The 144,179-nt window shown below is 39.5% G+C and overlaps 3 protein-coding genes and 2 pseudogenes across 6 annotated transcripts; 2 read left to right on the top strand and 3 right to left on the bottom strand.

Annotated features, from left to right (window-relative positions):
- The first annotated feature begins 43,278 nt into the window (after window positions 1–43,278).
- On the top strand, window positions 43,279–43,408 carry LOC148362204 (U2 spliceosomal RNA; annotated as a pseudogene).
- A 29,759-nt stretch (window positions 43,409–73,167) lies between these two features.
- Window positions 73,168–110,495, bottom strand: banp (BTG3 associated nuclear protein). The gene is made up of 13 exons (XM_088339178.1): window positions 110,350–110,495; window positions 108,036–108,114; window positions 107,835–107,947; window positions 107,518–107,717; window positions 107,315–107,395; window positions 106,091–106,263; window positions 104,491–104,730; window positions 102,510–102,662; window positions 101,473–101,594; window positions 96,512–96,583; window positions 94,630–94,674; window positions 79,696–79,836; window positions 73,168–73,732 (listed from the first exon to the last, which is right to left on the bottom strand). The coding sequence occupies exons 1-13, from the start codon at window positions 110,437–110,439 to the stop codon at window positions 73,625–73,627; spliced, it is 1,617 nt and encodes a 538-aa protein (XP_088195304.1). The 5' UTR covers window positions 110,440–110,495; the 3' UTR covers window positions 73,168–73,624.
- A 3,103-nt stretch (window positions 110,496–113,598) lies between these two features.
- Window positions 113,599–124,411, bottom strand: LOC148362202 (cilia- and flagella-associated protein 20-like). 4 transcript variants are annotated; one of them, XM_088339177.1, is made up of 7 exons: window positions 124,275–124,411; window positions 124,064–124,175; window positions 121,378–121,457; window positions 117,465–117,576; window positions 117,195–117,383; window positions 115,029–115,141; window positions 113,599–113,848 (listed from the first exon to the last, which is right to left on the bottom strand). In XM_088339177.1, exons 2-7 carry the CDS (start codon window positions 124,145–124,147, stop codon window positions 113,809–113,811), a joined length of 618 nt encoding a protein of 205 aa, XP_088195303.1. In that variant the 5' UTR covers window positions 124,148–124,175; window positions 124,275–124,411; the 3' UTR covers window positions 113,599–113,808. The 4 variants fall into 4 exon arrangements, with proteins under 4 accessions (XP_088195303.1, XP_088195300.1, XP_088195302.1 ...); XM_088339174.1 differs by having other exon boundaries at window positions 124,268–124,388; XM_088339176.1 differs by lacking the exon at window positions 124,275–124,411 and having other exon boundaries at window positions 124,064–124,242.
- Window positions 124,412–128,064: 3,653 nt separating this feature from the next.
- Window positions 128,065–143,946, bottom strand: kxd1 (KxDL motif containing 1). The gene is made up of 5 exons (XM_088339618.1): window positions 138,346–143,946; window positions 137,936–138,075; window positions 134,856–135,008; window positions 133,615–133,661; window positions 128,065–130,014 (listed from the first exon to the last, which is right to left on the bottom strand). The coding sequence occupies exons 2-5, from the start codon at window positions 138,031–138,033 to the stop codon at window positions 129,755–129,757; spliced, it is 558 nt and encodes a 185-aa protein (XP_088195744.1). The 5' UTR covers window positions 138,034–138,075; window positions 138,346–143,946; the 3' UTR covers window positions 128,065–129,754.
- On the top strand, window positions 130,306–130,431 carry LOC148362201 (U2 spliceosomal RNA; annotated as a pseudogene).
- Window positions 143,947–144,179: the final 233 nt, after the last annotated feature.

Below are 144,179 nucleotides of genomic sequence, written 5' to 3'. Positions count from 1 at the left end.
TGGCTTGCAGCTTTCTCAGAACGACATTCTACTCTCCTAGAACAGGTTTGACTGGGATCACAATCTTTTACAAGCAATGAAGTCAGTCATTTTAGAGGTGAATGACCCTCCCAAAAGGGGAAATGCCACCCAAAAATGGTTCGGCGTGGTTAACGGCGCAAAGCATTTGAGTTATTATTTATAATAAATTACCAGGGTTGGGTAGGGTTACTTTAACTGGATAACTTTCAATTACTTTTGGATTACTCCAATACCAAATATGCTAATAAAAGACAAAAGAAACTAAATATGAATACAATTACTAAATTTTGTGCAGGCTTAGGGAGTATCGGAATTCATGGAACGGCAAAAATGATGTTGGCAAGCTGTTCTGATTTATTTTCATTTTGTTTCTGTCGCATTTTATGTTCGTTTTGCCGGAGATCAAAGAGATCAAAGCCAGGAGAGAAAGCTTACCACGTGTTGTGAGTCATCATTTTATTCATATTTAGTTTCTTTTGTCTTTTATTAGCATATTTGGTATTGGAGTCATCCAAAAGTAATTGAAAGTAATCCAGTTAAAGTAACCCTACCCAACCCTGTAAATTACACATTGGAATAATTCTCTACATAAACAAGGGTACAGGGGCATAATGTCCCCCAGACACCCCCCAAATATTCTCTAGCATTCAGCTTTCCAAAAATTCAATATTTTCAAGAAGATGCATGCTGGAGCTCGGACAGCAACCCGAAAAAATAGCCTGAAATCTGTATAACGGCACACCGCTAAAACACCGGCCATTTTTTCTTATTAGCCACCATGTTAATCAACATTTCACACAGAATGAAGACGCTTATTTGATGGACAGAACCCTCTGATTACTCACAGCTGCTATTCCTATGTCTATGGTTTTCAGTAAAAATGTAGGAACTTCTCAAATATTGCTGACATTTTGACGTGTCAAACTCATGGCCCGTGGACCAAATGTGGCCCTCCACATCGTTTTATGCTAAGAGAAGTTCAAAAGAAAAACGAGTGTGAAATATTGACTTGCCGTTTTAAATGCATCCACTAGATAGACACTTCCTACTTCATTTGCCGACTACAGTGGAACCTCGGTTCTCGACCATAATCCGTTCCAGAACCCTGCTCGAAAACCGATTTGTTCGATCAACGAAATCATTTTTCCCATTAAAAATAATGTAAATCGTTTTAATCCGTTCCAACACCCTGAATGTTTACCCTGAATGTTTACCGTAAACATCAAGCTAACCCAGGCTAATCGTACGTTCGCGTTATCGTAATCTTCCGTACGAAAGATTACGTTAACTTGAACGTGTAAAAATTAAAAAAAATTAGGTCGTTTACAAGTCATTTAGCACCCGGGTTTCCACAACAGGTTGTGAGCGGTTCATTGGAAAGGGGGCTCCGTTCCAACACCCTCAATGTTGGGCTCCGTTCCAACACCCTGAATGTTTACCTTGAATGTTTAACGTAAACTTAAAGCTAACCCAGGCTAATCGTACGTTTGCGTTATCGTAATCTTCCGTACGAAACGTTACGCTAACATGAACGTGTAAAAATTAAAAAAAGGATAAAGAAAATAATTATTAATAGGATTTCTTACCTTTGTGGTGGTCAGCAGAAGGCGCAGGCAAGATCAGACACTCGCACACCTCCTTCATATTTGGCTATTATTTCTTTCTTAAATGCAATAGTTGTGCGCACTACTTTTCTTTTTTCACCTGTAGCAACTTTGCTGCCTGCACTGACTTTCTTCTGAGGCATAATTAGGGGCTAAAACACTTCGTACACCTATATTGAAAGCGAAAGCATAACGAAGCACGTCCGCACGCGATAACAGTTGGTCACGAGAAGAGCGATCTACACCCGTACGCCGCTCAGCATCGCATTTACGCATTACCGGCGTTCGAACTCCGATTTTTTGACCGAACAGCGAAGCAAGAATTTCTCTAAATTTTTGGTCGGACTCCGATTTGTGCGAACTGAGAGGCATTCGAAAACCGAGGTTCCACTGTATTGACTTGCCGTTTTAAATGCATCCACTAGATGGCACCAAAGACACTTCCTACTTTATTTGCCGACTCCTATTAATCAACCAGAGGCCATTAAGGACACTCACCCTTTTCTTTTTTTACTAAAACTAAAAAAGTCACAAACACACCGTCACTTCTCATCAGGCAGGCTACAAACCGATATCCATTATCATATCGGCATCCAAAATGACTCTTACGGAATCGGCTTTAGCGAAGTGAAGCAGGAGGGATCAGCGAGTTCGAGCTCAAATCAAGACGGATAACGCAGACTTTTCAAAGCAAACATTACAAGCCCTTAAAAACAAACATTACAAGCAGGTCGTCACTCTGAAAACGCAAACAGTTCGCAACCACGTATATTTTGACACCTACTAAATATAACATACAAAGGAAAGGATTATTTACTCATTGAAACATTTGGAATTGAATCCCTTTTAATCGTGATTCGTCAACGGAGAATTCCGAGCCTCGTTCGTGTTCTTACGACACATCATTTATCTCGACTGCCTGAATTTAATCCCTGTCTGTCATCCTCTTTCGACAATTATTTGGAAGATCCATAAACAGGCTACCTTAACACATTGAGAGGCACGTCCCTAATTTGAACTCGTGGTCCACTCTCCAGCCAAACATTCCTGCTAATACAAACTTTATTCCTGCCAATACAAGCCCAAAAATCCCCTTGAGGCCACAACTTAGAATGCTGGAACGTGTGACAATGGACTAAAAGTGGGACAGTTGGACGAGCCATGGTGCCAAAAATAACAGCAAAGTTATATTTATGGGCCGAAGGCAGGGTTGGGTAGGGTTACTTGAACTTGATTACTTTCAATGACTTTTGGATTACTCCAATACCAAATATGCTAATAAAAGACAAAAGAAACTATCTATCTATCTATCTACCTTGGTCATATCCCTCAAGAGGGGTAACCGACAGCAAGACAAACACATACAATAACAAAGAAAATAAAAGGGGAAAAAAAAGCAAAAGACACACACAAAAATTTTGGGACCATGGCCAACCCAATTGCCCAATCCCGCAAACAAGTTAGGCACCTCGGCACCTAAGTTGGTCATGCTTGAGTCCCTCCAGATGAAACGGGACACCAGAAAGCAGCCATGTCACAGGTCAGGGTGACACAACACACTATTTTGTTCAACAGCAGGGTCCGACAGCTTTCACTGGTTTACCCCTGCCGCGTCATACGGGTGCCCAGCCCATCCGTAATAACGCGTCCACAATCCCACTATCCTTTCACAACACCTCTCCACTCCTTCCTATCTCCAACAAGAGCTCTAGCTTCCATTATTATTATTACAGCAAGGCAAAAGAAACTAAATATGGATAAAATGATGACTCACAACACGCGGTAAGCTTTCTCTCCTGGCTTTGATCCCTTTGATCTTTGGCAAAAATAACATAAAATGCGACAGAAAGAAAATGAAAATAAATCCAAACAGCTTGCCAACATCATTTTTCCCGTTCCATGTATTCCGTTACTCCCCAAGCCTGCACAAAATTTAGTCATTGTATTCATATGTTTTGTCTTTTATTAGCATATTTGGTATTGGAGTAATCCAAAAGTAAATTAAAGTAATCAAGATAAAGTAACCCTACCCAACCCTGGCCGAAGGCAACGCATCACTAAAATTGGAACGTGTGCTGGAATATTGTTACCACGGCAGGAGATCCCAGGTGTCTTCCCTTTGCACAGGGCACCGTCAAACTTCATTTGAGTAGATGCTTAGATGAAGAGCTAAGGCAATAGATTATTTAAATGAGTTTTTCTTGACTTATGGGTAGGGACCCAACAGTGGGTGGCGGACCCATTTCCAATGGGTCGCAAGCAATGTTCCCTCTAACCTGCGCACGTGCGCAATTGCGCACTGCTCGCACATTCTCAGCGCACAAGAAAATCTAGCCAGCGCACAAAAATGAGGGCTCAAAATTACTAATTAAGAAGCGACTTAAGTCAAAGTTACAGTGAATGAAGGTAAAAATACACAGGTTCCCCTGACGTTGTGTCCTAAATGCGGTATTTTGAAGTCGAGTCGAAGTAGAACGAAGTTGAAAAGTAAAGTCAGTAGAGTTTTTCGAGAACCGGCTTCTTCGGCTCGGCTCACTAGAAGGGTCCTAAACTGCTCTTCGGGTTGATTTTGCTTCTTTCATCCCTATATGACCAAATATTATGTAAAATTATGCACAAAATGACTTAAAGGAAGTAGGAATAGAACAAAAGGAAAAAAATACCAAAATGAAAAAGTAGTGAAAAGGTGAGAAAAAAGAAAATAAAGGAAGAGAAAAAAGAAGGAACATTTTGGAAAAAAGCCAGGAAAAAGAAAAGAAAGAAACAAAGAAAAAAAGTAAATAGAGAACAAAAAGAAAAAACAGCTAGGAAAAATAAACACAATGGGATTTTTTTAAAGTAATTAAAAAAAAAAAAAACAGGGAAAAAGAAGAAAAGGTTTGTGTTGCATTAAAATAATTTCCAATTATACCAAGTGAATCTTGTTGCTAACATTGTACTTCCACTAAAAAACATGATTAAATACAGTTGTGTTTCGTGCAACCGACTAAATAAGCCCCCAAAAATGTTGATATTATGTGACAAAAGATACCAGGAAAAAAAAGAAATGCAAATCTTGTGAAAGAATTGTTGTAAAAACAAATGACATCTGTAGGCCGTACAACCTTTGCAATCATACATTAGTCAATTCATTCAAAAGTGAAAACATTTTTTGCATTGCCGGAAACTCAGCAAAATGTAACGTGATGTCAAGTTTTGGACATGTTTGATAATGACTTAGTTGCCACACTTGGGATTGCCGTTGCTCGCTGTTGTTTCAAGCGTTGCTCACCGACTTTGTGTGAACGCTCGGACCCGTGGAAAATTACAGGGAACATTGGTTGAGTGGCAAAGCCGAAGAAGACACGGAAAACTTCAACGCTGCCAAACCAAAGCCCTGCAGGCATTAAGGAAAACAACACGCCTTTGGCCTTTTCTAGATAAAACAAACCTTAACATTCCTGGTATCATCTGGGTGTGGAGGGAGCAAAATCTACCATATTGCTTGCAGTCTTCATTTTGAAATATTGTTTAAGGAGTTCTTAAGATAATGGAGGCCGACTCCTGTATGTCAGACTTTGACATGATGTGAGGGATGAAAATGATTAAGAGTCCAAGCAGCAATACATAGAGTCATACCTAAGACTTATAACATTGGTAAAATGGCGGCGCCCTCTGTTGGCTGCGGCTGCATCGGCTCGCTACAACGGGTCAGGTGTATCGACATTTCGTTCTGTGTACATTGTTACAAAGAATGACAATACAAAGGAAATTATTATTATTATTATTATAAAAAAGGTGTTGAAGGTCAAGTCAATTCAAGTCATTTTTATTTGTATAGCCCTTAATCACAAATAGTCTCACAGGGCTGCACAGACCTTAGATTATTGAAAACCACAGACTATTATGACACCACCCCCTGATCTAAAACCTACATGAGGGCAAGGAAAAACTCAAAAACCTCAACGTGAGGAAAGTGAAGTAACCTTGAGAAGGGACTTGTCAGGTTTTCAATGTAAATCTCTTGAATTTCTGTCTCAAGGTAATTAGCTTGTGTTTATATTACTAAATATAAAAATGATGTTTCTCATACACACACACACACACACACACATAAAGTAACGTTTCAACAATGAGTGTAATTATATCTCTTGTACGTTTATCAATCTTGTATTCTTTTATTTTGAAGTCGTGTTCTTATCTGTACTGATTTCTCTGACGAAAAATAAACCACTCCCTCTCTCGGTTTGGAATCCATCCAGAACCGACGTAAGTTCTTGTCTGCCATAATCATGTAGGATTAAACTATATACATGTATTTTATCTGTGCAAATATAGCCACTAAATAGTCTTAATAATGTCAATCCTTGACAGACTGCACATGAGGTAATCCTCTCTCTAAAGCGGCGCTGCCACGAGCGGCTGCCTTTTCCAGCAGCTGCCCTATTGTTGTCTGCTCGTATCTTCAGTGTTTTTTCTTCCCGTTTTGACAACTACACTATGGATTACTTCTATCCTATGGACATGGGTTTTAATGCACAAGAAATGCGTGTATTCAAGGAATTTCAATTCCTTGCCTGTTCTCGTGCCGGCGTGACGAAGGGGCCTATCGTGGAGGAAAAGCCGGAGCTAGCGAAGCGGCTAGCGGCGTTATAAGTCTTCGGTACCATCCGTAATCATGGTAAATGCGAACTCACGACCAAATAAGATCATCGAGTGCTGGTGGAAAACATCGAAGCGCACAGGGAGCGCAGTTGCTGTGTTTTGCGGAAACGTGGCTCACGTTTAGCATTCCGGACGCTAACGTGTAGCCACCCGGAGCTACCCGGAGCAATCCGGCTTCAACGCCGCTAAACAGAGACACGAAAGCCGGGGGGAATCGGAGAGGAGGCGGACTTGCTAACACGAGGTGGTGTATCCCTGGATTTTCACAAAGAAAAGTTTTCCATCTGCCGCAGGGATGTCGAATTTTTGGACTGGCGTGACGTCATCCACTTCGCTACAAGCACCCCTAGGGCATCATGTTTATCTGTTAATAAACAACAGGGTAGACTGCTGGAAGTGTGAATTTCCCTACGGGGATGAATAAAGTATCTATCTATCTATCTATCTATCTATCTATCTATCTTCCAGGATGACCAGGCTGCAATGGATGTTGAAATAACAAATAATACACATATATTGTCAACATAAAATATAGGTTATTCATATGCTATGGAATAGAAGTGTGTTTGAAGCTTAGATTTAAACATTTCCACTGAAGTTGCAGATCGAATCTCAGGGGGAAGAGCTTTCCACAGCACCGGGGCCCAAATGGAGAATGCTCTCGAACCTGCGGATTTCTTCTTGACTCTTGGGCTCACTAGTAAACCAGCATTTTCAGAGCGAAGGCTCCGGACCGAAACATAGGGGGAAAATAAATCTGAAAGATATGAGGGAGCAAGTCCATGCATGATTTTGTATACTACCAACAGAACCTTAAAATCACATCTTAAGCTAACAGGGAGCCAATGCAGGTTAGCTAAAACCGGGGTAATGCTGAAAACTGTCAGGATAGATATAAACGAATTAGGGTCAAGAGGTGACCAATCCAGTACAAGGGTTTTATTCCGATGCAAATTCATCAAAAAACAATGAGTTCTTTAAAGTGATTTGGGATCTGGTAACAGTCTCTTCACACGCGGCTAAAAGGCTGCAGGGGCAAACTGTGCGAGGGGCTGCAGCAGACTAGAGGCCGTTGGAGAAGCAAATCATCCTCCCTCTCATATAACATCATACTCTCACACATGCACAACTATACTCTTATACAGACACTGTCCTACCCATGCAGAACGCTACTATACTCTCTCACACAAATTAATAAGTATTGGGGTTGATTTATGGAAGTTTGCTATTCTCCGATTTTCATCGTGCATTGTGTCCTGCATTGTGATTGACTAAACAGAGGACGATGCTTTCTATCGCTAACAAACATGGACTACACCATCCGCTAAACCAGCTCTGGGGCCACGTACAGGTATTTTGGTGCTCCCTGGTGGGTTCCTGGCAATTTTTCCAAAAATGTTTGAAATGGAAAAATATATGGCTTCTGTGAGACAGAACAGGAAAGTAAATGCAGTTTTCCATAACGGCTACAAGATGGCTGCCAAGGTTCCCTCTAATTTTCCCCGGGTCTGAGCGTTCACACAAAGTCGGTGAGCAACGCTTGAAACTACAGTGAGCAACGGCAATCCCAAGTGTGGCAACTAAATCATTATCAAACATGTCCAATACTTGACATCATGTTACATTTTGCTGAGTTTCCGGTAATGCAAAAAAAATGTCACTTTTGAATCAATTGATTAATGTACTATTGCAAAGGTTGTACGGCTTACAAAGGTCATTTGTTTTTACAATTCTTTCACAAGATTTCCATTTCTTTTTTTTTCCTGGTATCTTTTGTCACATAATACTAACATTTTTGGGGGCTTATTTAGTCGGTTGCACGATACACAACTGTATTTAATCACATTTTTTAGTGGAAGTATAATGTTGGCAACAAGATTGACTTGGTATTATTGGAAATTATTTGAATGTAACACAAACTTTTTCTTCTTTTTCCCTGTTTTTTAAATTCCTTTAAAAAAATCTCATTGTGTTTATTTTTTCCTAGCTGTTACTTTTTCTTTTTGTTCTCTATTTACTTTTTTCCTTTGTTTCTTTCTTTTCTTTTTTCATGGCTTTTTTTCTGAATTTTTCCTTCTTTTTTCTCTTCCTTTTGTTTTTGTTTTCTTAGCTTTTCACTACTTTTTCATTTCAGTATTTTTTTCATTTTTGTTCTATTCCACCTTTCTTTAAGTCATTTTCTCCATAATTTTACATAATATTTGGTCAAATAGGGACGAAAGAAGCAAAAACAACCTGAAGAGCCGTTTAGGACCCGAAAGAGCCGGTTCTTTTTAGCGGGCCGAGCCGAAGAAGCCGGTTCTTGAAAAACTCTACTGACTTTACTCAACTTCGTTCTACTTCGACCTTGACTTCAAAATACCGGATTCTAGAACACAACGTCAGGGGAACCCGTGTATTTTTACCTTCATGCACTGTAACTTTGACTTAATTCGCTTCTTAATTAGCAATTTAGATCCCTGATTTTTGTGAGCTGGCTAGATTTTCATGTGCGCGGAAAAGCTCTGGGTAGTGCGCAATTGCGCACACACCCAGCTTAGAGGGAACATTACGCTGGATAGATTCTCTTGTTCGCTGAGAATGTGCGGGCAGTGCGCACGTGCGCAGTTCAGAGCGAACATTGATGCATAGTTTCATGTAAAGTCAAGCGGATATGGTCCTTAATCCAAACAGGTTAATAAACAAGATTATTTTTTGAATTTTTAATTTGACAGCACAGACGGTATTTGTTTTAAAAAAGTACAAATACTAAGTTGAACAAATACTCGAGCCGGTAAATTGTGTTTGTTCTTGATTGTGATGTCCTGCACGGTTGTCATGGCGCCCAGATGGCCCCGCCCCTTGACACCGGCTGAGACGCATTGGACTGATTGCTTTTGAAGTACTTACCTGTACATATCTGTTTGATCTGAGTAATGCCTAGTTTGTAATTTTGATTGCCTTTGAACCTGTTTTGTTTTTGGTCCGTTTGTGTGTTGGACAACTTTTCTTTCCTAATTAAAGTGACAGATCGTCTACGCATATGAGTTCCGACTTCCTGCTTCCCGGTCCGTTTCCTGACATTGATAATGATGAAATAAATATGTAAAGGTTTCTACTTCACAGGTTTCGACTATTGCGTGACGATTTTGGAATACAACCCCTGCAAAAAAGAAGGGATTACTGTAATCGTAATTGTAATGTAGTATCAAAAGTTCATAGCAGGAAAATATGTCATCCAAGTAAACCAAGGTCAAATTTAAGAACATTTGAGTGCGCAGTTCCCACAAATATTTAATGGTCATTTCCAGTTTTGGATTGCCGACAGACTCTAATCATTGGCAATTAATATGATGACTGTCGGGCCAGATATGAATGTCATTCATCACAATGAGTGGCCAATTCATGCAGAGCGGAGCTGTTTCATGACTGACGTCAATGAACTATTCCTCATTTTAATCGATGGCAGTCGTCTGTATGCATATGAGCAGAATAATTTGAAAAAAATGGGAATGTCTTATCAAATTGAAACCAAAAAGGAAATAAGCTTACTGGAAATATAATGATCAGTTATAACCAATGTTCCCTGTAATTTTCCACGGGTCTGAGCGTTCACACAAAGTCGGTGAGCAACGCTTGAAACTACAGTGAGCAACCATAATCCCAAGTGTGGCAAGATAATTAATTATCAAACATGTCCAAAACTTGACATCAAGTTACGTTTTGCTGAGTTTCCGGCAATGCAAAATTATTTTTCTCTTTTGAATGAATTGACTCGTGTACTATTGCAAAGGTTGTACGGCCGACAAACGTCGTTTGTTCTTACAATTCTTTCACAAGATATCCATTTCTTTTTATTTCCTGATATATTTTGTCGCATAATATTAACATTTTGGGGGGCTTATTAAGTCGGTTGCATGATACACAACTGTATTTAATCACATTTTTAGTGGAAGTAGGATGTTGGCAACAAGATTCACTTGATATAATTGGAAATTTTTGAATGCAACTTTTTCCCGTGTTTTTTTTTTCTACTTTTTTTTTAATTCCTTTAATAAAATCTCATTGTGTTTATTTTTTTCCGTGCTGTTACTTTTTTCTTTTTGTTCTCTATTTACTTTTTTCCTACATTTCTTTCTTTTCTTTTTTTCTGGCTTTTTTCTAAATGTTTCCTTCCTTTTTTTTCTTCCTTTTGTTTCTTTTTTTCTCAGCTTTTCACTCCTTTTTCATTTTGGTATTTTTTTCATTTTTGTTCTATTCCCCTCTTCCTTTAAGTCATTTTGTGCATAATTTTACATACGATTTGGTGATGACGGGATTAAAGAAGCAAAAACAACCTGAAGAGCCGTTTAGGACCCGAAAGAGCCGGTTCCTTTTAGTGAGCCGAGCCAAAGAAGCCGGTTCTTGACAAACTCTACTAACTTTACTCAACTTCGTTCTACTTCGACTCGACTTCAAAATACCGCATTTAGGACACAACGTCAGGGAAACCCGTGTATTTTTACCTTCATGCACTGTAACTTTGACTTAAGTCGCTTCTCAATTAGTAATTTTCAGCCCTCATTTTTGTGCGCTGGATAGATTTTCTTGTGCACTGAGAATATTAGCTTAGAGGGAACACTGGTTATAACTAAAGACCATCTACCTATAAACAACTAGCATCTTGTACGAAATACAAAGTCCTATGCGAATTACAGCTGGCCGAACGGAAATAATAAAGTACTCGTGTCCTAATATTATTTTCTCTTTTTAAATTAAATGATCTTTATTGTCATTGATATCAAAGTTGCATGCAAACATATTTGGCATGGTACTCCAGGATGAACATATATTTATTTTTTTTTGGTTTTAACAATTTTATTGACACTTTTAACAGCAATTAAACACATTCACAATTTAATTATATCATAAGACTTCAAAGAAAAAAGAGGCAAAAGACTGTCAGGAGCGGTAATATAATTACAATGCAGTGCTTGGAGACAGCTCTAAGTCATAATAATGGTGCAATGAAAAATAGTATTGCATTGTAACAAGAATGCAATGAAAAGAAGGGCAATAACATTGAGCAGCAACAAAAGGACCAAAATAAGTCGCAAAGTGTTTGTTTTTAGTTTTGTGCGCTTGTTTAGGAAGTTGATGGCCCTCGGGAAGAGGCTTTTGCTGTTATGCTAACATTTTGCTGATAAATGACCAGGCTTAGGGAGTAAAGGAATACATGTAATGGCGTAATCAGGATACAGAATAAAAAGTATTTAAATTATGTTAGTTACAAAAAAAAAAGAGTACGTAATCAAGTTACAGGTATATTTTGCGGAAATACGGGTTACAATCCGGGATTACAAATTCATTTAAAAGTACTTTTGTGTTGCACACTACAGGCGACAAAATTGAAATCCGGTGTGCGTTAGTTTTATCTCTGTCATAGTTTGCCCATTGCCCTCACCTGTGCCCGCTCGTTTGGCTCAAGCTGCTGCTCGTTTCCCGATTGGTTCCCCTCCTATTTAAACTCAGTTCTCTCATTGACTCCTTGTCAGTCCATCAGCAAACCTCTGCACTTGCAAGGCAAGCATTTTTTGACTCTGGCTCCCGTTTGATTCCCGACCTTTCCTGTATCATGTAACCTGATTCTGTTTCCTGTACTGATTCCTGATCCAAGCTCTGTTGTCCTATCCCGGCTACCGTAACCTGATTCTGTTTCCTGTACCGATCCCCGATCCAAGCTCCGTTCTCCTGTCCCAGCTACCCGTAACCTGATTCTGTTTCCTGTACCGATCCCCAATCCAAGCTCAGTTCTCCTGTCCCGGCTACCCGTAACCTGATTCTGTTTCCTGCATCGATCCCCGATCCAAGCTCCGTTCTCCTGTCCCGGCCACCCGTAACTTGATTCTGTTTCCGGTACCGATCCCCGATCCAAGCTCTGTTTTCCTATCCCGGCTACCTGTAACCTGATTCTGTTTCCTGCATCGATCGCCGATTCAAGCTCCGTTCTCATGTCCCGGCTACCCGTATCCTGATTCTGTTTCCTGTACCGATCCCCGATCCAAACTCTGTTCTCCTATCCCGCCTACCCGTAACCTGATTCTGTTTCCTGCATCGATCGCCGATCCAAGCTCCGTTCTCCTGTCCCAGCTTCCCATATCCTGATTCTGTTTCCTGTACCGATCCCCGATCCAAGCTCAGTTCTCCTGTCCCGGCTACCCGTAACCTGATTCTGTTTCCTGCATAGATCGCCGATCCAAGCTCCGTTCTCCTGTCCCAGCTTCCCATATCCTGATTCTGTTTCCTGTACCGATCCCCGATCCAAGCTCTGTTCTCCTATCCCGCCTACCCGTAACCTGATTCAAACATACTTGTATAAACCTTAAACGTACATTCCATACAAAATATAGCACTAAAGGAACTTATGAACAATTTAACTTACGAACGATCGTTCGGAACTCGTCGGAAGCAGGGTGGCGTCTGTATATAAGTTTTGCACGTCTTTAAACACAAATATATGTTTTATTCTTTCTTACAAAACAGCTTAAGGTACAAAGTGTGCCCATCCCTGATTGAGATTGTATATTCTAATAACATCCAGTGTTCTGGTTTGCCCGCGTCCCTGCGTCCTAGACGCATCATTTTTGCAGGGGACGCACCGTCTCAAATCAACGTGCGTCCCCGGGACGCAACTTTTTTGACACCAAATTGTCATTATTACCTGATTACATTTTTTTTAAACAAAGATTTACCGCACTCCAAACTTTTCGTCAGGCAGATCCGGCAGATGTTGTTTTGGTCTCGCGGTTCGAGTTTTCGTCTGCACGCCGATCTCGAGTTGTGTAGTGAAAAGTCCGTCTCTTTTTAGAGAACCGGCTTTTTCGGCTCAACTCGTTCAAGAGAGCCGGCTCTCAAACGGCTCACTTGCTTTGATGCATTATATTACGAATGATGATGTTGTATAAAGAAGTTAAGAAAAAAGGAAGTATAAAAGGAGAAAATAATAAAAAGACAGGTTTGTCTTTTAATCGGTATATTACCAATAATAATTTAATGCAGAAAATGAATTCATAATTTGATGATTAAAACTGAATGAATATATCGATTTTTATTATATATTTGTCACCGATTTACAATTTCAACCTCGATAACACTAAATTTTGGGGACCCATAGATCTCTGTTGGGACCCATGGATTTTTGAGCATGTGAGTCCCCGGGACCCATCACTTTTCACACGTAAAATGAACACTAAACATCTGAAGTTGAAAACTGTTCTTGCGAAAAGAAAAGCATTCGAGGAGCTTAAATCAATCTCAAAGTGACTTGCAATACAAACCATCTGGAATCCTCACTCGGAATTCCTGCAGTTTTGCTATTGTTTCTCCTACGCAAAGTTATCAGCTGTGTCGTGGACATTATTGTTGGCTTGAGTAAGAAGATTCCCTTGTCCCAAAAGTGGGCGGCATTAAAACTTTCAGGACAGTTTTATGACATTGTCCCTATCCACCTCAAGGTCACGGGCAGAAAGACATACCTGCCAAAAAGTCTGGATAGAAAAAGGTCGAATAAGTCAAATGCTCATCTATTCAAGTAGTATTTGCTTGTTCCACTCGATCGTTTTACTCCTTTGAAATAGTATTTATCAAAAGCTGCAACTTGATTAAGAATTATTTTCAGGAGTAAAATTATATATTATCTACCATAACAATAATAATCTTACTGGGTAGCCTAATTTTATGGCCAAATTCAATCAACTTTTAAAGACATTCAAAGCCAATTTTACCAACTAAATATGAATAAAATGATGACTCACAACACATGGTAAGCTTTCTCTCCTGGCTTTGATCTCTTTGATCTCCGGCAAAACTTACATAAAATGAAAATAAATCCAAACAGCTTGCCAACATCATTTTTGCCGTTCCATGTATTCCGTTACTCCCCAAGCCTGCACAAAATTTAGTCATTTTATTCATATTTAGTTTCTTTTGTCTTTTATCAGCATGTTTGATATTGGAGTAATCCAAAAGTAATTGTAAGTAATCAAGTTAAAGTAACCCTACCCAACCCTGTATATAACATATCAATTTATAAGAAAAATAACTCTTAGCTGTATGACAATTGAAGCAAGCATATTTTTATTCTTAGCTCTTACTTGAGTTTCTTTGTTTGTAATGTTTGTAGAGTTGGTTCAGACTTAATTACCTACTGACTAAATTGTTAATAAACAAATTGTTAACACATTCAATACCAAACATTAAATATAAATGTGTTGTGCTTAGAAAAGATCTCTTATCATCTGTGATTAGAATGTGTGGAGTACAGTGTTCTCGTTTGCCCGCGTCCCTGCGTCCTAGACGCATTATTTTTGCTGGGGACGCATAGTCTCAAATCAACGTGCATCCCCGGGACGCAAGTTTTTTGACACGAAATTGTCATTATCATTTTTTAACAAAGATTTACCGCACTCCAAACTTTTCGTGAGGCAGATCCGCCATTGTTGTTTTGGTCTCGCGGTTCGAGTTTTCGTCTGCACGCCGATCTCCAGTTTGAGTTGTGTAGTGAGAGTCCGTTTCTTTTTAGAGAACCGGCTTTTTCGGCTCAACTCATTAAAGAGAGTCGGCTCTCAAACGGCTCACTTGCTGTGATGCATTATATTACGAATTATGATGTTGTATAAAGAAGTTAAGAAAAAAAGGAAGTATAAAAGGAGAAAATGAAAAAAGACAGGTTTGTGGTGATCCCTATTAATCAGTATATTATCAACAATAATTTAATGCAGAAAATGAATTAATATTTTGAATAAGAAAATGTATTATTCTACTTAATCATATTTGCATGTTTTTTTTCCTTCTACAGTGAACGTCCAAGAAACTTCATTTTTGATTTTTTTTTTTATAATAAACCTCATTCATGTCGAGCAACTCAGTGTCTCACAAAAAAATGTTCATTAACAATATATATGATATAAGGAAACACATGTACAATATAACATGTTAAACTCCATAAATAAACATGTTTGAAAAAAAATATTTTTTGGTATTTTGTAAGGGAAAATATGACATTTTGTAAGCGAATGGAGCCCTGGAGGTTGACTGGTATGGCATACAGTTGTATTAGTTCGTATTTGAATGTGTCCCCCCTAAATATCTTATCTCATCAGCTACACCGCTTATCCTCAGTAGGGTCGCGGGGGTGCTGGTGCCCATCCCAGCAATCATCGGGCAGTGGGAAGGGGACACCCTGAACTGGTTGCCAGCCAATCGCAGGGCACACGGGGACAGACAACTCACTCGCTCATTCACACCTAGGGACAATTTTGACCGGCCAATTCACCTGAAATGCATGTTTTTGGAATGTGGGAGGAAACCGGAGTGCCCGGAGGAAACCAACGCAAGCACGGGGAGAACATACAAACTCCGCACAGGAAGTCTGGAGCTGGATTTGAACCCACGCAGGAGGTTCCCAAGACATGAACTGTGCCGCACATGCGCTAACCACTGCGTCGCTGTGCTGCCCCCCCTAAATATGTGAGTTCATAACCTATCGACTCGTCAGGACAAGATCCTCTCATTTTCATCGGTGTGTCCTGCAAGCATGACTCGGCTCTTAAAGTCTTGAGCCAAACTTTAGCACAATTTGAGATGCTAGGCCAAAATCGGGAGACATCCGCAGTGGACGTTGGTATTTTGTCAGGGAAAATAAGACAGTTTGTAAGGGCATGGAGCACACAAAATTTTGGGGACCCATTGATCTCTGTTGGGACCCATAGATTTTTGAGCATGCGAGTCCCCGGGACCCATCACTTTTCACAGGTCAAATGAACACTGAGAGTAGGCAACAAAGGTAGGTCGAATGATAAAGCATAGGCCTAAAATCAAAGCTAAATATTTGGCGTTGACTTTTTTTTCATGATTCCGGCACACCTGAGAATTTAGAGTCAGGTTCCGGCCCCCAAGCCAAACGCAGTTTGACATGCCTGCCTTACAGACACTTGACACTATCTTACCGCATGGATGTGTTTTGCTGGAATTGAATAACAAAGGAAGATTCTTTTCATATACGCACTTGGGTTAAGGTGTTGAAAAGTGTATTTGTAGAAAAGGAGAACTATGCAGGGTGTTGTATTTAACCACGAATTAACTGTATTGGTTCGGTTGAGTCAAACGACGCCGCTCAAATAAATCATCTCGCTGGTCTGTGGTTGAGATCACTTGCGCTCTTCCACAAAGCAAAGATCACTCAGTTATCTGGAAAAGCTGAAATTCGGCTTCGTGCAAAAACAAATGGTGTTTTTGCTCCGTGAGCCCAGAAAAGACAGGGAGACATACTGTACTCGGCTTCTCCTCGCCTTTTCCAGCAGAAAACCTCATGATTCAACATGGCCCACAATCATGTCTGGAAAAGAAATTATGCCAAAATACATATTATCATATTAATTACCGGCTACACCGTGGATTTATGCACGCAAGAAGGAATAACAGATCACAAATTGAATGGTCATATTAATGAGACTCGTGCAGGGGGAAACTAAGGCCGGTGGGCAACATACTGGTACTCTTTATCCGGAGCGTAGAACGAAATGTTGTTGCTTTATATATACTCACATAAGCCGTATTGAGAACAACAGAACACAATACTGACGTCAAGGAGTAGGCTTTTATACACATAAACAGGGTTGGGTAGGGTTACTTTAACTTGATTACTTTCAATGACTTTTGGATTACTCCAATACCAAATATGCTAATAAAAGACAAAAGAAACTAAATATGAATAAAATGACTAAATTTTGTGCAGGCTTGGGGAGTAACGGAATACATGGAACGGCAAAAATGATGTTGGCAAGCTGTTTGGATTTATTTTCATTTTGTTTCTGTCGCGTTTTATGTTAGTTTTGCCGGAGATCAAAGAGATCAAAGCCAGGAGAGAAAGCTTACCACGTGTTGTGAGTCATCATTTTATTCATATTTAGTATCTTTTGTATTTTATTAGCATAGCATAGTAATCAAGTTAAAGTAACCCTACCCAACCCTGCACATAAACCCAAATGAACAAGGGGCTCTGTCCTCATGCTCCCCCTTACCCAAAATCTGTTCTTCCTTTTTTAGTCAATCTCAGTCCTCCTGATTGTTTAAGAGCCACCACATCTCATTTTATTGTGATTTGGCGTGTTTAATTGCTTATTTTGCCCATAATCATAAGTCCCATGAAGAAGACATGAGGCAACTTAAAAGTGAAAAACAGTAAACATTAACAAATCGAGAAGAAGGAAATGATTCAGATATAGGAAAACTGCACGAGTGCCATTGAATCATTAAAACGCTGCTTAAAAGGTACAGGAAATGCTTTACTGTATTATTTTTAATAACCAGTATATCAATTTTTATTATCTACACATTTAAATCATTATTGTTATTTAGGTACACATTTTTCGGCTATTTCTTTAAGAATGTGGATATTTTAGGTCTGTTTTTGTAATTCGGCCTATGTGCAATGTGAATATTAAAAAATGTTGTTTTGGTTCCTCAATGGACCCCTTTTCCTTAAACATATTTACATTAGTACTGATTTTTTTCATTCAAATAATGTAGATGTTATCTAAAAATGTTTTTATTAGCGTTTTTTCTTTTATTTGTATTTTTTCCGTCATGTAATTTCCGTCAAGTACGTACAGGGTTGGGTAGGGTTACTTTAACTTGATTACTTTCAATTACTTTTGGATTACCAAATATGCTAATAAAAGACAAAATAAACTAAATATGGATAAAATGGGCAGCACGGCGGCGCAGTGGTTAGCGCTTGTGCGGCACAGTTCATGTCATGGGAACCTGTCGTGGGTTCAAATCCAGCTCCAGACTTCCTGTGCGGAGTTTGTATGTTCTCCCCGTGCTTGCGTGGGTTTCCTCCGGGCACTCCGGTTTCCTCCCACGTTCCAAAAACATGCATTTCAGGTGAATTGGCCGGTCCAAAATTGTCCCTAGGTGTGAATGAGCGAATGAGTTGTCTGTCCCTGTGTGCCCTGCGATTGGCTGGCAACCAGTTCAGGGTGTCCCCTGCCCACTGCCCGGAGATGGCTGGGATGGGCTCCAGCCCCCCCGCGACCCTAATGAGGATAAGCGGTACGGCTAATGAGATGAGATGAGATGAATAAAATGATGACTCACAACACGTGGTAAGCTTTCTCTCCTGGCTTTGATCTCTTTGATCTCCGGCAAAAGTAACATAAAATGCGACAGAAACAAAATGAAAATAAATCCAAACAGCTTACCAACATCATTTTCGCCGTTCCATGTATTCCGTTACTCCCCAAGCCTGCACAAAATTTAGTAATTCTTTTCATATTTAATTTATTTTGTCTTTTATTAGGGAATTAGTTCACATGTTTGTTTGTTTTTACAAATGGTAATCGAGAACTCCATTTTGCAACAGCGTAAAGAAGGGGAAAATATACATTTCCCTTAAAAATCTTTTAGTTTACGATGACTTGTGCAAACCTCGAAAGGAGAAACGAGCCATGTTGAGAAGATGAAATGTTTAGCAGGCTTGTCACACTTCCCATTTCAAACAACGTGGTTGCTGTTCCTGAGATATAGAAGCGTGGCGTCCATCCTGGCCAAAAAGCATATCGCTTGAAGGAAGTGGACTTGTTATTGTTAAGCCCTGAAAAGCTTTGGGTGGTCCGATTGCAGATGTAAACGCATTTATGACCTGTGGCAGAGAAATGAAATGAAAAGGGCATGTGCAAATCCAACACTGATATGGTTTGATATGTGCATGCCTGCAACCCTCTACTTTGTTTGTTACGGTATGAAAAGAACTATTAACTCATCTAAATACATTTTCAGGAATATATTAAATATTTACAAAATGCACATTAATCGATATTGCTGTTTTTATTATTTTTTGTACCACTAGGAGGTGCTGGATAAAAAAATGTCCCATGAAAAGACGTCAAGTGAAGTCAAGTCGTTTTTATTTGTATAGCCCTTAATCACAAAGAGTCTCAAAGGGCTGCACAGACCACATATTATTGCAAACCACAGACTCTTATGACACCATCCCCTGATCTAAAACCTACATGAGGGCAAGGAAAAGCTCAAAAACCTCAACATGAGGCAAATGAAGAAACCTTGAGAAGGGACTGCACATGTGGTAGATTTTGTTAAATTCGAGGGGTTAACTTTTATCTGCAATAAGGGAGAGATAAGCCTTAAAACAGGACCACTTGCCAGTCATTGCAATTTAAAATATTTATTCTCATTAAAATGATTATTTTCAAAATATTTTTAGTGAAATTCCATAAATTCCGGACTATAGAGCGCACCTGATTGTAAATTCCGGACTATAGAGCGCACCTGATAATAAGCCGTTTTCATCGAAAATGCTTTTTTTTAATTTGCTATAGTTTGGCATAGTAAACTACATACGATTTGTAGTATTTTAAAGCACTGCAAATTCCGTAAAAATATCTGATAAAATCAATAAATGATACAAAAATGGCCAATACGGAAATGTTTTTTTGAAAAATCTTGTTCTATGGGTAGGGGGGCTTACATGAATGAATGAATGAAAACTTTATTCAAACATCAAAACAAAAACAATAATTTAACAACAAAATAACGTTACATAATATGTTCGAAAAGGGGTAGTAGTAAGAAGCAAAATGCTTATATTACCTACCCCTTCATCTTCCCCACCAAATATACCAATGATATCACAACAAATGTAATGATATTAATACTAGCAGTTTTGATATAAGAATAGCAACAATAACACAAAGTTAACTAGACGCACTATTCCCAATCTCTCGCACCACTCATACCCCACCCTCCTCATCTTTGTATTCCGCCAGGAATGTCCCTTTGTATCTAAACCTGAAATAGTGAATAGTGGGACATTGTTTGATCTTGTCTCGCAATCCGTTCCAAAGCTTGACTCCACACACAGACATACACATACTTTTCCTGGTGGTTCTCACCTTTGGGATTATGAATTCACTACAGCCCCTTAATTTATCATTTCCCTCTTTCCGAATGAATAATTTACAGATGTTTTCTCTCTCTTGATGTTTTTGTTAACCTTAAACAGCAGTTGAGCAGTGAAAAAATTTACTAAATCGTCTAATTTGAATAATTTTGACTGCAGGAATAAAATATTAGAATGATCTCGATATCCTACCCAGTGTATAGTTCTCAATGCACGTTTTTGAGGGATAAAAAGGGGCTGTCGTGAACTTTTGTAATTATTGCCCCAGACCTCTGCACAATATGTTAAGTATGGCAAAATAAGAGAACAATATAATAAATACAATGCATTATAATTTAAAAGAAACTTGGCTTTATTAATTCTTGAAATGCTTTTAGATACCTTAGTTTGTATGTGTCTGATGTGTGTTTTCCAGCTTAATTTATTGTCTATTATGACCCCTAAAAACTGAATTTCTGATACAGCATCTTTTGCAGCACCCTCCATTTTTACTTCTAAATCTTGACTTTCCTTGCAATGACCAAAGAATAGTACTTTGGTTTTATTTAAATTTAAAGATAATTTATTTACATCCATCCTACCGTTTAGGTTAATTAGATTAATACAGGTTACCAAATCAATATGGTTGTCATTTGAATAGAAAATGTTAGTGTCGTCTGCAAATATTGCAATTTTCAATAGTTTTGAAACATTAAAAATATCGTTGATATACAAATTAAATAACTCTGGACCCAGGATAGAACCCTGTGGTACTCCACAACAGATGTTCAAGTATTCAGATGACAACTCTCCCATTTTTACATATTGCTTGGTTTTATTTAAATTTAAAAATAATTTATGTATATCCATCCATACATGAAGAGACCCTGGGGACAAAAGTAGCACCAAACCATTGTTGTTTAGTTGGTCGGATTAAAAAGACGGCACATGGGCTGTAGCTTGCTCTACCCTGTGCTAAAATCAAATTAGCTTGATGCAAGGTATGAATTAGATCTGTGCTAAACACATTCTCTCCCCCGAAAAAAAAAACCTACTGGCATGACTTGGAAGCAAAACAAAGGAAGCAAAGAACCGAATATCCTAAGATAAAAGCAAACTCAACTTTATTCTCGCCAACATTTCCAGAGCCAATTCCTCTCGAGCCCCACAAAAATATACAGTCTGCTCCACGCATGACAGCATACCAATCATATCATATCCAGAAAAAAAATATCAACACATGAAACCTGCCGGCGTGTTTTGAAAAGTGGGAGGAAACCCGAGTACCTGAAGAAAAGCCAGGCAAGGAAGCTGAGATTTGAAGAGCTTGGAGCTGTGAGGAAAGCTGTCTGAGCCTGAAAGCCAGTTATCTCCAGTGTTAGGAGGAACGCTTCCTGGAACGCCATTACAAAAATAAATATCAAATTAAAACAGGGACCTGATCATATTATTTTGCTGCAATTGTGAGTGTTCCAGAACCAATTTGATGAAACTATTATGGAATGTCACGGTTGCCATGGCGCCCAAATGGCCCCGCCCAGCTGCGGATCATTGACAGATTGGCTTTCCGTCTTTTTAAGCTCAGTGCTCTCATTTCTCCTTTGTCAGTCCGTCAACGAACCTCTGCCCCGCAAGACGTGGGTTCTGACTCGTTCCTGTTTTCCTGTTGGTATTTCCTGTCCGGTATTGTTCCCGTTTATTTTGTCCTGTTAAATATCGGTTTCCTGTTTTGACCTGTTTATTTTTCTCTCCAGTTTTCAATCCCGTTTAGTTTATCCTGTTTATTCAATATCCTGTTTCATTATCGATCCTGTCTTTCCCGTCCTGTCCGGTATCTACCCCATCGGTCGGATATCCCCTCAGGCAATTAGAATCAATCTCATCGGTCTCTGGCTTCCTGATCTGGTTCCGGTTCATGACATGGAAGGGGAATTACCTCATGTGCAGTCCCTTCTCAAGGTTTCTTCATTTACCTCATGTTGTGGTGTTTTAGATTTTCCTTGCCCTCATGTAGGTTTTAGATCAGGGAATGGAGTAAACAGTCTAGTTTTCAATAATCAGTGGTCTGTTCCAGCCCTTTGAGACTCCTTGTGATTAAGGGCTATACAATTAAAAAATACTTTACTTAAGCGAATATAAAACAACTTATTAAATGAAAGAACATTCGACAGGTCTCCAGGATCGGCCCCTTGGTCACATATTTCAAGCGAATAAGGCCCCTGACCCCAAATAGTTACTCACCCCTGAACTACATAATTACTTTCAGAGTAACTTCTTTTGGGTGTCCGTAATGTTGGGGGTAAAACAATTACTTTAAACGAAGTAACTGGCAACTGTAACTGATTACTTTTGTATTTTTTTCAGTAACGCAACCAACACTAGTCATCGCTCACGATTAGCGAGAAGAACTAGAAATATATGAGTGGAAAAGGACGAGTCAACGCATACCTGTCAAGCTGTACGTTTTTGCCGTACAAAGTAGGTTTATTATGCATTTTAAGACGTGTACGACGTACAAGAAAATCGCAAATTTGTCAATTATGGGTATACACCAACTATCACCAAACGTCAAATCAATCAAGTCAAACGAGTTCGCCGCGGTAGCCTCTATCTCGGTATTTTTTTCGTTGCAAACGAAGCGAGCGGTTTAATGCAACTGTGCGCATGCGTCTGCCGCCTGGGGATTTCCCATCATGCATCATTCCGTGGTAGTAGTGTAGTGAAAGGAAGTCCGTCTCTTTTTAGAGAACCGGCTTTTTCGGCTCAACTCATTAAAGGGAGCCGGCTCTCAAACAGCTCACTTGCTTTGATGCATTATATTACGAATCAAAATTGTTGCGGCAGCACGGCGGCGCAGTGGTTAGCGTGTGTGCGGCACAGTTCTAAGGTCTTGGGAACCTTCTGTGTGGGTTCAAATCCAGCTACCGGACTTCCTGTGCGGAGTTTGTATGTTCTCCCCATGCTTGCGTGGGTTTCCTCCAGGCACTCCGGTTTCCTCCCACATCTATCCCTGTGTGCCCTGCGATTGGCTGGCAACCAGTTCAGGATGTCCCCTGCCCACTGCCCGATGATTGCTGGGATGGGCTCCAGCACCCCCGGAACCCTACTGAGGATAAGCGGTGCAGCTAATGAGATGAGATGAGATTATTGTTGTATAAAGAAGTTAAGAAAAATAGGAAGTATAAAAGGAAAAAAGGAAAAAAGACAGGTTTGTGATTATCCCTTTAATGAGTATATTTCCAACAATAATATAGTGCAGAAAATGAATTCAGAATTTTCACAAGAAAATGTATTATTCAACTTAATTCTATTTGCATGTATTTTTTCCTTATACAGTGAACGTCCAAGCTAATCATTTTTGAACTTTTTTTATAATAAACTTCATCCATGTCGAGCAACTCAGTATCTCACAACAAAATGTTAATTAACAATATATATGATGTTAGGAAACACATGTACAATATAACATGTTAAACTACATAAATAAACATGTTTAAAAAAATATGGTGTAAGATTATTTTGTATTTTGTAAGGGAAAATACGACATTTTGTAAGGGCATGGAGCCCTGGAGGTTGACAGGTATGTCAACGGCATCAAGTCACAACCGGGCAGAAGAAATAACAGCCTAGCAAATCAATTTGATGAGCGAATGGATGTCAATTTGTGACAGGAGCCGCTTCCAGCATTTGTAATGCGGTCATAAATCACAGCGCCCGATCCCCAAGTGACTTTCACTCAACGCTCCGAAAAACAAAGATGAACTCGAGATCCGTGCTTCAAAATAAAATGCTATCGTAAACTTTAGTTTAATTTAACCGTGAGTGCATGTCGAATGAGCACCGGGTAGCAGCAAAGTTTGCTGTTTAAATATTAAAGGGACAGAGTGTAATATTTGACCACTGGATGTCACTGTATTGTGTAGTACACGCCAAAACAAGTAAGCCGATTACAAATGATGGAAACTCGAACCGACCCAACCGCATTTTTTTAGCTTAGTCTTTTGCAGAGAAAAAACAAAAGATACACGGGAGAACAAAGAAAAAAATGATTAAAAAACAAAATAAGGAAAAAGAAATAAAAAATAGAAATAAGAGCGAAAAAGGCTAAGAAAAAAAAGAAAAGGAGCGAGCAAGAGAAATAAAAGAAAGGAAGGAAAGACAAAGAGCAAGAGAGCGGAGCAAGAGATAAAGATAGAAAGAAAAAGCAGGAGATAGCGAAAAGGAGGGGAAAGATTAAGAGAGCAAAAGAGAGAGAAAATAGAAAAAAAGAAAGCAAGCGTGAGAAAAGAAAGAAAAGAAAAAAGCGACAGAGAGCAGAGAGAGAAAAGAAAAAAAAGAAAGAAGAGAAAGAAATCTACCGAGACAGAAAAGAAAAAAATGAGAAAAAGAGTAAGAACGGGAGAGAGAGAGAGGAAAACCAGATGAAAACCCTCGGTGAGCCTGATCTGGCCTGCGGGCCTCATGTTCAACACACCTGCACTAAATAATACACACTGTGCCTTTAACACCAACGTAATTTAAATTCATAGTCTCACTTTGCCTTATGCCCTGCGATTGGCTGGCAACCAGTTCAGGGTGTCCCCTGCCCACTGCCCGATGATTGCTGGGATGGGCTCCAGCACCCCCGCGGCCCTACTGAGGATAAGCGGTGAAGCTAATGAGATGAGATGAGACTTTGCCTTACATGTTTTGAGGGGTATCCTTCCCCAAATGGGTCAATGGTATGGTTTCCTTTTCATTTAACTTTATTCTGACAATTCAATCTCATGTCAATAAACAGGTTCTTTTTATGAAGGTACAAAATAAATAACATTTTCAAACACTAAATAAAAAGGGAACAAAAAGCTGTCATATAATACATAACATGTGTCCAAAGAGAGTAGGATAAAGTTGATGCTGTAATATCTAACATTACGAAATATATCGGTTGAAAAACAAAAAAAGACTACTTTCAAATCGAAACTTAAACAATTCATCATCTCAAGCTGTTATTGATGCCATACTAGCGCCCTCTTGAGGTAAAACATCGCACAACGCCAGGTTAACGCTTCTAAATATGCTCCAAACTCGGAATTCACATTAAATGCGAAATATCCAAAATACTCTGAAGTATATTGAAATAATTCCTGTTGAAACCTTACTAGTATTTTAACCAATTATTAGTCTTGTTTTGCTAATTTATTTTACTTGCACTTAAAGGAGAAGCCCTATAATAGTTATATTTGTATACAGGGTTGGGTAGGGTTACTTTAACTCGATTACTTTCAATGACTTTTGGATTACTCCAATACCAAATATGCTAATAAAAGACAAAAGAAGCTAAATATGAACAAAATTACTAAATTTTGTGCAGGCTTGGGGAGTAACGGAATACATAGAACGGCAAAAATGATGTTGGCAAGCTGTTTGGATTTATTTTCATTTTGTTTCCGTCGCATTTTTTGTTCGTTTTGCCGGAGATCAAAGAGATCAAAGCCAGGAGAGAAAGCTTACCACGTGTTGTGAGTCATCATTTTATTCCTATTTAGTTTCCTTTGTCTTTTATTAGCATATTTGGTATTGGAGTCATCCAAAAGTAATTGAAAGTGATCCAGTTAAAGTAACCCTACCCAACCCTGTTTGTATAACGACAATAAATAAATAAATGAGTGCATGTATGCAATATTTTATTCTGTCCAGTTTTTAAAATGGAAATATTTAAAAATACTACACTTACCTTTTGTTTGTATCAATGGCGGCTCAGTGATATCAAATTCCTAGCAGCAAAAAACGTCAGCTAAAAGTAAAAAAATAATAATAATCATGAAAAACCTTAAAAATATGTGTACAACATGAGTTTTTGAGTACTCTCTGCTTAATATGTGGTTGTCTTAAACAGCCAAATTGCGTTGAATCTAATAGTCTAAATTGCTGTATTACTAGATTATTTTTTGATAAGATAAGAAAATACTACTTTGTTCATAATTAGATCATAATTTTAAATGAGTGAGGATTCAAAAAAGTATAAATATGTTTAAAAACCTGTATCAGTAACTTAAAGTATATACAAGTCCATGTCAGAACCAGAACAGGAGGAGGACCCATAAACGCCAGTGATTCGGCGATTGCTGGGCGGAAGAAGTAAGACAGAAGTCCGGCGTGGAACAACAGGAAGCCAGAGGCCGACGAGATCGATAAAAGATACACGAGCAGATACCGGACAGACGGTGTCGATACCGGACAGGATGGGACAGACAGGAACGATACCAGATACACAAGCGAATACCGGACCGACAGGGTCGATACCGGACAGGACGGGAAAGACAGGCTGGATACCAGATACACGAGCAGATACTGGACAGACGGGATAGATACCGGACAGGATGGGACAGACAAGATCGATACCAGATGCTGGAGTCAGATATCAGACAGGACGAGACAGACGGGATCGATACCAGACACCGGAGACTGGAGTCCGAATTCAAACAGGACAAGATAGACGGGATCGATACCCGATACTAGAGACTGGAGTCAGATATCAGACAGGACGAGATAGACGGGATCAATACCAGATACTGTAGACTGGAGTCACATATCAGACAGGACGAGACAGACGGGATCGATACCGGATACTGGAGAATGGTGCAAGATATCAGACAGGATGAGACAGGCGGGATTGATCCCGGATAACTGAGATTGTAGCAAGATATCCGACAGGACGAGACAGACGGGATCGATACCAGACACCGGAGACTGGAGTCCGAATTCAAACAGGACAAGATAGAGGGGATCGATACCCGATACTGGAGACTGGAGTCAGATATCAGACAGGACGAGACAGACAGGATCGATACCAGATACTGTAGACTGGAGTCAGATATAAGACAGGACGAGACAGACGGGATCGATACCGGATACTGGAGAATGGTGCAAGATATCAGACAGGATGAGACAGGCGGGATTGATACCGGATAACCGAGATTGTAGCAAGATATCCGACAGGACGAGACAGACGGGATCGATACCAGACACCGGAGACTGGAGTCCGAATTCAAACAGGACAAGATAGACGGGATCAATACCCGATACTGGAGACTGGAGTCAGATATCAGACAGGACGAGACAGACGGGATCAATACCAGATACTGTAGACTGGAGTCAGATATCAGACAGGACGAGACAGACGGGATCGATACCGGGTACTGGAGAATGGTGCAAGATATCAGAAAGGATGAGACAGGCGGGATTGATACCGGATAACTGAGATTGTAGCAAGATATCCGACTGGACGAGACAGACGGGATCGATACCAGACACCGGAGACTGGAGTTTGAATTCAAACAGGACAAGATAGACGGGATCGATACCCGATACTGGAGACTGGAGTCAGATATCAGACAGGACGAGACAGACAGGATCGATACCAGACACTGGAGTCAGAAATCAAATAGTACGAGATAGACGGGATCGATACCGGACAGGATGCACAAGCAGGATACCGGACAGAGTCAAAACACACGTCTTGCGGGTGCAGAGGTTCGTTGACGGACTGACAAGAGGTAGGTGAGAGCACTGAGCTTAAATAGGAGGGGAGCCAATCGGCACCAAATGGGCAGGGCCAAGTGAGGGCAATGGGCAACCGTGACAGTCCAAAGTAATTCATTGTAAATGCAAAACATTGTATCTGTATTTATACTATCATTAATAATGTTATTACTTGTATTATTATAATCATCATTGGACATTGCAAAGAAATTTAATGTTTAAATTACTAAATTCTATTTATTCTTGTGGTTGTACGGAACAAAATCAATTACATCCAGATACTTCTGTTTAAATACTGCACTCAGTACATTTCATCCATTATGGCAAAGTATTTTCCAACGCACTTTCCTTTTACAGCGATAAGTGTGATAATCTTTGAGGTTTAGCATATCTGACTTTCAACTAAATTATTAGTCAATGAACTATCGACATGGTTCGTTTAGGCACTTTTCAATCCTTGAAAACACAACATTAAAATGGATGCATTTTCAAGGATTTCAAGCACCCGTACGAACCATGTATTTAATGCAAGTGCCAGAATTAAGACAAGGTGGAGTGTGTGTATTTTGGCATTGTCTTTGTCTTGGAGCAAGATGAGAAACATTTCATTTGCAAGAGTCAACTGCTTTACCTCATTTTCCAACTTAGTCGGACAGCTAACTTAATAAATGAGCGTGAAGAATCATGTGTTTTTAGTCATGGCAGCTGACAAGTTTTCTTTAAGAACATTCATCAACCGCTTTCACTTTTGTGGAATGTCGGACCAATTCTCAATTTACAAATATATTTTTCCCCTTTGCTTGAAGTTGACATTTCCCTATGTCATATTAATTCTAAAACCATATACCATGTTTATTTTCGATAAGCATGCTCAAGAAAATGAATTTATCAAATATTTATTTAAGTATATAGGAGAAGAACCCAGATACGTAACATTTTTCACACAAGCTTTATTTTACGGGAATGGGGCAGTCATGCACATTTTCATTTTCTTCTTTTATACTTTTTTTTCTTAACTTCTTCATACAACATAATAATTCGTAATACAATACAATTAATAATACAATAATAATAATAATACAATTCAATAATGCAAATTCAATTCGTAATACAATTCATCATCATCATGGCGGCGCCCCTGTTCGGCTGCGGCTGCATCGGCTCGCAACATTTTTTTACACGTCGGCCATAAGACCCAGTCGTCGACTCAGTTTTGACAGCGCACAAAGTCGGCTCGAACTGCAGATTAAGATACGATCGCAGTTTTTTTTGCTGGATATGCGATCATCCAGACATCAAGCGCTCGGTGCTACGACCACTCGGGAGTGTTTATTAGCCACGGACTGCTATGTCAACAAGACCAAGCGGCCTACAAAGCAGCGAAGCAGAGTGGCAGGACAGCGGCGTGACAGCCGGACGAGGAAGCGAGGTTGTCGGGCCGGGCTAACAGCTAGGCTAAAGGCTAAACGCCTCTCCCATCCATTCTCCAACTGGACCATTTAACAACTGGAAGTGGCATCGAACCGCGAGATGACGAACTGCTGCGCTAAAATTCTGACGAAGACATGGTTAATCTTATCTATCTCGGCTGACGTTCAAAGTAACTGTGCGGGTCAGACGTATCGACATTTCGTTCTGTATACACGTGTATACGAATGACAATAAAGTAAATCTGAATCTGAATCAAAGCAAGTGAGCCGTTTGAGAGCCGGCTCTCTTTAATGAGTTGAACCGAAAATGCCGGTTCTCTAAAAAGAGACGGACTTCCTTTCACTACATCAAACTGCTCGCTTCGTTTGCAACGGAAAAAAACGATACCGAGATAGTGGCTACCGCGGCAAACTCGTTTGACTTGATTGATTTGCCGTTTCGTGATAGTCGGTGTACACCGGATGGTACCCATCATTGACAAATTAGCATTTTTCCGTGCATATTTTCTTGTACGTCGTACACGTCTTAAAATGCATAACAAACGTACTTTGTACGGCAAAAACGTACAGCTTGACAGGTATGTAATCCAATCTTGACAAACACTAAAAACATCAATTGTATTACACTCCTTACAAAAATGATTCCAGTGGCTCCATTTCAAAAAGTCCATCAAGTACAGACAAAATTATAGCCCATTACAGCAGCATCAAATGTAATTCTCATGGATGAATAACATAGATTAAAAAAAAAGCTCTGCTTAAGTGGCCCATCACAGAGTGTTTTCAGTCCAAGGGTGACAATTGCCAGAGCCTGCCCGAAGCCCTCAAGTTGGAGACGGGCTTGTTTTCCTTGCCCACAAATGTTTTAAAAAACGAAACGACCGACATTGTTGTACCTGCAATGCTATATACACTCTTTCGTTTACATTTTTAGGAACAATGTTTTCAACAATTGAAGGTTTTTTTTTTCCAAACAATTCCTGAAAAGGTTTTTTTCTGAAGGTATGCAGTGTTCTGGTTTGCCCGCGTCCCTGCGTCCTAGATGATAGTGTCAAATCAACGTGCGTCCCCGGGACGCAACGTTTTTGACACCAAATTGTCATTATTAGCCGATTACTTTTTTTTTTAACAAAGATTTACCGAACTCCAAACTTTTCGTCAGGCAGATCCGCCATTGTTGTTTTGGTCTCGCGCCGATCTCGGCAAACGAGATTTCATTGCTTGGAGATGACGTCATTGTTTTGGTGGTTGTCGAGTGAAAGCGAAGTATGCCTCCGTAAAAACAGTTGGTATTAGGTGCAAATCAACAAAAAATTGGTCATTTCTTTAGTGTCGGTAATAAGTCGAAACACAATACAGAAAGTGGTAACAACGGCAATAATTCCGGCACGAAAAAACGGCGGAGAAATTCTTCAGACGACTGCGAAGGCAAGGAAAACACGTGTTTTGAAGCGAACGATTCAACGAAAGATAAACAAAAGAATACTCCTAGCAAGAAAAGGACTTTTCTGCCAAAATGGACTCAATTATATTCCTGGTTACGCTATGAGGAGGATGATAATGGAGGCTACATGTTCTGTGATGCGTGCACCCAGCGTGACAAAAAAACTGGATTGCATAAATCATTTCGCAATACTAACTTCAAAAAAGCACATTGGATCGGCACAACGACAATGAAAACCATAAATTAGCAATGGAAATTCCGTTGCTGCAATTGGACCTTGAGAAGACATTACAACTATGGCGGGACAGCAAAACACGAAGAATATATGAACTGAAAAATCTGAAGTGATTAAAACTGCATGAATATATAGACTATTATTTCAGCAATATTATTTTGCATAATGTACAATATTTTTGTGAACTGAAAAATCTGAAGTGATAACTGCTTTGTATTACCAATTAAGTGTGATGATTAAAACTGAATGAATATATAGATTTGTATATTTATTTACATATTTGTCGCCGATTTACAATGTCAACCTCGATAACACAAAATTTTGGGGACCCATAGATCTCTGTTGGGCCCCAAAGATTTTTGAGCATGCGAGTCCCCGGGACCCATCACTTTTTACAGGTAAAATGAACACTGGGTATGTCATACTTTCAAATAATGTAATGGTTGGAGTTAGCAGTAATTTGTCAACAGTGTTGAGACTAATAAGTTACAAAGGAACCCGTTTACTTTTCTCGGAACAAGTCCTGTAATGTGTTACGAGTAAAATAGCAACACACTCGCATATATTCCACCGGTCTAAATCTTACCTTTTGTACTCGAGCGCCGCTGGCGGCTGTTAGATAAAAATACATAAATTGGCCGCATCACTGGATAAGCCGCAGGGTTGAACATTTGGGAAAAAAGTAACGGCTTATAGTCCAGAATTTACGGTAATTTCTCTTATTAATGCAGTTTTCCATATAAAAAATGTCGGAGCAGAGGTTCGCAACGATCTGACGGCTTCCTCTTGGACGCCGGGGGTTTAAAAAGAGTGTCTGCACCAATCAGCACTCAGGTGCCCTGAAATAGTAATCATGACACTTCGTGCAGCTTCATCCTATTTGGCCTTTTCCTGTTTTTTTCTCAATATGTGGAAGAGAATGTTTGAAAAAAAAAAGGGATGGGTTGAACAATTTTGTGATTCTTTTCATATTGCCTGCTGAAATTGCTTAAGTGTACTTGTCGAGAAGTGAAAACGACTGCTTATTGCTAGACATCTGTGAAGCTTTTGAACATGTAAAAAGGATTCAAACTTTCTCAATAAAGTGCCGGAAGAACTGCAAAACAGATGAGAGAGTCTAAGTGCGAGACGCGTAGATCAAGTTTCAGTGTCTTAACATTTTTTGAAAATAAATGTAGACAAAGATTCAAATATAAAACCAGGCTTAGTGAAATGTAGTTAAAATCAGGGTTGGGTAGGGTTACTTTAACTGGATTACTTTCAATGACTTTTGGATGACTCCAATAGCAAATATGCTAATAAAAGACAAAAGAAACTAAATATGAATCAAATGATGACTCACAACACGTGGTAAGCTTTCTCTCCTGGCTTTGATCTCTTTGATCTCCGGCAAAACTAACATAAAATGCGACAGAAACAAAATGAAAATCAATCCCAACAGCTTGCCAACATCATTTTTCCCGTTCCATGTATTCTGTTACTCCCCAAGCCTGCACAAAATTTGGTCATACAGTTATGCTAATAGATACCGGACAGACGGTGTCGATACCGGACAGGATGGGACAGACAGGATCGATACCCGATACACAAGCAAATACCGGACCGACAGGGTCGATACCGGACAGGAGGGGAAAGACAGGATCGATACCAGATACACGAGCAGATACTGGACAGACCGGATAGACAAGATCGATACCAGATAGATAATTTACTTTAACTTGATTACTTTCAATGACTTTTGGATTACTCCAATACCAAATATGCTAATAAAAGACAAAAGAAACTAAATATGAATAAAATGACTAAATTTTGTGCAGGCTTGGGGAGTAACGGAATACATGGAACGGCAAAAATGATGTTGGCAAGCTGTTTGGATTTTGCCGGAGATCAAAGAGATCAAAGCCAGGAGAGAAAGCTTACCACGTGTTGTGAGTCATCATTTTATTCATATTTAGTTTCTTTTGTCTTTTATTAGCATATTTGCTATTGGAGTAATCCAGAAGTAATTGAAAGTAATCCAGTTAAAGTAACCCTGCCCAACCCTGGTTAAAATTGACATTGATTTTGGATGTGTGGAGTTTGTTATCCGTTCTTGAAAGAGTTGTGATAAAAAAAGAAGGTTTTAGCATAAAGATAAATCAGAAATTCAATCCAATGGTCATCTACCTGATCAACTGAAGACAATTGTCTTCTGTAAATTGAGAGACTTCTTTTTCAGTATTTGCAGTCACAACTTTATAGTCGAAAGTTTAACTGTTCTGCATTGCCATGGTGCTCTGCACCTTTTTGTCACTTCAAGTGACTGGGTAGAAATTACTGACCTTTATAAAAGGGAAATTAAAAAGTGATTTAATTCTCCAAGGGAAATTGGATTTTGGAAATAACTCTCCCATATCCAAAAGAAGGATGTCACAAATCAAAGCCTGCTGCCTTTCGGTGATCTCCTTTGCAGCCTCCTGTTGTAAATTTAGGACTTTGCTTGTTTGCTGTCATTCCTGGCTTCCCAACACAATCAGGGCAGCTTGCCAGAAAGATGAAACCAATAAATTGGCAAAAACCTTTCGTTGAAATGGTGGCAGTGTTATTGTTTTTGTGTCCATTAGAGATCACAGCTGTTTTCTCATTTACTGCCGTTTCACAACCACAGGGCGCACCGTGTGAAAGGGAGCAGTCTCTGTAGTTGGTTCTGTTTCTGTATTTAATTCATTACATACCGTAAATTCCGGACTATAAGCCGCTACTTTTTTCCCAAACGTTCAACCCTGCTGCTTATTCAGTGATGCGGCCAATTTATGTAATTCTTCTAACAGCCGCCAGCGGCGCTCGAGTACAAAAGGTAAGATTTAGACATGGAATATATGCGCCGAGGAAGCCTTCAACTTCTTAGCTTGTGCACAAATTAAATTAGCTCAGACATATCCTCACCATGTAAATTGCAATAAGAAAGGCACATCACGCAGCTTTTATGCTAAATGCAATCGAGCAGTCCGATAAAGAAGGAAACAGAGTTACTGCACGTAGACCTTGCTTTGCGAGTGTGTTGCTGGCGTGTTATTGAATAAGGGAGAGTGGGACGACGTCTATATGGCATAGTCTCTTACCCAAACTGGGGAAGACGGGGAAGATGAGGACGTTTTACCTTGATTTCTACAAGTACCGCATAATTTATTTAACAGACCCGTTTACTGTGTTGCAAGCGTGTTGCTAGTAGCGTTTTGTTACCCTTCACAGGCACGGTTTGGGATGAAAGTTATAATATTATTATTAAAGCTTTGAAAACTCTCTCGGTGTACCATCTTTTCTTTGGTGGTGGTGCTATTATTTCTTTCTTAAATGCAATAGTTGTACGCACTACTTTTCTTTTTTCACCTGTAGCAACTTTGCTGCTTGCACTGACTTTCTTCGGAGGCATAATTAGGGGCTAAAACACTTGGTACACCTATATTAAAAGCGAAAGCAAAACGAAGCACGTCCGCACGCGATAACAGTCGGTCACGAAAAGAGCGATCTACACCCGTACGTCGCTCAGCATGGCACCCTAGCGTACGCACTCACGCATTACCGGCTTTCGAACTCCGATTTTTTGACCGAACAGCGAAGCCAGAATTCCTGGAAATTTTTGGGTCGGACTCCGATTTGTTCGAACTGAGAGGCGTTCGAAAACCCAGGTTCCACTGTACTTCGGAGCAACTGCACCATTCATCCCAGAAAAACCAATTCCCGTTGCATCTTCAGAAAACCAAGCCTTGGGAGGTGTCACCACACAAACCCATTAAATAGCCATCATTCTCCCCCACACACACCCTTGTATTCAGGCTTTCTGAATGTCAAAAGCTATTAGAGGTTCCCCGCCTTACCATTACAGGAAAAAAAACCACGACGGACTTCCGTGAAAGGTTGAAGTCTGACATATGGAAACAATCATCTCACCCGAAAAGTTGAATGGTCGGTACAACAATCCAAAACATAGATAAACAAAGACTAAGCTGTGGTATCCCATTTAAATAAATCCAGCAAACACAACGCGAGGAGTCAAAAGCCACACTGTAAATCTCAGAGCCCTTTTCAAATAATGACCCCAATTACTTACAGTTTACCGTATTTCGATTGTATTACTTCCTTTACAAATACACACCACGTTTTCTAATTGAGAGGAATGTCAATGCTGCTCTCGTGCCATTGCAAAATTCAAAGAACTAGCCTGTCTATCACTTTGAGTGAGAGACCTCCAGTTAAGGTTGAAAAAGGACCTGAAACTCAAATCCTGACATGAATTGCTCTTTAAACGGGTGACATTTTGGATAGCCAGTGGAAATTGTGACATGTTAATTGCAATGTTCCCTGTAATTTTCCACGGGTCTGAGCGTTCGCACAAAGTCGGTGAGCAACGCTTGAAACAACAGTGAGCAACAGCGATCCCAAGTGTGGCAACTCAGTCATTATCAAATATGTCTAAAACTTGACATTTTGCTGAGTTTTCGACAATGCAAAATTATTTTTCACTTTTGAATGAATTGACTCATGTACGATTGCAAATGTTGCAGGGCCTACAAACGTCATTTGTTTTTACAATTCTTTCACAAGATTTCCTTTTTTTTTGCTGGTATCTTTTGTCGCATAATACTAACATTTTTGGGGGCTTATTTAGTCGGTTGCACGATACACAACTGTATTTAATTACATTTTTTAGGGGAAGTACAATGTTGGCAACAAGATTGACTTGATATACTTGGAAATTATTTAAATGCAACACAAACTTTTTCTTCTTTTTACCTGTTTTTTTCTACTTTTTTTTTAATTCCTTTAAAAAAAATCTCATGAAATGTGAAATGAAATGATCTGCATTTATATAGCGCTTTACAATGTGCTCCATATAATCCCAATAGCGGCCTTGTATTGCAGCCATGTAAGACACTAACCTGCTTAATGGGGGTATTAGGGGTTCAGTGTCTTACCCAAGGACACTTCGACATGTAACACGGACGAGCCGGGATTCGAACTGGGATCCCTTGATCCCAAGACGAGCGCTCTACCTCCTGAGCTACTGCCCCCCATTATATCTATTTTTTCCCAGCTGTTACTTTTTCCTTTGTTTCCTTCTTTTCTTTTTTTCAGTTTTTTTCTGAATTTTTCCTTCCTTTTTTCTCTTCTTTTTTGTTTCTTTTTTTCTCAGCGTTTCACTACTTTTTCATTTTGGTATTTTTTTTCTTTTTGTTCTATTCCCCGTTTCCTTTAAGTCACTTGTCATGTCCTGCACGGTTGTCATGGCGCCCAGCTGGCCCGGCCCCTTGACACCGGCTGAGAGGCATTGGACTGATTGCTCTTGGAGTACTCAAGCGCGCTCCTTTGTACTGTGCGTTGCTGGAACGTTTGTTAAACCTGGTTAAACTCCGTGAGACTTCCGTTAAAACCTGTTAAATGCCTAGTTCGGTGAATTTGCCCGGATTTGATCCTGTTTTGTTTTTGGTCTGATCCGTTTGTTTGTTTTTGACAACTTGTCTTTTGTTTGGATTTCTAATCCACTCCGCGACCATCGATCCCCGGATCGAGTGTGCGCACCCTCCTTATCCTTCCCCCAATAAATTGTGAGTACGTTAATGCAAATGGGTCCTTTTTTCCTGTTTCCCTCTCCGTTTCGTGACACATTTTGTGCATAATTTTACATGATATTTGGTCAGGTTGGGATTAAAGAAGCAAAAAAAACCTGATGAGCCGTTTAGGACCCGAAAGAACTGGTTCCTTTTAGTGAGCGGAGCCGAAGAAGCCGGTTCTCGCAAAACCCTACTAACTTTACTCAACTTTGTTCTACTTCGACATTAACTTCAAAATACCGCATTTAGAACACAGCGTCAGGGGAACTCATGTATTTTTACCTTCATGCACTGTAACTTTGACTTAATTCGCTTTTTAATTAGCAATTTCGAGCCCTGATTTTTGTGAGCTGGCTAGATTTTCTTGTGCGCGGAAAAGCTCCGGGCAGTGCGCAATTGCGCACACACGCAGCTTAGAGGGAACATTACTGGGCAGTATGCGTTTGGCTGGGTTTGTCAATTGCCACCTTGAATTGCAATAAGAGAATTGCTGATGGATTGTTAAGGAAGTCATTGATCAATGCCGAGTGTGATATAGACTAGAGAACAGTTATACTTATCCACCAGTTGTAAAATGAAGTCGTTAAGTAACATTTTTTGACCAATTATGTGAAAATATTGAAAAAAAGAATACATGAATACCGTAAATTCCAGACTATAAGCCGCTACTTTTTTCCCAAACTTTCAACCCTGCGGCTTATTCAGTGATGCGGCCACTTTATGTAATCTTTCTATAGGCCGCCAGCGGCGCCCAAGTACAAAAGGTGAGATTTAGACGAGTGGAATATATGCGCCGAGGAAGACTGCAACTTCTTAGCTTGTGCACAATTTAAATTAGCGTAGACATGTCCTCACCATGTAAATTGCAATAAGTAAAGCACATGACGCAGCATTCAAACTAAAAGCATTTGAGCAGTCCGATAAAGAAGGAAACAAAGCTACTGCACGTAAGCTTTGCGAGTGTGTTGCTAGCGTGTTTTAGAAGAAGGGAGCGTGGGACGACGTGACAAGGTCGTCTTCCCCATACTAGGGAAAACGACTTTGATGATGTCAGCCATAAGGAGGAAGATGAGGACGGTTTACCATGCTTTCCTCAAGTACCGTATATTTTTTTAACAGATCTGTTTACTGTGTTGCAAGCGTGTTCCTATTAGCGTTTTGCTACCCTTCACAGGCACGGTTTGGGATGAAAGTTATAATATTATCATTAAAGCTTTGAAAACTCTCTCGGTGTACCGTCTTTCTTTGTAAATATGTGTAACCATGTATAATATGTGTTTGCAACTGTATATTTTTGTGATGTATTTATCCCCGTGCTTGCCTGGGTTTCCTCCCGGCACTCCGGTTTCCTCCCACATTCCAAAGACATGCATTCCAGGTGGATTGGCCGGTCCAAATTGTCCCTAGGTGTGAATGAGCGAGCGAGTTGTCTGCCCCTGTGTGGCCCTGCGATTGGCCGGCAACCAGTTCAGGGTGTCCCCTGCCCACTGCCCGATGATTGCTGGGATGGGCTCCAGCACCCCCGTGACCCTACTGAGGATAAGCGGTGCAGCTAATGAGATGAGATGAGTTTCTTTTGTCTTTTATTAGCATATTCGGTATTGGAGTAAAAGTAATTGAAAGTAATCAAGTTAAAGTAACCCTACCCAACCCTGCTTATATAGACAGCAAAACAATTCTTACATTTCACCCACAGGTTTAGTGCTGATTTACAAGGCCCCGTGGAGGAAACTTCAGCTCTTTGTTCTACTCGAGTATTATAAAACGTGCCACAAATACGACTGAAAAGCTACCCACAAGATGTTGGCTTTTGTACGTGTTTTCGTGTTTAGTGAGATCCGAGACTTTGACTCTGGGCATTCTAGCCAGTCATCAGCATGACTAATAAGAGCTTAACCAGATGGTGATGAATGACTTCGCAGATAGCACTTTCTCGAACGTTTCATCATAAATCACACCTCTAACAAACAACTCAAACGAGGTACATTCACAAGAATAAACAACTTGGCCAAAACTAACCCATATAAAGCATCTGGCAGATTTCACACCGGCCTTGCAACAAACTGACTCACTGCAAGTTCACTCAGTGCAAACTTGGGAGTTTTGTTGTAATCCTGCTCGTTTACGGCTGATTTCTCCCAGGGCCTTTTCAGAACTCTTGCCAGACATGCTTACTTCATCTAAGACTTTAGCAGTGACAACGTCCGCCGCGGATGTCTCCCGATTTTGGCCTAGCATCTCAAATTGTGCTAAAGTTTGGCTAAAGTCTTTGAGAGCCGAGTCATGCTTGCAGGACGCACTGATGAAAATGAGAGGATCTTGTCCTGACGAGTCATACTTTTTTTTTCAAACGTGTTTATTTATGTAGTTTAACATTTTATATTGTACATGGGTTTTGTTATATCATATACCGTATTTTCCGCACTATAAGGCGCAGCTAAAAGTCTTAATTTTTTTCAAAAGCTGACCATGGGGCGGCAGTAGCTCAGGAGGTAGAGCGCTCGTCTTGGGATCAAGGGATCCCAGTTCAAATCCCGGCTCGCCCGTGTTACATGTTGAAGTGTCCTTGGGTAAGACACTGAACCCCTAATACCCCCAATAAGCAGGTTAGCGCCTTAGATGGCTGCAAGGCCGCTATTGGGAAATGTGGAGCACATTGTAAAGCGCTTTGGGAAGTCATTGACTTGAAAAGCGCTATATAAATGCAGATCATTTCATTTCATTTCATTTCACCATGCGCCTTATAATACAGTGCGCCTTATATATGGCTCAATATTAAGTCGCAAGGTCTCGCAACTTACGCAAAAGCCGCCGACTCGATTTTCCCCCGAACGTGGAGTAGTCCGCGGTGTATCCTGGGATTTATATACCGGCGTTTCATTGGCTAACCAATGTGTCAATCATCATTTGAAACGATCGCTATTGGCTGAAGTTATTCGGAGCCTCGGATAGGCTAGAGGGCCAAAACAAACCCTGCAATTGGCCGAAAAAGATGACTGTGATTAGCAAGCTTGCTAAAGTACGCCATAAAGAATACATTATATAAATATTTTACTCTCCTGGATTAACTTCACTCACGGTTGTAAGAAGACCATGGTTGCGTATCATTATTGAACGTGAGAACTTAGGTGAGTTATGCGGCTTCATATTTTCCCGGTATCTTGTTTTAGAACGATCTTGATGTTGCTGTGATGAGTTGAGTGAATTAAACTCAATTCCAAGTGTTTATTGTCATATGCACAGTAAAGTTACGAGCGAAAAAGAAAATAGAAACGAAGGAATGGTTGGCATTTCTTGAATCCAAAGACTTTAACCTTCCGAATGATATTTGAAACAATGCATTTGAGTGACATCGTACGGACACCGCATCCGCACGTGTCTACGACACGTATTTGCTTCTTTGCAAGCTTTGGGAATGTTAAGGGGGTAATAAGTTTGACTGAACTATCTCACTGTTTTGTCGACGTTCCCATTGTAGCGCCTTATAATCCGGTGCGCCTTATGTATGGAAGGTATAGGACAAAAAATATTTTTTGGGGGTGCGTCCTATAACCCGGTGCGCCCTATAGTGCGGAAAATACGGTATATTGTTAATTAACATTTTGTTGTGAGATACTAAGATGCTCGACATGACCGAGGTTTATTATAAAAAAGTTCAAAATTGAAGTAGCTTGGACGTTCACGTTCACTGTAGAAGGCAAAAATACATGCAAATAGAATTAAGTAGAATAATACATTTTCTTATTCTTATCTCATCAGCCGTACCGCTTATCCTTATTAGGGTTGCGGGGGGGCTGGAGCCCATCCCAACCATCTCCGGGCAGTGGGCAGGGGACACCCTGAACTGGTTGCCGGCCAATCGCAGGGCACACGGGGACAGACAACTCATTCGCTCAATCACACCTAGGGACAATTTGGACCGGCCAATTCACCTGAAATGCATGTCTTTGGAATGTGGGAGGAAACCAGAGTGCCCGGAGGAAACCCACGCAAGCACGGGGAGAACATACAAACACTGCACAGGAAGTCTGGAGCTGGATTTGAACCCACGCAGGAGGTTCCCATGACATGAACTGTGCCGCACAAGCCCTAACCACTGCGTCGCCGTGCTGCCTACATTTTCTTATTCAAATTATTAATTTATTTTCTGCATTAAATTATTGTTGGTATTAAACTGATTAAAGGGATTTTTTCTTAACTTCAAGAGAGCTGGCTCTCAAACGGCTCCCTTGCTTTGATGCATTACGAATCATTATTGTTAAGAATGATTCGTAATATAATGCATCAAAGCAAGTGAGCCGTTTGAGAGCCGGCTCTCTTTAATGAGATGAGCCGAAAATGTCACGAAATAGACCGGGAAGCAGGAAATCGGAACTCATATGCGTAGACAATCTGTCACTTTAATTATGAAAGAAAAGTTGTCCAACACACAAACGGACCAAAAACAAACAAAACAGGTTCAAAGGCAAAAATTCAAACTAGGCATTACTCAGATCAAACGGGCATGAACAGGGTTTCAACAAGGGTTAAACAATTATCTAGCAGCGGGCAGTTCCAAAAGGAGCGCTTAAGTACTCCAAGAGCAATCAGTCCAATGCGTCTCAGCCGGTGTCAAGGGGCGGGGCCAGCTGGGCGCCATGACAACTGTGCAGGACATGACATAAAAAGCCGGTTCTCTAAAAAGAAACGGACTTCATTTCACTACACAACTACCACATGAAATCCGAGGCGGCAGACGCATGCGCACAGTAGCATCAAACCGCTCGCTTTGTTTGCAACGAAAAAAACGATACAGAGATAGAGGCTACCGCGGCGAACTCGTTTGACTTGATTGATTTGCCAATTCGTGATAGTCGGTGTATACCGGATGGTACTCATAATTGACAAATTTGCGTTTTTCCGTACAGATTTTCTCGTACGTCGTACACGTCTTAAAATGCATAATAAACGTACTTTGTACGGCAAAAACGTACAGGTTGACAGGTATGTTGACGGCTATAGATGTCGATGAGTTAGAGAAATTAAAGATTTCATACTCAGGAGCTCCTTGAGGACATGAAAAGTATTGCTGGCTGTCGATGCAAGGTTATGGTGTGTATAAGTCTCCATTTTGGTGGGGGGGAATCATTTTAAAAGCATGTTGCTGACTTAACTACTGTTAACAAAGTTCCAGGAGGTATTGCATGAAAGTGGAATAAAAGAAATTACAAGTACCGTATTTTCCGCACTATAAGGCGCACCGGGTTATAGGGCGCACCCCGAAAAAATAGTTTTTGGTCCTATATTTGACATACATAAGGCGCACCGGATTATAAGGCGCTACAATGGGAACGTCGACAAAACAGTCAGATAGTTCAGTCCAACTTATTACCCCCTTAACATTCCCAAAGCTTGCAAAGACGCAAATACGTGTCGAGAACACGTGCGGATGCGGTGTCCGTACGATGTCACTCAAATGCATCGTTCCATCATTCGGAAGGTTAAAGTCTTGGGATTCAAGAAATGCCAACCATTCCTTAATTTCTATTTTCGCTCGCAACTTTACTGTGCATATGACAATAAACACTTGGAATTGAGTTTAATTTAAAAATAGACACTCCATTCCATCCATTATCTGCACCGCTTATCACAGAAACATCGAGTTCATTCTGAAACATGATACAGGGAAAATATATAGACGAAGTAGCTCACCGAAGTCAATAATAATGACATAAGACGCACCGGATTATAAGGCGCTACAATGGGAACGTCGACAAAACAGTCAGATAATTCAGTCAAACTTATTACCCCCTTAACATTCCCAAAGCTTGCAAAGAAGCAAATACGTGTCTCAGACATGTACGGAAACAATGTCTGTACGATGTCACCAATCACTCAAATGCATCGTTCCAAATATCATTCGGAAGGTTAAAGTCTTGGGATTCAAGAAATGCCAAACATTTCTTGGTTTCCATTTTATTTTTTGCTGGCAACTGTGTGGACAGCAAAGTAAGAATTTCATTGTGCAGGGAAACATGGTTCTTTACTGTGCATATGACAATAAACACTTTGAACTGAATTTAGTTTAAAAATAGACTCACCATAGAAACATCAAGATCGTTCTAAAACAAGATACCGGGAAAATATAAAGCCGCGTAGCTCACCTAAGTTCTCTTGCAGCCATCACGTTCAATAGTGATACGTAACCATGGTCCTCTTTTATCCGTGAGTTTAGTAAATCCAGGAGAATAAAATATTTACAAATACAGAATAGTGAAAAAATGCTTTCTGTATGCCGTCAACCATGTGCTATACACATTCATCTTTTTCGGCCAATTGCAGGCTTTGTTTTGCCGCTTCAGCCAATGGCAGCCTGTAAATGATAAAAAGGATCCGCCCCTTGACCTCTGAATAACTTTAGCCAATAGTGATTGATTTCACTGATGATTGACACATCTTTTTCGGCCAATTGCAGGCTTTGTTTTACAGCCTAAGCCTATGCCAGCCTGTAAATGATAAAAAGGATCCGCCCCTTGACCTCCGAATAACTTTAGCCAATAGTGATCGATTCAAATGATGATTGACACATTGGTTAGCCAATGAAACGCCGGTAAATAAATCCCAGCATACACCGCGGACTACTTGGCGTTCGGGGGAAAATCTAGTCGGTGGCTGCAAGTTAGTTGCAAGACTGCAAATTAATATTGATCCATAAATAAGGCGCACTGTATTATAAGGCGCATGGTCAGCTTTTGAAAAAAATTAAGACTTTTAGGTGCGCCTTATAGTGCGGATAATACGGTAACTGAATAAGCACAGCTTGATCTAGTCTGGCTGCCACATGCTTTTAACCAGTTGTAAGTTTGCCGAGCCATCCTTATCTTTACCGTTGCCTTGTGATGTCACAAAGCTATGATCTTTGATTTTTGCAACTCGGAGATGGCATAGGAGCTTGCTCTGTCCACTCCATGCATTGGCCCGGTATTGCAGTACCTCCGGGAACGGTGCATTCGCAATGATCGCAGCAAGGCTATAGGGCTAGGACCTTAGCTTGGCCTTTTGGCTGAGAGTAAATGTCCTGGCTCCTGGGCTTTGTAGCGTATTATGAACTGAACGATAACGGATAATGGATAATGATTTATGAACAAGCTAAATAACCTTTAAAACCCCTTAAACCCCCCCCCTGGTAAAAATGTGCAGCTCTGTCAATCTAGCTATGGAAAGTTGAGATCAATGCGCGTTCCTCAAAAAGACCCTGGGGATTGATCTCAGGATTACCGATCCAAAAGTGGAAAAGTATCACGTATTGTTTTTTACAGCTGGTGGACAATCTCAATGGAGTTTTATTATAATGTGAAAGAAATTAGAAAAAAAAGGTGACAGGAGCAATATTAATGAAAAAGGGACAAAGATTGGCAGACATTGCTGTCAGGCAGAAGGAAGACTGAGATCACTTGCTCTCGTTTCTTGGTTTTTATTGGTCGGGGCTGAAGGAGAAGGGCGTCGTCGTGTTGGGGAGAGTGATCAGGAGTCAGACGGGCAGGGCATGTCGTAGGCAAATTCGGAAACGGGTCGGCAACGGAGATCAAGTAGAAGAAAACAGGAGGCAGGCAAAGAGTCGGAGGTACGGGCTTTCTGAGCAGATGGCAACAGGTAGCATAGTACAATCAGACAGCTTGTTCCCGGAAGCTGAGGATTTAAATGGACAGGGTGCGCCAATCATCTGTCCTGGCTGTTGGCGCCAAATACTGAGCACAGGTGTTCCCGATCCGGTTGATTGTGACAATTACGGATTAGCTTGATGCAAGAGTAGCGAAAATGTTTGAAATTCATACAGTAGAACTACCATAATAATTGTCAAAGGGCCTGAATGTTACTCCTCAATCAAAATTTGGACGTGTTAGTTTAAATGTGAAGCACAGTCGCTGAGTGGTTAGCACGTCCGTGGAACAGTTCTGAGGTCATGGGTTGAATTCAGCTACCAGCCTTCCTGTGTGGAGTTTGAATGTTCTCCCCTTGCTTGCGTGGGCTTCCTCCGGGCACTTCGGTTTCCTCCCACATTCCAAAAACATGGATTTTTGGTTAACTGTCTGGTTGAAATTGTCCCTAGGTGGGAGTGAGCAAGTGAGTCTGTCTCGGTGTCCCCCTGCCCACTGCCTGAAGATACCTGGGATGGCCCCCATTACCCCCGTGACCCAACTGAAAAAAAGCGGTGCAGATAATGGATGATGGATAGATTATTTAAATGTCGCAAGTGGAAGTGCATGATACTCAGGAAATATTTTATCGTGCAAAGTGCAACCAACCATCCAGTGTATCAGGGTTATCCATTTAATCATTTTTTTGGAGGCTTCATTTAATTGATCCCTCATAATGAATAATATTGTCTATCCAAAAGAGGACCCAGCAGTAAGTCAAAACTAGATATTAGAACACTCGGCAAACCGGTGATAACCTTTGGATAATCTTATTCTGGTTGTTAATCTGGTCTGGAGCAGGCCAGCCAAAGAAAATCAACTACAGTGGAACCTCGGTTTTCGAACGCCTCTCAGTTCGATCAAATCGGAGTCCGACCAAAAATTTCGAGAAATTCTTGCTTCGCTGTTCGGTCAGAAAATCGAAAATTGAGTTCGAACGCCGGTAATGCGTGAGTGCGTACGCTAGGGTGCGATGCTGAGCGGCTTACGGGTGTAGATCGTGTAGATCACCCCCACACCTCGTGACTAACTGTTATCGCGTGCGGACGTGCTTCGTTTTGCTTTCGCTTTTAATATAGGTGTACGAAGTGTTTTAGCCCCTAATGATGCCTCCGAAAAAGTCAGTGCAGGCAACAAAGTTGCTCCAGGTGAAAAAAGAAAAGTAGTGCGTGCAACTATTGCATTTAAGAAAGAAATAATAGCCAAATATGAAGGAGGTGTGCGAGTGTCTGATCTTGCCTGCGCCTTCTGCTGACCACCACAAAGGTAAGAAATCCTATTCATAATATTTTCTTAATCATTTTTTTTTATTTTTACACGTTCATGTTAGCGTAATCTTTCGTACGGAAGATTACGATAACGCGAACGTACGATTAGCCTGGGTTAGCTTTAAGTTTACGTTTAAACATTCAAGATAAACATTCAGGGTGTTGGAACGGATTAAAACGATTTACATTATTTTTAATGGGAAAAACGATTTCGGTGATCGAACAAATCGGTTTTCGAACAGGGTTCTGGAACGGATTATGGTCGAGAACCGAGGTTCCACTGTACTAAAGTCACTGAGCTAAGCTAAATTTAACCTATTTTCAGGCAACCAACTTGAGGCTAAACAACAAAAACATGTCAGTTTAATCCCTCGTCTTGGTTTTGTGCAATACCTTAGTTGTAGCTAATCCTTTGTTTCATCATGGCTGAATACATATTCTCATCTTTCCTCAATTCAAATTATTTTTCTCTATTAACCATTTGTGTCGATGTTTGTTTGAAAAGTTCTTCTAATAAACAAAGTACCGTATTTTCCGCAATATAAGGAACACCGGGTTAAAGGGCGCACCCCCAAAAAATTGTTTTTGGTCCTATATTTTCCATACATAAGGCGCACCGGATTATAAGGCGCTACAATGGGAACGTCGACAAAACAGTCAGATAATACAGTCAAACTTATTACTCCCTTAACATTCCGAAAGCTTGCCAAGAAGCAAATACGTGTCTCAGATATGTACGGAAACAGTGTCTGTACGATGTCACCAATCACTCAAATGCATCGTTCCAAATATCATTCGGAAGGTTAAAGTCTTGGGATTCAAGAAATGCCAAACATTTCTTAGTTTCCATTTTATTTTTTGCTGGCAACTGTGTGGACAGCAAAGTAAGAATTTTAGGCTTTTAGGTGCGCCTTATAGTGCGGAAAATACGGTAATAAGTACAGTAAAGTAGTGGAATTCAGATGAAGTTTTAATGTTATTTCAAAACTTGTAATCAATTCAGGCTGTTGATGACCGAATCAAAACGATAACAAAAGAAGACTGAATATGTATTACAATGTCAAGACGAGCATATTTCTTTCATTGGGTCAGTGAGGGGAGTAGCCATCTGTTTTGTAATCAGCAGCCCTCAATAAATTACATTTGATAATTTGTAGTCAAGGAGTAAAAGGAAATTAGGTTGACATTAAACTGTCTTCCTCTGTGTATAATAAATTTCCCCATGCAAAGACTGACTTCAATACAAGCAGAGTTGGGTCGGGTTACTTTAACTGGATTACTTTCAATTACTTTTGGATTACTCCAATACCAAATATGCTAATTAAAGACAAAAGAAACTAAATAGGGGCGGCAGTAGCTCAGGAGGTAGAGCGCTCGTCTTGGAATCAAGGGATCCCAGTTCGAATCCCGGTTTGTCGGTGTTACATGTTGAAGTGTCCTTTGGTAAGACACTGAACCCCTAATACCCCCAATAAGCAGGTTAGCGTCTTACATGGCTGCAATAAAAGGCTGCTATTGGGAAATGTGAAGCACACTGTAAAGCGCTTTGGGAAGTCATTGACATGCAGATCATTTCATTTCAGATCATTTCATATGAATAAAATGATGACTCACAACACGTGGTAAGCTTTCTCTCCTGGCTTTGATCTCTTTGATCTCCGGGCAAAACTAACATAAAATGCGACAGAAACAAAATGAAAACAAATCCAAACAGCTTGCCAACATCATTTTTGCCGTTCCATGTATTCCGTTACTCCCCAAGCCTGCACAAAATGTAGTCATTTGTATCCATATTTAGTTTCTTTTGTCTTTTATTAGCATATTTGTTATTGGAGTAATCCAAAAGTAATTGAAAGTAATCCAGTAAAAGTAACCCTACCCAACCCTGAATACAAGAATGGGTTTTAGAGCCTCGTTGTTATACAGAATAGACTAGAATAGAATAGAATAGATTGGCTGGCAACCAGTTCAGGGTGTCCCCTGCCCACTGCCCGATGATTGCTGGGATGGGCTCCAGCACCCCCCTCGACCCTACTGAGGATAAGCGGTGTAGCGAATGAGATGAGATGAGAATAGAATAGAATATACCTTTATTGTCAATGTTAGAAAATGGGTTAACATATTCTCATCTCATCTCATTCGCTGCACCGCTTATCCTCAGTAGGGTCGCGGTGGTGCTGGAGCCCATCCCAGCAATCATCGGGCAGTGGGCAGGGGACACCCTGAACTGGTTGCCAGCCAATCGCAGGGCACACAGGGACAGACAATTCACTCGCTCAGTCACACCTAGGGACAATTTGGACCAGCCAATTCACCTGAAATGCATGTTTTTGGAATGTGGGAGGAAACCGGAGTGCCCGGAGGAAACCCACGCAAGCACGGGGAGAACATACAAACTCCGCACAGTAAGGCCGGGAGCTGGATTTGAACCCGCGCAGGAGGTTCCCACGACCGCACACGCGCTAACCACTGCGCTGTCGTGCTGCCCGGCTAACATATTGTGACAACGAAATTGGGCATAACACTCCAGTTTCACATTCACAGTGAGGTAAAGAAACCAAGAAGATAAAGGAACAGAGAAGATAAGGTTATAAAACAAGAATAAAATTATAGTATACAGTAGAATGCAAATGAAAATAAGCTCCATCTCTCAAACAAATAGAAATAAATATAAAGGACTCTCCTCCACCCTGAATGTAGAAAACCCTTTCAACTAATCATCGCTGCAGCTGAAATACAGCCCTTCTTTCTTCTCAGGCCAGAGACGGAACAAGACTTTTCTTTTGGGTTTCGTGCTCTCCGGTGACTCTGGCTGCAGAATGTTTTGTACGGACTCCGGCTTGGCCTCCGACGCAGCCCTCGTAATACGAGGACACAACCCCGCGAAGCAGACGAGCAGGCTCGGCGGATCGTTTCATGGGAGAAGACCCACAAACGGTCGAAGGCACCATAAATCTCGCATGCAACTCCGCTCATGGACACTCACAACAAAATAAATCAACGCAAAGTAGTCTTCTTAACACTAGCGCACGGTGACATTGGTAAACCCCGACTGGTTGACGCATAAACCAAAGTGCTGGGATGGAATGTCAGACCGTGGTGATTAACAACCCGAGAAGCCGCCGGAGTCTCGGTTATTCAAAGTTTGGTGTAATCGGACCGGAGGAAAATACATTTTCGGATCAGCCATTTATAACTCCCGACAAACACTTAAACAGCACGCCACATCTGGCTTGGTTATATTCAGGGTTGGGTAGGGTTACTTTAATTGGATTACTTTCAATGACTTTTGGATTACTCCAATACCAAATATGCTAATAAAAGACAAAAGAAACTAAATATGAATGGTATTACTAAATTTTGTGCGGGCTTGGAATACATGGAACGGCAAAAATGATGTTGGCAAGCTGTTTGGATTTATTTTCATTTTTTCTCTGTCGCATTTTCTGTTAGTTTTGCCGGAGATCAAAGAGATCAAAGCCAGGAGAGAAAGCTTACCACGTGTTGTGAGTCATCATTTTATTCATCTTTAGTTTCATTCGTCTTTTATTTGCATATTTGGTATTGGAGTCATCCAAAAGTAATTGAAAGTAATCCAGTTAAAGTAACCCTACCCAACCCTGAATAAAATGATGACTCACAACACGTTGTAAGTTTTCTCTCCTGGCTTTGATCTCTTTGATCTCCGGCAAAACTAACATAAAATGCGACAGAAACAAAATGAAAATCAATCCAAACAGCTTGCCAACATCATTTTTGCCGTTCCATGTATTCTGTTACTCCCCAAGCCTGCACAAAATTTAGTAAGAAGAAGGATGCCTCTTGTCTCAATAAACTGGCAAAGAAAGCGACCTCTGTTGTGGGCACGGAGCTGGACAGCCTGACAACAGTAGCTGAGAGACGGGCACTGAAAAAGCTGCGGTCAATCATGAACAATTCATCACATCCACTACACAGCATTATATCCAGACAGAAGAGCAGCTTCAGCGACAGACTGCTGTCACTGTCTTGTACCACGGACAGACTGAAGAGATCTTTTCTTCCTCATGCCATGAGGCTCTTTAACGCCACCCGGCGAAGTAAAGGCCCACATTAAAACACACCCTCTACATTGCATATTACCGTATTTTTATTGCAGTGTGTATTTTATGTAGCACTATTTAAATACTCTATACAACACGCTACAGTGGGTATTAGCACGTCACATTGGGTATTTGTATATTGTATTCCCTTTTGCTTTATTATTGTACTGTTCTCAGCAAGGGATGCTGCTGGAAATGTGAATTTCCCTGCGGGGATGAATAAAGTATCTATCTATCTATCTATCTATCTATCTATCTATCTGTATTCATATTTCGTTTCTTTTGTCTTTTATTAGCATATTTGGTATTGGAGTAATCCAAAAGTCATTGAAAGTAATCCAGTTAAAGTAACCCTACCCAACCCTTGTTATATTTATAGTGGCTACACAAATAAGACCATTTAAATGAAGCACAGTCTTTTCTGCTAAGATTACTTTCATCACATGAAAGCTTCTTGGCGTTAACCAACAAGCGTTCCATATCCTTTGGAATCAGAAATGGATGCCGTCCAAACGTCTTCACTCCCTAATGTCCCTGAAAACAAAGGAGCTATTCTGGCTTCGTTAAACTCAAAAGTGAGAACAATATTTCTTTGTGGGACACGTGTCTCGGATGGGAAGTCCTGTATCGGCTGCAGCAGGGAGCGGGTGAGGCTAAGCCTTGGTCGGACACATATTTACTCTGACGTTAAGGATCTGGATTCTTCTGTGAAACGCAACCTGAGATTTGCCAAGCAACATTCCTCGATAAGGAGGTCGTAATTACTGAAGAAAGTACCAGGTACCGTGTTTCAAGTGTTTACAGACAGGCAATGTTCCCTCTAAGCAATTGCGCACTACCCTGAGCTCTTCCATGACAAGAAAATCTTGCCATCTCACAAAAATCAGGGCTCAAAATTGCTAATTCAAAGGCGAATTAAGTCAAAGTTACAGAGCATGAAGGTAAAAATACACGGGTTCCCCTGACGCTGTGTTCTAAATGAGGTATTTTAAAGTCAACGTCGAAGTAGAACGAAGTTGATTAGAGTTTTTCAAGAACCGGCTTTTTCGGCTCGGCTCACTAAAAAGAACCGGCTCTTCCGCGTCCCAAACGGCTCTTCAGGTTGTTTTTGCTTCTTTGATCCCTACATGACGAAATATTATGTAAAATTGTGCACGAAATGACTTAAAGGAAAGGGGAGAATAGAACAAAAAAGAAAAAAATACCAAAATGAAAAGGTAGTGAAAAGCTGAGAAAAAAACGAAACAAAAGGAGAGAAAAAGAGAAAAAAAGAGCAGGAAAAATTCTGAAAAAAAGCCAGAAGAAAAGAAAGGAGCAAATAAAGGGAAAAAAAGGTCATAGAGGAAAAAAAAGCAAGAAAAAAGTAACAGCTAGGAGAAATAAACACAATGAGAAATTTTTAAAAAGGAATTTTAAGAAAAAGGAGAAAAAACTGGGAATAAGAGGAAAAAGTTTGTGCTGCATTCAAATAATATCCAATTATATCAAGTGAATCTTGTTGCCAACATTGCACTTCTACTAAAAAATGCGATTAAGTACAGTTCTGTATCTTACAACCGACTAAATAAGCCCCCAAAAATGTTAAGATTATGCGACAAAAGATACCTGGAATAAAAGAAATGGAAATCTTGTGAAAGAATTGTAAAAACAAATGACGTTTGTAGGCCCTGCAAAATTTCCAATCGTACATGAGTCAATTAATTCAAAATGAAAAAATAATTTTGCATTGCCGGAAACTCAGCAAAATGTAACTTGATGTCAAGTTTTGGACATTTTGCATAATGACTTAGTTGCCACACTTGGGATTGCCGTTGCCCACTGTTGTTTCAACGTTGCTCACCGACTTGGTGTGAACGCTCAGACCCGTGGAAAATTACAGGGAACATTGCAGACAGGTTAGTACAAACCAAAAAAAAAGAGCTGTTTTTCGCAATTATTCAACAAATGCATGAAATCTCCACAGAAAATCAAGTTAGTATGCAGTTCCACTTGCCAAAATTGATGATATCAACTTTCTTGCAGCTTCTATTCAACTGACACCACCGACTTTTCTCACTCTATCTCAGTGATTCCCAGTGCAATCCACTAAGTCCGGGGGGGGGCATTAAACAATAAAGCGCAAAACACTCCCTTTCCTAACATATTACCTAGCTATTGGACAAATCCATCTGGTGAAGACCTTTTATGAGGACAAGATGTTGTGTTTATGGCCTCCCTAGTAACAGTTAAATTTGCTCCCATTTGGTGCAACACCATCTGACCAAAACAGCCTTGCTTTACCAAAGAATTATACACAGGGTTGGGTAGGGTTACTTTAACTGGATTACTTTCAATGACTTTTGGATGACTCCAATACCAAATATGCTAATAAAAGACAAAAGAAACTGAATATGAATAAAATGATGACTCACAACACGTGGTAAGCTTTCTCTCCTGGCTTTGATCTCTTGGATCTCCGGCAAAACTAACATAAAATGCGACAGAAACAAAATGAAAATAAATCCAAACAGCTTGCCAACGTCATTTTTGCCATTCCATGAATTCCGTTACTCCCCAAGCCTGCACAAAATTTAGTCATTTGATTCATTTTTAGTTTCTTTTGTCTTTTATTAGTGTATATGTGTAACCGCGGTGTACCTGTCCCACCAAAGATCCACATTCACGCTGGACTGGATGATGAGGTTTTTATTACAGTTACTGCAAATGAATGAGTCACAACATTAGCTTTTCTGCTGGCTTTGATCTCTTTGATCTCAGTTGCAGCTCTCTCTGGAAACTGCACAACAAAGCATATCAAAGAGCTTTCTTTTCAATTTACATAAAATAGATTTTAGAATATCACAATACATTTTTACATCCATTTTAACAAGATACTTTTAACAAGGGATCGTATAGTGGATTTTTTACGTTTACAATGAATTCAACATATTTTTCTTTAATCTGAATTTCAACCAACATCATCCTTTTTAATGTATATGAGAAAATAGAAATAAAACAATAATGAGTATAAAAACGGGTACAATTTACTGGCAAATGAATGAGTCACAACATTAGCTTTTCTGCTGGCTTTGATCTCTTTGATCTCTACAAGGGGAATTACATTTTAGTAAAACAGAAACAAAACGAAAGTAAATCCAAACAGCTTTACAATATCAATCACATTACTGTGCATGTTGAGAGATTTGTCAGCTGTGTTTATAATGTTTAAAATTAACTTCTTTTGTGGAGCACCAAAAAATGTGTCTTACCAGTAGCAGCTCTCTCTGGAAACTGCCAAAAAACCCCGCCTCCCGGTCACATGTCAGAAGCCAAAACCAAACCCCATACCAGCAGGTGGCACTGTTGGACTCATCATTCCAGGACTCTTACAAAAAACTATACACATATTTCAGCAGGAATTTCAATAAAACAAAAGTTATTATTCCACCCGTTACATATGGTATAGGGGTAATCCAAAAGTAATTGAAAGTAATCAAGTCAAAGTAACCCTACCCAACCCTGGCAGCGACATAACCAAAAAGTGATATTTTGGCAGGTATCGTATTCCGTTACAAATCCGATGGTAAAAAAAAACCTGAATTACTGTCACACTACCACACTAAAAGAGCGGGAATAATTTGAATTTGAACATAGTCGCGTTTTCTATCCCACGCTGTATGCAACCCGGAAACCGAAATAAATGAGGAGCATAGTAAACCAAGGTCTGTCTGTAATACAACTGTTTGGCTTGCTGCCCCATTTTCAAGCATTTTCAAGCACTTCACACAAATTTCAAACACATCCCGACAACGTTAAAATTCTAGCATTTTCAGAGATGTCAAACTCCTACACAGACACTGTAAAATAGACAAAGGTTACTAATCATTTTGGTTTGTAGACCGGGGATCCCTAACCTTTAATCACCTGGATCGGGAACACCTGGACAGCTGATTGGTGCACCCTGTACATTTAAATCCCCAGCTTCCAGTAACACTTTGTCTGATTGTACTCACGCTACCTGTTGCCTTCAGCTCAGTAAGCCCGTACCTCTGACTCTTTGCCTGCTTCCTGTTTTCTTCCGATTGATCTCCGTTGCCGACCCGTTTCTGTAATCTGCCCTGCCCGTCTGACTCCTGAACTCTTTTCCGAATACTACGACGCCCTTCTTCTCCAGCCCCACCCATTAACACTACGATTACGCCTGTCCGCGACCCTTCCCGCCAAGCCTTCACCCGCCTGTCAAGTTCCGTCAATCCGCCAACCAACGGATCGTAGAATCCCACCTTGTCATTTCCTTCCTTTCAATAAAACCAAGAAACGAGCGCAAGTGATCTCAGTCTTCCTTTCGTCCTGTCTGACATTTCAATATTAAACCTCGTTTAATATTTGACAATATTTTGTTAACCTAGCTCAAGTTCAGCATTAAGCATGCTTTTTGAATTTTATATATTACAGATGTTCATAAAACTTCAAGCTTTGGTTATCACTGGTTCACAGTTTTGCAGATTGTTAGCATGCATTGTGTTGTTGTCATGAAACGGAACGGGAGGCAGGAAGTAGGAACTCATTTGCGTAGACGTCCTCACACTTTAATTGAGAAAAAAAGGTTGTCCAAAACACAAACGCACCAGACCAAAATACAAAACGGGTCAAACACAGGCAAAACTACAAACTAGGAATTTCCAGAATCAAACAGAATCTCTCAGAATGTTACACCAAAGTGCAACAAAGTCCAACGAGCACAACAAGAACAAACAGGTATCAAACAGGCATGAACAGGTTTTCAACAAGGGTAGACAACGATCTGGCAAAGGGCAGTTCCAAAAGTACCCATAGGAGTAATCAGGAAATGCAGGTCGGCCGGTGTCAAGGGGCGGTGCCAGCTGGGCGCCATGGCAACCGTCCAGAACCTGACAAGCACAACAAGTATAACCAAGCATAAACAAGTTTTCAACAAGCGCAGTTTAAAAGGACACGTTTAAGTACCCATAGGAGTAATCAGAAAATGCAAGTCAGCCGGTGTCAAGGGGCGGTGCCAGCTGGGCGCCATGGCAACCGCCCAGAATCTGACAGTTGTGCATTCTGATTGGTTAAACAGAGTAAAATGCTTCCTATCCACAAAAAACTTGAACCTCTCCACCCGATAAACCTGGTCAGGAGCCACATGCAAGTCCATGGCAAACCCTAGTGCCTCCTTAGCGCTTTTTCAAAAATGTCTGATTTCTGCAGGACAGAACATTGTTCTGCGCTGAAAATAACCATTTTAAGTTTTGGCCAAAAAACAATAACAAAAAAGATGCGGAATAAATGTTTTGACGACTTCACTTAAAAAAATGAGGTTACCCCTGTTAGGCTCATTTCAACCCAAGGGGAGTTTGTGCGCAACGTGGCTGTTTATTGTTCATTTTGCACACAAGAATAAAGGAGATGGACAACGTTGTCAAAACAGTATTTCCACAAAATTTCATGTTCTTTGGCGTTCCAAAAATCTTCTTTTATAACTCAAAATACATGGAAGTAGCCTTTTTTTTTGCATGGTTCCAGAGAGCAAATCATTACAATGAAAATAATATTTTTAACATATTTATAGTATGACAGCCCATCTTACAAGTGAATGGTCATATTACATACCATATATATTTTTGTATGACACACACCCCTAATTTTTAATTAAAAGTCATTATAAGATTCTGTTTCACTTTTTCTCATCTCAAACTAAGCATTGTAAGTGACAAAAGTTGAATACGTGTGGCTATGATTAAAATCACTTATTGACAATGTCAACTATAAATATAATACCAACATAAAATGTACAATGTACAGTATTTATTTCATCCCTTCAAAGTTTGATTCATCATAAGATACACCAAAGAGTTGTTTACCTCGTCCTGCCTTTTTGCGTTTAATTGTATTTTTTTTGGATAACTTTCTGTTTTTTCCATTCTCTTACATTAATCTCTGGTATTGTGAAAAAAAATACTGTAATGATAGGACAAAATCTAATGCTGTTCTCTTATCTATAACACTGGTGGTCAAGCCGCTGCGACCTGGGTTCGACTCCCGATGCATTATGTTCAGCGATATTTTTTGACTAATTATTGACTGCACAAATACAGCAACATAAAAACCTCGCGTATAATGCGCAAACAAATTTTGAGTTATTATGCCCACATTCCAAAGACATGCATTTCAGGTGGATTGGCCGGTCCAAATTGTCCCTAGGTGTGAATGAGCGAGCGAGTTGTCTGTCCCTGTGTGCCCTGCGATTGGCTGGCAACCAGTTCAGGGTGTCCCCTGCCCACTGCCCGATGATTGCTGGGATGGGCTCCAGCACCCCCGCGACCCTACTGAGGATAAGCGGTGCACCTAATGAGATGAGATGAGATGAGAACCAAAAGGTGAATGTAGTTTTCCATGATGGCCACATGACGGCAAAATAATGGATCGGTTCCTTAATTCATAAAGTTGTGCAATCAAACACTTAAGTTACTTTTAAAATCATGGTTTGACTGTGAAGAAGTGATTTGCAAAAAAATAAAATAAAAATAAAGTTTATCATGTGCAGTACTTTTATTGAATCTGTAAATTGGTTTGTTCTTGAGTAATAAATTAATTATGTATTTAACCCGTATTGGTGTCACGAAGCGGGTCGGGGCTGTCTTGAAACGGGTCGGGAAGCAGGAAGTTGGAACTCATTTGCGTAGACGATCCGTCACTTTAATTGAGAAAGAAAAGTTGTCCAACACACAAACGGACCAAAAACAAACCAAAGCAGGCTCAAATGCAGGCAAAACTACAGACTAGGCATTTAACGGGATTAAACAGAACTTGCAGGAATCTCTCAGAATGTTACACCGAAGTGCTACAAAGTCCGACAAGAACAACAAGAATAAACAGGTATCAAACAGGCATGAACAGGTTTTCAACAAGGGTAAACAACGATCTGGCAAAGGGCATTTCCAAAAGGCTCCTTTAAGTACCCATAGGAGTAATCAGGAAATGCAGGTCAGCCGGTGACAAGGGGCAGGGCCAGATGGGCGCCATGACAACCGTGCAAGACATGACGATTGGCACCACTAATAGTTGAAAGCAGGGCAATTTTGACCCGGGGTCTAACTCAACCAGGACCAGGAAAAAGAAAGAAGTATCACACAATCAGGGTTGGGTAGGGTTACTTAACTGGATTACTTTCAATTACTTTTGGATTACTCCAATACCATATATGCTAATAAAAAACTAAATATGAATAAAATGACAAAATTTTGTGCAGGCTTGGGGAGTAACGGAATACACGGAACGGCAAAAATGATGTTGGCAAGCTGTTTGGATTTATTTTCATTTTGTTTCTGTGGCATTTTATGTTAGTTTTTCCGGAGATCAAAGAGATCAAAGCCAGGAGAGAAAGCTTACCATGTGTTGTGAGTCATCATTTTATTCATATTTAGTTTATTTTGTCTTTTATTAGCATATTTGGTATTGGAGTCATCCAAAAGTAATTAAAAGTAATCCAGTTAAAGTAACCCTACCCAACCCTGTTGATATGGCACAAAGACTCTGACATCAAATTTCACACAGTAAAATAAAACGCACTGGAAAAATTAGCTTGAATTTTGGCTTAAAATATATATGGCTCGCTTTAAAAAAAATATAAATACTATGCTTCCATGGCTCTTTGGGTCAAAAAGGTTCCCAACCCCTGCAGTGCACTGTAAAACCCAACAAAATATTGCAACATTTATTATCTTGCCTGAATTTAGCCTTAAGTTGCTTGCACAAAGCAGGTTAAATTTAGCTTGGCTAAGTTACTGCAGTGATTTATTTTCTACAGCGAGCTTGCTACTCAAAGGGCTAACGACTAGGCTAAGCTTATCCCCAGAGATACATCTGGCACTACTATTGTCTATCGCACATGCGTTAAACAGGCGGCCCGTGGGCCGGATCAGGCCCGCTATGGGATTGAATCCGGCCCGCGAGACAACACTCAGAGAAGCGCAAGAGAAAAACAAGCTGCAGGTTGAAATATGTCAACTAGATGTCGCCAAAGCAAGGTGCCTCTCACAAAGACACTGTACTTGTATTTATTTCTCTCTCTCTCTCCCACCACTTTTCTCCCACTCTCTGTCTCCCTCTCTTTTCACTCCCTGTGTCTCTCTTTTTCTCATCCATTCTTTGTCTCTTTCTCTCTCTGTGTCTTTTTAACTTCATTTGCTCTAACTTCTTTTTTTCCTTTTCTCTCTTTTCTCTTTCTCTCTTCCTACCCTTTGCGCTTTCTTTTCTCTTTTCTCTCCTTCTGTCTTTCTATTTCTCTTTGGATTTCTTTCTTCCTCTCCCTTCCTTTTCCCCCCTCTTTCACGACTTTTTATCTTGTGTTTCTCACGCTCTCTCCCTCTCTCTTTTCTTTCTTTGTCCCGCCCTCTCTCCTTTTCCCTCCCTCTTTCTCTTATGTCTTTATCTCTCTTTTTCTTTCTCTTTAATCTACTAGTCCGGCCCCCGACAGAATGCTTGTTCTATCGTGTGGCCCCCGAGTTCAAATGAGTTTGACACCCCTGGTCTATCGTGTGAAAAATGTGAGGGTTTTATCGAGCCCCCTACCACAGTCAAAACTCTTTCTCCTTGGATGGACACAATTCACATAGGTGATCAGTGGCTCAGGAGGTAGCGCGCTCGTCTTGGGATCAAGAGATCGCAGTTCGAATCCCAGCTCCTCTGTGTTACATGTTGAAGTGTCTTTGGGTAAGACACTGAACCCCTATACCCCCAAAAAGCAGGTTAGCGCCTTACATGGCTGCAAGGCGGCTATTGGGAAATGTGAAGCACACTGTAAAGCGCTTTGGGGAGTCTTGACTTGAAAAGCATATATAAATGCAGATCATTTCGTTTCATTTTGACTTCAAAACGGTGAGAAATTTTCATGCCTGAATTCTACCGATGACCATTCTCAAAGTCGATTGGCTGATGCTAATGCCAGTGCAGAAAAATACTTTGGTCCATTCCTCGCTACGTCTTCCAGGGGCTGGAAACAACCTTGGCAGTTGCACCGCCTGACAGACAAATACACCCGCCCGTGGGAACTACAATGACTTTAATTCAAACGCACCGCTTTAAACGCCTGGTTCATGTTCAGTGTGTCAATAAAACAACAATTTATGGACTTCTTTTGGAATTTTCTTGCTATTAAGTATTATTGCCCCATTGTTCTGATGCACTTATAAAAGTTAAGCTAGTCTCCAAGCACTACCCTGTAAATATTTTAGCCTATTTATCTTAATTCCTCTTTTATTCTGTATTGTCCTGTCTTTTTCCGACCGCCTGCCAGGTGGTGATACGAAGGAGAAGGACGATTTGGAGATGAGTCTGCGGACCAGTGTTTGACCTGAAGCATGTGAACGCCTGCCTGGACCAGCTGGCAGAGATGGGAAGCTGCGTCGTGGCCGTTATAGACTTTCTGGACTAGTTTACAGGCTGGGGGCGTCGCTGCTCTCATGCACTTTCCGGACAAATTTTCAACATGTTACCTGGTGTTTAATATGCTTAATGCTAATGCTAATTGTGATTCACCCTGGTCATCCTGGAAGGGGGATTACCACTTGTGAGGTCCTTTTCTCTGCCGTGGCGACCGGCTGGCCCCGCTCCCTGGGCACCAGCTGAAGCAGATCGCCTAATTTGCGCGTTTGCTTCTTAAGGGTGGGTTGTGGGTATTGCGGGTGCTGGTTCATTACATTTTCTGTTCTGTTTTGCTCTGTCCTGTTTTGTTTGAGTCGGAGGAAACCTATGTTTGCACGTTTTGAGTAAAAGCTTGTTTTGTTAGTATTCCTAGTGTAAGTCCCTGTTTGCCTGTAAGCCTGTTTTTGTTTTGTTTTGTCCTTGAGAGTTGGACGACTTTTATTTTGCTAAATAAAAGTTCTGATCGTCAACGCAAATGAGTTCTTCCTTCCTGCCTCCTGCCTCCGTTCTGGTCCGGTCTCCTGACATTCTCAAGGTTTCTCTTTTTACTCACGCTGAGGTTTTGAGTTGTTCCTTGCCCGCATGTTGGTTTAAGATCAGGTCATTGTGTCATTGTAATCCTGTGCAGTCCTTTGAGACATTTTTGTGATTAATGGCTAAATAAATAAATGTGACTTGACTTGTTATTTTAAAATCAAACAAATAATATTCCCCTCATAACACTTTATTTTGAAAATCGTTCTCACCCCACCTTCTACAATACGTAATGATCTGAATACCCATTAAGAGATAATTTTTCAGCCAAGTACCCATATATAGGCCTGTTGTCTCACCCCATTCTGTCCGGAGGGCGATGACCTATCACCCCTCCTATTCTTCAAAGGAGTATTGGAAAATCTGCATCAGCAACAGCGTGGACCAATCGGCAGCAGCTTGGTCATTGGGCGTGAACATTTCATCGCCATGTGTTATAACATGGGAAAACCCTGGAGCCCCCGGGTCTTCTCCACATGATTGTAATTTGGCACGGCAGAAAGACCCGATCTGTTCAACTCTTTGATTCGGCTAAATAAATTATTTGGTGGACTGCTTGGTTAAAATTGACCCAAGTATTGGGTTGGTCCCGATTGAATGAATACATGTTTTCACAACAAGGAGGCAATTAATAATATACACTGTCCCTTTAAACTCTGGTAGTAATGCGGGGGCCTCATACTATCATCCTGTGGGCCATGAGTTTGACACTGTTTCATATTATGTCATTTGCTGTCAATTTTAGTTTCTAGACATTTGGTGCTCTCTTTTGCCTGGCAGGCAGGACGCAGTAGCAGGCCGGGTAGGTATGCCTGTCACACACTCAGAAATTAACCCAGAGTGTCTCGAGCTGACGAAAAGCGCTGCTTTGAAAGAAGTGGAGTTGTCAAGTATCGATCCCAGGACAATACTATCGACCTAATCCAAACACTTGCTAAGTATCGTGTATCGATTTTTTAATCGATCTTACTCTCGTCAGGCAACTCAATAACTCAGAGGGGGAAGAAACAGAGCATCTGTGCGCCTACATCACCACGAGTCAAGTTCATCCAGGTCCCTACAGCAGCGTTTACACACACTCAGAGATATGCAGACGCACTTTTGTCAGGAAAACAAACTCTCTTCTCATTTACTCACTTTGTTGTCTCAAATTAAAGACGTCCACTCGAAGGTCTGCTCCGCCAGCTCGCGCAATATGTTTCCGCTTGTGTTTGGAGCCCTCCTCTCACACACATCTGGTGGCTAAACAACGAGTGGACCTCCCTCCTCTCTTCCTTCTCCGTTCCTCTCCAAGAAAAGTCCCTTCTGATGGAATCATCAGTCACCTTTCCTAAAGTTGCGCATAAACACGAGCAAGGCGTCAAAGCCGTAGTTGACGGGTCCCACAGACTTAGTTAGATGTCATGGGTTTTGTTAGGGGAAAAAACTAAATTACAAATGTAGCGTTTACTAAATTGTTCGGATTAGTTATCTGACTCCATTAACCAAACACAAACTTTATTCTCCTAACAATGCATGCTCTTTTCTTGATTTTAGGAAAACATATTGACAAGAGACAGGCTTTTCCACACGGGGGCAGATTTATTTTCTTAAAGTATTTATTAAGTGAATTCTCTCTCTTCCATCTTCCGGCTTTTTGACACGTCTGGGCATCGGCCCCTCCCCCATGGGCGGGCCAGGAACTCCCCTCGTGGCTGACTCCTCACGTTGTCATAACTGCCCTATTTGGAACACCTGTGGCAGCTTGATTGGCGCCAAGAGCCTGGACAAGCTGATTGGTGGCCACACCCTTCTTAAGCCCCGACTTCAGTTCAAACTTTGTCAGATCGTTGCGAGCTGTTGTGTTTCACTCAGTGAGCGTTCCCGTCCGACTTCTTCCCTATTGATGATCTGATGATCTGCATTTATATAGCGCTTTTCAAGTCAATGACTTCCCAAAGCGCTTTACATTGTGCTTCACATTTCCCAATAGCGGCCATGATCTGTGCAGCCATGTAAGGCGCTAACCTGCTTATTGGGGGTTCAGTGTCTTACCCAAGGACACTTCGGCATGTAACACGGACAAGCCGGGATTCAAACTGGGATCCCTTAATCCCAAAACGATCGCTCTACCTCCTAACCTACTGCCGCCCTATTAAAACCTGTTTCCTGCCTGATTCCCGTTTTTCGACCCGTTTCCGAACCTGACTACGCCTGTTTTGCCTGCCGCCTGCCTGCAACTACTATTACGAACTTGACATCGCCTCTGATCTCCAGCCCTGGTCAAACGACATGCCATTTCCGCCTGCCTTCTTCCGACACAGAAGTGTCACCCCCGCCTTGCTCGATCCCGCTCTCCGCCAGTCTTCGGATCGAGCAATCAAGCAAGACTTACGCTCACTCTCTTTCAATAAAATCTGAGAAACGCATGCAATTGAGTCCTGTGTCCGTTGTGGTCTGTGACACACGTGGCCTACACCTAGTCGCCACCAGGACTCCGTTCTCCAAACATTGCCTACAACCTGCGTCAAAAACTCTGTTATCAACAGAACTAAACAAAACATTCGCATTCAGAACGGCGCGACCCAACCTTAAGCCTCTGTGAAAAATCTTCGTTGCATTCAATAACTGTAATTTGTCTCATCTCATCTCATCAGCTGCACCGCTTATCCTCAGTAGGGTCGCGGGCGTGCTGGAGCCCATCTCAGCAATCATCGGGCAGGGGACACCCTGAACTGGTTGCCAGCCAATCGCAGTGCACACGGGGACAGACAACTCACTCGCTCAGTCACACCTAGGGACAATTTGGACCGGCCAATTCACCTGAAATGCATGTTAAATCCCTTATAGTCAAATAAATAAAATAAAAAAATCCTTCAGTTTACAGCGCAAACCCATTTAGATCCGGAGCCATACATTCTCACAGGGGCCGGACAGGAAGGAAGGAAGGAAGGAAGGAAGGAAGGAAGGAAGGAAGGAAGGAAGGAAGGAAGGAAGGAAGGAAGGAAGGAAGGAAGGAAGGAAGGAAGGAAGGAAGGAAGGAAGGAAGGAAGGAAGATTGTTAAATGGATACATTGAGTGAAGAGGAGTCTGGTGACTTCATTTTCGAACCGGACGGCGCATCACCAATGTTCCCTCTAAGCTGCGTGTGTGCGCGATTGCGCACTACCCAGAGCTTTTCCACGCACAAGAAAATCTAGCCAGCTCACAAAAATCAGGGTTCAAAATTGCTAATTAAGAAGCAAATTAAGTCAAAAGTACAGTGCATGAAGGTAAAAAATACACGGGTTCCCCTGACGCTGCGTTCTAAATGCGGTATTTTGAAGTCAAGGTCAAAGTAGAAGGTGAGTAAAGTCAGTAGAGTTTTTCGAGAACCGGCTTCTTCGGCTCGGCTCACTAAATGGAACCGACTCTTTCGGGTCCCAAACGGCTCTTCAGGTTGTTTTTGCTTTAATCCCAACATGACCAAATATTATGTAAAATTATGCACAAAATGACTTAAAGGAAGGGGGAATAGAACAAAAAAGAAAAAAAATACCAAAATGAAAAAGTAGTAGTAGTAGTGAAAAAAAAGAAACAAAAAGAAGAGAAAAAAGAGGGAAAAATTCAGAAAAATGCCAGAAAAAACAAAATAAAGAAACAAAGGAAAAATAGGAACTAGAGAACAAAAAGAAAAAGTAACAGCTAGGAAAAAATAAACACAATGAGATTTTTTTAAAGGAATTTTAAATAAAATAGAAAAAAAAACGGAAAAAGAAGAAAAAGTTTGTGTTGCATTCAAATCGTTTCCAAAAACAAATGACGTTTGTAGGCCGTACAACCTCTGCAATAATACATGAGTCAATTCATTCAAAAGTGAAAAATAATTTTGCATTGCCGGAAACTCAGCAAAATGTCACGTGATGTCAAGTTTTGGACATGTTTGATAATGACTTAGTTGCCACACTTGGGATTGCTGTTGCTCACTGTTGTTTCAAGCGTCGCTGCTCACCGACTTTACAGGGAACATTGGTTGAGACCTTCTACTGAGATGAACTGTTGTTTATTAAATAAACAGTCACACAAACACAAATCTTGATTATCTGGAACTACAGGGCAAGAGAGAGCAAACCGAGTTGTCTCCGAAAGCAACATTTGCACATCTTGAAACATAAATTTGCATGGCGTTGTCCAACCTAAACACCGACGTACCGGTTTAAGATCGATGTCCTCGTAAATCAATTCTGGCTGTGTCAGCAGAGACTGATAGTTGTGTGTGAATCCCAAGATAATGCTCTCAAATCAGAAGGTCTGATGGCAGGTGAGCAAATACTGCATAGTGCTGATGATGCAGATACTAAATCAAACCCGGGCTATGAAGAAAAATAAATGGAAACAGAGCTTTTACGAGCAGCCGAGAAACTGGAAGCTTGTAAATATGGGAGGCGGTTTCTCTTTTGCAGTTGGAGAGACGTTTGTGAAATTTTGTAGTGAACATGGGGCAAATACTGTACGTCTCTCAAGCCCTTTCACTATGGGCGGGCCATGAAGTCAAGTCATGTCATTTTTATTTGCATAGCCCTTAATCACAAAGAGTCTCAAAGGGCTGCACAGGTTTTTGCACAGATTATTATTTCAGACTATTATTACACCATCCCCTGATCTGGAACCAACATGATGGCAAGGAAAAACTCAAAAACCTCAACGTGAGGAAAATGAAGAAACCCTGAGAAGGGACCGCACATGTGGCATCCCCCTTTCAGGATGACCAGGCTGCAATGGATGTGGCAATTACAAATAATACAGAGATATTGTCCACGAAAAGTATAGGTTATTCATATGCTATGGAATAGAAGTGTGTTTTAAGCTTAGATTTAAACATTTCCGCTGAGGTTGCAGAATGGATCTCAGGAGGAAGAGCATTCCACAGCACGCAGAACGCTCTCGAACCAGCAAATCTCTTCTTGGCTCTTGGGATCACTAGTGGATCTATCCTATAGACATGGGTTTTCGCGCACAAAAATGCGTTTATTCAAGGAACCAACTCCTTGCGTGGAAGAAGGCCCCTTCATCACCCCGCTAAGCGGCTAGCGGCGTTATAAGTCTTCGGTACCATCCGTAATCATGGTAAATGTGAACTCACTACCAAATAAGACCAACGAGGGCTGGTGGAAAACATCGAAGCGCACAGGGAGCGCAGTTGCTGTGTTTTGCGGAAACGTGGCTCACGTTTAGCATTCTGGACGCTAACGTGTAGCCACCCGGAGCTACCCGGCTTCAGCGCCGCTATACAGAGACACGAAAGCCTGCGGGAATCGGAGAGGAGGCGGACTTGCTAACACGAGGTGGTGTATCCCTGGACACAAAAAAAAGATTTCTGCCGCAGGGATGTGGAACTTTTGGACTAGCGTGTGACGTCATCCACTCCGCTACAAGCACCCCTAGGGCATCATGTTAATCTGTTAATAAACAACAGGGTAGACTGCTGGAAGTGTGAATTTCCCTACGGGGATGAATAAAGTATGTATCTATCCATCTATCTATCTAGTAGACCAGCATTTTCAGAGCGAAGACTCCAGACCGGAACATGGGGGGCAATTAAATCTGAAAGATATGAGGAAGTCCATGTATGATTTTGTATAATACTAAGAGAACCTTGAAATCACATCTTAGGCTAACAGGGAGCCAATGCAGGTTAGCTCAAATCGGGGTAATGTGATCAAACTTTCTCGTCTTAGTTAAAAGCCTCGCTGCAGCATTTTGTATTAGCTGAAGACTCTTGATTTTGGACTTGGGGAGACCGGAGAGTAGGGCATTACAGTAATCGAGACGGGAGGTAACAAACGCATGAATTATAATCTCCGCATCGGACTGAGACAGCATAGGACGAATTTTAGCAATGTTGCAAAGATGGAAGAAAGCGGTTCTAGTAATATTCTTAACGTGTGTTTGAAAGGACAGATCTGGGTCAGATATGACACCTAAATTTTTAACTGAGTCACTCTGGGTGATCTTACATTTGTCAATGTTCACAGCAGTTTATGAGAATAAGACACGGCATTTAGGGGCCTGCCCTGCCCCAGGAAGCCCCAGGTCTTTGAAATGTAGTAGCCGGGCAGCACGGCAGTATTTATTTATGTAGTTGAACATGTTATATTGTACATGTGTTTCGTTATATCATATATATTGTTAATGAACATTTTGTTGTGAGATACTGAGTTGCTCGACATGAATGAGGTTTATTATCAAAAAAAGTTCAAAAATGAAGTCGCTTGGAGGATTCACTGTAGAAGGAAAAAATACATGCAAATAGAATTAAGTAGAATAATACATTTTCTTATTCAAATTATGAATTCATTTTCTGCATTAAATTATTGTTGGTAATATACTGATTAAAGGGATAACTTTTAATCAATATATTTTCATTTTCTCCTTTTATACTAACTTCTTTATACAATAATGATTTGTAATATAATGCATCAAAGCAAGTGAGCCGTTTGAGAGCCGGCTCTCTTTAATGAGTTGAGCCGAAAAAGCTGGTTCTCTAAAAAGAGACGGACTTCCTTTCACTACATAACTACTACATGAAATCCGAGGCGGCAGACGCATGCGCATAGTAGCATCAGACCGCTCGCTTCGTTTGCTACGAAAAAAAAAACAATACCGAGATAGAGGCTACCGCGGCGAACTCGTTTGACTTGATTGATTTGCCGTTTCATCATAGTCGGTGTATACCGGATGGTACCCATCATTGACAAATTTGCGTTTTTCCGTACAGATTTTCTTTTACGTCATACACGTCTTAAAATGCATAATAAAAGTACTTTGTACGGCAAAAACGTACAGGTTGACAGGTTTGTGGTTAGCGCGTGTGTGGCACAGTTCGGAGGTCATGGGATCAAACCTTCCTGTGTGGAGTTTGCATGTTCTCCCCGTGCTTGCTTCCGGGCACTCCGGTCTCCTACCACATTCCAAAAACATGCATGTCAGGTAAATTGGCCGGTCCAAATTGTCACTAGGTGTGAAAGAGCGAGTGAGTTGTCCTGTGACTGGCTGGCAACCGGTTCAGGGTGTCCCCTGCCCACTGCCCGAAGATAGCTGGGACGGGCTCTAGCACCCCCGCGACCCTACTGAGGATAAGCAATGCAGATAATGAATTAAGTAGCCAAAATAAATACGATAAGCCACATTTGCGAGCAGTTGACACTAAAACCTGGTATGATTCCTCAATTAAATTACAACTGTAGCTAAGAGACGGGCACTGAAAAATCTGCAGTCAATCATGGACAATTCATCACATCCACTACACAGCATCAACTCCAAACGGAAGAGCAGCTTCAGCGACAGACTGCTGTCACAGTCTTGTTCCACGGACAGACTGAGGAGGTCATTTCTTCCTCATGCAATGAGGCTCTTTAACTCCACCCGGGGGAGTAAAAGCCCACATTAAACCACACCCACACATTTGCATATTACCCTATTTTCATTACAGTGTGTATTTTATGTAGCACTATTTAAATACTCTATATCAACACGTTACATTGGGTATTTATGTTTTATATTCCTTTTACTTTGTTATTGTTTTATTTTAAACACAAGGATACTGCTGGAAGTGTGAATTTCCCTACGGGGATGTATAAAGTATCTATCTATCTATCTATACCTATCCACTCCTTTGCACATCTGTTCTCCTCTGCACTATCGTACTCCAGTGTTATTGTTATTGTATAGTGACTTGTTTACCTGACTGCCCATTTTGCACATCTGGTTAGCTACTCCTCTTGCACTCTTTGCACTACTGTATAATACTATACATAGCTATAATTATTTAGTATATTATTAGTACTTCAATACTCCCTCTCAATACAACATTTCATTTATATCTGTACATTCAAGGAAACTGTACGGGTCAGATGTATCGACATTTTCGTTCTGTATATACGTGTACAAGAATGACGATAAAGTATATCTGAATCTATCTATTTATCTATCTATTGCATCTATCTATCTACTGTATCTATCTCTATTTACTATCTCTATCTACTGTTTTGATCTATCCTTCTATCGATCTATTGTATCTATCTATCTATATATTGTATCTATCTATATATCTATCTTTCTATCTATCTATCTATATATCTATCTATTGCATCTATCTATTGCATCTATCTATCTATTGTATATATCTATTGTTTCTATTGTATCTATTGTATCCATCTATCTATCCATCTACTGTATCTACTGTATCTATCTATTTCTGTTTACTGTATCTGTCTCTATTTACTGTATCTATCTATCTATCTCTATCTACTGTATCTATACTTCTATCTCTATCTACTGTATTAATCTATCCTTCTATCTATTGTATCTATCTATCTATTGTATATATCTATATCTACCGTATCTATCTATCTCTGTTTATTGTATCCATCTCTATCTATCCATCCATCTATCTTGTATATATCTATCTATTGTATCTATCTACTGTATCTATCTACTGTATCTATCTATCTCTATCTACTGTATCTATCTCTATTTACTGTATCTATCTGTCTCTATTTACTGTAACTATCCATCTATCTATCTATTGCATCTGTCTATCTATCTATCTATCTATCTACTGTATCTATCTATCTCTATTTACTGTATCTATCTGTCTCTATTTACTGTAACTATCCATCTATCTATCTATTGTATCCATCCAACCATCTATCTATCTATCTATCTATCTATCTATCCCTATCTAATTTGAAGATTCTTCCTGGTGACTATAAGAATTCATCCAACCACAATCCCAGTAGTTATCTAAAAATATGCAGTAACAAACAGAAACCTCTCATCAGTAAACTGAATAATTCTGTAGGAGTTCAATCGAGCATTCACCAAGAAGAATCTGCGGACCATTTTGCTTTGTATATCGACCCGTCAGTTAAAACACTCCTTCCGAGACATGGTTTACTTCAATAAATTCTTGAGTTTGTGTTTGCAGCAGGTAATCTACGAGATATTTTGAAAAAGGGTCGGTTGCTAAGAGTATCGCGGCAACATCTGGACAAAAACCAGCACCGTAAAAGTGAAGAGAAGAGCCTGCTTGGAGAAATCGTTGGGAGGATTCCATCAAATGGAGCGACGAGGAATGTTTTTATAAGACCGACTGAGCGGTTTTATCCAGCCTAAACTCTTGACCAGATTAACAAAAGACTTTAAAAGGGGAGTAAATGGAGCGGAAGACCAAATGAGTAAGAAAAAGTTCAACTGCGGAGAGGTTACATAAGGGGATCCAGGGAAAGGGGGAAGACAAAGTGGCCGTGTCGAGAGGTTTGAGACGGCAACAACCAGAAAGCTGTGAAACTGCGGACGAGCAGGGTTGGGTAGGGTTACTTTAACTTGAATACTTTCAATTACTTTTGGATTACTCCAATACCAAATATGCTAATAAAAGACAAAATAAACTAAATATGAATAAAATGATGACTCACAACACGTGGTAGGCTTTCTCTCCTGGCTTTGATCTCTGGCAAAACTAACATAAAATGCAGGGTTGGGTAGGGTTACTTTAACTTGAATACTTTCAATTACTTTTGGATGACTCCAATACCAAATATGCTAATAAAAGACAAAAGAAACTAAATATGAATAGAATGATGACTCACAACACGTGGTAAGCTTTCTCTCCTGGCTTTGATCTCTTTGATCTCCGGCAAAACTAACATAAAATGCAGGGTTGGGTAGGGTTACTTTAACTGGATTACTTTCAATTACTTTTGGATTACTCCAATACCAAATATGCTAATAAAAGACAAAGGAAACTAAATATGAATAGAATGATGACTCACAACACGTGGCAAGCTTTCTTTACTGGCTTTGATCTCTTTGATCTCCGGCAAAACTAACATAAAACGCGACAGAAACAAAATGAAAATATATCCAAACAGCTTGCCAACATCCTTTTTGCCGTTCCATGTATTCCGTTACTCCCCAAGCCTGCACAAAATTTAGTCATTTTATTCATATTTAGTTTCTTTTGTTAGCATTTTTGGTATTGGAGTAATCCAAAAGTAATTGAAAGTAATCAAGTTAAAGTAACCCTACCCAAACCTGCGCTTTACTCTGAAAGTAATTAGCAACTTACAAATTAGCGTATATACTGGCATTGAAGCAGACCCCTAAAACTGCTTTAAAATAGCCACATAATAAAAGACATAGAAGAAAACGTGTACAGTGTCTTGGAAAAGTATTGGCCCCAAGACTCTTTGACCTTTTCGCATATTTCAGGCTTCTAACTCATAGATTTAAAAAAAAAATTCAACATTTCTTTTTGTGCTAACAGTAAAAAAAATTGAGTTAATACTTTGTAGTGTACTTTGGCCCATTCTTTCTTACAAAACAGCTCAAGTTTCTGAAAGTTTCATGGTGATTGTTTGTACACGGCATTTTTTAGATTTTTCTACAAATGCTCTATTTCAGGGTTGGGTAGGGTTACTTTAACATGAATACTTTCAATTACTTTTGGATGACTCCAATAGCAAATATGCTAATAAAGGACAAAAGAAACTAAATACAAATAAAATGATGACTCACAACACGTGGTAAGCTTTCTCTCCTGGCTTTGATCTCCGGCAAAACCAACATCAAATGCGACAGAAACAATCCAGTTAAAGTAACCCTACCCAACCATGGTCATATGGCATTGTCATGTGAAGCGTCACTGGTCGCACCCAAGAGGACAGCTTTATTTAGAAAAAGGCTCTTTTGGCTCAGCTGACTGAGAAAAGATGGGTCTTTCAGCTCTCAAACAGCTCATTAGATTTTTTTTGAAACAATATATTATCAATAATGATAAAACATTACGCGCCAAATTAATTAGCAATTAGTAATGTAATATGTTTTGATCCCTAAAAAACACCTGAAATATGAATTCAAATATTCACAGCTCTACAAAAAATGTGTAAAATACAAAACAATTTTAGCTTTTTACACAGCTACCAGATATATAGTCGGACGACAACATAAGAAGACAATAAAATGAAAATTAAAATTGTAATTCTTTAGTCCTATAAATAAATGATGAAATGCAAAAAAGGTAACTATTTAAAATTCAGTTTTTACCAATCTAGACACCGATCCTCTAAAAACACGCAAAATATATAAATTAAAATAAGTAAAGCAAAAAGAAAAAGATCAGCGGCAGGGTTGGGTAGGGTTACTTTAACTGGATTACTTTCCATTACTTTTGGATTACTCCAATACCAAATATGCTAATAAAAGACAAAAGAAACTAAATATGAATAAAATGATGACTCACAACACGTGGTAAGCTTTCTCTCCTGGCTTTGATCTCTTTGATCTCCGGCAAAACTAACATAAAACAGCTTGCCAACATCATTTTTGCTGTTCCATGTATTCCGTTACTCCCCAAGCCTGCACAAAATTGAGTCATTTTATTCATCTTTAGTTTCTTTTGTCTTTTATTAGCATATTTGGTATTGGAGTAATCCAAAAGTTGTTGAAAGTAATCAAGATAAAGTAACCCTACCCAACCCTGCAGATGAGGATGTTGTTTTATCAAGTTATCTTTGTCGCCTACTTCTCTCTCCGATTCCAGAATACACCATGACATCACACCGAGCATGGGAAACTTCCCCAACACTCAACAACATGTCACTTATTTCTTCTTTGCTTCTCTCTTCGAAAGAAATATGTCTGTTGAGAATAATTGAATTGGATCGAACTTGTCAGGCGGGAACTTCGTATCTATGATAACTATTCCCTAGAGCACAGGTGTCAAACAGGCGGCCCGCGGGCCAGATCAAGCCCGCGAGACAACACTCAGAGAAGCGCAAGATAAAAAATATTCAAACCGAAGAACAAACACTATTTAAAGGCTGAAGCATTTGTTCAACGAACTAAAGTACTCGATTTGGCTGCTCGGAGTCATTGGTGGTTGGGAGCTGCGGTACCCAATTTGTCCACAAGCGAACGTTCGAGACCCTACAAATGCAGATTTCTATCAATTTTATCTAAACACACTCACAGGCTTATCAAGCAAAACGTATATTTTCACGAACATCAGTTCGGGTGTTTTAGAGCCCATAAGTCACATACAAACTCACTTAAATCAGGATTTATAAAGTAGTTTAGATAAGTTGAGATATAAATTCAGACACATTATGTAGTGTCAAGTTCTGATTTTAAAAATTATTTTGCTGCTATACTGTATCGCACTATTATATTGAAAATGACTTCAGGACACTATTTTTACTGCAAATGACATTTTGTCGCCATCATGTGGACGTTACGGGAAGAACAAAAGTGTGGCGTAAGAATGCTTTTAACCTTTTTTAGAATGTCGAGTAGTCTCACTTTGTTGGAGATAAAAAGCATCAGAATGTTTTGTTGACATGATGACTTTTAAAGAAAGTCGAAAGTAAATAAGATGTGTATAATAATGTAGGTAAATCAAGCTGTTTTATGTATGTGCACAACTTAGACCCCAACGTTAGTGATGCACAGGCAGACATAGGCAAAAAAGAGGTAGGTCTCTTTTTAGCCATTGCTTCAGTTGCTGTTTCACCCAAGGCGCCTAAAGGATGATCCTTCCATTGTTGTGGCTTGGATCCCATCGATTCTGAAGACCTTCATGTAGATCACTATCAATATTTTTCATTGAAATTGCTGGGGTTTTTGTGTGGGTGTGACTCACTGTATTTTCATTGTATGTTTCAATTTTACTGTTTTGGAGCATTAATCTTGACTCAGCACTTTATTCTAAGAGGAGTTAAGATGCTGCTAAATTGTGTACCACACACACACACACACACAAGGAGGAATCCCTAGCACAAATAGCAGCAGCTATACTTTTGACTGAGGACAAAAAGTTTGAGCATTTTACTCCTGTATTGGCCAACTTGCACTGGCTCCCAATCCACTTAAGATGTGACTTTAAGGTTCTCTTATTAACATATAAATGTTTGCATGGACTTGCACCCTCTTATCTCTCTGATTTGATTTCCCCCTATGTTCCTGTCTACTTGTGACTCCGAGAGCCAAGAAGTCTGCAGGTTTGAGAGCTTTCTCCATCCAGGCCCCAGTGCTACGGAATGCCCTGCCTTCGGAGATAAGATCTGCAGCCTCAATGGAAGTTTTTAAATCAAGGCTTAAGACACACTTCTATTCCAAAGCTTATGATTGATGCCCACCTCATATTCTGTATTGTCCTGTCTTTTTCCGACTGCCTGCCCGGTGGTGATACGAAGGAGAAGGACGATTTGAGATGAGTCAGCGGACCAGCGTTTGACCTGAAGCATGTGTACGCCTGCATGGACCAGCTGGCAGAGATGGGAAGCTGGATCGTTGCCGTCGTTGCTGCTATGGACTCTCTGCACTAGTTTATAGGCTGGGGGCGTCGCTGCTGTCATGCACTTTCCGGACAAATTTTCAACATGTGACCTAGTGTTTACTATGTTTGTGTACTGTAATGCTAAATGTAATTCACCCTGGTCATCCTGAAAGGGGGATACCACTTGTGAGGTCCCTTCTCGGGGTTTCTCTTTTTCCTCACGCTGAGGTTTTGGGTTGTTCCTTGCCCGCATGTTGGTTTGAGATCAGGTAATTGTGTCATTGTAATCCTGTGCAGTCCTTTGAGACATTTTTTATGATTAAGGGTTGTATAAATAAATTTTATTTGACTTGACTAACATTTAAATGTTCATATTCGTTAAGGCTGATCTTGACTGCTGTGAAGTGAGGACCAGTTTGTGTTAACTGTTAAAGAGGCTTTCGAGACTTTGATTCACGTCTTAAAACAAAATCTTCGAAACAACAATTGTTTTTATTTTTATATTTTTGTAACCATGTCTTTCCTTTTTTATACAGAGGGACTCACCTTATATACAGAAAAACGAGGGATTGGTTGATAGAAACCAACAATACACCGGAAAAAATGTGGTCATCAGTTTTAACAAGTATATAAATATACTCACACGCTTCATACGTAGCAACTGGCCTGAACAGAGAGCCCCTGGCATGTATAACAGAGGAGGGGGGGGGGGTGATCTCTTCAGACAAACACAGTAGATTTTAAATCAATCCTGGTCAAGTTTGCCACACCCGATAGGGAAGATCACTGACACAAAATTGGCCTGCTCGCACCGTTTCAGACTGAGGTTCAGGAGTACTCCGAACAAGTTTAAGACTTCGATAACTGTGGATGTGCCAGAGGGATGTCTTCTTGGTTAGGATGTGGGTACAGTCCAAAAAGATGACTCCTTCAAGTGGTAGCCACGGGGGTGACTATTTGGACCACTTCACCGTTCTCTCCCTGGATGGTATCTTTCACTTCCATGTCTGCTTGTAGGGAAGGAGCAAGTTCGGCCGCCTGGGAATTGCAAATGAGAAGAGGACATTTTGAGATTTACCTTGAATGAATGAATGAATGAACTTTTATTTTGAACATTAAAAAAAAAAAAAAAGGACAAAAACAATGAGTCAAGAACAAAATAATGTCACATAACATGTTCGAAAAGGGGTAGTCAGAAGCAGATGCTTATTTTTCCTACCCCTTTATCTTCCCTATTAAATACATTTTACAAATCCTCCTTTCCTCTTATGTCTAATATCACAAAATCTCATGGATATACTTATTACATAGGTCGGATATCAATAATTATCATAATTACAATAATCACAGATTTTATACACTAATCTTCGCAATACCCATCCCTCAACGTCATAATGCGCCAGGTTACCAAATGTCACTGTGGCACCAATGATAATAACAACAATAAAAATAAACATAATATTTATAATAACAGTTCTGATATAATAATAGCAACAATAACAACAAGTTAACCATAGTTTTAAACGCAGTATTTCCAATCTCCCTCACATCCCATTTTCTTCATCCCTGAATTTCGCCAGTAATGCTTTTTTGTATTTAAATTTGAACACATGGATAGTTGGACATTGTTTGATCTCATTTTGCAAATTATTCCAAAGTCTGACTCCACACACAGATACACACATACTTTTCCTGGTGGTTCTCACCTTTAGGATTTTGAATTCACTACAGCCCCTCAAGTTATAATTTCCCTCTTTCCGAGTGAATCATTTTTGTATGTTTTCTGGAACTAGGTTTTTGTTGACCTTAAATAACAGTTGTGAAGTGAAAATTTTTGTTAAATCATCCAATTTTAATAATTTGGACTGCATGAATAAAATATTGGTATGATCCCGATATCCTACCCTGTGTATGGTTCTTACTGCACGTTTGTGAAGGACAAAAAGGGGCTGTAGTGAACTTTTGTAAGTATTGCCCCAGACTTCTGCACAATATGTTAAATATGGCAGAACTAGAGAACAATATAATAAATTCAATGCATTATAATTTAAAAGAAACCTTATGTAAAAATGTTGAATGCTGATTGCCATGTATTTTTTTCACATATCTTTAAGGAAAAAATCCAACGATACATAACTATATTTATCCACACCCTGATCAGAACAGAAAGTCAGATTCTCGATTTCTGATCAAGTCTGCAACGACGTGGTCTTGCCCTATTTTTGTGATCGAAAAGGGATGTCACTTAAATCTATTTATTCTGCAATTTCAAACTTGGCAAATGCTTTGAGCGCTGCCCAGTTAGGCACAATAGGTTCATACAAATTTTTCATGGCCAAATGTAAGCACTTTTTAAGAATCTTTCCCCATATAGTGTTGGGTGAAAATGACAGTAATATGCAGCTTACATTTTCAGTCGTTACAATTTACCACTAAGAAACGCTACGCTAATTTCTTTTGCATGGGCTATAATAAATGTCCATAATTGATACGCAATTTTTCCCCTAATACATATTTCAAGGTGCTCTGTTTCGGTGTATCATGTACCTGACCTCTTTGGTGTGACCTACAGAGGGCTATGACACTTCATCGGACAACGCTATACAAAATAATGCCTGTTAATCACGAGGAAAGAAAAGATGCAATGGCAAGCGACGCCAATGGAGAGCATTGTCTGCGCCATTTTTAAGCAGACTTGAGAATCACTTCCCCCAAAATTCCAGGACTTTTCAATCCTGGAAAACACAACATCAAACTTCAAGCGTTTTCAAGGATTTCAAGTATCCATACGAACCTTGTTTATATATGCAAATTCAGAAAATATAGGAACTTCCGTGTCAATACAATTGTGTTAAACTGCACTTTAAGGTGCAAACAAAAATAGTGCTTCAAAACTAAACTCAGCAAAACAACAACGGCAGACCCCAGTTTTGTTTTAGTCCACACTTCTATTGTTTTCCACAGCTGGCAAGTGTTCATTAAGAATGTCCTTTATTTGGTAAACCACTCCAACAAAACTGCTTAGCCTTTTGTTTCGTTTCAAATGCCGTTTAGTGTGGTTTGTGCGCGCTTGCAAGCAGCGATGACTGTTAGGCGTGAGTCACTTCCAGGGTTCCCATCGAGCACAGCAGTAATATTTTCTCCCTCGCTAAACACAGCTGTACCATAGCATGTCTCTTTTTTCAAGCTAATTAAAGTAAAACCGACATCTCAAAAATCTCATATTTTCACCGTGACGAAGGATCACAACAAGGTCTTCATTCTCCATTAGGAAAGATCACAAATTCTTATGGTTATACTTTTCAAAGACTGCTCTGACATGATTTAATGACCCCGTGCATTTAGCTTGTGTGTTGGCATTCGGAATCCCTGGGTGACTTGTTCGAGCTATGAAGGGGGTTCGTTAGCACAGGAAGACTTTCGACAGATTAGCACCATCTTGAGGAAATTGTACTGCCTGTTGCGTACAAAAGGGAAATTATCCAGTGTCGAAACAAGGCAAATGCAAGGATAAATAAATCAAAAACCTGAGCTCGATGTTTCAAGTACGCGTATAAATGTTCCCATGTGTTTGGAAACACATGACAGTGATTCCCTCAATTCCACACTCTTCAAAGTGAGATGCATACCAGTGCTAACCTTTTCCTGAACTTTGAACTGTAAATCAGCAGTGTTTACAGTGTTGAACATTAGAACCAAACCGTCATACCACTTTCTGTACCACTCAGATCTCTTTGACGCACTCTGCATTGATTATTGTGTTTTTCTTACTTCATAGGACTCTTTCAGTTATTCTCCGCTATAATGTTTTTTTTACTGTACATTGATCGTGTCAAGGATTTATCATTTGGTTTTTGCTGAAGATGCTCTGGCTATGAATGCCAAAATGGATAAAAAAAAAAACTTAACATAAAGGGAAATGTATGTAGCAAAACACATTGCAATATAAGTTCCTTATATTGTATTTAAATCTGATCAAAAGACAGAAAGCTGTTAACAAGTGGTTTCTTTGATGGCAACCATACCAAAGTATAATCAGTTCCAAGTGAAAGCAGGCTCCTTGACTGATCTGACAGCTTGATGTAGTTGCACTAGAACAACCAAAAAGCCATCAATCACTTGAGAAAACAAACACTTGAATCGCTTGCTGTGGTGCAGCATTTGAAATACAGTGCATGTGGTCATAATCATAGCGGGAAGTATTTGCAATTTGTGTGTGAAACCTGCTATAAAATTGCACCAGCAAACTTGTTATTTATTTCACATGCTTAAGACAGATGCACACGCACATATGTGTATTGTCCTTTTGTAAACAATTACAGTGGGTTGGGTTTATCCCTCAACCACTAAGGTTGTAGGGGCGCCACTGCTTATGGTGTTTTGGGCAAGTTACACCTTGGTGGTGCCCATGCCTCTCCAGGCCAACATAAGTTTCCACCCGGTCCCGAACCGGGCACCTTTCGCGTGTTAGGCGGATGTGCTGACCACTGCACTACAGAAATCTAAAGTGTTAAACATTGCTTTTCAAAGAGGGAAGATACCCAATGGATTTTCCAAAAATACAGTAATCCCTTGCAGTGTGTCATTTCACCTTTTGCAATTTCACCATTTCTCAGATTTTCATCATGCATTGTGTTCTGTATTCTGATTGGCTAAACAAGTGCACGCCCATTTTCTGCCTGTGCGGCAATGATGTTGAAGTCTGAATTGTAAAACAGCTTGACCAACCTACATTATATACTGAATGTGCAGGAAAGTAAATTTCAAGTTTCTTCAAAAGCCATCATGTCAACAAGATGCTTTGAACCTATCAAAGTCGGTCTTCTCGATCCACTGAATTTGCTCTGGACCCGCGTGCTGCTTTTTGGCCCTCCGTAGTGGCTCTCTGGCACTCTTTCAAAATGCTTGACAATGGAAAATAAATAGTTTCTCTTGGAAGTAGAACCGTAAATATTTTTAACGTTTTCTAACAAATATAGATTAACACAATATAGATGTCCTTCCTTCTACGGTCTCAATAGGGCTTACTTTTTAGGGCGCCAGACCTTTTTTGGGGGGGTACAATATGGCTTTTCAACATTTTCGTCTCTGCCTAAGAGGAGTCAATGCAGTTTTCCATAAGGTCCGCACGATGGAAGAATCATTTGAAATAGAGTCTTGGGAAATCTATTGGGTTTACTTGCCCTTTAATAAGTAGTTCAACCTGATTGAAAATGATGGGGCGCATAATTTGATATTTTGTTGACTTTAATTAAGGTCAATGAAATGCACAAATAGTGCATTTCATTGACCACAAAAGTTTTTGCTCTTTCGTGTTTTACTGCTTTGTGTGTTCATCAATCACACGCTTACTGACACATGACTTGCAACAAAGAAAACCAGTTTGCCAATAGTTGTATATGAACTTGTTTAATCCCGAGTTTAACACACCCTGAATTGAAACTCAAATGAAACAGGAAAAGTTATACGTTTATATATTTTTGGGACAAAAGAGACATTACCAGATGCAACGAAGCAGTAACAGATGTAACAGCCTCCTTTGTGTTTCAGAGACAAGGTTAATTTGGCATCAGAAACTTGTCAAGAGATTCCAGTTTTTAGCATCTGTTCGTATGATGCCAGGGCAACGTTTTTATGGCTCGTCAACATGCAGTTTGGGTAATTATATCCTTGCTTTTTCATGATTTATTCCAACAGCGATATATTCCTTGTTTAGCTCCAGTTAACAAACACAAATATTACAAACTCTCATTGTTATTGATGACCTCTGCCTTAAATCGGTATATAGGTTGCTCTAAACTCTTTTGTTACCATTTGCACAATTGTATCTTTAAGTTTGTCTATTTTCCTCCTGCAGCCATGGCGAGAAAGGCATATTCTCTACCTTTGTGCATAACATTCAACTGCAGTCAGAGGGAAAGACAATCTGCTTGAAAATTGACGCATATTAATCATCTACCTTCAAAGTGCTCATCATCAGTAGATCACATCGACTGGGATATCTCACTCCTACTTTAAATCTATTGTGAAACAAAGCGTGAATACTTGTCACTCCTGATACAGTACAAGTAACTGTTTGGAAGCTAAAAATGAGTGACATCCTAGTTAGAGGATACGGCTTGGTTAAACAAATCCCTTGGTGGAATTATCTTCACTATATTCCAGCGGTTCTGTGACTTTTGTCTTAGGCAAAATACAAATTTGTTTTAATTACTTGTAGTAAACCAAATTTCATGGTTCATTTTGTTTTTTCTCTTCTGACAAATGATTACTATTGAATTATAGTTTTAATTATTTATGTGTTTTTCCTTTCATTGACAGTAGGGAGACTACACTCATTACAATGAGAGATGCTTGATTTGAGTCTGATATTTTATAAACTAGATGAGATGGTGAAAGTAAGAAGAGGACTGTTTCAAATACAGTCCGAATCCCAACCCAAACCCCTACTCCATAAAAAGCATTTATTCAAGCACGTCTCAAGAGTCACGTACTTGCACACGCAGCACAAGCGTCTTGATGATTGCAGCCTGAAGATGGACTTCGCAAGTAGAATATTTTGAAGTTACGGACACCACCTTTAATGTCTTTCCAATTCTGATTCATCATTAAGTTCACAAAAGAGTTGTTTCCTTTGTCATTCTTTTTTGCGTAGGTTATATCTTTGTGGAAGACTATCGGTTGTTTCCTTTCTCTCGTCTCTGGCATCATGAATACAAATGGTGTGATAATGAGATAAAAGCTAATGCGCGTTACACACAAATAAACACGGTACTACTACCTACGTGAACTACATTGATTTTAATTCAAACGCACCACCTCAAACATTCCATTCATCCTGGGAAATCTTAAAATACCCACTTCCAGACCTCAAAACATTTTTTCTTCGGATCTATTCAATACACGCAGGTCACCCTTTTTGACTTCAAAACAGTGAGTTTCTCCTAAAGATGAGAGATTTTCATACCTGTAATGAGTTCATGTGTGCTGTTTGCTTTTACCTGCACTGCAGCCGTGTGATCCGAGACTGAAGCAAGTTGAACATACTGCACTTGGATGTCAGGGGGCAGGGAGGTGCCCTCGACCGCTGCTGCCGCCCCTTCAGCTGATGCCACGGCAATGAGCTGAGCTCCCTGAAGTACCTGGCAGATGGCGAGGGAGGACAAAGAAACACCAATGATGAGACATCTGGCTTCTACTTTGACAGAAAAGTGTAACTGATCACAATAAAACTTGTTCCTTATAGAGATCCCCCCGCAGAAATTGCAAAGCAGTGCAAAATTTTCTTGACTGACAATGCAAAGTGTGCCAAGAAAAGTAATAAGATCCACAAGAAAAGCAAACAGCTCAATGCCTTATTTATTGTAAATCCGATGTTTATGTATTTTAACAGATCACAGGTGTCAGGCAGGAAGTATTGGTGGTCACACAAACATCTTTAGCAGAATCACAAAGTTCTAATGTTAACATGATTCTCCTCATTACTCATTAGACATCTTAGCCTGAGGCTGTGCAGACCTTTGAGTCGCGGGCCACATTGTGTTTAAAATTAGCAGAGGGGCCAGGGAAGGAGGAAAATAAAAAGATTGATTTGATTTTTTTACATCCGCCAATACATCTCGAATTCAATATCCCAGCAATAATGAGGAAAAAAAGGTCATGGATGCCTTATCCAATTTTTCTCTTATCGTCCATCGCTGCTAGTCCAAAAAGAAGTATCTCAATTTTTGGGAATGTATTTATTCTCGGCATTTTTGCTCTTTTGTCTTTGTCAACGTTCTTTTGATGCAAAAAATAAAAAAAGACAAAAACAACAAAGGTTTGTCTTTTTTTAAAAAGCAACCATCATATGCATTTATGAATAACATGTAAATTATGCAGACATTTCAATGAACATATTATATTTATTTTATTTTTTGTCTATAAATAGACCATTCAAATCGGATTGGTTTCAAATCGCTCAATATTGAAGTATATATTACGTCCCTTTGTGAACTGAAAAAAAAATGAAATTTGGCTGAACTGAACATTACACTAAACACTAAACAACATGCATTAAAAACTATGAATGCAATATAGGGTTACCTCAGAAATGTTCTTTTTTTGTATGTAATTTGCTAAATGTATAAATAAAATGTATTTGATAAACAAATAGCAAGTATAAAAAAAATATAGCAAGCTATTCAAATGTTGGATGTGAGCGCAGTAAAGTAGATGAATTCTCCATTAAAACTTTATTTTTAATGGGGGGAAGACACACGAAGGGACAAGGGACAGGAGTGGCTTTAAATCAACATATTTTTATTGGTAGTGTTTTTTTATGAATTATCAATAAATTTTGAAGATTCGCGTTTGGTGGGCCACATAAAAAATGCTGGAGGGCCATATGTGCCTCAGTCAGCTAGCTCATTCGTGATGCGTGCAAGTACATGCATTTCTTGGACGTGCTGGAATTTTTTTTTCTTATTTCGTCTATCTTGGGGTTCAGGTTGGCGTTTGGACTTATTGAGAAGCAGGCCTTTTCTTACTTTCACCATTTTCATGCAACATTGACAAAAAAAAAAAAAAGCATGCGAGGATGAGCATTACGGTCACTCTCCAGAACTCCCCACATCCCCCATTTCCTCAAACATAATATTTTTCGTGGAAAATAAAGCATACAGACTCTTCGAACTCAGTTGGGCATTGGTAACACCTACTTAGAGAGAAAATGTATAACCCTCAACGTTCTAAGGACAATTTAAACAATGCACCCCACCTATACAAAATCAACTCATATTGTGTCTATTCAGTGGCGTTATTATATACAACAGCTGACAAACAGAAGAGCACATCACTTCACACATAGCCAAACCTTGAAAATATTGTGTGCCCATAGGTAATTTAAAATTATTTTAAGTTGAAGGCAAGAAATGTAATGTTAAAAAGGATATTTTTTCAAAAAAGCAAGTTAATTTTAGGTGCCTTTTTCTCTCCACTACAACTAAATGTCTGATCCTAGCAGATAACTCCACGGATTGACTGAATTAGAGACATTTTATGGTAAAATACTTCGTTATTTCAAATGTGCATTTATTCAGTCTGATGATTAAAATAGGGAATCATCTTAAAGCTTGACTGGTTTGACCATATGCTGTGTTTGTGATGTTGTGCTGACAGTATGGGATGTCTTCTTCAAAGTGGCCTCCCAGCTGCACTTCACTGCTGACTTGGGCTTGGACGGCTCCAAGAATCATTAAAAATGGCAGAACAACCAAACCTCACTTCCGCACCGTCTCCCCACTCTGATCTTTTACTTTGAACTTAAGACAGTTCTGGTTTGGTTAATCACTGCGACAACCGCTAGCTTGCAACGTGATGTCATTAACAGGATCGCGAGTTTCACCGCAATTTTTCCTGCGTCGTCTCAGACCGATGGAAGTTATTAGCCTGCAAATCTGCTTGACTTACCTGATTAAACAACATGGTTGATTGTCGGTGCGGAGGAATCGTGTTACGGATCAGTTGTATAGAAATATTAGTCATGTGGGAACATAAACTCGGGGCCAGCTCTTTTGTCACTACTACGTAATTTGCAGACATGGGTCAGTTTGGTTTTCATTGTTGCGCTGTGGACAACACAGCATAACTTGAGCGGTATATGGACTATCCACATGTACAGAAATTTCAAAGTACGCGTTATAATCCAATGACCGGAAATATGGTAAATAAAATGGGAAATTTCTAATACAATGAAATTCTTCTACTTACTGTAACAGTTTCTGAATAAATCAAGGTCATTTAGATGGGAAACCAGATTTCCTTATATTTATGTTGTATGAAAGGGTGGGTGGGTATTTGTGGCCCCAAAAAATAGAGCTTGACCATCACAGTTTTTGAGAGCCCCTGTTGATTAAATATGCTATTTAGGATCCAAGAATCAATAAAAAAAGAAACACTAAGCGAAACACGAAGACACACACTGTGACACAAAATGATAATAATACATCACAATAAATCATGAAAAGATTAAGGACAGAAAGCCTCTCCTTCGTCTTTGTAGCAGTAGCTGAATATGTGTCGTCAGGTAAATGCGACTATCTGGCAACCAGTTGAGGGTGCGCCCTCCCCATTGCCTGAAGATAGCTGGGATAGGTTCCAGCACCCCCGCAACCCTACTGAGGAAAAGCGGTGCAGACAATGGATGGATGGAAGTTTTACTTACGCTGTATTTTTTCGAATATGCATTTAAAGGCCCTGCGACTCTACTGAGGAAAAGCGGTGCAGATAATGAACGAATGCATGTATTTAAAGGGACACTGAGTAATATTTGAGCACTAAAACCAAAATTGAGTGCTACAAAGCACAGGGAAGATTCCGGAGACACTACAATGTTTTCGCGTGTACCCTTAGCAGTAAGATGGCAGACAATAATTTCAGCTCCTTCTTGGAGAGCCTTATGTTATGTAAAATAAATACAATTTTCTCAACTGACACATATTTCAATTATGCACATATAACAGACAGTGTTATAATACGTGCACAATGTTTCTGCAGTCTTGCTGAGCTGAACAGAAACCTCATTGCTCGTGGCAAAACTGATATTGCTCTCGCACCTCAAAACAATTTTTAACTTTAACTGGATACCTTTTTCCATATGAAGTAGCCGGTAATGAATCAACACGGTTGATCAAAACATTATAATGATGTACTTTTGTTGATTTTTCAGATCACTGGTGTTTTTTTTAATGAATGACACTTTTTTACCAGTAGGAGGCACTAAATAATAAACAATGTTCCTTTTAGCTAGGGGGTGTCTAAACATTATATCCATGTGAACATTTGTATTTAAAAACACGTCCCAACTATCAGTGTGTGAGTGGACTATAGTTCCATCTATCTACCTTGGTCATATCCCTCAAGAGGGGTGACCAACATTAAGACAAACACATACAATAACAAAGAAAATAAAAGGGAAAAAATGGCAAAAAACACACATATTTTTTGGGAGGACCATGGCCAACCCAAATGCCCAAACACCCAAACAAGTTAGGCACCTTGGCACCGAAGTTGGTCATGCTTTCGTCCCTCCTGATGAAATGGGACACCAGAAAGCGGCCATGTCACTCGGGTCAGGGTGACACAACACTCTTTTGTTCAAAAGCAGGGCCCGACAGCTTTCACTGGTTTACCCCTGCCGCATCATACAGGTGCCCTGCCCATCCCTTAGAACGTGCCCAAACATCCCAGTATCCTTTTACAACACCTCTCCACTCATTCCTATCACTGACAATAGGACTATAGTTAATTGTGTTAAATGTTCTACACTAGCAAAGAAAAAGTGCATGCAAATAATTAATGCTCCGTGTCTAGTTTTATTAAGGATACATCATCTAGATTCATAAAACTGTACTGGCAATAATTACTTTCAGATCCAAAACTAAGCCCCTCCAGGGCTAGGTGTCCCCAAACGGGCATGGACATAAGTGAGGAAATGTTGCAGTTCAGCAGACCCAAACACTAGTTGCAAAAAACTTGTTGAACTCTATTCCCTCCTTCCATCGGAGAGCAGTTTGCATTCTCAGCTGTGTGAAGATGCACACAGAGGCTGAGAGAAGCAGCTAGATTTGGAACACAAAGAACTTCTCTGCAGCATATCCTGTCCCATGACTCACTGCACAAGAAGTTACAACACATGGGCTTGGTAATCAGGTACAAAGCGGTCACATTGGAGTCAGTTCTTTGGAGGCCTCATTAGAAAAAAAACTACAAGAAGCTTTGGTAAACAAAGGCAATCAATGTATCTATTTGTGTATAACTTGCTTTTTTTGTTAACAACATCTCATCTCATCAGCTGCAACGCTTATCCTCAATAGGGTCGCGGGGGTGCTGGAGCCCATCCCAGCAATCATCGGGCAGTGGGCAGGGGACACCCTGAACTGGTTTCCAGCCAATCGCAGGGCACACGGGGACAGACAACTCGCTCGCTCATTCACACCTAGGGACAATTTGGACCGGCCAATCCACCTGAAATGCATGTCTTTGGAATGTGGGCATAATAACTCAAAATTTGTTTGCGCATTATACGCGAGGTTTTTATGTTGCTGTATTTGTGCAGTCAATAATTAGTCAAAAAATATCGCTGAACATAATGCATCGGGAGTCGAACCCAGGTCGCAGCGGCTTGACCACCAGTGTTATAGATAAGAGAACAGCATTAGATTTTGTCCTATCATTACAGTATTTTTTTTTCACAATACCAGAGATTAATGTAAGAGAATGGAAAAAACAGAAAGTTATCCAAAAAAAATACAATTAAACGCAAAAAGGCAGGACAAGGTAAACAACTCTTTGGTGTATCTTATGATGAAGCATAATTTGAAGGAATTAAATAAATACTGTACATTGTAAATTTTATGTTGGTATTATATTTATAGTTCACATTGTCAATAAGTGATTTTAATCATAGCCACACGTATTCAACTTTTGTCACTTACAATGCTTAGTTTGAGATGAGAAAAAGTGAAACAGAATCTTATAATGACTTTTAATTAAAAATTAGGGGTGTGTGTCATACAAAAATATATATGGTATGTAATATGACCATTCACTTGTAAGATGGGCTGTCATAGTATAAATATGTTAAAAATATTCTTTGCATTGTAATGAATCGCTCTCTGGAACCATGCAAAAAAAAAGGCTACTTCCATGTATTTTGAGTTATAAAAGAAGATTTTTGGAACGCCAAAGAACATGAAATCTTGTGGAAATCCTGTTTTGACAACGTTGTCCATCTCCTTTATTCTTGTGTGCAAAATGAAAAATAAACAGCCACGTTGCGCACAAACTCCCCTTGGGTTGAAATGAGCCTAACAGGGGTAACCTCATTTTTTTAAGTGAAGTCGTCAAAACATTTATTCCGCATCTTTTTTGTTATTGTTTTTTGGCCAAAACCTAAAATGGTTATTTTCAGCGCAGAACATTTGTTGGATCCCTAGGATGGATATGTTTCCTAGTGAGTAAGTTTATTACGTTGTTTTTTTTTTTTAACAAAAAGGTATTTTTACAACATATCTCAGTACACTTGGGTTTTCGTACAGTGCATGGATGGTTCGGAAGCAAATTCAAACTGGGAATATACCTATAGAATGTGAAACCTCAAAAGAAAATTATTTGGTATTTTACCAAGAAAATATGAAAAAAAGGTATTTGAAATGTAATTAATATGGTGCAACAAAAACTATTGGTATGTTTATTTTATTTCTCATTAGTTAAACACCTACAACAAATATTATAGACAAGGCAGTTGAGAACAGATTCTCATTTGCAAGAGTTCAAACAATAGCCAATACCTCAGCCTAAATATGTGTGGCTGCTGACGCTTCAAACTTCTTCAGATGTATGTCTGAATGTTTTCATTATGCCACTAAAACCAAGCAATATTGCAACCAAATACTTTTGGGTTATGGCACTTTTCATTAAACTTGCTAAGTCAAGAATTTAGTAAACATGTTTCAGCGGATGAGACAGTATTATAACGAAATATTTGAATCGACGATAATCGGAGAAGTACAAAATAGAAAACTTAATGGAAAAATAAAAATAATGCTTGTAATTAATCTCTTTCCATTTGAGAAATCAAACGGATCACTTGAAACACCAACCAAAGAAATTTGGCTTAACAAAATATGCACAGAATGTGCAGCCATTCTATTAGTTTCTGCAGCACGGCGGCTGAGTGGTGAGCGCGTCCGCGATACAGTTCTGAGGTCATGGGATCAAATCAAGCTACCAGCCCTTTTGTGCTGAGTTTGCATGTTCTCCCCGTGCTCCCTTCGTGGGTTTCCTCCAGGCACTCCGGTTCCCACGTTCCAAAAACATACATGTCAGGTTAAGTGGCCGTTTTAAATTGTGCCTAGGTGTGAATGAGCGAGTGAGTTGGATGTCCCTGTGTGCCCTGCGACTGGCTGGCCATCAGTTCAGGGTGTTCCCTGTCCGAAGATAGCTGGGATGGGCTCAATTACCCCCGCGACCCTACTCAGGATAAGCGGTGCAGATAATGGATGGAAGCTACGCCTGTCCGGTACAAGAACAAACATTAGGCTTTAAATGTATTTGTTACAGCTAAACTCACATTCAAGGGAAGGAGTCCGAATAATATAAGCTAGCAGTTAACTCTCAGTTCTGTCTGTCTACCACTTAACTGCGTTGTTGCAAACAGCAGCAAAATATTAAGAGTTCTTTAGATAGATAGATAGATACTTTATTCATCCCCGTAGGGAAATTCACACTTCCAGCAGTCTACCCCCCCAATCGTTTCTGGACTTTGTAAGATTCTGACTTAGCGGAAAAAGTGAACAATAGACTATAATACAATACAACAGATGTGAAAACTGTTGAGGGAAAAAAATGAAATTATATACATTACTACTGAAAATCATCGGAAACCCCTTTCTCTTAAAGAGACACTTTGACCTATATAAAATGACAGACTATAACCGCAGACATGATCCCTCCAAAATACATTTCCACCAACTAGCTACATAATCCCCCATTTTGTGATGCATTAGAAGACTAAATAAACAACCTGATTGAACTTTACAGACGGTCCAAACTCTCACGGCCAAAATAACTTCAGTAACAGCAATCTGTGCATCAGATGATTCTGTGAGTCATTCACTTGGTGTGTGTATGAGTGGGTGTCTACAGTTTTGTTTGCTGGAAAAGAGTAGAGAGAAAACCACCATTTCATAAGAGCAGCCAGTCTAAGGGAGATACACAAACGATGCTATTGAGTGTTTCAAGAAAAAGGACACACAAATCCACTTCTTTTCATTCCCATAGATAACATTGCTAAACTCAAGAAATGTATTCATGAAAAAAATGGACTTAGGGGTGGCTGGAACATCCTTACAGCTTCACAGCTGTCAACATCTGTAGCTGCCAACTCTGGACAGATGTCCCGGCAGTAACCGTATCTCCTGTTAGATAAGTGGGGTGAGGACAGGGGAGGCTTTTGGACTTAGTTTTGGCTGCAAGGCGGCTGTAAAAATGCCCAAACATAGTCGTGTTCTTGGTGCTTATTCAATACCGACCTGCAAAATGAGCACACCGGCCTAAACTGTCTAACTGACTGAACTCATCGCCCTTTGGTTTGGACTGAGGAAAATAAGGCAAACCATAATTACAGCTATGAATTCAATTGAATTTTGGGCAGGATGCGCTATATGTCCTGGTTTGACTAAACTTGCAACCTGACCTACTGGTTCCCATCTCCTCCCATGAAAGGCTTTTTACACCTGCGTCTATTTAATTAGTTTCCGTCCCATTTTCCAAGTGTCAAACTATGACTCAAATCAAGACATGGGTTAGAGAGGCTTTATGAGAAACATGGCTGTCCCTAACCCTGACCCTTTATTAAGAACCAGAAAATCATATGGGGACTGATGACAAGAATAACAGCTGTAATTAGGTCAGGCACCTAAAACCAAAAGGACGGAAATTCTGCTCGGGCTTTTTCTCTCCATCTGCTTGTGCAAATCTAAACTTTTTGCTAACCGTTTTGCTAATGAAGTCATTTTTACAGTTATGCTACATTTCTTGATTTAACATGTAGATCAGTTTATAATTTGACCCATCCTGTCTTAAAATTCCAACAACGCAAACTAACAAAATACCATATTTTACAGACCCAAAAACCCCAAAATGTCCAGAAGTTGAGAGTGCCGGATCCTATCCACTAGTAAAACAGACAACACTTTATCGCACAAATTTTACTCACAGTACCATATGTTAGGAAAAATGAGTATAACAAATGACAAACGTTTCTAGTAAGAGCTGCCATGCGTTTGTTAAAATATTTTAGGACAACACACTTACATCCTACAATGCCTTTCTCTTAATTCAGTTTAGAACGACCAAATTACTTTTAGCAATTATGTTTTATTTCTATGAAACAAAACAGACAAAAAAAAAACAGTAAACTCCTTTTCCCAGCTCCTCACAGTTCTCTTGGATCTAGTAAGGATTTTTGTAAGACAAAAGACCACAAGATGCCATGAATGTCTTAAATCTGTTCTTGGTCCAAAAAAACTGTCTTCCTGTATTCAGGGAGCCCACTAGTGGTGAGTTGCCATATGACAGAGTACAGTGTGTAGTAGTGATCTAAGACAATACCACAATGACAAAAAACTGCCACAAATCCTTTCATCAAAATAATTAGGACTTTCACAGCATCATCATCTCAGCCATTAAAGTCTAGGCATTCACTGTTGTGCTGGTGGTCATGTTGGACGGATACTCAATTACAGAGGGGATGATTTTGTTGTGCCAAAATAAGTTCCCATTGCCATCACCCCATGTCGCGGGAGCAGTAACATGTTATCGCTAGTCGACACCAGGTCTGGCTGGAGGCAAATTATCCAAGACGTCAACCAACAATGTTGAATCACATTCTGAGACGAGCAAGATAAAAGCAAGACTCATTCAATAATTGCCAGTGCGACATAAATAAAGACATCATGACATCGGAATTACAAGTAGTGAACGAAACGTTGGAGGATCCTCTTCTCTAAAGCATGAAGCGAGACCAGGAAATGGTGACATTTTACCAAACCCCAAATTAGCTCATGGTTGATGGTTAATTCGTTGCTCTGGGAAGTCCAAGTACAATTTTTAATAATGCATCGTGCAAATTAAGATCAGAAAAAATATTGTATTGGAAATCATGTATCTTGGGATTTGTTAAGATTTTTAGAAGTGTCCCAATCAGTGTATAGTAACACAAATGTTCTGAGAAGAGGTATTCTGGGAAAAAAAACAAAAAAAACAATAATGTATCCACAGTTGTCCAAAGTGCATCTTTCTTCTTTTAACTGTTATCTTACCATCAACGTGCATATTAGTGTGTTGTTTCTGTTGTTTTATGGCAAATTCAAATGTGTGGATACTTGGGATATCATAGATGCTAAAAAAATATCAGTTGATGCAAAAATTCTGGTTTGAATTCATCCCAAGAAACAAGAATCTTGGATCTTCCAAGTTGTGGGTACCATTTGTATATCAAGAGAACTTTATTTTCTATACGCTTTCAAAACAACAGTAAAACCTCTGGCACACAGCACTCCAGTTTGAAACAACCAGCTGGCAATTAAAGAGTTCATATAAAAGTTGTGTATGTTATTAGGTTGGCTGAACTGTCAGGATAATGCCCAAATGAAAGGCCCTTTTTTCCTTGGTAAAATTCCCCAATCCTTTCTCCCTCTTTTGCAAATTGTTATGCAAGTTGTTGTTTGTCAGTTATGCGCACTAAAATTTTACAGCTCCCCTTGCAGGCCGCTTCAATTTTTTTCCCACACATAATTCTAAGCCCTGATGTTTGAACAGCAGGACACACTAAATTAAATTTGGGTTGGGGTGTTGATACATTTTCCAAAGAGATCTCCGTTAGGAATTACAAGCTGAGGCAGGTGCAATTTAAGGCTCTGATGCAGGGGGGTTTATAATCTCTATTGTAATGAAAGGAGAGATCACGACAATTATGAACACCAATAGATTGTTGATGTTTGTTTAAGTTAAAAATAAGAACTTTAAGATGTCTTTAAATTTTACTAATGCAAATCCATCCATCTATCCATCCATTATCTGCACCGCTAATCCTCAGTAGGGTCGCGGGGATGCTGGAGCCCATCCCAGCTATCTTCGGGCAGTGGGCAGTGGACACCCTGAACCGGTTGCCAGCCAGTCGCAGGGCACACAGAGACAGATAACTCACTCGCTCATTCACACCGAGAGACAATTTGGACCGGCCAAATGACCTAACATGCATGTTTTGGGAATTTGGGAGGAAACCAGAGTGCCCGGAGGAAACCAACGCAAGCACAGGGAGAACATGCAAACTCCACACAGAAAAGTTCGATTTCCTGACCTCAGAACTGTGACGCACTCGCGCTTACCCCTGCGCCGCTGTGCTGCCCTAATGCAAATCAACTGTAGGATATCAGAAGCCCTGAAGTCCTTGTGTACAAGCAAGGTCTCATGTAAAGTCTTTTTTTGGGCAGGATCCTTTTGGCCATAACAACAGGCCTCATGGGCTAATGCAGTTAACAATATTATCATAAAGTTCCACTTCAACATTTTCAAAGCTAAGCATTTTTGACTCCAAACTTATGTTGCCAGTCAGGAACCCAACCTGTGCTTACATTGATTCACACTGAACTAAGATGGAAACATCTGGTCCCTTTTACTTGCACGGCTTGTACTTTTGGGTCTTGCCCAAATCGATAAACAAAAACAGCCATAATTGTACTGAGCAATAAGTGATACACAAAGAAACAGAAATTAGGACTCCTAGTGCTGTATTTGTCACGCTGGAATACACAAAGACACAATAATTCTTTGAAACAGTATCCATCCTTGGACCTCCCCGTATAAATCCCTTACAGTAAAATTGATTGTAAAGCACGGTCTTTAAAGCTTTTATCTTTTTATTTTTGCTGCTTTTCTGTGCGGCTGTAATCTGAGCACACTACTGAGAAAACCCAAAGAGTACCCCTGAGCAGAGAAGTGGCAATGAACAACAGGTTCCATTCAAGCACTTATTTAACTACAAAACCTAGGGTCAATCATATTTGTACGAGTGCGGTGCAATCTACAAGGCCTGCAAGGCTGCCAACAACCAGGGCAGAGAAAATTGAGCAGAGGTGAGGCGTGTATCCTCAGGAAATTTACAATCTTATATACCCTTTGAAGGGCATAGGTATACCTATACACATGCCTTATCTAGAATCAGTGTACTTATTATTTAACTACTGTACATTTCGGACTACAGGGCACCCCTTGTTTAAAATTGTATTCGCAAATTTAAAGCGATAACTATGTTTTTGTACAAGCCGCACTGGAACAGCCATAAAAATTAACTCATTCACATTCGTTTCTTACATTTTAAAAGGGATTATAAAAGAACGGTGCAGATAATGGATGGATGGATGGATATTATAAGCCATGGTGTTAAAAGTATAAAACAAAATTCCAGCTTGTAGTGCGGAATTTACAGTAGATGAACTAAAAGTCTATGTCTGTGTTTAATTTGAGTGTGTGAATGAACGGCTGTCAGCCTCGAACTAGTTGGCAGCCAATCGTAGGGCAAACAGACTTTCCACTACCCGTGGTCAGCTGGGATGGGCTCCAGCACACAAGTGACCCAGGTCAGGAGAAGCAGCTAGAAAATTAATTATACAATGGTCGGAACCAAACCCAGCCATAAATCAGACGTTCTTTGTAATAGCAATTTTGATATCAGGAGAAACCAAAATAGACATCGAATTCTGAGTAAAAGGCAATTTTGGGTATTGACATGAGTTATTATTGTTTCTCTAAAAACAGATGAACAGAAGACACACGTAAGCTGGGGAAGAAAGTAGCCCCGAGGAGAGACACAGTGGAAGTGAACTCAGTGTGATGAACTGTTTGGGATAGGTTACAAAAACATAGCCCCCCACACTCGTTCTTTGAGATTAGAAAAACAATTACATCATATGTAAAGTGTTTCATGAAGGCCATACTGTAAACAGGAAAAGGGGGCATTCATATTTCTGTATCTTTCTCTTTTTTTTTTTAAAGACTAGTGCAATTTTGATATTGCTCCAAATTCAATAACTGAAATTGTAATCTTATAAGTGTCATATGCATACAAGACATGTTTTATTCTGGGAGTATCTTTCTATCCATCATCAGATAAAATGAGCTTGTGACCAGACTTGCCCCACATGCAAATGCAAAGTCTGTTCGGCCAGTTCAATCCAAAATGCAAACATTGCACTATATATATAAATATATTTGGAGAAATTTAACCTTTTTCGTATGAGAGGTAGAAGTAATTTTTGGTATATCACCAGCAAAAAAAATACAAAAATGAGACCCTTCAAATTGCAGAAGTGTTTCTACATTATTTTTTTTACACCGCCTAGAAACAAGATGGTGTAAAAGAACTGATTTAATTATCTATTTATTAGTATTTACTTAATACTTGTTGCTGTACTTGCATCACCTTATGTAGCTTGTTTCTTACACTAAAAAGAATGGGTCAGAATACGTAGTTTGCCCCATTGACAACATTTGTGGAAGGGAAATTTGGTACTGTGACTTGCAATGTATAGCATACCAAACAAATATTGTATTTATTTTAGAAGTAAAAAATGTAGACCGAGGGAAATAAATTTGCTTTTATATATCGAACTATAGTGGCCCGTGGCCTGGAGGACTCAGGTGCGGGACGAGTCAGGTTAAACCAAAGAGCACCATAAAAAAAAACACGGCAACTAAAGAGCACGGAGGGATCGGGTCTGTATGGAGGGAAACGCAAGTGCAAACTTGGACAAGCTGATGCTGAGTGGTCTTGAGGACTCCGCTCCCTCGTAGTGGCGTCTGGAAATTTTCATAACTTGGCTTTTCTCCATATGTTGGTCAATGTTTCTCCTCAAAAGACATCTCGTCTCTCGAAATTCTCGCAACTAGATTAGCTCATATACAGAAGGGTCATTATTATTTAAAAAACATTATTATACATGTGGAATTTCATTTTAACCTATGCTCGTAGGCTGCAAAAAAAAATCACTGCTTAGAGGAAAATATCTATATCGATAAAAACAAACAGTAATTAAAGTATGACACAAGGAGCAAAGGATGACTGGATTTAGGTAGTTGCTAGGAGCTTCATCAACCGAATGAAGAACTGAAGAACTGAAAGAGCAATTTCCAGATACAGATCCAAAATGTAGCTTACAATCCTAAAATATGACATCATTTTGAACATTTTGACATATTGTGTCTACTGATGGGTATCATTTGTTTATTCTGGTGCCATTACTGCTCTACTAATTGGAAAAACACAAGTCATGGAGTGCCAAGAGAAAACCCACTCAGGCACGGGAAAACATGCATACTTCACACTGGGAGGTTGGTAGCTTGAATTCAACCCGGGACCTCAGAACTGTTTGGTTTATTTCTGAGTGATTTAGAACCAATGTCATGGTTTATTTAAGAACTAATATCAAAAGATATATAACTTGTATGTGTAAATGTCTGCAAGCATTTTTATTTATAAATGCATATGAGGAAAAATTAAATACGTCTTTTCCTTACGTATTGCAGAGGTACCGGATTTTGGACTCAATGAATCGATTTTCACCCCCCCACCCTGGTCTGTCAAATCTTTTAACCCAATGCGGCGCGCGATTCGAAAAGCGTGCCAACCTCTGGCCTATTCCGCAAAGAGAAAAATAAACACACCTCAAGAGTGTAACAGTAATCCCTCGCTATTACGCGGTTTACTTCTCACGGTTTTGCTACAACACGGATTTGCATTGTGCATTCTTTTTTGCATTTTGATTGGCTAAACAGTTGTCTGGCTCATCATTTGACAGTAAAGTAGTTTCTAGGTTTTGTGTATTGTTACCCAATGCTAAATCTATTGCACCCTGGTCATCCTGGAAGGGGGATTACCACGTGTGAGGCCCCTTCTCAAGGTTTCTTATTTTCCTCATTCTGGAGTTTTTTCTTGCCCGCATGTTGGTTTAAGATCCGGATATAGTGTATTGTACCTGTGCAATACTTTGAGACATTTTGTGATTAAGGGCTATACAAATAAATGTGACTTAAATTGATTAGTTATTTGTTAAAAAAACAAAAACAAAAAAACTTTATACAGTACTTTAACTTTTCAAATAAATGCTTTAGCCTGTACAAAATGGTTTTTGTTTTTTTTGTTTTAGTGTACAATAGAGAAATACAAGTAATTGAAAAAAAAAAAAACATTTTTTACGATACACATTTTTTCCTATACACGTTCTTTTCGGAACCCTGAACAACAAGGGATTACTGTTTACAAGTCATCCTTAAAGGGCAAAATTTGGAGTTTCACATTTTTAACATTTTATACAGTTATTAAAGCTCCTTACCTGTCCATCTTGACCAACATGCACTTGGTGGATCTGGAAGTTCCCCTGAGAGACAAAGTACAATGAAAAAATGCTCCAAGCCTTATTAAGAAAAACAGACCTCCTCAATGCAAATAAATCCCAATAGAATACCTAATACACCAAGACCATTTCATCCTGATCTGATTATAGATTTAAAAGCCTGGACATATTTAATTGGACCATTAAACAGTGAACGAGAAACAAATTTAGAAATGACTCAGGCATAAGCTTTTGGTTGTTTGTTCTTAAAGATGAACATGGTGGCTAACCAACATTGAGTCAGAATTAGTACTATGTTAACTTCTGGATCATGGATCATTCAGATGTAGTTACCAAAAGTGTTAGCTCAGGAACACTGATAAGGATGTTTTGGTACACAGGCCAAATATTCTGTCTTGTCTGGCTATATCATCAGCTTTGGAAAACAGATTGTACCAGCATAAGCATCATAAAAACTCACTATGACATAAACGGTAATGCTCAAGCTATACGTGCCAAATATGAACATGTCAATAAATGTCTGCGGTCTTGCCTCACTAATTACATATCACTTATTTGCAGCACAATATAAGATGTCATATAGTATGGCCAGAGAACAGTGTGTCTCTCAAACAGCGCATTTCCTCTATGGGCAGGCTAAACCTGTTTTATGGAAAGGGGTCTGTTCCAAAAACAAAATATATTCTGTGTGAATGGCAGTTGGGAGTAGTAGGATTCGGTTGCTAAGCTTTGAACTTTAAAACACAAACAAAACATTTATGAAATCGGAAAGGGAGAAAAGGAAAGAAAATCTGAGTGTCGGCCACAAATAGCAGGAGAGGCTTGATACATTTTCTGCCTGGCATATTCCTGGGCTCTCTTACTTCTTTCTCAGTGATAAACTGGGTAGGAAATGTGAAAAACACGTGGTTCAAGTGTCAATGACTGCTGCATGGACGTAAAACTATAATTCATAGCACACAGTATGCGATTACACGCGTGTTTATTTACATGAACTAGGGCCTTCAAATAAATCCCTGCCCAACTGGAGTGAAGGTAATGCACAAATTACTCTTCAACTGTCAGCTGGCTTTAAATTGTATTTTCAGTTGGTTAATCGGTGCAGCGTGCACGGGCAGTAATACCTGGTGGAGGACATAAGACATCTGGGATGTACATAGAAACAAAAGTCATGACTTTATGAATAAGTAGACAGGTATATAAACATTAAGGAATGCAGAAAGTAGCATCTGTTTTTATTTTGAGTGCAAATTACTTTATTGGCAAGTATTACTTAAGTGCTTTATTAAAATATAGTTCTCTATTAAGAGACATAATTATAGTACAAGAATGAAAATAGGTCAGGGGTTAAAAAGGTGAGAAGGATGTGGAGGAAATACCATATTTGAGAATAATGCATAACGCGCATCTCTAATTTTTGATTTAAAAAAATCCCTATAATATTTTGTTTCACTTCTCAGCTTAAACTAAGCACTGTATGTCACAAACGTTGAATACGAGAGGCCATGATTAAAATCATTTATTGACAACATAAACTATAAACACTAACAATATAAAATTTTACGGTAAGTGTCTCAACAGTGGACCTAAATTAACCCAAATTGTGAATTTTAAATAATCAAGAACAAGTTTATCATGTGTACATGAAATAAGGCAAAAACAACTACTGGTTAACAAAAACCAAAACTGTAAAAAGAAGAATTGTTTTTCAAAATAAACTAAACCAGTAATTCTAGTAGCAAAATACTTTTGTGTCTGTCCCTACTTTAACAGTACAATTTACGTTTGCATAACAAGACCACTTAAAAAAGCAAATGGTTCTTTTCCTTTCACATCTGTACCGGCAACCCCATTTACTTGCCTCACTGTCCTGGGTGATCTGCACGTCCTCCCCTTGAGGAAGCTGGGCAATGTGTAACTGGCCTTGTGGAATCTAAAAAGGAGACAAAGAGAAAATTTTCATCGAATGCCAAAGAATATCGAATATGATTACATTTGATTAATACTTAACCAAATAGTTTAGTTTATTAACAATTACTGTAAGTATATACAATGAATAAAACCTAAACAAATAGGTTAAAAGGGGAATTTAAAATAATGTTTGCAGAATATTAATGTTCAATATGAACTTTTTAAACCTAGGCTTAGAACACACTTCAATTCTATAGTTTATGAATGACCTATATTACATGTTGACAATATCTGTGTATTATTTGTTATTGCAACATCTGTTGCAGCCTGGTCATCCTAAAAGGGGATTACCTCATGTGCAGTCCCTTCTCAAGGTTTAATTTACCTTAAGTTGAGGTTTTGAGTTTTTCCTTTCCCTCATGTCGGTTTTAGATCAGGGGATGGTGTAATTATAGTCTGTAGTTTGCAATAATCTGTGGTCTGTGCAGCTTTTTGAGACTACTTGTGATTAAGGGCTATAAAAAAAAAACATGACTTGACTTGACTATTGACCCCTCCCTATCAATCTAAACTCAGTCTTTTGATTAAGTGTATCCTGTGAAAAAAAAGATTGTTCCTCAGGAGATATAAAAAAAAAAACATTATTCAGAAAATAATCATTCGGGTAAACACCAAACTTATATATACATAGATACACGAAAGCTACAACAATAAACTTTGCATTACAACACTGACCCTTTTAAATTATTTAACATTTTGTAAGCTACAGAACAGTGAAGCATTTTTAAAAGGGCGCTTCAGCGTTCGTACACCTTTTTTATGACCAGATTTAAGCACTTTGTAAAGACTTTCAAGCCAGTTTTCTTTCCAGTACCATTAAAAGACGAAAATCCGGTGTGAATCATGTACTCTGCGGTTCCACAAATATATACGCGGTTCACATATAAAATTCTTTATCTTGTGCGTTAATTTATCAAGACATGATTCTTAGATCTTGAGTCAACCGCAGATATATTTATAGATATGAACAATACGTCTGTATTTTTTTCAAATATTGTCAAATTTTGACCATAATGTCTAGAATATGTAAAAAAAAATGTGAGACAGGGACATGCCTAACCAGGAAGACTTAAAAAGGTTTTAAGAGAGATGGTAATTGTTGAAGCATTGTACATGGAATTCAATCCCATTCGTGCTTGATGTATAACTTTAGCTGCTGTAAATTCTGGAACCGCTGTTGTCTTAATGTGGCACATATTTCCAATGAGCTTTAACTGTTAGCAGCCCAACATTCATGGTGTTATAATATGTGCACAATGTGTCTGCATAGTCTTGCTGAGCTTAACAGAAACCTCATTGCTTGTGGCAAAACTGATACTGCTCCAATACTTCAAAACACGTTATAGTTTTAACATTATAACTTCTTCCATGGGAAGTAGTTGGTAATCATCAACACATTGAAATGAACTTGGTCTGCAAATTTTCTTTAAATTTTGTACTGTCATTTTGTAAAAACGTGCTGCATTCCTAGAGACGAATCATAATTTTTCACACTAAATCCAGCTCACTTTTACCTCAATCTATTTTTGAAAGATATTACCATATTTACCATATTACCATATGTACACTCTAAGGCACATCGGATTATTAGGCGGGACCCCAAAACAGTCTTGTCATATATTTTTGACACAGAAGGCGCACCAGAATAAAGGAATTGAGACTACAGAAAGAGCAAGTGTTTATTCATGTATAATTGTTGGCCTCTTTATACACCTACGGTATAATAGTGCAATGATCAGTCGATAAGTGTTGCCGGCCAAAATTGCTAAACATTGTTCGCAATGTTTAGCCGTTTTGGTCAGCAACTTTATTCGATTGATCAATCATTGCACAAATACGTTGTGTAGTGATAACACACACGGATAAAATATTGTATGCATTTCCAGTCGTATCAACCGCATTTTGCGGTGTATAAGGTGCACCGGGTTATAAGGTGCACAAATTTCTGGCCTTTTTAGGTGCACCTTAAATTACGGAAAGTACGCTAAATTGGAAAAATCTGATGTGTCACGAACGGAGATATTATGTGTACTGTATATTTTTGATTATAATAAGTGGTTGGCATGAAATCTGAAAAAATATCTTTATCTTAGTCGCTATATTGTTGTGGTTTATCCAATCGATGGAAAAATGCGCATTTGTCTCATTGGTGAGCCGGTGGAAATGATCAAATGTCAAAATATATGTTCCATAATGTTGCTGAGCCAAGAAAAGTACAAATGGGAAGGAAAGGATGGATGGAAGGGAAAGCCCCACATAAAAAAGAAAAAAACCTTTACATAAACGCAGCATACCTCATGTCTCAATAGGGGTTTTCGGTGAAAATACTTAAAAAAATACGGAAATTACACATTAAATTCACAGCTCATTGCACTAAATACAATCTGTGTGCCTTACCAAAAAAGCAATGTGACTCAAAGAGATATATTATCGGAAATACAATAACTGGGAGGCACAGATATAATACTAACAATAATTCATTAGTCTTATGCTAACCGTTGAAGAAATGTACTACAGCCAGTATGGTCATCTGCAGTAGAATTAAAGGTCGACCAATTATCGGGCGAGCCGATTATCCACACCGATATTGGGGGATTTGACAGATAATCGGTATCGGCCTGTTTATTAAGCACAACCCCAAGCAACAGCAGAGCCGTTCCTTTTCCTCCCTCTACTTCCTTCTGATTGAATAGGGGAACAGGCAGAGCCACTGAAGCAGGAAGCCATCGCCACCCTACACAAGTTAGGGCTTTGGCGAATATTTTTAAATTTTCGCGAATATTTTTCACATTCGCAATTAGTATCTGTTTTTCTCTCCCCCCTCTCTTTGTGACCTCCTTTGACTGGAATATCGAGTAAATGTTGCTAAGGCACAGCAATGCACACGCAGAATCAGCAAATACCGGTGCTGAAGAATATGACTCCCAATTACGTGTACTCGTAATCTATTTAACGTGTTTATTAAGAAATATTGATTGGTCATCGTTGTCTATATAATGAGTTTTTCATGACATATCAATGCGAAAGTCAAACGCTATAACATTCACCACCATGACTAGTTGTACTCATTTAGGCTTTATATAGAGTACTATAGTAGCCTTATTGTATGTAGTCGTTCATTGATCGCTGTAACGAGAGCACTATCGTGAATGAGATCCTGGTTTTATTGGATATCCCTGTGTAAACAAATGTTGTGTGGCTTTATTACAAATATTCTTTGGGTTTTTTTTGCATTCTTAAAAAGGTTTTACAGCAAAAAAATATTGGCTCAAACCACGTGTTAGAAGCCTCCTCTTAATGCTAATAATCGATATCGGCCCCTAAATAAACAAATATATCTGTCGATCCTTTATATCAGTGTTGTAAAGTGGAATGAGGATTATGTAGGAAGAAAGTAACTATATTTTGTTTTTTAGTCGCAACTAACTTAAATATATTTTAGACAGATGATGTCAGGAACAGAAAAACTCAAGTTATCTTTGATCATGGCTGTTTGATGTGTACATGGATAGCGTGGTGAGAGAGGTGAATACAAGAGTATTTGGCAGAGGTGTAGAGATGATGGACAGCAGTGGAACAGTGTGGCAGGTAAGTCAGTTGTTGTTTGCAGATGACACAGCGCTTGTGGCTGATTCTGGTGAAAAATTGAGAAGGTTGGTAACGGAGTTTGGAAGAGTATGTGATAGGTGTAAGTTATGTGTCAATGTTGGGAAGAGTAAGGTGATGAAGTGTTCACGTGATGGAGTGGGCATGGAGTTAGAAATCAGGTTGCATGGACAGGTGCTGGAAGAAGTTGAAAGCTTTAGGTACTTGGGTTGTGATGTGGCTGCAGTTGGTGGAATGGAGTGCGAGGTATTGCACAGAGTGAATCAAGGAAGCAAGGTTTTGGGTACTTTGAGGAGAGTGATGAGAAACAAGAGTATGAGTATGGATGTTAAGAGGGGACTGTATGAGAGTGTGATTGTGCCGACTGTGTTGTATGGTGCAGAGACTTGGAGCCTGAATGCAGATTTGAGAAGGAAATTGAATGTTTTTGAGATGAAGTGTTTGAGGAGTATGTTAGGAGTGACATAATTGGATAGATTGAGAAATGAAATTGTGAGAGACAGAAATTGTGAGTACTCAGTTGGTTTGGACACAAGGAGAGGATGGATGAGGAGCGAATGTTGAAGAGGATCTACAGAGCAGAAGTAAATGGAAGGAGACCAAGAGGAAGGCCGTGTTTGATGTGGATGGATGGTGTTATGAGTGAACTGCAGGAAAGAGGTCTAAATATAATTGAAGCTAGAGCTCTTGTTGGTGATAGGAATGAGTGGAGAGGTGTTGTAAAAGGATACTGGGATGTTTGGACGCGTTCTAAGGGATGGGCAGGACACCCGTATGATGCGGCAGAGGTAAACCAGTGAAAGCTGTCGGGCCCTGCTGTTGAACAAAGAGTATGTTGTGTCACCCTGACCCGAGTGACATGGCCGCTTTCTTGTGTCCCCTTTCATCTGGAGGGACGAAAGCATGACCAACTTAGGTGCCGAGGTGCCTAACTTGTTTGGGTGTTTGGGTAGGCCATGGTCCAAAAAATTTTGTGTGTGTTTTTTGCTTTTTCCCCCCCTTTTTTTTTCTTTGTTACTGTATGTGTTTGTCTTCCTGTCAGTCACCCCTCTTGAAGGATATGACCAAGGTAGACAGAAATAAATCTTTGATCTGCTGTCTTCCACTTTTTATAATACAACGCCCATTGAGGAGCAGGGCGTTCAATATTCCATTGTCACTTCAATTTTGGAGTATGACAGAGCTTAGACAACAAGAACACCATAACACTTCCACTCAGAAAATTTTGAAAGAAAAACTACCCACCACTTGAACTTGGCCATCTTCTCCAATATGGTGAAACTGGACCTGCTGATTGGCCAGTGTGTAGTGCAAGGTTTGCTGGGTGGTTGCTTCTATGTGGGTCGCTTCTTCTGAAAGGCCCCCCTCTGACAAAGCACAAAGAATGATATTACAATGGGATTTTGTGCATATACACAAAACTGAAAATGAAGAAAACAATGCCCCTTAACAAAGAATTAAAAATAAAAATGCCCTACACACAATGCCCTGTTTCGTTCATGTTCAAGGGCACATTAAATGAGAAAGGCTCATGTTCTTCTAAGCGTGCTCATCCAGTGCTACTTCCAGAAATTAACTACTTATTCTGTCATTTCTTTTGCTTATCAGACAATCAGGGTGTAAATTGCATTACACTGTTCATTCACATTATAGCTCAGGGGCCCTTCTCATAGGGGCCGGACAAGTAAATTAATAGATTAAAATGGGTACTTGGAGGGCTAGTTTTTTTTTCGAAGGCAAACGATTAAATTATGATTCAGGGATGTAAGATATGATTAGAACGAGATTTTTGCTACTGTTTATATAACTTGGAAACTAAGGCAGACTGTAAAGTGAAATGAAATTTTTTGCCTGAATATGGGAACTTTGCTGTTAGATTTCATATCTGTTATAGAAAGGATGCCATTTTGTATTTTTCGTATTGCCTGAAAAGGATTCCCAAATTCTAAAACATACAAAATGTGAGAAATTAGAACGTATTTTTTGCATAATACATGTGTGCAGTGCCAAAGTGAAGCCACCAGAGAGTAGTGTCAGCATCTTTTTACACACGCTTGTTGAGAAGCAACAATTTTAAGCATTTACAAGCACTTCACACACTGTTTAAGCACTTTTAAACCTTAATAACACAACATTAAAACGCAAGCACTCTCAAGGTTTTCAAGCACCCGTACGAACCCTTTCATTGTTGAAGTATGACATATAACATTAAGCTTTAGGTAATAGATGTGTAGTACAACTCAAAAACATTCCTTTCATAATGCAGAACAACTCTACAATACCTGGGCCACGTGGTGTGCGTTTGGAGAAACTCTTAACAGCCAAACTCTGACCACGCTGCTTGCGTCTCCAGGCCGTGCGACACTTTGAGTCAATGCTTTGCTTGATGCGATACCAGTCTGATTCTGAGATACCAAATTTATGGAACACATGGCCTACAGAAAAAAAAAACAGAGGTTTAGGATCTAGTCATAGAGCACACATTTGAAAATCACCTTTGCAAGGATAAAAGTAGTTTAACATGATGAGTTTTAAAAACACTGTCTTAACAAATAAACAATAAAAAAATTGTTGGAGCGTCACAAATAATAGCATGACATAAATTAAAACCGTGAAATGTTGATTTAATCTTTCAACTTTGAGAGTTACCGCAGTCCCACAAATCATCATCATTTTATATGAAACTGCATCTATTGGCCACGCTAAATAGCTGATGGTAGAATATATATCTCATATCAAAATTAATGTATACACATCTTGAAACTGATGGTTACCTGGAGAAATGTGTTTAGAGCTCTCTGTCAGAAGAGATAAAACAAATACTCGCAACCCTTTCATTTAGATTTTTCAGCTCAAATCAGCACATATATAAATAAATAAATAAAAAAGTAATTGGGTAATTTTAATTACAAATGTGTGTAAAATTGCATATTTATAATCTCTCCCCAAATAGGGGTTGGGTAAAAACTGTAAAATGTAGCTTATGTAGCTTACAATTTCAGTTGCAGGAATATCTTCCCATTACAATTTACCACTGGGAGATCTCACCTTAATTTTTTGCATGGTCTATAGGGGGAGATGTGGCTTCATAGAACAATACTGTATAAACTAATGTTAGCTGTCGTTAATAATGAAGGAGGATGAAATGCAATGGCAAAGCGAGGCCAGCAGTGTCGGTGTCATGTATAGGAAGACTTGTTGAGAAACAGCAACAATCTCAAGCATTTACCAGAATTTCAGTATTTTTCAACCTTTGAATATACAACATTAAAATTCAAGCATTTTCAAGAATTTCAAACACCCCTAAAAACTCTAAATTACAGCGCAAAAAATATGGCATGTAGAAACTAAATCTGAGCTGGACCAAATACATTTGAAATTGATAAGCATGTTGAAATTGAATCCCTAACAAGGAATGAGGTCACTTTGATTTAATTCTGAGTCGTTCAAAAAACAAATTCATGTAATGGTCTATTGACAAAAAATGACGAATAAATAAATATATGTCATATGGATAATGTCTGTATGCATAATTATTTATGAATACAATTAAGATAGATTACACACAAAGTATTTTTTCTCAAGCATTCCCAAAGTATCCAATTGTGACTTTAGTGTGACAATTCCAAAATACCAATCATTCTTTTCTCCTCATGGCCCGGCGCCACTGTAAAATATTTTAACTCATTGCGCCCGGCGGCTCAAAGTTTGCCCACCCCTAGGCTATAATCTAGTTCCAGCAAACCATTGTAGTGGTTGGCGTGACACTCCATATGCAAATGAAAAACTGGGTATGTGGCTACAGAATTCAAACAGGGTTCAAAGAGCCTTGGGACTTGAACGTGACTCTTTTTGGATCATTCTTTCAGACATGTGCTAGTCATTTGGAGTCTGGTATGTTATAAAATGTGTTGCATATTAACGCTTGTGTGCAATGATGAATGCATGTTGTTGTAACTCACCATGGGAATAGAGACTGCAGCCGATTTCTGTGTTCAATTCAGTACTGCTTTGTAATGGCAGGAGAATAAAATGTTGGAAGTTCCTATAGAGTTAATTTACTGATTCAAGGGGGTATGGCTGAGATCCCTGGCGGAGTGAAGGTTTATGAACCTTACTTGGATATATATTAAGATCTACTCCAAATATGTAACAATGGTATGGAAAAAACTGCACTGACTCATGGGTCACCATGAAGTCATTGAATAGTAGCACAGGGACATATTCTAAAAATGAACAAAATCAAGAAAGTGTGGGACTTACATCGTATGCCATAAATCATGAGCGGGTCCAGCTGCTTCTTTCCATGTTTGCCCTGTCCAGAAAGGTTAGACATGGCTTGGACCTCACGATGGAAAAGGTAGTCCAACAGCGTGAGAGCCATTTTTTCTGCTGTACGGCAGTTAGATGAGACGTGGAGCATGTCGGCTGGTGAGACTGGACAACGAACACGCTTCTCGGGGTTACTCTCATCACCTAGCCATGTGCCTGTTGGGAAATCCTCTGAAAAACACACATAACAGCACGCTCAAACACCTGGCATATGGCTGTCCTTAATAACCCTGAAAACAAGATCATTGATTGTGGAAAACTGCAATTTATTCACTGTGTTAATGACGGAAACAATCCTAATTGATACCTCACGGGTAAAAGAATCAAGTAGCATTTCTTCTTGTAATACAACAGTGCCATCATCTGGCGAGAACCTTAACTGACATTTCAGGCCCAAAACGAAAATACAGTATTTAAGACTGGACGATAGGATGCATATTAATTATCCTTTTCTTTCTTTTTTGAGCAAAAATGCAAAAGTAAGCCAATAAAAAGGAGAAACCTTTTTTGACCATTTTTTTCATTTTAAACAAGCAAATACATCCATGCAAAGTTCTCCAAAACATTTGACAATGGAATTTATTTGTATACTATCTTGAGTGAATAAGAACGGTGAAGGAATCTGGTTCGGTTTTCAAGTTTAAGGAAATGGAAAATCAACATCTGCAATTGCTAATCTTCTTGGATGGCGCTGCCTCAAAAAACATCATTCACCCAAAGCTGATACAACCACATGGGCTAACGATTTCTTTGGCATAACGTTGAGTACAACTAGAATAAGTAGTTACATCGACAAATGCCAGGTAAAACACGACCGAGTCCAGGCATCCTGTCGAATACTTCCCAGCTGTGGAGACATCTGGTCATCTCACAGTGGAAATTTGTTTTGTTAGTTGTTGAACAAATCAATGATTGAGGCATTTTAAAGGAAAATACAGAAGCAATGAAGTCCAAAACTGAGATGAAAAGGATAACCTTGGCTGTTGCCATCAATCCTAATATCAAAGCTCTCTCATGGGATGGACAAGACTTTAGGTCTGTGTCCTTGGCAAAAGTAACTTTCATTCATTCATACAGCGGGATGCTGGAGCCCATCCCAGCTGGCTTGAGGCAATAAGCAGGGAAAAACCTGGACTGGTTGCCAGCCAAACACAGGGCACACGCAGACAGATACCATTCACTCAAACATTCATTCCTAGGCTTAATTGTGACCTCCCATGCATGTTTTTGGTATGTAAGAAAAAAACTGAATGCCTGGAGAAAACCCAGTCAGGCACGGGGAAGACATGCAAACTCTAAAAAGGCAGGCTGGTAGTTTGAATTGAAGCCAACACCAAAAGTAACTTGAAATTGAATAAAGATGAAAAAGAAAATAGGATTTGTACACAAAAAAACATCTGATTTAAGGATTATTTGTTGTATATGTAGCCAACCATATGTAAAAACACATAAGTGAAAATAGTTGAAGTATAACAAAAAGGACTGTTAAATGATCACTGGCTGCATTCATGGTGAAACAGTGACGTCTTACCCTCTGAGTTGAGAGTGATGTATGTAACATTTTGTCCATTTTGTGCATTGTTGGGGTTGCCGCTGTTGGAAGCAGTGTCGCTGGCTTCAGAGCCGCTGTCAACTTCCTCTTGACTCTCTTCACCGCCTGGCACCTTTACCAGGATTGTGTTCTGTCGCCTCTTTGCCACTGTGCTACAGAGATGCAACACATTTTTAGTGAGGGGTGTCAAAAAATATAAATAGAAATAGAAATGTAAATATAAAACAAATAAAACTAACCAAACATACTGTAACAAGCCAGCTAACTGCCAAAACAATTCAGCGAAACATTGACTGAATGTTGGGTTAGGCAATGTTTGAATTTGAAAATCTTCTGGTCAAAACACAAAACAATCTTAATTTTGATTTCTTTTAAGGAGCAAGGTCAAAAACGTTTGCAGGACGAACATAATGTTTGACATGCCTTGTGTCATTTGCCCAATAGAATAGTAGCAGTAAGTTTGAGCCTAATGCGTCTGCTGTAAACCTTATTGACTGAAATGTGCAAATGTTAAAAAATGAATATATTAGTGTTCCACATAACATATAAAAATTCTGGCGGGCAGCCAGGGTTCAAATGGTCCCCGCCAGGATCTCAAACTTGTATTAAATAGATGTCCTCTGAGGACATTTTATTTTCTATTTTTGCATGTTTTTAGAGGTTCTGTGTTGTTTCAATAACAATGGTTAGTAGTTGAATTCTAAATAATTAAGTCCTTGAATTTAAAAGTTTTTTATAGCACAAGTATTAACATTTCTAATGTGTATTGTGTTGTGTAGTTTGTTTTTCAGGGATTCTGTGTTGCTTGACTTAAAAGTTGCTAAGTATGAAAATGTTTAAATTAGTCAAAAGTTCACTTTAGAGTTAAAAAAGGCTAGTATAATAGAGTAGTAGAATACATTTATACTTATTTATTTCATGCATAATTTTACATCATTATTGGTAGTACATTGATAAAAGCAATCTAAAACGTCATACGGGAGCTGAGCTTAAAGAGCCGGTTCTCTAAAATGAACCGGAATTCCCTATTATGTTGCGTTTTACAAGAAAATACCCGTCAATTTATTCGATTTCTTCTTTTTTATGTTTTTTTTATCATTTCAAATTGTGTATGCCATATATCAATTTTTGTATGTCAAAAACAACATGTAAATAACTTTGAAAGGAGCCCACCCAATAAGCAGAAGATTACAAAAAACTCACTTGCTGAGTAGGTTTTCTAGTGAGGGATCTTCCTGCTTCATGGATTCATTGCTCACGATCACATTTGTTTGTGGGACAACACTATGGGAGAATTAAAAGAAAACGGTGTTAAATTCAACATTTGAAAATCCATTTATAATTACAAGGACCAAGAGGTCGATCAAATTGTATCACTGGGCCTTGTCCAGATCCACATTGCTCACCATCGCACTTTATTCCATGTCTGTGTGGCCCCCTGGGGTGACCCAGCGATCATTGGAACTTGGATTGAATTCTTGCCGCAAGGCCCCATGCAGTCCAGTTTTTGTACTAAAGCTTTGCATGTGGCGTCCAAAACCTGCAGCTTGGACTCAATATTTTCCAATCGCTGGATGACTGATGTAGTGAATGAGACCATCAGGTTCTGAGAAAACAGTTGTTCCAATACAAATGGCTCAATGGTTCCCAGACGTAAAACCAATAAACTATGAAATTTTAAAAAAGCACTTTGAACTGTTAATAGTGGAAAAAGGAAAAATACCTTAATATAGCCTATGTCCTGGTTGCTGCTGCTGTTCTCTTGGCTTACGCTCGTTTTTCTCTTTTTCCTCTGAGGACTTGCCTCAGTTTGTCCTTGATTGTCCAGCATGTTAGCTAGGATGCAAAAAATATATATTTTGAGTGACAATTTCAGGTCAAAAGACCATTCTGGTCTTTCCAATTTTCTCTGGAGGAATAATACCTGTTCGGCCCTCTGGGCTAAAGTCTTCCACTGTTATTTGTACAATTTCTTCCAATTCCTCTTCGGACATAGCTTGGAGCTACAATAAAAAGTTCTTATTTACAATCCGATTTAGTGACACTCTCTATATCATCTTGTTACAGTTTCGTTACAGCTGTATTGTTATATGAATTTTACCATTTCATGTGACAAAAAGAAAAAATATAAATGTAAATATTTCATAAAGCTCGGGTTTAGGAATCAAGTGGACTATTGGAAACGTCCAAGAAAGGGGATGAAAATATGTAATAAATAAAGCAAAAAAAATCAAGCACTTCGTTCTATGTATCAGTTCAAGATCATCTGAATAAGGAAAATTGTATTTTGTATTACGATTGCAAGGTCTATTGAAGTCAAGGAATAGCATACATTAATTTAAAATGAAAGATTTCTTCATTAAGAATTGCTTCAGTTTAGTTCATTTTGACGGTAGTTTGTTGCGCACTTTGGCCACTAGGTGGGAGCGCCGTACTATTGTGTAGAGACAAGATGTTTTTAATATATATATATATATATTCTAAATTCTACATGCCTTGCATGTGTTTAAATGTAATTACCTGTAGGGTTCTAAAATCACATGCCATCACTTTGTATTCAGAATAGTGTATTTGGGATTCGCAATTTGAAAAAAATCATACAGCAAATTTATTAAATAAAATGACACAATTTGACACGTTTGGGGATTTCACCAGGGAATATAAGATATTTTTAAGATAATCCAATTGTCTTTGGTCAAAACTACTACCACATATCTTCAACAGCTCAGAGCATAAACTAAATAATGTTCGACATGCCTTGCATACCTGAGTGATTAAAATGTTTACAGGTCAAACTAAAAGAAATCGTATTTTTACCCCTAAAGTCTATTGAATTTTTTTCTTTGGGGATTTTATCAGTTAAATGTACGGGCATGTTGAGGACCCTTGTTTTGGTTCCCCTTATTTATGTAAAATATTCTTAACCCCAGGGCAGCACGGCGGCGCAGTGGTTAGCGCATGTGCGGCACAGTTCATGTCCTGGGAACCTCCTGCGTGTGTTCAAATCCAACTCCAGACTTCCAGTGCGGAGTTTGTATGTTCTCCCCGTGCTTACGTGGGTTTCCTCCGGGCACTCTGGTTTCCTCCCACATTCCAAAAACATGCATTTCAGGTGAATTGGCCGGTCCAAATTGTCCCTAGGTGTAACTGATCGAGTGAGTTGTCTGTCCCTGTGTGCCCTGCGATTGGCTGGCAACCAGTTCAGGGTGTCCCCTGCCCACTGCCCGATGATTGCTGGGATGGGCTCCAGCACCCCCGCGACCCTACTGAGGATAAGCGGTTGCAGCTAATGAGATAATGAGATTCTTAACCCCAAAGTGCTCCTAACACTTTTTGTCATTTTGATGTCTTGATCACTGTTTCGCAAGGTATCTCAAAGTTTGTCAATATTTAGATCTAGAAGTTATCTTTCTCTTTTTCAAATTGTACATTTACGAAAATGTCCAAATTCTGCGCCAGAAGCAAATACGGAGCAGTACCACATGATTTATGATATTGTGTATACAATGAACAAAGAAATTTGTAATTAATGAAATAGAATAATTTTAACTGAAGGTGGACAAAAATAATCAAAGACAGTAGACACGTTTTAGATTTTGCTACTGTTATCTTAAGATAACTTGAAGTTTTGACTTTTGAAATAAAGAATGTATTTCAAATCCAGGACTTTTCCCCATGATAAAATCATTATTGAGTGTTCGCATGTCAAATGATTTCTTTGGTTTGTACTGGCTGAATAAATAAATAAATACCATTAAAATAAATACAAATACAATTGGGCAAATTCCAGCGGCAAATTAGACAAGGTCTTACGGCACACTGGTTGATAAACACTGCTGTAATGGTTAAGTCCGCTTGTCTTTGACACGGACATAAATAAAACTAGGTAAAACGTAACTAATATTTTCTTATTGTGATACAAATAAATGAGAATATAACAAGTCAGCCTTGGAAAGTGGGAAGAACCCTCGCAGTTGGGTTTGTACTAGGCGGCGGACACTAAATGTGTTAGCAAATGTTAGCACTGCGCGAAGTCCCATGCTAACGATAAATGATACAAATCGTCATTTAAGCTAGCTTCGTGGTTAGCATGCTAGTTGGGCCTAAAGGCCCATTACACATTGTTCGATGTTATAAACGTGAAGTGGAGGAAAAGCAACGAATTTCTGTTTGAAACGGTGTTTTTCTCTCGCGTCTAGCAAACAAGGTACTCTCCGTCTAGGATGGGCTTATATTACCGTGTGAATGATGAATTCTCGTGTTGTTTGTGGAGGTCCCGATAACGGCGTCGTTCCTCGCGAGAGAAGGGCCAGTGGCGTGACGCGCATGCGCTCACCCGCCTGATACGTTCAGGAACACTAGTGCTTCGGTGATTGCATACTCGTAGAGATTACTTGAGATCAGCGTTTGTTTTTTTTTCTCTGCTTATTCTAGACCCGGGGTTGGGTATGATTACTTTAACTTGATTACTTTCAATTACTTTTGGATGACTCCAATACCAAATATGCTAATAAAAGACTAAAGAAACTAAATATGAATAAAATTACTAAATTTTGTGCAGGCTTGGGGAGTAACGGAATACATGGAACGGCAAAAATGATGTTGGCAATCTGTTTGGATTTATTTTCATTTTGTTTCTGTCGCGTTTTACGTTAGTTTTGCCGGAGATCAAAGAGATCAAAGCCAGGAGAGAAAGCTTACCACGTGTTGTGAGTCATCATTTTAGTCATATTTAGTTTATTTTGTCCTTTATGAGCATATTTGGTATTGGAGTAATCCAAAAGTAATTGAAAGTTTTCCAGTTAAAGTAACCCTACCCAACCCTGTCTTGACCTCAGGTGTCAAACAGGCGGCCAGCGGGCCAGATCAGGCCCGCAAGGGGATTGAATGTGGCCTGCCAGACAACACTCAGAGAAGCGCAAGAGAAAAACAAGCTCCAGGTTGAAATATGTCAACTTGATGTTGCCAAAGAAAGGTGCCTGGAACAAAGACACTGTACTTGTATTTATTTTTCTCTCTCTTTCTTTTCCGCCCCTTTTCTCCCACTCTGTCTCTTTCTCATTCTCTGTGTCTCTCTGTCTCCCTTTGTTGCTCTTTGTCTCTTTCTCTCTGTGTCTTTTAACCTCTTTTGCTCTAACTTCCTGTTTTCCTTTTCTCTTCTTTCTCTCTTCATACACTTTGCGCTTTCTTTTCTCTTTTCTCTCCTTCAGTCTTTCTATTTCTCTTTGAATTTTTTTCTTCCTCTCCCTTTCTTTTCCCCCACTCTCACGACTTTTTATCTTGTTTCTCGCGCTCTCCCTCTCTCTTTCTTTTTCTTTCTTTCTTTGTCCCGCCCTCTCTCCTTTTACCTCCCTTTTTCTTATTTCTTTCTCTTTAATCTACTAGTCCGGCCCCAACAGAATGTTTGTTCTATCATGTGGCCCCCGAGTTAAAATGAGTTTGACACCCCTGTTCTAGACAAAAAATACTGAAATATAGCAAAATTATCTGCCAGTGGAACACTATTCATTATGTTCTTAACTTTTTTCATTTTCTATTTTTATATGTTGACCTGGATAGGGATGGCCGCCACCAGGCTGTACTTGCCCAAGACACACCACAGTAAATGGTGCCCCCACGACCTTAGTGGTTAAGGGACAGGGTTGGGTAGGGTTACTTTAACTGGATTACTTTCAATTACTTTTGGATTACTCCAATACCAAATATGCTAATAAAAGACAAAAGAAACTAAATAGGAATAAAATGACGACTCACAACACACCTCTGCAAGCGGTGCAGATAATGGATGGATGGATTTTCAACTTCATTCCACTGTGTTAGGAAAATAAATACAGTATAAAAAATGTAGCGTTTACCAAATTGTTCGAATTAGTAATCTGACTCCATTAACCAAACACAACTTGCATTCACCTAACAATGCAAGCTCGTTTCTTGATGGGAAAATATGGACAAGAGACCGGCCTTTTCACACGGGGACAGATTTAATTTCTTAAATAATTTAGCTAAGTGAACTCCATCGAATTAGCTGAATTAGTGTCGCCCGAGTCTCCGTCAAGCCTTCTCTCTCGATCTCCTGAAGTTCTTCTCTCGACCCACGTCTCTCCGCCAGCTGGTGTGCCGGCTCCTCCCGTGGGCATGCCAGGAAGGCCCCCTCGCCTCGATGTCTGGACCCCGAGCGTCTCTTCGTCACCAGGGCCCCTCTTGCGCCAGGAAGTGCTGATTACCAGCCCTTGTCCCAGTTCCCGTTGTTTCTGTAAACATCATTCTTCTCAAGGTTGCATTGACCTCGACCTACAGCTGAGCAAGTGAATATCTTTTGCATTTAAATGTAACTTGTATTTGATCGTACAAAATCCTTTATAGTCAAATGTATTAAATCCTTCAACTGATACCATCTGAACTGGTCGCCAGCCAGTTGCAGGGCACACAGGGACAGACAACTCACTCGCTCATTAAAACCTAGGGACAATTTGGACCGGCCGATTAACCTGACAAGCATGTTTTTGGAATGTGGGAGGAAACCGGAGTGCCCGGAGGAAACCCACGCAAGCTTCACACAGGAAGGTTTGTCCACTGATACCATCATCCCACATTATAGATAGTAAACATTAGTGTGGGCTAATGAAGCCATAAAAATATATCTTCAAAGCATTAAAGATGAGTTTTAGGCTGTTTAATGTGTTAATGTGTCTCTCCCACCCTAACACTGAACACTGGCTCCCCCAAAGATTGTGCACTGAGCCCCCTGCTTTTTACCCTCTACACCTCCGACTGCTCACCGACCCACCCCACAAACACAATTATTAAGTTCGCCGACGATACCACCTTGATCGGCCTCATCTCCGAAGGGTACGAGGCGGCGTACAGGGATGAGGTGGAGTCACTGTCAACGTGGTGTTCGGAAAACCACCTCATACTGAACACCACAAAAACAAAAGAACTGATACTGGACTTCAGAAGGAATGGCAGGAATCCAGCACCACTCATCATAAAAGGAGACTGTGTAGAGAGAGTCCGCTTCTTCAAATTTCTGGGTGTGCACATCTCCGATGACCTCTCCGGGTCTGCAAACACCAGAGCGGTGGTAGGGAAGGCCCAGCAGCGACTGCATTACCTGAGAGTGCTCAGGAAAAATCATCTAAAACAGCAGCTGCAGGTGTCCTTTTACAAAGCCACAATGGAGAGCATTCTAACTTACGATACCAACTGTATTACGATACCAAACTGTATGTAACATCCTACATGCCGACATTTCTTGTGTAAATACCGTGTCAATTATTACTATAACCTTATCCTCCTTGTTTTATAACCTTATCTTCTCTGTTCCTTTATATTCTTGGCTTTTTTTACCTCATTGTGAATGTGTGAAACTGGAGTGTCATGCCCAATTTCGTTCTCACAATATGTTAACCCATTTTGTGACAATGACAATAAAGGTATATTCTATTCTATTCTATTCGATTTTTGTTCATGGTAAATGAAAACTATTGCAGAAGGGACATTTTATTCCAGTCCATACTTGAACATATAGTAGACATCCCAAAGAGTTTCGTAATTAAAAAACTATTTTCATCAAATGAATTCTCAACCTGAATAAATAATACAGCATTTGAATAAGAAACATCTTTCACCTGTGAATATAACAGATTTTTGAAATCAACCTAACGGTTAGACTAAAAATGGTGCTCAAACTTGCTTCAGGTAGGTCGAGCTGCGGGAGGTCTCGGACCTTTTTTGCTGCAAAGGAAATCACGATTAATAAAGTGAAAATGTTTTTTTCAACTACCGTATTTTCCGCACTATAGGGCGCACCGGGTTATAGGGCGCACCCCCAAAAAATAGTTTTTGGTCCTATATCTTCCATAGATAAGGCGCACCGGATTATAAGGCGCTACAATGGGAACGTCGACAAAACAGTCAGATGATTCAGTCCAACTGATTACCCCCTTAACATTCCCAAAGCTTGCAAAGAAGCAAATACGTGTCGTAGACACGTGCGGATGCGGTGTCCGTACGATGTCACTCAAATGCATCATTTCAAATATCATTCGGAAGGTTAAAGTCTTGGGATTCAAGAAATGCCAACCATTCCTTAGTTTCTATTTTCTTTTTCGCTCGCAACTTTACTGTGCATATGACAATAAACACTTGGAATTGACTCATCACAGCAACATCAAGATGGTTCTAAAACAAGATACCGGGAAAATATAAAGCCGCATAGCTCACCTAAGTTCTCACGCATGTTCTTCTTACAACCGTGAGTGAAGTAAATCCAGGAGAGTAAAATGTTTACAAATACAGACTAATGAAACATGTTTCTTTATGGCGTAGTTTAGCAAGCTTGCTATTCAGTCATCTTTTTCGACCAATTGCAGGGTTTGTTTCGGCCCTCTAGCCTATCCAAGGCTCTGAATAACTTCAGCCAATGGCGATCGATTTAACGGATGATTGACACATCTTTTTCGGCCAATTGCAGGGTTTGTTTTGGCCCTGTAGCCAATCCGAGGCTCCGAATAACTTCAGCCAATAGCGATCGATTTAACGGATGATTGACACATCTTTTTCGGCCAATTGCAGGGTTTGTTTTGGCCCTCTAGCCAATCCGAGGCTCCGAATAACTTTAGCCAATAGCGATCGATTCAAATGATGATTGACACATCGGTTAGCCAATGAAACGCCGGTATATAAATCCCAGCATACACCGCGGACTACTCCACGTTCGGGGGAAAATCGAGTCGGCGGCTGTTGCGTAAGTTGCGAGACCTTGCGATTTAATATTGAGCCATATATAGGGCGCACTGTATTATAAGGCGCATGGACAGCTTTTGAAAAAAATTAAGACTTTTAGGTGCGCCTTTTAGTGCGGAAAATACGGTAAACAGTTGATATTTCCATTTGATTGTACTTTTTCACTCACTTGTCATCTTGTTTCTTGACAGGAATGACCAGTTTAAATTCATTTGGGAGTTCATCCTCCGTGTATTGTTTATCGGTGAAATACACCCTCCTGATACGACAATTGGCATGAATCTGGAAAACAGAAGTTTATGACACAACCATTGATTGGTTATTAAGAGACACTGAGAGTTATTTGACCAGTAGATGTCGCTGTTTGGTGTGGTAGAAACAAAAACGAGTGCTACAAAGCGAATGATGCAGATGTTTAGTGGTGGTAGGCACAAATTGGCAGCCATGTTACCGTCAGTCTCTACGTTAGGGTGTCAGAGACAAACCGACAGAGGGCCAAATTTAAAAAAAAAACTTTGAGGTATTTCTAAGACAGTGGGTTGAGTCCCAGAAGTGGGTCGCGGACCCGTTTTCAGTGGGTCGGGAGCAATGTTCCCTGTAATTTTCCACGGGTGTGAGTTTTCACACAAAGTCGGTGAGCAACGCTTGAAACAACAGTGAGCAACAGCAATCCCAAGTGTGGCAACTAAATCATTATCAAACATGTCCAAAACTTGACATCAAGTTATATTATGCTGAGTTTCCAGCAATGCAAAAAAAAAAAATGTCACTTTTGAATGAATTGACTCATGTATTATTGCAAAGGTTGTACGGCCTACAAACGTCGATTGTTTTTACAACAATTCTTTCACAAGATTTCCATTTCTTTTTTTCCTGGTATCTTCTGTTGCATAATACAAACATTTTTGGGGGCTTATTTAATCGGTTTCACGATACACAACTGTATTTAATCACATTTTTGAGTGGAAGTACAATGTTGGCAACAAGATTGACTTGGTATAATTGGAAATTATTTGAATGCAACGCAAACTTTTTCCCTGTTTTTTTCAATTTTTTTTAAATTCATTTATAAAAATCTAATTGTGTTTATTTTTTCCTAGCTGTTACTTTTTTCTTTTTGTTCTCTATTTACTTTTTTCTTTTTCTTTTCTTTTTTCTGGCTTTTTTCTGAATTTTTCCTTCTTTTTTTCTTCCTTTTGTTTATTTTTTTCTCAGCTTTTCACTACTTTTTCATTTTAGTATTTTTTTATTTTTTGTCTTTGAGTCATTTTGTGCATAATTTTACAGAATATTTGGTCATATAGGGATGAAAGAAGCAAAAACAACCTGAAGAGCCGTTTAGGACCCGAAAGTGCCGGTTCCTTTTAGTGAGCCGAGCCGAAGGAGCCGGTTCTTGAAAAACTCTACTGACTTTACTCAACTTCATTCTTTTCATTTTATTTTCATTGACACTAATAACAGCAAACAAACAATGTGAGGTTTTAACAGCCCTTCTCGACAATCAAGCATATTCACAATTTAGTTATGTAACATCTTTGTGTCAATAGATCTATTGACACTCAACTTCATTCTACTTCGACTTCAAAATACCGCATTTAGAAGACAACGTCAGGGGAACCCGTGTATTTTTACCTTCATGCACTGTAACTTTGACTTAAGTCGCTTCTTAATTAGCAATTTCGAGCCTTCATTGTGAGCTGGCTCCATCTTTTTGTGCACGGGAAAGCTCTGGGCAGTGCGCAATGGCACACACACGCAGTTTAGAGGGAACATTGTGCTGGATGGATTTTCTTGTGCGATGAGAATGTGCGGACAGTGCAGTATTGCGCATGCGCGCAGCTTAGAAGGAACATTGGTCAGGAGCCTTTTCCTTTACAAAGTAATGCTAATAAGAGAAAAAAAACTGCGGGTCATTTAAACTCCTGAACAGTAGATGGTGATATTTCCCTTCTATCTATCTATCTATCTCTCTATCTGGCCATCTATCTATCTATAATATTTGTATTTTTGTTGACTCTCTTGGGTTTTGTTCTAAAACAATTGTAATAGAAATATTTCTTTTTTTTTTTTTTTGAATTGTAGTTATTTATTCAAAAAATAATGCCTAAAATCTTGGTGCTGTGTTTATCGTAAATATACACTTACTCAAGAGGATGGTTACATTCATAAACGATCGTGACATTTTCAAGAAAAAGTATTGGTATCGGATCGATACTACAATGCCTTTACTTGGATCGGATCGATATTAAAAATTCCCAGTACCTCCCGCTGCTAACTTGTCGAGTGGCCAAATAATACACACTGTCCCTTTAAGGAAATGCAAAAACCAACACACCTGCACACGCTGCGTCTCCACATAACTGGTTCCGTAAGCCCTCCTGGTGATGTCGGCCAAATTGAACTGAAACTGGTTCCAGCGGTCATCGACGCTGATGGGCATTGTGCACATAAATGAATTCACTTGCGTCTTGCTGTGGTGATTACTTGCACGGAAACGTCGCCGTAAATTCTGATCGTCTAAAACCTGAATGCGGGAAGGAAATCATTTTGGCTCTCTGTGGAGAAATACTGTGATGAATTCAGTGTGGAAAGGAAGTTTCAGTGCCTGGACTTCGAAGCTGAAATATTTGCGGGTTTTCTTGACGATCATCACGAGAAACGGCATTTTGATTCCGAGTGTCATCCTGGGGTCTGCCGGACACGTGATGTAGTTGGTGCTGAGGATGCAAAAAGATAGAAGAAGATTGAAGTTCAAACTAAAGGTTGGGCGGACCGATCCAAATATGGAGAGTAACGATACCGAGCAACTGCTTGGATCGGATGGATACTATATCTTAACGCCATGTTTTGAGTGAGTTATACATACATACATCCATCCATTATCTGCACCGCTTACAGTGTTCTCGTTTGCCCGCGTCCCTGCGTCCTAGACGCATCATTTTTGCTGGGGACGCATAGTCTCAAATCAATGTGCGTCCCCGGGACGCAACGTTTTTGACACCAAATTGTCATTATTAGCCGATTACGTTTTTTTTTTAACAAAGATTTATCGCACTCCAAACTTTTCGTCAGGCAGATCCGCCATTGTTGTTTTGGTCTCGCGGCCAACGAGATCTCGTTGGTTCGAGATGACGTCATTGTTTTGGTGGTAGTCGAGTGAAAGAGAAGTATGCCTCCGAAAAAACAATTGGTATTAGGTGCAAATGAACAAAAAAATGGTAATTTCTTCAGTGTCGGTAATAAGTCGAAACATAACACAGAAAGTGGTAACAAAGGCAATAATTCCGGCACGAAAAAACGGCGGAGAGATTCTTCAGAAGACCGCGAAGGCAAGGAAAACACGTGTTTTGAAGCAAACGATTCGACGAAAGAAAATAAACAAAAGAAAACTCCGAGCAAGAAAAGGACTTTTCTGCCAAAATGGACTCAATTATATTCCTGGTGACGCTATGAGGAGGATGATAATGGATTGGACTTTGAGAAGGCATTACAACTATGGCAGGACAGCAAACCACGAAGAATATATGAACTGAAAAATTTGAAGTGATAACTGCTTTGTAATACCAATTAACTGTGATGATTAAAACTGAATGAAAATATAGATGAATATAATTATTTCAGCAATACTATTTTGTATAATGTACAATATTGCTGTGAACTGAAAAATCTTGAAGTGATAACTGATTTGTATTACCAATAAACTGTGATGATTAAAACTGAATGAATATATAGATTTATATGATAGATTTAACTCCGATTTACAATTTCAACCACGATAACACTAAATTTTGGGGACCCTTAGATCTCTGTTGGGACCCATAGATTTTTAAGCATGCGAGTCACCGGGACCCATCAATATTTAACAGTAAAAATGAACACTGCGCTTATCCTCAGTAGGGCCGCGGGGGTGCTGGAGTCTATCTCAGCTATCTCCAGCCAGTGGGCAGGGGACACCCTGAACTGGTTGCCAGCCAGTCGCAGGGCACACAGGGACAGACAATTCGCTCGCTCATTCAGACCTAGGGACAATTTTGGACCGGCCAATTAACCTGACATGCATGGGTTTTTTTTGGAATGTGGGAGAAAACCGGAGTGCTCGGAGGAAACCCACGCAAACACGGGGAGAACATGCAAACTCTGCACAGGAAGGTTGGTAGCTGGATTTGAACCCATGACCTCAGAGCTGTGCCGCACCCGCGCTAACCACCGCGCCGCCGTGCTGCCTTATATATACGTTATAACTTTTAAATTCAAATTCAATGACAGGTATTTAAGTTGTCTTGTTGTCATCGTTATGAAGTATATGTATTTTTGTTACGTTGCTGCTTATATTGTTTTACTTTTTCTAAGTTTGTTAAAAAACAGTTGTTGTAGTAGAAGTATTTTATTACAAGTTTATACTTTATTCGCACTACTTCATTTTGAACATATTGTTCAATGGAAGGTATTTTAGTTGTCTTTTTGACTAGGAAGTATTTGTATTTTCGTTACATTGCTGCGTTTTGGGTTGACTTTCTTGATGTTTTTTGTTCGAAACAGTTGTTGTAGTAGAAGTATTTTATTACTAGTTCATACTTTATTCGCACTATTTCATTTTTAACACATTGTTCTATGGAAGGTATTTTAGTTGTCTTGTTGACTAGGAAGTAAATGTGTTTTTGTTACATTGCTGCTTTTTGGGTTTGATTTTCTTGATGTTTTTTGTTCTCAAACAGTTGTTTTAGTATAAGTATTTTATTACTAGTTTATACTTTAGTTGCATTACTGACTTCATTTTTAACACATTGTTCAATAGAAGGTATTTTGGTTGTCTTGTTGACTAGGAAGTAAATGTGTTTTTGTTACATTGCTGCTTTTTGGGTTTGATTTTCTTGATGTTTTTTGTTCTCAAACAGTTGCTTTAGTAGAAGTATTTTATTACTAGTTTATACTTTATTTGGACTACTTCATTTTTAACATATTGTTCAACGGAAGGTATTTTAGTTGTCTTGTTGACTAGGAAGTATTTGTATTTTCGTTACATTGCTGCGTTTTGGGTTGACTTTCTTGATGTTTTTTTTTATTCTAAAACAGTTGTTTTAGTAGAAGTATTTTATTACTAGTTTATACTTTATTTGCATTATTGACTTCATTTTTAACACATTGTTCAATGGAAGGTATTTTAGTTGTCTTGTTGACTAGGAAGTAAATGTGTTTTCGTTACATTGCTGCGTTTTGGGTTTGACTCTCTTGATATTTTTTTGTTTAAAACAGTTGTTTTAGTATAAGTATTTTATTACTCGTTTGTACTTTATTTGCACTACTGACTTCATTTTTAACACATTGTTCAATGGAAGGTATTTTAGTTGTCTTGTTGACTAGGAAGTAAATGTGTTTTCGTTACATTGCTCCTTTTTGGGTTTGATTTTCTTGACGTTTTGTGTTCAAAAACAGTTGTTGTAGTAAAAGTATTTTATTTTGTATACTGTTAAAGGTTTTACATTGTATTATTTACACTTGTGGCTCTTTGACTTCATTTTTAAGATATTGTCCAATAGAAGGTATAATTGTCATGTTGACTTTGTTATATTTGTATTTTTGTTACATCGCTGACTCTCTTAAATTTTGTTCTAAAACTGTTGTAGTTGAAATATTTATAAAAAAAAATTGTAGTGTTTGCATTGTAGTAATTTGATAAGTGCCAAAAATCCTAATTATAAACTAACTCAAGGAAAAAGGTTTTCACTATTAAAGGTTTATGACATTTTCACATTAAAATAAATTAATATTGGATCAGTATCGATCAGTACTGCTCTGTATTTAATTGGATTAGATCACGGGTGTCAAACAGGCGGCCCGCGGGCCAAATCAGGCCCGCTAAGGGATTGAATCCGGTCCGCGAGACAACACTCAGAGAAGCGCAAGAGAAAAACAAGCTGCAGGTTCAAATATCTCAACCTGATGTTGCCAAAGAAAGGTGCCTCGAACAAAGACACTGTACTTGTATTTATTTCTCTCTCTCTTTCTTTTCTACCCCTTTTCTCCCACTCTGTCTCTGTCTCTTTCACTCTCTGTGTCTCTTTTTCTCTTCCCTTTGTTGCTCTTTGTCTCTTTCTCTGTGTCCTTTAACCTCTTTGGCTCTAACTTCCTTTTCTCTCTTTTCTCTTTCTCTCTTCATAACCTTGGCGCTTTCTTTTCTCTTTTCTCTCCTTCTGTCTTTCTATTTCTCTTTGGATTTCTTTCTTCCACTCCCTTTCTTTTCCCCCCTCTCTCACGACTTTTTATCTTTTGTTTCTCACGCTCGCCCCCTCTCTCTCTTTTTCTTTCTTTGTCCCGCCCTCTCTCCTTTTCCCTCCCACTTTCTCTTATTTCTTTATCTCTCTTTTTCTTTCTCTTTAATCTACTAGTCCAGCCCCCGCCCGACAGAATGCTTGTTCTATCGTGTGGCCCCCCGAGTTAAAATGAGTTTGACACCCCTGGATTAGATCGATACCACAATTCCCGGTATCGCCCGCTCCTCGTTCAAACATGAAACTCACCTGACGTTGGAGCCTTCCACCTCCAACACGAGCGAGTTGATGTCATTGTCTGTAACTCGTTTTATGTGACCATTCTTTACCTGCGGAACGCACAATAATGCAGCATTATGCTCAGGAACTGAATTCAGTTTAATCCCTCCATTAAAAAACGCTAGCACGATCATTGGTCTGCAAACTACAGCCCGCGGCCACACATTGTCCGTTTGGCTTTTGTAATATATAGCTTGTCGGAAAAAATAGTAGAAAATATAATGGTAAGAAACGTACTATTAAAGGGGCAGTGTGTAATACTTGAGCACTAGATGTTGCAGCATTGTGTCGTGCCATCGAAAACTAGTCCTACAAAGCACAAAAATACAAACTACGGAGGCTCAAAGTAACCAAACCACACAATTTTATTTTATGATTTTTTGGGGGTACCCATAGCAGGATGGTAGACTATCATGTCAGCTCCCTTTAACTGAGGCTCACCTAATGTAAAACAGATAGTAAATTCTTGACCTACAGGTTGTTTTCTTTTTAAAGCACGTGTACTTGATAGTGCATGAATTTTTGCTTATTATTTAAAGGTGCTGTACGGAATTTGAAACTTTTCTACTCTTCTGACGCCATCTTTTGACTTGTGTCATCAATGCAGCTTCTGTCAAGAGCAAGTACTTGTCATGTCCTGCACGGTTGTCATGGCGCCCAGCTGGCCCCGCCCCTTGACACCGGCTGAGACGCATTGGACTGATTGCTTTTGGAGTACTTAAACGCTCCTTTTGGGACTGCCCGTTGCCAGACCATTGCTTAACCTTGTGGAAAACCTGTTCATGCCTGTTTGACCTGAGTAATGCCAAGATTGTAATTTTGCCTGCCTTTGAACCTGCTTTCTTTTGTTTTTGGTCCGGTTGTGTGTTGGACAACTTTTTCTTTCCGAATTAAAGTGACAGATCGTCTACGCATATGAGCTCCGACTTCCTGCTTCCCGGTCCGTTTCCTGACAGATCTTGCCTTTCTTGGACGTGCTTGAATAAACTCTTTTCCTTATTATCTTTTTTGGGGGTTTGGGTTGGCATTTGGACTGTACTTGGATTATGCCTTTTCATACTTTCACCATTTTTATGTTACATTAAGAAAGAATACTTTGAAAAAAACACTTTGAAGATCAACCAAAACAACTGATATAAAATGAAATATAACATGTATACACAGAGACACCTCAGTACTTGGCACTTCAGTTATCCCTGGTTCACTGCTTGGCAGATTTCTATCGTGCTTTGTGTTCAGCATTCTGATTGGCTGACAGAGGAAGATGCTTTCTATTGCCAACAAAGGTAGACCTCTCCACTCGCTAAACTTGCTCGGACCTAGTGTCTTCTTAGCTTTTTTTTCAAAAATATATGACAGGAGTAATAAATTGATTCTACTTAGCAATTGAATATTTTAATCAATACATTAAATGGACGGATTATCAATCTAAATCTACACCTAAATCTAACTATTAAGAATTTGACCTGAATATGTTCTAAGGATACATCAAATGTTATTTGGGCAAAATCACTTTCAAGGGAATCTAATATTAACTAATTGAAAGGGATTAATTACATTTATATTTTGAAATCAGCAATAATTAATTGTGTATAAGTAATGCTCCAATTATGTCTAACTGTTTTGAGACATGAAATTACTTTAGTATTTTAATTTTGAAACGTTTTTAAAAAAAATCCAATAGTTTTTAACCAAGAGGTGTCAACTCATATCTAACAAGGACCAGTAGGTAGAGAGCTCATCTTGGGATCAAGAGATCACAGGTTCGATTCCCGGCTCCTGTTACATGTCGAAGTGTCCTTGGGTAAGACACTGAACCCCTAATACTCCCAATAAGCACCTTATTGTTATATTTAATTTTATCAGTTTTTTCGTTAATCTTCAAACAGTTTTCTTCAAAGCATTTTTTTCTTAATGTAACATGAAAATGGTGAAAGTAAGAAAAGGCATATTTCAAGTACAGTTCAAATGCCAACCCAAACCCCCAAAAAAGACAGAAGCTGCGTTGATGACACAAGTCAGAAGATGGCGTCAGAAGAGTATAAAAGTTTCAAATTCCGTACAGCGCCTTACATGGCTGCACGGCCGCTATTGGGAAATGTGAAGCACACTGTAAAGCGTTTTGAAATGAAAATGAAATGAACGAAATGATCTGCATTTATATAGCGCTTTTCAAGTCAATGACTTCCCAAAGCGCTTTACAATGTGCTCCACATTTCCCAATAGTGGCCTTGCAGCCTTGAAGGCACTAACCTGCTTATTGGGGGTATTAGGGGTTCAGTGTCTTACCCAAGGACACTTCGACATGTAACACGGACGAGCCGGGGTTCGAACTGGGATTCCTTGATCCCAAGACGAGCGCTCTACCTCCCGAGCAGATCATTTCATTTCATTTCATTTGCCAGAACAGCAATGAGGTCTGATCTTGTATGAAACATCTTCTACTGTAACAGTGCAATATAAACAGACTGTATAGATCTTTTTAGATTGTAAAAACCTGAATCATGTTTGCTTGTTTTATGTGTAAATATCACATCGTTGTAGCAATCCCTTAATTTTGTATATGATACCATGTAACTCATGACATCAGAAAAACGTTCTGCAGAGATTTGAAATGCAAACATCAACAATGTTAAGAGCAAAATATCTGACTTACCTTTATATCCCATATTTGAAGAGGTTTGCTGCCGATGCTGTATAATATAGAGAGAAATCCACCTTGGAAGGTACTTCTGAACATGTTGTGAGTTCGGTCCCGTTGAGCGATTCTTTTGGGTCCGACATCCAGAAGCAAAAGTTTGGAGTTGTGTTAATGCTTCATTCAAAGGCAGTCAAACGCACGTAATGAAAACAAACACACCTCATACCTTTCAGCCACACGTTGCGCGTCTTCATGACATATTCGTCATTCGTTTTCGGTTTCCCGCAGTATTCTTTTGAAATTCGTGAAATGGATGGATAAAGATATGACCACCCGATTTACGATCCAAGCGAAATCCCACTTGAGTGAGAATTGCTGTTCAAAGTGTCGACAAAACCGCATATTGTTAGAATATGATATAAATTGTAAATGTTTTTAATTGCTGTTAAAAGTGTCGACATAAATTGTTCAAACCTCATATTGTAAGAAAATGATATAATGAAATTGTGAATATGTTTAATTGCTGTTAAAAGTGTCGATAAAAATTGGTCAAACCTCACCTTGTTTATTTGCTGTTAATAGTGTCAATAAAGTTGTTCAAACTAAAAAAAACGGGGTAGATAATGAAATTGTGAATGTGTTTAATTGCTGTTAAAAGTGTCGACAAAATCTCATATTGTTAGAATATGATATAATGAAATTGTGAATGTGATGTTAAAAGTGTCGAAAAAATTTGTTCAAACGTCATATTGTTAGATATAACGAAACTGAATATGCTTAATTGCTGTTAAAATTGTCGAGAAAAATTGTTCAAACCTCACATTGTTTATTTGCTGTTAATAGTGTCAATAAAGTTGTTCAAACAAAAACAAAAAAATAAGGGGTCGATAATGAAATTGTGAATGTGTTTAATTGCTGTTAAAAGTGTCAATAAAAATTGTTCAAACCTCATATTGTTAGAATATGATATAATGAAATTGTGAATGTATTTAATTGCTGTTAAAAGTGTCGACAAAACCTCATATTGTTAGAATATGATATAATGAAATTGTGAATGTGTTTAATTGATGTTAAAAGTGTCGACAAAAATTGTTCAAACCTCATATTGTTAGAAAATGATATCATGAAATTGTGAATATGTTTAATTGCTGTTAAAAGTGTCGATAAAAATGGTTCAAACCTCACATTGTTTATTTGCTGTTAATAGTGTCAATAAAGTTGTTCAAACTAAAACAAAAAAAATAAGGGGTCGATAATGAAATTGTGAATGTGTTTAATTGCTGTTAAAAGTGTCGATAAAAATGGTTCAAACCTCATGTTAGAATATGATATAATGAAATTGTGAATGTGTTTAATTGCTGTTAAAAATGTCGACAAAAATTGTTCAAACCTCATATTGTTTGAAAATGATATCATGAAATTGTGAATATGTTTAATTGCTGTTAAAAGTGTCGATAAAAAATTGTTCAAACCTCACATTGTTTATTGGCTGTTAAAAGTGTCAATAAAAATTGTTCAAACTCAAATACGGGGTAGTATCGATCGAGAAAGATCTGATACTGATATATTTTGCTTGGAAATGTCATGATCACTAAATGATTGAGCCCTTTTGCCTAGAGCACAGGTGTCAAACAGGCGGCCCGCGGGCCTGACAACACTCAGAGAAGCGCAAGAGAAAAACAAGCTGCCGGTTGAAATATGTCAACTTGATGTTGCCAAAGCCAGGTGCCTCGAACAAAGACACTGTACTTGTGTTTATTTTTCTCTCCCTCCCTCTCTCTCTCTTGTCCACCCCTTTTCTCACACTCTACATTTATAATATAGTATTTAACCCTATCAGTTGTCACTATATTTTTACCAGGTTAAATATTGGAAGTAATGTTAAAAAGACTCAATCAACCAATAAAAACATTTTATAAGTAAATGACAATAACGATCACTGTTATCAGAACAAGTCCGCACCTCAGCTGTCCTTAAGGGACACCCTGGTGCCCGCGGGCATCACGTTGGAGCCCCCATGTACTACGCAATACAGCAACATCTAGTGGTCAAATATTAGTGTCCCTTTAAAAAAAATGCTCTAGTTCAGGGGTGTCAAACTCATTTTAACTCGGGGGCCACATGATAGAACAAACATTCTGTCGGGGACCAGACTAGTAGATTAAAGAGAAATAAAAAGAGATAAAGAAATAAGAGAAAGAGGGAGGGGAAAAAAGAGAGGGCGGGATAAAGAAAGAAAATGAGAGAGAGAGGGAGAGAGCGTGAGAAACAAAAGGATAAAAAGTCGCGAGAGAGGGGGAAAAGAAAGGGAGAGGAAGAAAGAAATCCAAAGAGAAATAGAAAGACAGAAGGAGAGAAAAGAGAAAAGAAAGTGCAAAGGGTATGAAGAGAGAGAGAAAGGAGCGAAAAGGAAAAAAGGAAGTTAGAGCAAAAGAGGTTAAAAGACACAGAGAGCAAAAGAGACAAATAGCAACAAGGGAAGAGAAAAAGAGAGACACAGAGAGTGAAAGAGACAGAGTGGGAGAAAAGGGGTGGGAAAGAAAGAAAGAAAGAGAAAGAAATAAAAGTACAGTGTCTTTGTGCGAGGCACCTGGCTTTGGCAACATCAAGTTGACATATTTCAACCTGCAGCTTGTTTTTCTCTTGCGCTTCTCTGAGTGTTGTCTCGCTGGCCGGATTCAATCCCTTAGCGGGGACCAGATCTGGCCCGCGGGCCGCCTGTTTGACACCTGTTCTCTAGTTGTAAATGTAAGAATTAGGAAACACAATATAGTGAATGTCATAGTCAAAATTTAGGAAGCCATTATTTGGAGGCACAAAAATTGTAACTAGGGCCATACTTTCTGATTTTCTTCGACGGGATGAAAAAGGGACGTCTGCTGAATGTTTGCCGAAAAGTGTTTTGGTTAAGTCTGTGTGGTGATTCTCTCTTCCATTGAAAAGTTTTGAATTCAAATTTCCCACGGGGAATCACGAGTCTTCTCTCAATGAATTGTTTCTGTCCCTGCTTGCTTTATTTCTGTGGGCTAGGTTACAGAATATTTCCAGTCGTTTGGGCGGTGAACCGAACCAATAACATGCAAAGCACATATAATAACATACTCTTCAATATTGTCTGTAAACATTGGGGGGCGGGGTTTGTAGGGGCTAACAGGGGCACCATGGCCATTTATTTTAAATACCGTAAATTCAGAACACTGATTAAAAACCAATATGGCGATAACAAAGAAGAGCACATATTTGATATTGCGTTGACATAAAACGTAAATGAGGGCTGCTTTAAGACATAGTGAGCCTGAATATTTCTAGACGACAGCAACAAGGCACTGTGGAGAACAGTGCCAGATTGTAACACAGATGTGAAAGTAGTCTTTGTGTCACTGGTGGTTGCCGCTGTACCGGACCAAGCATTTGCTTGTTGTCGTTATTTGAGGATTAAAGGAAACCTCAGCGATACGACATTGACGTCAACGATACGGAATGGGAAGTGTGGCTGTTTTGATAAATCAATCCCACTGCGCTTCAATTCGGATGTACGGTAATCCCTCGTTATTTGCGGGGTTACGTCCCAAAAAGGTCCTGCGGTAGTTGAAAACCTGCCAAGTAATAACCTTTGTTTGTTCATTCATTAAATACTTGATTGCTGTATTAAACAATAAAACCAAAGAAAAAACAATTTACAGGTTTAACAGGTACTGTACGGTACTTAATGTTACTTTTCTGTTTACTAACAAATACCTTCTGTCCTCAACCAGTTCAGTGTGTCCCCTGCCCACTGCCTGAAGATGCCTGGTATATGCTCCAGCAGCCCCTGCGACCCTAGTGAGGATAAGCAGTGCAGAAAATGGATGGATGGAATTTCTGTGCTGTCAAGTTAAAACTTTAAAAATAGTCTTACCTTTTATTGCACAACTTGAAACACGATTCAATTTACTTCACAAGATACCTCAACATCATTTTGTGGAAGTTATGGAAAACTGCATTTACTTTCTGGTTGGCAACCCAAAATGGTAAACCCAAAATGGTAAGCCATATTTGACCTAAAAAATATAAATAACGCCCGAAATGTCTGGAGCTGCAAAAGAATCAAAAGCCTTGTAGAAGGCTTAAAAGAAAAACACATACTGTATCTATATTCATTGGAAAACGTTACAGAATGTGTCCCATTTGCCCTTTTACAGATACCATATATTTTTCCATTATCAAACATTTTTGAAAAAGTGCCAAGGAATTATAGTATACATAAGTCCAACTTTGTGGGCGATAGAAAGCATTATCTTTTGCCCCAACCACCTATTCTTTATTCCATCCTCTGTCCACAGCCTTTTTGGTACACGATGGCTTTTGGAAAAAGCTGAAATATTATCGCGCATACATAGTGAAGGATTGTGAAGCTGTTTTACGTAGGTGTGCAACTCTGACCACAACGTAATTTTTGCAGAGGTAGACACAAGCAGAAAAGAGGAGTGACTCTCTAGTCAAAAGGAATGCAGAACGCAATGCACCATGAAATATGCAAAGTAGTGAAGGAAGGACACTGCAATTCAGCAAGGGATTACTGTATAAATTGAGGACTGCCCACCTCATATTCTGTATTGTCCTGTCTTTTTCCGACTGCCTGCCTGGTGGTGATACGAAGGAGAAGGACGATTTGAGATGAGTCAGCGGACCAGCGTTTGACCTGAAGCATGTGAACGCCTGCATGGACCAGCTGGCAGAGATGGGAAACTGCGTCGTGGCCGTCATAGACTTACTGGACTAGTTTACAGGCTGGGGGCGTCGCTGCTCTCATGCACTTTCCGGACAAATTTTCAACATGTTACCTAGTGTTTACTATGTTTGTGTACTGTAATGCTAAATGTAATTCACCCTGGTCATCCTGAAAGGGGGATACCACTTGTGGGGTCCCTTCTCAAGGTTTCTCTTTTTCCTCTCGCTGAGGTTTTGTGTTGTTCCTTGCCCGCATGTTGGTTTAAGATCAGGTCATTGTGTCATTGTAATCCTGTGCAGTCCTTTGAGACATTTTTGTGATTAAGGGCTATATAAATACATTTGACTTGAGGACTTGATGAGTTGAAATATTGTATACTGTAAATATTCATTAAAGTTCTGTTGTAACTCCCAATTTGTTCTTTTTATGTATTATAAATAAATGTTGGCAAAACATGGATTCATTACCCCTCTAAAAGGGTAACAATTATTTCCAGACGTCACGTGGTGTAATGTGTTTGGAGCACATGCATTGTGGAAAAGAGCAGCTTGCCGTTTTCCGCGAGAATAACATAAATAAGCAGCACCAAGTTTTAAGCCGCAGTGTTTAAATATAGAAAAAAAAGTAGCGGCTTGTAGTCCGGAATTTACAGCAACTCCTAAACTCAGTTCCCTTGCTTTCTTGATACTCTTAATCCCACTCAATTGTATTTTCATCTCAATTCAACAATCTGATATTCATTTGATAATTTTCTGCATCGCTAATCCACAATAGGGCTGCGGGGGATGTGAGAGAACACTGCAGTGCCTGGAGGAAACCCATGCAGGCCCAGGAGAATATGCAAACTCTGCAAAGGGAGGCCGGCAGCTGGAATTGACCCTGAGAACTCCGAACTGTACCGTGCAACAATATGGACCATTTTCCAAAGATTTTTTTCTTTCAAGGGGGAAAAAAAACAAGTTCAGTCACATGACCCTTCCCCACGCAACGTAGGGCTACTCAGCAAGGACAGCAGAGTCCGGGCCCTCATCCTGCAGGCCGGCCGTGCGGTGGGTGTCCGAGGCGGGCGTGATGGGCACATCTTGGGAGAGCTCCTCAGAGCATCTGCTCGCGGTGGGCGAAACCGCATCTGGACTCGAGTCGCAGGAATCTGAGCTCTGGCCTGGAGTGGCCGTGGTGATGGTGGTGGCGCCACTTGGTGGCGCCAGATCCAACTCATCTTCATCGTCCTCCGGGACAGGCGACTCATGGATATCTAGTCAAAGGAGAATGACCCAAGTATCATTATACGATAATTTTTTTAAAGATAGAGGAAGAAAATCATTGAACGTTTGGTTGTCTGCGGTGTTTCCCATACATAGGAAGATTCTGGTGGGACTCCATTGTTTAATAGGTCTCACCAGAGTCTTATAAACTGAAATATAACCATAACTATAACTATATATGTAGGGTGGCTTGCGAAACTATTTGCCCCATTTTGAGCAAAGGCGTAACAATGAACAAAACCAAACTGGAGATAAGCGTCCAGGGCTTTGATGCTAGGTCCTTAGCTTGGCCTTCTATGAAGTCACTATCTTTGATTTTTGCATTTCGGAGATGGAATATGAGCTTGCTCTGTCCACTCCACGCATCGGCCCGGTATTGCAGTACCTCCGGGAACGGTGCTTTCGCAATGATCGCAGCAAGGCTTTGGGCTAGGACCTTAGCTTGGCCTTTTGGCTGAGAGTAAGTGTCCCGGCTCCTAGGCTTTGTAGCGTATTATGAACTGACCGATAACGGATAATGGATAATGAATAACGAAGATAGATCAATAACCCTTAAAAAACCCCCCCTTGAACTTTGTGACCTTTTGCCAAATTACAGACTTCAAACATAAAGATATAAAACTGTAATTTCTTGTGAAGCATCACCAATAAGTGGGACACAATCATGAAGTGGAACACACTTTATTGGATATTTGAACCTTTTTTTTAACAAATTAAAACAAGAAAGTGGGTGTGAAAAATTATTCATCCCCATTAAGTTCATAATTTGTAGCGCCACCTTTTGCAGGTTGCTCGCGTATGACTATCAGCTTTGCACATTGAGAATCTAATATTTTGGCCCATTCCTCCTCGCAAAACAACTCTAGCTCAGTGAGATTGGATGGAAAGCGTTTTAAACAGCAGTTCAGTTCTTTCCACAGATTCTCAATTGGATTGAGTTCTGGACTTTGAGTTGGCTATTCTAACACTTTGATATGTTTTTTGGTGAACCATTCCATTGTAGCTTTTGCTTGATGTTTTGGTCATTGTTTTGTTGGAAGACAAATCTCCGTCCCAGTCTCAGGTCTTTTGCGGACTCTGTCAGGTTTTCTTCCAGAATGGTCCTGTATTTGGCTCCATCCATCTTCCCATCAATTATAACCATGTTTCCTGTACCTGCTGAAGAAAAGCAGGCCCAAACCATGATGCTGCCAACCCCATGTTTGACTGTGGGGATGGAGTGCTGAGGGTAATGAGCTGTGCTGCTTTTACGCCAAACATAACGTCTTGCAATGTTGCCAAAAAGTTCGATTTTGGTCTCATCTGACCAGAGCACCTTCTTCTACATGTTTGGTCTGTCTCCCAGGTGGCTTGCGGCAAACTTTAAACAACACTTTTTATGGATATCTTTAAGAAATGGCTTCCTTCTTGCCACTCTTCCATGAAGGCCAGATTGTTGTCCTATGGACAGATTCTCCCACCTCAGCTGTAGACCTCTGCAGTTCATCCAGAGTGATCATGGGCCTCTTGGCTGCATCTCTGATCAGTTTTCTCCTTGTATGAGCTGAAGGTTTAGGGGGGCGGCCCGATCTAGGTAGATTTGCAGTGGTCTGATACTCCTTCCATTTCAATAGTATTGCTTGCACAGTGCTCTTTGGGATGTTTAAAGCTTGGGATATCTTTTTGTATCCAAATCCAGCTTTTAACTTCTCCACAACAGTATCTCGGACCTGCCTGGTGTGTTCCTCGTTCTTCTTGATGCTCTCTGCGCTTTAAACAGACCTCTGAGACGATCACAGTGCAGGTGCATTTATACAAATACTTGATTACACATAGGTGGATTCCATTTATCATCGTTAGTCATTTAAATCAACATTGAATCATTCAGAGATCCTTATAGTTAACCATTGCTCATTACTACTACGTTTTCTAGTACAAGAAACACTCGACCTCATGGAAACGAGGTGGGAGGAGGGGAATTTTTTCCTTTACGAAGGTTTTTCGCCCCTCCACGAAGCTACCAACCTGTTGGATTTCTTAATGATGTACAAACTTGAAACCTCTGGTATTGTTTTCTTCGAAATTAACAACAGGGGGGAATGATAGGGTGGTCGTTTGGGTTGTAACATTTCTCAGTATTCACTGTGTGAATATAACTTGTTTTTATATTCCTAAATATAAAAACAATCTTTCTCACACACACATGAAGTAACGGTTCAATAATCCGTCTAATTGCGTGTCTTGTACGTTTATCAGTTTTGTACTCTTATTTTGAAGTTGCATTTCCGGTGTAAATCTGTTTCCTGTGTGACAAAAGTTAACTAGAGACGCGGGGGCGCGCAGTGTGCAGGTGCATTTATACAAATACTTGATAATAATAATAATAATAATAATAATTTCCTTGTATTGTCATTCTGTGTAACAATGTACACAGAACGAAATGTCGATTGCACCTGACCCGTTGTAGCGAGCCGATGCAGCCGCAGCCAACAGAGGGCGCCGCCGACCACTTTTTAAGTCTTAGGAATGACTCGGCCGGGGCGCGAACCACCGACCTCCCAGTCTCAAAGCAGGCGCCTTACCATCTAGGCTATTCCATTTATCATCGTTAGTCATTTAGATCAACATTGAATCATTCAGAGATCCTCACTGTACTTCCGGAACAGAGTTTGTTGTACTGAAAGGGGCTGAAGAATTTTGCACACCCACTTTTTCGTCTTTCATTTATTAAAAAAGTTTTAAATATCCATTAAAGTGTGTTCCACTTCATGATTGTGTCCTACTTATTGTTGATGCTTCACAAGAAATTAAATATCTTGATGTTTGAAGTCTGTAATGTGGCAAAAAGTCTGATATACAATATTGTAATTTACCAAAGCGCCGATATAAGTGTTACAATAATTCAATTTAAAACTCGTATTAGTGATTTGGTCTGTTTACTTCCCTATACATTATTCAAAATAGTTCAGCATTGGCATCGGAACAACACTACCAATAGTTATTTTTAGTCAAATTAGATGACGAGCAGATTTTTTTTGGCATACATTTCCTGTCTCGTCTACCATGCTTTGTGGGTGTGGCTTGTTTGCTTCGTCATTGCCTTTCATAACTTGTGTATTTGTGATTCAAGTTTTCAAGGGCACACATTCATCATCGTTCTCGCTTCTTGATTTTGCTCTAAAAATGCAACACATTGATGCATTAGAATTTATGATGTAAAAAGATTTTCTCACTGGGGCATGCTCCTGGACCTTCTGAAACTGTCACAAACCTTCATGGGAAATACTCTAATGAACATTTGACTGTTTATCGATTTCCATTTTTGTTATCCTAAAAATCCTATTTACTATAAACAAAAAAACGCTACTAAAAGAGGATAAGCTTTAACTGCATCTGCTTTACAGTATTGGACTTTCAAGGTTGAGGAGAGCCGCACACCAAGAAGGACTCCTATGATAAACAGTCATGCTTCGATACAGTATATTTATGGCTTCTAAGAGTTTTTCGTACGAATATTTAGCACTGTAATCCTGACTTGACTCCAACATTAGAATAGAACAGCAACTTAGGTTCCACTGCTTCTATATAACAAATGTTTGTGCACAACTTACTATTGAAGGCATCAGGGTACTGCTTTCCAATCTTTCCCTTTAACGTTCTGAAGAATAAGAAAACAATGAATTAGTGGCTGCTGATTATTTCGAGTGTTGTGTTTAAATCTACATACTTCCCATACCAAAAAATTGGGAGGGGCAAACACTTTAATGTATATGAAAACATTGGAATGCCTGGAGTTTATTTTTTTGTGGCATGTATGCAGCGATCCAATATCCAGAGGCCTGCGAGTCCTGCACACAGACTTTTAAATCAGTGTATCGCCACCTTTTGTGAGATAAGGCACACTTTTTTTCCATTGAAAAATTCTCAAGGCACAATGTCCATTAAAATTCATTTACAAATTCATTCTCGGCACCAGCTTACATTTTTTTCTACATCTTAAATTATCATGTTGCCTTTTTCCTTATCTTTTGTGGTCATTGTGGCTCAGGAGGTAACACAGATTTTTTTTTTTGTATTTTAAAGCTGCAGGTTGAAATATGTCAACTTGATGTTGCCAAAGCCAGGTGACTCTCACAAAGACACTGTACTTGTATTTCTCTCTCTCCCTCTCTCCACCCCTTTTCTCCCACTCTGTCTCTTTCACTCTCAGTGTCTCTCTTTTTCTCTTTCTCTCCGTGTCCTTTAACCTCTTTTGCTCTAACTTCCTTTTTTCCTTTTCTCTTTTTTTCTCTTTCTCTCTTCATACCCTTCACGCTTTCTTTTGTCTTTTCTCTCCTTCTGGTTTTTCTATTTCTCTTTGGATTTCTTTCTTCCTCTCCCTTTCTTTTCCCCCTCTCTCACAACTTTTTATCTTTTGTTTCTCACGCTCTCTCCCTCTCTTTTTCTCTCTTTGTCCCGCCCTGTCTCCTTTTCCCTCCCTCTTTCTCTTATTTCTTTATCTCTTTTTCTTTCCTTTTAATCTACTAGTCCGGCCCCCGATAGAATGTTTGTTCTATCGTGTGGCCCCCGAGTTAAAATGAGTTTGACACCCCTGCCCCAGTGGGAGGTGGCTAGAGTCATTTTCTGACTCTTTCTGGGAAATCGATACAGAGGAGGGGATTCCCAGCCCCCTCGCCCAACCCAACTGATGGGAGTCATTAGGTGACCAAACCCTCCAATTCCAACACCTAAATAAGTATCAATGTTGTAAGTCTTAAGTATGACCCGTCCGAGGCTTGAACCAGCGACCTCCCAGTCTCAGGCCACCGAGCTGGTCAAATATTTAAGTATAAAATGAGGTAGATCACCCAACCTGATTCGTCGGAAAATACTGTCCAAATCCCTCTTCATCTCGACGAGGGTGCGCGTGTGGAGCAGGAAGCGCTCATTCATCTGCTGCAGTCGCACGTTGGAGAGACCGTTGAAGTTGATCAGCATTTCGTTGGTCTTCTCGAAACGGTCTAGCCTGAAATGAAAATGTGCAGATACACACACTGGAAAGTACAGCAGGGGTCAGGACAATCTTGACTCAAAGAGCCATAAAAGAAAAATATTGACATTTTTATTCAGTGTGAAAAAACAAAAGAATAGTCTAACCAGACAAAAGCTAATTATTTGCTACGTTATATCAATGTCAAAAGTTTAATGATTTCATAAAATATATGGCATCATAATTACGCCAGAACTTTTAGCTTGTTGAGGTTCATTTTGACACTCATTATTCGTAAAAAATGGCAAAAATACTGTTAATAAGAAGGTTATGGCAGTGTTCACCTTCAGCTACGTGAAATGGCCACACAGTTCTTACCTTCAGAATCAGGTGGTCATTTATTGTCCTCCATTCTGTTTAATAGAAGCAATTCTTCAACATATTTTAACTCTCTAAACATTCTTCTTAAATGTCCTCATGCACATTGTTGACCAATATTATTTTTATATTAACTTGCGCACGATACACTTGAAAAAATAGCTAGTAAATAGTAGAAGGCAGATGTCACAATTGTGTGTTTTGAAGAAACACAGGAAATAAATCGTGATTAAATTTTTTATACCAGTCTTACAGGTAGAAAAGTGCTATAGCGCTACTGCCGATAGTGGCAGAAACCTAGTATTGCAATCCTGGCCTATATGCTTTAAAAAAGTGAGCCAGATATACAGAGTGACACATGGCTCCCAAGCCACTTATGTATAGGAACAGGCCAAAATGGAACTCAATTAGAGAGAGACCTTGCTACATCGCATTTCTGTTATCACTGGTTCATTGCTTCGGGGATTTTTATTGTTTTTATTGCCATTGATATCAACGTACTGTGCAGTGTTGTGCAGCAGACAGCACACAGCAAATGCTATTGCGGGGGCTGCTTGTGTGTGCGTGACTCTGATTGACCGACAGCATACACTAGCCTAAGTGCAAACTTGACATCATGAATTTAGCAGCACGCTACACTGAACAGAAATTCATCAGTTACAACAAAGTCTAAGAAAGTCAGAAGACTTGGTGGATTATTATCAGGTTGGGAAGAGACAGAGAGAGAACACAATAGAATAGAATAGAATATACCTTTTTTGTCATTGTTACAAAATGGGTTAACATATTGTGACAACGAAATTGGGCGTGGCACTCCAGTTTCACATGACACTCCAGTTTCACACATTCACAGTGAGGTAAAAAACCCAAGAAGATAAAGGGACAGAGAAGATTAGGTTATAAAACAAGGAAGATAAGGTTGTAGTTATAATTTACACAAAATTTACACAAGAAATGTCGGCATGTAGGATGTTACATACATTTTGGTATCGTAAGGGTTTGTGCAATATGCATTTGGTGCAAAAATGGTCATCATAGTGCAAAAAATAGTCAACATATGCATTTGGTGCTGCAGGTCCGACCTACTGCTACGCAACAAGCCACCCCCTGCCGAGCCTGTATCTCACCAAATCGTGGGAAACAGTTACATTCAGCATTGTTGGATTTTAATCAGCGCGGAGACCTGGCTAATTCCGAGGATACCCAATGCTAGCGTGCAGCTAGCCAGCCGATCTCTCAATGGCTTTCTTGCACTGAAAGAACCCCCCCCAATTTAGTTTTAATTTTGTATAATGACAGTAAAGAGCATTAATTCAACTGCAACTCTTGCAAACTCACTACCTCATAAAGAAGTAAAATTGTATTCATGCCTATGCTCACTTTGCACAATGTTGACTATTTTTTTGCACAATGTTGACTATTTTTGCACTTATTGCACTAATACGATCCCAAAACTGTATGTAACATCCTACATGCCCACATTTCTTGTGCAAATTATAACCTTATCTTCTTTGTTCCTTTATATTGTGTAAATTATAACCTTATCTTCTTTGTTCCTTTATCTTCTTTGTTTTTCTTTTATCCTCACTGTCAAATGTGAAACTGGAGTGCCACGCCCAATTTCGTTGTCACAATATGTTCAACCCATTTTGTAACAATGACAATAAAGGCATATTCTATTCTATCTTTATGTTCTGGGTTTTGTTATTTTGCTAAATTTGTATACTCTCAGTCGGTTTGGCCGTCATCTTGAGGAAAATTTGAGCCTTGGGGGCTTTTATGCAATATTGCACAACCCTTACGATACCAACGGTATCATAATAACACTGTATGTAACATCCCACATGCCGACATTTCTTGTGTAAATACCATGTAAATTATAACTATAGCCTTATCCCCCTTGTTTTATAACCTTATCTTCTCTGTTCCTTTATCTTCTTGGCTCATACCTCACTGTGATTGTGTAAAACTGGAGTGTCATGCCCAATTTCGTTGTCACAATATGTTAACCCATTTTGTAACAATGACAATAAAGGTATATTCTATTCTATTCTATTCTTTTATGAAGGGGCGTCGCTATTTAGTTGATTTTCATGGTTTGCAGGGGGTTCTGGTCTTAATTGTGATAACCAAACAGAGTGATTACTGTATCTTGACCCGTACAATACCTTTGGCAATTTACAGGTAATTTGTAAAAACTAAAAAAAAATATATATATATATATATATATATATAAATTTGAAAATATAGCAGAAACGGATAAAAAAACTACACTCATCAGACGACTCCTTTTTAGATTGTGATGTATTAGCCGGGGTAGCATTAGCCCTGGAGGTAGAGCGCTCATCTGGGGGATCAAGAAATCGCAGGTTCGATTCCCGGCTCCTCAGTGTTATATGGGCATGACACTGAATCCCTAATGCCCTCAATAAGCAGGTTCGCGCCTTGCATGGCTGCAGGGTGGCTATTGGTGTGTGAGTGTGTGTGAATGGGTAAGTGTGAAGCACATTGTAAAACGCTTTGGGAAGTCTTCTTTGACTTGAAAAGCGCCATATAAATGCAGACCATTTCATTTCATTTCTTACATGTGTCTCTGGGCGTGGATGATTGCGTTGACATCCTCGGCGTTCACCATGCTCAGCATCCGACTGCAGAACACACCAGAAGCACTGGACTCCACCATGATTCAACTCCAGCGTCACTATTACACGAAATCTTCAGTCCTCTGCAAGAAAACATGAATATATTTTCAATATAACAGGGCAGCTTATCTCTTATATACATACAAACCAATGCCTTTAGGAAAAGCAGTTTAGAGGTTTGAATGTGACTTTTAGAAGACTAGAAAGCTTTCCCGAAAGATTTCCATTAATAAAAAAAAAGAAAATAGGTTTTGCCATATCAACACAAGGTCGTAGTATTAGCCTCTACCGGTCAGTTTATTTATTAAGTGTTATTTGCCTCCAGTGCTGCTCGTGAAATACCGGAAAGTTACCTCAGTTTATGACCATTTCAAAGACCGGAATATATAGCAATTATATTGTTTTTCCAAAATGATGTCCACGTTGACAAATATAAGCATTTAGGGAGCATTAACTTTATTCACACAGCTGCCTGCTAAAACAAAGCAAAGTACTTCCGCGTTTTAGCTACTTCCGGTCACGTGCATTTATTTTCCAATTGAGTCTCTGTTAGCGTCGTAAAACGTCAAAATATACGGTGTTAATTTAGAGTAAATACACAAAATAACGTTGAGTTTGCAATGGAGCGTCGATTTAAAATGAAAACGATGATGGGGCAGGGGTAATTATTCTATTTACAAAGGATATTCGGTCCTACAGTTGTCACGTAACCTGAATTTTATATAACTTGCATACCTATCAACCTCCAGGGCTCCATGCCCTTAAAAACTGTCGTATTTTCCCTTACAAAATACAAAATTATTTTACACTATATTTTTTCTCCAAACGTGTTTATTTATGTAGTTTAGAATAGAATAGAATATACCTTTATTGTCATTGTTACAAAATGGGTTGAACATATTGTGACAACAAAATTGGGCGTGGCACTCCAGGTTCACATTTAACAGTGAGGATAAAAGAAAAACAAAGAAGATGAAGGTTCTAATTTACACAGTATTTACACAAGAAAGTGTGGGCATGTAGGGTGTTACATAAAGTTTTGGGATCGTATTAGTGCAATATGTGGTAGTGCAAAATCGTGCAAAGTGAGCATGGGCATGGATACAATTTTACATCTGTATGAGGTAGTGTGTTTGCAAGAGTTTTAGTTTTTTTGTGCGGTGTGTGTTAAGGGTGGTGATGGCTCTGGGGAAGAAACTATCCCTGAGTGTGTTTATTTTTGTTTTGTGTGACCTGTAGCATCTGCTATTGTTTTAATAAGCTTATTATATAGAATACGATCAATTTTTGAGCAGACTTGTTGAGAAACATGGCAACAATTTTAAGCATTTACAAGCACTTTTCAATCCTAGAAAACACATGATTACTCAAGCATTTTCAAAAGATTTCAAGCATCCATAAGAACCCTGTGTTTTTTTCCTGTGTACCTGGGCATACTCAACGATGTTGGGACTTAAATATATTACAAATGTAGCGTTTACCAAAATGTTCGAATTAGTTATCTGACTCCATTGACCTAACACAACTTACATTCGCCTATCAATGCATGCTCGTTTCATTGTGGAAAAATGAACAAGAGACCGGCATTTCCACACGGGGGCAGATTTAATTTCTTAAATAATAAACTAAGTGAATTCCATCGAATTAGCCGAATTAGTGTCGGTCTTCGTCGAGCCTCCTCTCTCGATTGTCCCTCGCGATCTTCCATCTTCCCGGCCCACGCCTTTTTCCCAAGCTGGCGTGTCGGCTCCTCCCATGGGCGGGCCAGAGACTCCCCACGTGTACTCCACCTCGTCGCCTCGATGTCTGAAGAAACTCAAAACACCAAGCGTTTATCAAAACAAGGCCTGACGTCCTTCGTCAGCGCCGTTATCAAAATTCCCCAGCCAAAACACTCCGCACTTTGAACGGCGCGACCTGTCATCGAACTTAAGCCTTCTATGTGAAAAATCTTCATTGCATTCAATAAATGTAACTTGTATAAAATCCTTTATAGTAAAATGTATAAAATATAAAATCCTTCAACGACAACAATTTCATTCTACTCTATTATTAGTGGTTTATAATACAGTGGAACCTCGGTTTTCGAACGCCTCTCAGTTCGAACAAATCGGAGTCTGACCAAAAATTTCGAGAAATTCTTGCTTCGCTGTTAGGTCAAAAATTCTGAGTTCGAACGCCCGTAATACGTGAGTGCGTACGCTAGGGTGCCATGCTCAGCGGCGTACGGGTGTCGATCGCCCCCACCCCTCGTGACCAACTTATCACGTGCGCACTTGCCTCTTTTTGCTTTCGCTTTTAATATCGGTGAACGGAATGTTTTAGCCCCTAACTATGCCTCCGAAGGTCGGTGCAAGCAGGACAGGTGAAAAAAGAAAAGTTGTTCGTACAACTACTGCCTTTAAGAAAGACATAATAGCTAAATATGAAAGAGGTGTGCGAGTTTCCGATCTTGCTAGGGAATACAGCATGCGTCTTCTGCTGACCACCACAAAGGTAAGAAATCCTAGTCATAATTCTTTCCTTTATCTTTTTATTTTTACACGTTCGTGTTAGCTTAATCTTTCGTACGGAAGATTACGATAACGCAAACGTACAATTAGCCTGGGTTAGCTTTATGATTACGTCGAACATTCAGGTAAACAATCAGGGTGTTGGAACTGAGCCCAAAACTCAGCGTGTTGGAACGGAGCCCCCTTTCCAATGAAGCACCAGCCACTTGTGGAGACCCGGGTGCTAAATGACTTGTAAACGACCTTATTTTTTTATTTTTACACGTTCATGTTAGCGTAATCTTTCGTACGTAAGATTACGATAACGCAAACGTACGATTAGCCTGGGTTAGCTTCATGTTTACGTTAAACATTCAGGGTGTTGGAACGGATTAAAACAATTTATATTATTTTTAATGGGAAAAATGATTTCGGTGATCGAACAAATCGGTTTTCGAACAGGGTTCTGGAACGGATTATGGTCGAGAACCGAGGTTCCACTGTAGTCACATTTTCAACAGTCTTACCTGCCCAGTCGTAGTGGTAAGGACAATTTTCCTTGTTGACATGGTTGAACTGCAGATATTTAGAATGTTTTACGCAAGAAAACATTTTAGCACAGTTTGCGGCAATCTAAGGACACGTGCAACTTTTAATGTGTGTTCAAAAAAAAAAAAAAAAAAATCACACACAGACCATCCCAGTAAAACTCACAAAATTACTTTTATTATGGGACGAGTAAAAAAGGATGTATAAAAAATACAAAAGCGCTTCATCTAATGTGTAAGCGAACCAAAGGCATAGCAAACAATACATGCGAAATCTAGCGCGGAGAAGTGTTCTCTAAAGCTACATGCCTAGAACGAGGAGCGGAGTAGTGTGGTTGCAGTCTACTAGCTGCAGCATCTACGTTAACACACATCTAAAGTGAACATGGCAGATAAGTTCAGTTGCGGGGTTTGTAGGGTTACTTTAACTCGATTACTTTCAATGACTTTTGGATTACTCAAATACCAAATATGCTAATAAAAGACAAAAAGAAACTAAATATGAATAAAATGACTACATTTTGTGCAGGCTTGGGGAGTAACGGAATACATGGAACGGCAAAAATGATGTTGGCAAGCTGTTTGGATTTATTTTCGTTTTGTTCAAAGAGATCAAAGCCAGCAGAGAAAGCTTACCACGTGTTGTGAGTCATCATTTTATTCATATTTAGTTTCTTTTGTCTTTTATTAGCATATTTGGTATTGGAGTCATCCAAAAGTCATTGAAAGTAATCCAGATAAAGTAACCCTACCCAACCCTGTTCAGTTGCACACGAGTCAAATGACAAACAAAATAAATAATACTATACAAATATGGACAACGTCATTTGATGTAAAACAAATCTTCAAAAGGATTTGGAGCAAATAAACCTCGCAATGCTGGAAAGAAAGAAATCATAGCAAGTATGTTGACTTGACAAGCAGGGATGCATCGAAACAAAATAAATATGAAATAAATAAATAACAAAAACCTTCAATGCCCACATAGTCTTACAATATGTACATAAACTACCTGCGTTCTTTCATTTTAGTTTTTTTTTTTTCTGTTTTTGTAAAAGAATTACAAACATACATACAAATGACCTGGAACAGGCATGTCGATAGAAAACCAGCAGTGCGTTTGACATGGGGGCGAACTTCGATTTGCTTTGGATTCTGCTCGATGTAAAAAAAAAAATAAAAAAATCTTACAGGCTCACTTGGTGTGATGAATACATCAAAAACCATTTAAAGACAAAAACAAAAACATTATCTACGGAATCGGTTCCTAAGGACGCAACTCATCTTTGCCGTTAGCATTTAAGGTAAGTGTAAAAGTAGAAAACGGACACAAGTGAGCAGTCTCAAACATTCCAAAGAAAATATTTTACAATAAGTGTTATGCAGCAGTAGCAATAAACAGATGAACACGTTAACACATTTCTGGTTAACGGGAAGCATTGGCATTGAATTGTTGTTTCGGGAATTTATTTCATAATGTTGATATCCAGCTAAAGCTTCATGTGTTCACTAAAGCAGGGATGCCAAACTCAGAGCCGAATCCAGAATTGATGTTCTCAGGCTGGCTGGAACAGTTAAAAGAATGTCAACTGCAAATGTTGAGCTTTTGTATTTCATTTGAAGTATTATGCTTTATTACTCTGTCTACATTAGTAACTTACCCTACATATTAGAATCACGGATGTCGAGGGATCTTTTCTAAACACAACACACTTTTTTCCAAACATCGGGGGAAAATATATTCATGTTTGGCATCGATTGTGTTTACTGGTTTGTTTAACAGTTGAGTGAATGCTCAACACTGCTCTCTAGCTCTCTAAATTTTTACTGGCTTGGGGCTTCTGTCACAAAATGAATAATATGTGGCCCTCTAGTAATGTTGACCGCAGTGTAAAGTCAAATTGCACCCAAAAAATTAAATTAAAAAATAATGATTTCACCAGATGATGCCGGTGCCCTTTGGCCACATTGCCCCTGGTTTTCTGTGAGAATTCTAGCCCACCCTGTTTCCGACATTGCAACTGTAAATGAAAAAAGGAAAGTTGAATGTGAGGGCTCCCGCTTCCAGGAGTGGTAATTGAAGTTTTTTTTTATTTTATTTTTTACCAAAATCTAAAACAACTGCGTCTGCCTAATTTCTGTTTTCAAGAGAATATAATATCAAAAGGTGGTGCCAGACAAAACATGCTGACTACGACACGCTAACGGGAAACGAACGCTGTTAAAAATGTAAAGCACTGAAAGATATTTTAACGGCACAGCAGCGCTTTTTCACGAGACCCTGCGAGTCAAATGCTACAAAGACGGTGGGTGAATTTATGAAGACTGTTCAAAAAATGTTAGGCTGACTAGTCAGCCCTCACACATTTTTAGCTCACCAAATTTGGCCCGCTTTCTCAATAGTTCGGACACCCCTGACCGAGAGCTTCTTTTATTAGGCATACTCGGAAATTTATGGCTGGCCGAATTAAATGATCCAAGTAAGTTTAACATGGAAACACTAAAGTCTAGTTTGTCCGTTTCCTGGAAAAAAACGTTTACGCTGCTGAAGAAAATAAAAGTCACTTATTGTATCCGAATTTTTGAACCTGAAATGATTCTGTGACAAAAGTATTAAAGATATCCTATTGGCGCTCTTTTACTGGTCCAGTCAAGACAAATCATATAAGTGTATTAACCGTAAATTCCGGACTATAAGCCGCTACTTTTTTCCCTAACTTTTAACCCTGCGGCTTATTCAGTGATGCGACCAATTTATGTAATTTTTCTAACGGCCGCTAGCGGCGCTCGAGTGTTGCTACCATTAACTGCCCTGTCAAAGCTACATTATTATTATTAAAGCTTTGAAAACTCTCTCGGGGTACCGTCTTTCTTTGTAAATATGTGTAACCCATGTATAATATGTATTTGCAGATGTACATTTTTGTAATGTATTTATTTGTATTTATTTTAGACACTTATTCTGATATGTTTTGCACGGATGAACGAAAAATGAGGGGCGGAACAAACGCGGGGTGCCCAGTTTAAGTGGGGACTGCTAAAGGTGAGGGACAGACAAGGAAAGAAGAGAGGGTAAAAAGTTGGTTAAAGAAGAAGGAGTTGCGTGAGTAAATGTCTTCATCTGATATATTTTCCCCACCCTTACCT

The sequence above is a fragment of the Urocampus carinirostris genome, chromosome 7 (assembly GCF_059441175.1).
Source record: "Urocampus carinirostris isolate Australia breed hairy pipefish chromosome 7, RoL_Ucar_1.0, whole genome shotgun sequence".
Classification (NCBI taxonomy): domain Eukaryota; kingdom Metazoa; phylum Chordata; class Actinopteri; order Syngnathiformes; family Syngnathidae; genus Urocampus; species Urocampus carinirostris.
This window is presented reverse-complemented; position numbering and strand designations above follow the sequence as displayed.

Excerpts from the sequence above, each read along its gene's own strand:
- banp (XM_088339178.1), bottom strand. The coding sequence starts at position 110,439 with ATGCGCGTCACGCCACTGGCCCTTCTCTCGCGAGGAACGACGCCGTTA. Across the intron at positions 102,663-104,490 it reads CATGATTTATGGCATACGAT|GCCATGTGTTCCATAAATTT; the intron begins GTAAGTCCCACA and ends TTTTTTCTGTAG. Across the intron at positions 101,595-102,509 it reads ACGCACACCACGTGGCCCAG|AGGGGGGCCTTTCAGAAGAA; the intron begins GTATTGTAGAGT and ends GTGCTTTGTCAG.
- LOC148362202 (XM_088339174.1), bottom strand. The coding sequence starts at position 124,302 with ATGAAGACGCGCAACGTGTGGCTGAAAGGTATGAG. Across the intron at positions 124,176-124,267 it reads GTGTGGCTGAAAGGTATGAG|AATCGCTCAACGGGACCGAA; the intron begins GTGTGTTTGTTT and ends CGGACCCAAAAG. Across the intron at positions 121,458-124,063 it reads TTCAAATATGGGATATAAAG|GTAAAGAATGGTCACATAAA; the intron begins GTAAGTCAGATA and ends TGCGTTCCGCAG.
- kxd1 (XM_088339618.1), bottom strand. The coding sequence starts at position 138,033 with ATGGTGGAGTCCAGTGCTTCTGGTGTGTTCTGCAGTCGGATGCTGAGC. Across the intron at positions 135,009-137,935 it reads ATCCACGCCCAGAGACACAT|GCTAGACCGTTTCGAGAAGA; the intron begins GTAAGAAATGAA and ends TTTTCATTTCAG. Across the intron at positions 130,015-133,614 it reads GTACCCTGATGCCTTCAATA|ATATCCATGAGTCGCCTGTC; the intron begins GTAAGTTGTGCA and ends TCCTTTGACTAG.